The 144,179-nt window shown below is 38.9% G+C and overlaps 1 protein-coding gene, 1 non-coding gene and 2 pseudogenes across 2 annotated transcripts; 2 read left to right on the forward strand and 2 right to left on the reverse strand.

Annotated features, from left to right (window-relative positions):
- Positions 1-1,021: 1,021 nt before the first annotated feature.
- On the reverse strand, positions 1,022-1,212 carry LOC118627447. Its single transcript, XR_004959184.1, has one exon. It is a non-coding gene; the product is annotated as a U2 spliceosomal RNA (small nuclear RNA).
- Positions 1,213-5,182: 3,970 nt separating this feature from the next.
- On the forward strand, positions 5,183-62,421 carry LOC118626777 (selection and upkeep of intraepithelial T-cells protein 1-like). The gene is made up of 8 exons (XM_036256799.1): positions 5,183-5,246; positions 6,471-6,573; positions 24,531-24,646; positions 38,130-38,477; positions 39,940-40,221; positions 49,600-49,710; positions 59,179-59,301; positions 62,231-62,421. The coding sequence occupies exons 1-8, from the start codon at positions 5,183-5,185 to the stop codon at positions 62,419-62,421; spliced, it is 1,338 nt and encodes a 445-aa protein (XP_036112692.1).
- Positions 62,422-78,017: 15,596 nt separating this feature from the next.
- LOC118626778 lies at positions 78,018-94,671 on the reverse strand (annotated as a pseudogene).
- A 33,089-nt stretch (positions 94,672-127,760) lies between these two features.
- LOC118626717 lies at positions 127,761-128,313 on the forward strand (annotated as a pseudogene).
- The last annotated feature ends 15,866 nt before the right edge of the window (positions 128,314-144,179 follow it).

A 144,179-nucleotide genomic window follows, 5' to 3' on the forward strand; every position in this document is an offset into this window, starting at 1 on the left:
GATCAGCTATGTCTCCTGGACTTGAAAAAGTGGCTTTATTGAAAAGGTATCCTGTGGACACAATTGTGGAATCCTCCCTTCTCAGCAGAGTCAGGTGCATCAGAGGTGTTTCCTATGTGGACTAGTGTGGCCTCCTGTTGTGGTTAAGCCACACTGCTATGGACATACTGCAGGCAAGGCTGGTCCCTGGCCTGACTAATTCTGAGGCATAGCTACAACTGTTGTGGACACACTGTTATACAGGGCAAGACCTAGGTGTGGTTGGCTATGAGGCCCAGCCTTGACTGTTACAGACACACTGCTGGGTGGTGGTGCCAACTGAGGCTGCCCATGGGGTGTGACAGGAGCTGCTTTGGAGGGGTGCCAGCTGGGTGTGTCCTTAGGCAAATGCCAGGTTGGGGTGAACAGTACTAGTGAGGTTAATGGAAAGTGTCATAAATGGCACCAGCCTGTGTCAGACCACCTAGGTGGAAGGAAAGTAAATAATGGGGAAAATGGCACCCACCAGAACTTCTGTCTTTTGAGAAAGTTCTAAGAGATCCATGTCCCTCCAGCATGCACCCTAAAATTAGTTAATATATCACATTCACATATGACCTGTGTGCTTTTCAAACTGCTGCCTTTCTGCTGGGACTCATAAAAACACAACTTGTTTTGGCTCTCCCAAACATAAGCCTCACTTATTTTCAAAGCCAAATGTTATAGGGCTCCTCTTCCTGGTGCAGGTCCCCCAGGCTGCAGCTCAGACTCCTCATTCTTCAGTGGGGACTTCTATTATTGTGACGTGCCTCCCATTTGTGGGTCACTGCACAGGGAGTGGGTTGAGGGCGGGTCTTACTTTACTCAGGCTCTACCCCTTCTACCCATCTCAATGTGGCTTTTTCTGTATATCCACATGTATAGAAAACCTGTTCTGCTAGTCTTCAAGTCATTCTCAGAGATAGCTGCTCCATATGTAGCTGTGGTTTTAAAGTCAATACAAGGAGGTGAACTCAAGATCTTCCTACTCCATCATCTTTCTTTTTGGTGCACCATTCCTGGAAGAGCTGCAAAACTGAGTTGATGTGTGAAGTGGATGAAGCAAGCTCCAGTTGCATCTCCCTGTGCCAAAAATACATTTAATATATTGTCCTCTGATAGAGGACATATCAGATATTAAAGTGATGAGGACAGATATTTCACTTGATCTTAGCCCAAAGGCCGAGAAGTGATACTACTCCACCATCTTGAACCCAAAGCCAAGAGCTTTGCTCTTGAATGCCAGTTTAGCTTGTCCATGAAATGTTGTTCCTTGTGGTTTGTACAATTTCTTCACAACAAGTGTGTCATCAAATTGCAGAGACACTGCCCCTGCTCTTGTGTGTCGAATTCTATCCTTTTTAATGCTATTGGAGGCAGAGTTGTTTTCTAAATTTCACATTTGTCTTGACTATTGCTAACTATATAAGCACAAGTAATATTTGTATATTTATCTTGTATCCTGAAGCCTTGGTAAATTTATTTATTCATTGTTTATTTGTTCTAATAGTTGTGTGTGTGTGTGTGTGTGTGTGAATTCTCAGGATTTTCTATTATATGAGATTATGTTATCTGTTGAGATTTACTCTTTCCTTTACAATCTGGATAACTTTCTTTTCTTATTATTCCCAAATTGTTCTGATTAGGAAATTCATTGCATCATAGAATATAAGTGGTAAGAGAATAAGTTGTATTGTCACTGATCTAAAGGGACATCTTAACTCTTTCACTACATATTTTGATGTTAGCTGTGGGTGTTTTCATAGATGGCTCTTTATCAAACTGAAAGTTCTTTTCATCCCTGACTTTTTTATTATTTTTATCATGAAAAGGTCTTCTGCTTCATCACATGCTTTTTCTCAATCTATTAAGATGATTCTGCTGTTTGGTCTTTTATTCATTGTATTGCATTAATTTGCAGAATTTAAACTAACCTTTCATTCCTCGGACAAGTTTTCCATGGTCATGGTGAATAACATTTTTTATATAAGGCATGATTTGGTTTGCTAGTATTACTTTTTAAATTGAGGAATAATTTCTTCTGGTTTAGGATTTTGTGTCTATATTAATGAGATATATTTGTCTATAGTTTTCTTATGATATGTTTGTCTGGTTTTAATATAAGAGTAACACTGGTTTCATCCACTCAATTTAGAAGTGATTCTGTCTTTTCTGTTTTGGAAGAGTTTATGAGGATTGGTACAAATTTTATAAAGGCTTGGTAGAATTTACTTGTTAAACCATTTGAGCCTAAGCTTTCCTTTGTGGGTAATTTTTTAACATATGAATTAAAATTTTTACATCTTATAGGTCTATACATGTTTTCTTTTCCTTCCTGAGTCCATTTCACTGTTTGGATCTTTCTAATACTGTGTCCATTTTCTTTGAATTATCTAAAATTTTGGGCCCTGGCCAGTTTGGCTCAACCATTAAATTGTCAGCCCAGGGACCCAAAGGTTATGGGTTCAATTCCCAGTCAAGGGCATGTACCTTGGTTGCAGATTCGATCCCCCACCCTGGTTGGGGTTATGTGGGAGGCAAGCAATCAATGTGTCTCTCACTTTCTCTCCCCCCTTTCTTCTTTCCATTTCATCTAAAAATTAATAGAAACATATCCTTGGGTGAGAATTTTAAAAAATAGATTTTTGGTATTCATTTCTTCATAACATTCCCTTAAAATCCTTTTTATTTCTGTGATCTTAGAAATGATGTCCCCCATTTCACTCCTGGTTTTACTAATTAGAGTCTTTTCTCTTTTTCCTTTTCTTTCTTATCTTTATAAAGTTTGTTAATTTTGTTTATCTCTTCAAGCAGCTCACTCTTGGTTTTATTGATTTTTCTCTATTGTGTTTGTATTATCTATTTAATTTATTTCTGCTTTAATTTTTTATCATTTCCTTCCTTCTGTCTGCTTTGAATATAGTATGCTTGTCTTTTTTCAGTGTCTTGTGGTATAAAGTTAGGTTATAGGTTTGAGATTTTTCTTCCTTTTTAATTTAGGCATTATTTATAACTATGATTTTTCCTCTAAGTGCTGCTTTATATTTTTTGCATACATTTTGTTATGTTCTGTTTATATTTTTATTCTTCTAAAAGTGTTTTGTAACTTCCCATGTGAATATGTGGCTTGGTTTCTTTCTGCTGCTTACAGTAAAATGTGAGAGGGAGGAAAAAGACTGATGTAACAACTGTTAAAGAAAGAAATCAGGACTTAATGATATGGGGAGTTCTCAGAAATTCAGATGGTAAAAGATGCTGAAATAAGGAGAGTCACTAACAGGAAAGTGTGCTCTAGAGAGAAAGCCAAGAGTATGTTTGGGCAATCTTTTGCTGAAGGAGAGAGAAAAAAATCAGAGTATTCAATCATGCAGAGTTGCATAATTAGATTAGACTAGATGTGTCATTCATGGATACCCTCACCAATATCAACAGAAACCAGGGATAAAGATGATATTATCCTGGAAATGTGTGTTGAGGAATGTCTTGAGTTTGTCCCTGTAACATACACAGGAGAACTTCAAGGCTTCTGAGAATGTTATACCAGCAGAAATGCTGCTACTTGTACTGAGACAGAAAGATAAAATGAAAGAAGACTGTTGAACTTCCAAATATTTCTGACAGGAAATCAGAGAGTAAAACTAACCTGCAAATGCATATTATTTTCCTATAGCCTCTGTACCAAATTACCACCAATTTGTTGTCTTAGAGGAACACAGGTATCACTTGGCTGAATCCAAGGTGTCACAAAGACTATGAATCCTCCAAAGGGTCTATAAAAATCCGTTTGCCTTTTATAGTTTCTAAAGCTTCATCTTTGCATTTCTTGGTTCATGGCCCATTCCTCCATTTTTAGAGCCAACAGCATAACATCTTTAAATCTCTCTCTGTTCTGTCTTCACATCCTCTTCTCCTCTGTGTATAAAATAAACTGCCTCCCTCTTTTTAAGGTATTAGTTATTGCATTGGGCCCACCCAGATAATTCAGAATACTCTTCCCATCTTAAGATCTTTAACTTAATGACAACTGCAAATACTCTTTTACCACATAAGATACCATGAATTATATCTTTACTCTCTTTGAAGTCCATTATTCAGCCAATTACCATGTACTATTCTTTATTAAAATAGAACAGTGACTCCAGACCCAGAGGATTATCCCAGGTCTTAAAACCTAATAAAGTCTGCCTGGTTGAATTTTGAAATTGCTCAAGAGTAGTAATTACTCTTTTCCCCCCTTATTTTCTCTGCATTTCAATGGGAATGTCTATAACTAGTTTCCTGTGCCTATTGCACCATTATATTTTAGAACAGATACTTTTTTTCTAGTTTCACAGTTCATGATGAAAGGAAATTTTACCCCAGGATAGATTATACTCAGGGCTTCACTCATCTACTTACAAATTTATTTTGTTTATTAGACAATCTCAGTTCTCTGCAGTTGTAGGACTTAGGTCCCGTTTCCTTGCTGATTATCAGCGGGAGGACTAAAGGCTGCCTGGATTTCTTCACATGCTTTTTCTGATGTTCCGCCAGCAATGGTGGGTCAAATCGCTTTCAGCATTTGAAATCTCTGACTTCTCTCTGCCACATGTTTCTGACTGCAGCCAGAGAAAGTCTCTGCTTTATTTGGTTCATATAATTAGATTTGCCCCACTTAAATATTCTTGGGAATTTTTCCTATTTTAATTTTCATTACCTTAATTATATCTGGAAAGTCTCTTTTTGTGTGCAATGGGACATATTCATAGGTTCCAAGGATTAGGATATAGGCATCTTTGGGGGATCCATTCTGCCTATGACAACCTGTTTCATCCCCAAAGATTCACATTTATCCCAAACACAAAATATATTCTACTTATCCAAGTTTTATCTTATTATAACATCAATTCAAAATTAATGATAAGGTAATAAAAGAATATTAGAGAATCTATTTTATATAGTTGTAATAAGAGTTCATTGAATTGGTCCACGTTAAGGAGTAAAACGATGACTTCTAAAGAGTAAATTATCAATACAAGTAAAGTTATACTAAATGTTGATTTCTGAATATTCTCTCCCCCTAGTTCTCAATTCAATTAATTTCCTAATTTTTATACCATTCTCAGTCCCTCCTTTAGGTCCTTTATTTTCCTTATACAACGACTGGCTATGGGAGGTTGCAACTATGGTATTTATTCTGATGATATTTTATGTTATGCTCATCTTTGGCTTATACTGGACAGTAAGAGGTAAGTGGTCAGAGTTAGTGATGACTCTAATCTATCATTTTCCACTACATATTCCATTCCCTGTAAGTCCCCACTTTCTGCCTGCTGTTAGCCTAAGGTTCATCCTTTTTTCAGAGTGAGAACAAAATAAGTCCCAAACTATGTTTTGTCAAGTTATACATTTATATACTAAGGTTAAGTTGCAGTATCTCAAGTGTACAATCACAGAGTGGCTCTGATTCTGCTCTGACCTTCAGACTTCTGTCCTTCAGCTAGTAACACACAGAATCACAGATTTATCACTGTTCTACAACATCCAGGTCAGGTTTTATGTTGAAATCTGTATCTCTAACACCAAAAGAGAGTGCAATGCATGTCTCTCCAAGCTCATGTTGTGACATTGTTGTCCACATAAATTGGCTTATCCAGCTCTTACGATATTCTGTTCACTGAAAATTACTAAGACGTGGTTCAACTTAACATTATTTAACTCTGTTCACCCTGCCCCCTTGAATGAATTTTACCATTTCTCCCCCTTTGTTCAGCCAGAATACCAAGTAATAGGTAGTAAGCTAAAAATTCTTCAGATTTTCTGCCAACATTTTGATGTAAATGAGGCTAAGAAATTCTCAGATACACAATTTCCCCCTAAAAACTCCCTGTAGGTGAATGTAAATTCACAAAACCATGAGTAATTCTCATTGCTTTCTTGATATAATTTTCTTAAATGAACATAGCATTAAATGGACAGTGAACATCTTATTTGTATCATTAGATGTTAGAAGAAACAATAACAAAATATGGGATTCTAATGGGTGTTTTTTTAGCCAACAAATTTACCTATTCTAAATAATTTCTTATATTCAAGAACTTAAAGAATTCATCATTATCATAGATTATATGAAAATTATTTAAGAAAAAATTTCAAATGGAAATGAGAATATATAAAATATTAGATGAAAACTAATATATGAGAAATAAATAAAACAAATTAATCAAGAAAATATTAATTTAAAAATAAATATCTGTATTATAATAGTTGCCAATATAATAATTATTTAAATAAAGTAACATAACAGTATATTCGTAACCTAGTCACTGAAAACCAATGACTGCTAATACATAGGAAGTAAGACAGCCAGAGATATTCTAGAAGTAATAAGAAAATATCTATGACATGTTCCTGGCAAATGAAAAATAAAAACCTTGAATCTGACTAAACCTATATTTTCCTCTAATTTGTAGGACATTTTAAAAACGAGAAGACGAATAGAAAAAATCGACAGAGATGCAATCGGCAGAATGTAGACATGGAAAACGCTACACAAGAAATGATCCACGTTCTTCAGTAATTATGCAAAAAAAAATAAATAAAATGAGAGAAATGGAAGATTAGCTCTATAGTTTTATAAGTAAAATGTATATCAATCAATTATAACTTGTACGTATATGTTTATTTTAATGTTTTTATTGAATTTAGAGAGAGAGGACGGGAGAAAGAGAGAGAAAGAAACATCGACGTGAGAGAGAAGCATTGATCAGCCACCTCCTACACACCTTCCCACTGGGAACTGAGTCCACAACTCAGGCATGTGCCCTGACTGGGAATTGAACCAGCAACCTTTTGGTTCATAGGACAACTCTCAACCAACTGAGCCACATCGACCAAGGCAGTACATATGTTTGGATGTTTATTTAAACCAATACACTATTAAACAAAAATGATGAATCTTTAACCAAACTCATCAAGAAAATATAGAGCCCAAATGAATAAAAGAAAAAATTACAACCAACAGCACAGAAAGAAAAAGAATCATTAGAGAATATTATGAACTATTATGTAACAAGTGGACAATCTACAAGAAATGGATTAATTTTTAGAAGCATATAACTTTCCAAGACTGAACAAGTAAGAAATAGAACATCTAAACAGACTGATTATTAGCAACAAAATTGAAGCAATAATAAAAAAAAATTCCAAACAAACAAAAGTCCAGGACCAGACAGCTTTCTTTTCAATCTATCCAGAAAAACCGAAGAGGTGGGAATGCTTCCAAACTCATTCTACAAAGCCAGAATTACCATGATAACAAACCAGACAAAGATATTACCAAAATAGAAAATTAAAGTCCAATATCTTTGATGAACATAGATGCAAAATTTCTCAACAAAATATTAGCAAGCTGGAGTCAACAATACATTAAAAGAATTATATACCATGATCCAGTGGGATTTCTCCCAGGAATACAGGATGGTTTGTTTGTAAATTAATCAATATGCTATATCACATCAACAAAGTAAAAAATAAAATCATATCATCTCAATAGTTGCAGAAAAAGCATTTGACAAAATACAACATTCTTTTATAATAAAAACAAATTGAGTATAGAAGTAACATACTTCATAATAAAGGTGACAAATGACAAACCCACAGATAATATCATTACTTAATAGTGAAAAGCTGAAAGCTTTTTCTCTAAGGTCAGGAACAAGACAAAGATGCCCATTATCACCACTTCTATTCACCATAGTATTGGAAGTCCTACCCACAACATTAAGACAAGAAAAAAATAAATGGCTTCCAAATTGGCAAGGAAGAAGTAAAATTGTCACTATTTGCAGATGATATGATACTATGTATAGAAAACCCTAAAGACTCTACCATAGAACTAAAAAATAAGTTAATTTGCAGAATATAGAATTAATATATAAAAATCTGTTGCATTTCTATACACAAATAATGAATGATCAAAAGGAGAAATTAAGAAAACAATTTCATTTACAATTGCATTTAAAAAACCACATAAAATATGTAAGAATAAATTTAACCAAAGAAGTGAAAGACCTGTACTCTGAAAACTATAAGATGTTGAAGAAAGAAACTGAAGAAGATACAAATAAGTGGGAGGATATACCATGCCCAGGGATTTGAAAAATTCATATTTTTAAAACATATTTTAATTGACTTTTTAGAGAGAGAGGAAGGGAAATAAAGCGAGAGAGAAACATTGATATGAGAGCAAAACATTGATTGTCTGCTTCCCGTACGCCCCCTACCAGGAATAGAGCCAACAACTCAGGCATGTGCCCTGACTGGGAATTGAACTGGCAACCTTTCTTTGGTGCATGGGATGACACCCAACCAACTGAGCCACACCGACCAGTATGAAAGATTAATATTTTTAAAATGTCCTTATTATTTCAATAAATATAAAGATTTAATATAATCTCTATTAAAATATCAATGGTACCCGGCCAGTGTGGCTCAGTGGATTGAGCATTGTCCCATGGCCTGAGAGGTCCCCTTTCGATTCCTGGTCAGGGCACATGCCCAGGTTGTGGGCTTGATCCCCAGTGGGGGGTGTGCAGGAAGCAGCCGACCAGTGCATCTCGCTCATGTCAATGTTTCTATCTCTCTTTCCCTTGTTCTAAAAAATCATTAAAAACATATTTTAAAAAATACCAATGGCATTCTTCTGAGAACTAGGATAATTAATCATAAAATTTATATGAAGCAATAAAACACTTTGAATAGCTGAAGAAATCTTAAGAAAGAACACAGCGAGCAATACCATGCAGATTTAAAATTACACTACAAACCTACAATAGTCAAAACAGTATGATACTAACATAAAAGCAGATATACAGATCAATGAAACAGAATAGAGAGCCCAGAAATAAATCCTCACTTGTATGTTCACTCAATCTACTATGAAGCATGCAAGAATATACAATGGGGTAAAGACAGTCTCTTCAATAAGTGGTGATGGAAAAACCAGACGGATTCATGCAAAAAAATGAAACAGGGCACTTTCTTGCACCATATAAAAAATTAATTAAAAATGGATTAAAGACTTAAATGTAAGACCTGAAAGCATAGAACTCCTAGCAGAAAGCATATGCGCTAAACTCTTTGACATGGATCTTAGCAGTATCTTTGTGGATATGTCTCCTCAGGTTAAGGCAACAAAAGAAAAATAAACAAGACTACATAAAACTAAAAAGTTTTTGCAAGATGAAGGAAACCATCAACAAAATGAAAAGACAACCTACTGAATAGAAGATATTCACAAATAATATATCCTATAATGAATTAATATCCAAAGTATATAAGGAACTAATATATCTTAACATAAAAAAACAAACAAAAACCTCAAACAATTCCATTTAAAAATGGACAAATAACTTGAATAGACATTTCTCTAAAGAGGACATACAGATGGCCAACAGACATATAAAAAGATTATCAACATAATTAATCATCAGGGAAATGCAAGTTAAAACCACAATAAGATACCACCTCATACTTGTCAGATGGCTATTATAAAAAAAAAAAAAATCAATAAATAACAAATGCATCCAAGGATATTGAGAAAAGGGAACCCTCATGCACTGTTGATAGGATTGTAAATTGGTGTATACACTATGTAAAACAGTATGGAGATTCCTCAGAAATCTAAAAATAGAGCTGCCATATGAGCCAGCAACACCACTTTTGGGTATTTATTAAAAAACAAACACACTAATTAAAAAATTATATATGCATCCCTATGTTCAATTCAGCATTATTTACAATATCCAAGATATAAAAGCAACCTAGGGGCTCAATGATAGATGAATGGATAAAGAAAATGTCACACACATGCACACACACACAATGGAATATTACTCAGCAATAAAAATCAATGCAATCTTTCCATTTGTAACAATATAGGGGGAGCTAGAAAATATCATGGTAAGTGAAATACAGGATGGGGCAAAGTAGGCTTACCGTTGTTCCTATGGAAAATAATACAATAATTAATAAATAATAATACAAGAATAGACTCTGTGTTTTGTGTACTCACAACTGTAAACCTACTTTTGCCCCACCCCTTGTGTCAGACAGCAAAGACAAATACCGTATAATTTCATTTATATGTGCCACCTAAAAAGACAAAACAAATGAATAAACAAAAGAAACAGAAAGACCCATAGATCCAGAGTACAAGCTGATGGTTGCCAAAGGGGAGGGGATTGAAAGGATGGTTGGAGAAAAGAGAGAATTAATATGGGATGGTACCCAGTGTCTATTAAAGCTCTCCAAGTGATTTTTAAAATGAAAAAAAAAAAAGAGAGAGAAACAGTAAATATTTATTAGTTCATTCACTTTCAGCAGAATTTGGCCACATTTTAGCTGGGTTTTGTGTCTCTGAGTTTATCACCAAATAAGTAAATAAATGAATAAATAAAGAAACCAATAAATTATTAAAGTGTTGGCATTTTTATGTAATTGGAAATATGAGTACTGGTTATATTTCTGATGATAATAAATTTTTAATTTTTAATGTGTAATAATATCATTATAACTCCGTTAGAGAAAAATATGCTTTTAGAGATGAGGAGATATGTACTGAAATATTTATGAATGAAATGCTATCATGTCTAGGATTTGCTTGAAAATAAGATGGGAAGAATGTGAAACAGGTAATTTTATACCTTAAAATAAAACTCTCAATAAGGTGATATTCATTAAAGCTGGTGATCGGAACATAAATTGTACTAATATTTCTATTTTTATATGTGTTTAAAATAGTTTTTGGTCCTGGCCGGTTTGGCTCAGCGGTTAGAGCACCTGCGGTCCAGAGAGACCCGGGTTCGGTTCCCGCTAAGGGCATGTACCTCGGTTGCAGTTTGTCCCCGGCCCTGGTTGGGTCGTGCAGGTGGCAGCCACTCGATGTGTCCCTTTCACGTCTATGTATCTCTTTCTCTCTCCCTCCCACTCTATCTGAACAACAACAACAACAACAAAAATGGACCAAAAAAAAGTTTTAGGTAATAAAGGCCAAAATAAAAATAACATACTGAGATGCTCTGAGGAAGGACAGAAAGAAGGGAAAAGGACCTAATAGAGTATCTAAAGAAATGCAGTCACAGAAATTAAACACAAAATCAGTTGATAAATTAAACAACATATCAGGCAAAGCTAGACAAAGAAATAGTAAATTGTGAAAGAATTCAATAAAAGTAAAATAGTAAAAATGAATAAATATAACATATTCAACAGGGTTTAAGGTATATGCATTACAGAATGAGAAGTCCAACATATGCCTAATTGTATTTACAAAAATTAATAATGAAATACAGAGGGGCAATATTTAAAGAGAGAATAGTGATTTATTTTAATTTTTTTCTTTATTGATTTTTAGAGAGAGAGGAAGGGAGAGGGAGAGAGATAGAAACATCGATGAGAAAGAACATCGATTGGCCACCTCCTGCACGCCCCCTACTGGGGATTGGGCCCACAACCTGGGCATGTGCCCTGACCGAGAATCGAACTGGCAACCTCTTGGTGCATGGATCAATACTCAAACACTGAGCCACACTGGCTGGACATAGTAATTTATTTTAGAATTGATAATAGAGATGAAACCCTACTTAAAAAAAAATAAACAAAAACTCCAACACATTCTGATATTGAAAACGTATATAGCCACTTTAGTCATATGGCAATAGAACCGCAGGACATAGACACAATGTCAATGTTAAATACTACCAAATAATGTCTTGAATAAACAAAAGAAAAAACAGAAATGACAGAGGCAAGAATATGAAAGAAGGCTATCTTACTGCTTCGGGAGAAATGATTATGAACATATAATTATATAATCAAGTAGGAGTGAAACTACCTGCATTATCATTGTTAACCTGTCAAAAATAACAACAAAACCATGGGATATAAAGTATAGCACGTGAAATATAGTCAATGATGGCAGATGAGTACTAGATTCATTGGGATGATCACTTTGTAAGGTATATAAATTCTAATCACTATGTTGTATACCTGAAACTAATATAATATTGTATGTCAACTGTAATTGGAAAAGAATTTTTTTAAACAGCAGCAAATTTCTGAAATAAAGTTCCTTTTGATTAAACACACTTACACATACACACACACAACTAAGACCATCTGTAGAAAAAGCTAAAAGCCAAAAAGATTATAATATGTGGTTTAGGAAATTCTTAAATACTAATTTGTCTAGGCAAATTGTTTGTTTCCCTAAACAACAAGCTCACCTCTCTGAATAACAGATTCTTCATTTTGGCAAATAGCTTACTTAAAAAAACAGTTTACTCATCAAGATTCTTTTCAAGAACTTCACCAACCTTAAACTATTATATCATGAACTCTGTCCAATCCCAGTTCCCTGACTGAAAACACACAAACACACACACACACACACACACACACAAAACCACTTGTGCCCAAATTCCTTACACCCTGTAAATATCTTCCTGTCTCTTTATTCTGAGATCCTGCTAAAACTTTGTCAAGATGGTATTCTCAATTATGTCAGTAGTTTTAATAAACTTACAAATAGGTTATTCTGGTGGTCTTTGGTCTTTGTGGGAACCTTGTTTTAAACCGACTGGCATCTGAGATACTTTGTTTTCTCCTCTTGCTATTCTTCTGTCTGATACCACCTTCTTTGCTATGTTCTTAGGTAATGGATTTCAGAAGCATAATTTTTCATGGAAGAACTTCTCTAGAGGCTCTAAATCTATTTAAGTCATTTTCTTGTTTTTATAGGTGTAGTAACAATGTGATAATTTAGGTCCTTTTAACTCTCTGGGCTTCTCAAAATGGGACACATTAGAAAATGAAGAAACTGATCTTCTAAAGTCATAAAAGAGCTACACCACTTTTAAAGTAGCAATAAAAAGAACCCTGAAACTACCTAGGCAATTAAATAATTCTCTGTTAAGACTGGGAAAAAATGCAGAATTTAAAATGATTAATTTGTGGTTTGAATTACTCTTCAATTTTAACTTACAAGGACAAAGCAAGGGAGGACAGGGGAAGGCTGAATCATACATCCAAATAGGCTCACTTTTCAGGAGGCTACCCAATGGACTGGTTATCGTCTTGCCTGAACCTGAGCACTGACAGGAAAGGGCTCCACGCTGGGAGCTGCTGAGAACCAAGGTGATGTTTGGACTAGTATGCACTCATTGCCAGAGCCTCTTACCCCCGGCTCAGAATGATGCCTTCAGGAAAACTCACAGGCCTCAGATTCTCCCTGGGGAGAGAAAGAGAAGACTGACACATTCATGCGATGATCTGAGTGGTGGGGAAGACTGGTTTCTATCTCTCCTGTCTGGAAACGCTGACAGACCTGGCATACTCCAGATGCCAGGGGATCTAGAGAACAACAACATCAAAAAGAGCTGGGAGGTGTGCTGGCACTCCGGAGGAACTGCATTAGAGTAGACAACACCAAGGGAGCAAGAGATTATGAACCCTGAAACCAGAAATCATGAAACCTCTCTAATTGGAAATGTACATGCACTAGTCCAGAGAAGACACATCCACAGAAAAGGTTTGAGAGGTCCCTAGACTCTCTAGTCAGACTGATTGATAAATGTCTTCCTCTGAATTGAAGCCCTTTCATAAAGACCAGGAGAGATGGATGTTTTTTAAAATGTAGAGATACCAACAAAACATGTCAATGAGCAAGTTCATTATTCATAGTGCTTAAATTAAATAATAATAAATAAAACCTATAAGAATACTACATCCAAGAAAACTGTTCTTCAAAAAGGAAGGATAAAAACTTTCCTAGGTGAACAAAAGCTGAGGGAGTTCATTAACACTAGACAAAAGTGCTAAAGGGAGTCCTTTAAGTTGTAATGTAAGGATGTTAAACAGTAACACAAAAACATACTAAAATATGAAGCTTGCTGGTAAAGGTAAATAAGGCAAATATATAGATAAATACAAAATACTATAAATCTGTATAATAGTAGTCTGTAAATCATTGTTGATTCTTTTATAGAAATTATAATACAAAAGTGTAAAATACTATAACTATAAAAATATCGCAATGGATATATGATATAAAAATGTAAATTTTAATAACAATAACACAGAGTTGAGACATGTACAAGTGTGGAATTGTTGTGTGTGATTGAAGTTAAGTTGCTGTTAACCTAAAGTAGATTGTTATAACTATAAGACATTAGAGAAAATACCTACAGAAGATACAGGGAAGAAAATGAGAAAGGAAACAAAACTGACCACTACCAAAAACATCAACAAATCACAAAGGAAGACAGCAAGAGAGGAAAAGACAGACAAAAAAAAAAAAAAAAAAAGCTATATGAGAGACAGAAAACAACAGCCAAATGGCAATAGTAAGTCCTAACCTATTAATAATTATTTCAGTTTCATTTTTTACATGTACCTGTCCAATTTTCCCATCACCATTTATTGAAGAGACTGTCTTTTCTCCATTGTATGCTCTTGCCTCCTTTGTTGAATATTAATTGTCATACTGTCTTGGGTTGATTTCTGGATTCTCGGTTTTGTTCCATTGATCTATATGTGTTCTTGTGCCAGTACCAGGTTGTTTCAATTATGATTGCTTTGTAGTATAACTTGATATCTGGTATTGTGATCCCTCCCATTTTGTTCTTCTTTTTCAAGATTGCTGTGGCTATTTGGGGTCTTTTTTGGTTCTATATAAACTTTTGGAGTATTTGTTCTAGATCTGTGAAATATGCCATTGGTACTTTAATAGGAATTGCATTGAAACTGTAGATTGCTTTGGGTAGTATGAACATTTTAATGATGTTGATTTTTCCAATCCATGAATATGGTATATGTTTCCACTTTTTTATATCTTCCTCTATTTCTTTTTTCAATGTCCTGTAGTTTTCTGAGAACAGGTTTTTACCTCTTTGGTTAAGTGTATTCCTAGGTATATATTTTGTTGTTGAAATAGTAAATAGGATTGCTTTTTAATTTCCTTTTCTGAGTGTTTTTTTATTGGTGTATAAGAATACCATCAATTTCTGTCTGGTCAGTTTGGCTCAGAGGTTGAGCATTGACCCATGCACCAAGATGTTGTTGGTTTGATTCCCGGTCAGGACACATGCCCAGGTTGTGGGCCCAATCCCCAGTGTGGGGCATGCAGGAGGTGGCTAGTCAATGTTCTCTCTCATTGATGTTTCTATCTCTCTCACCTTCTCACTTTCTCTCTCTAAAATCAATAAAAGGGGAAAAAATTTAAAAAACAAAAGAATGCCATCAATTTCTGGATGTTAATTTTGTATCCTACTACTTTGCCAAACTCATTTATTAAATCTAGTACATTTTTTATTGAGTCTTTAGGGTTTTCTTCTTTTTAATTTTTTTTTTCTTTATTGATTTTATTTTTCAAGAGAGAGAGGAAGGGAAAGGGAGAGAGAGATAGAAACATTGATGAGCAAGAACATCAATTGACCACCTTCTGCATACCCCTAACTGGGGATTGGGCCCACAATCTGGGCATGTGCCCTAACCAGGAGTCAAACCAGCAACATCTTGGTGCATGGGTCAATGCTCAACCACTGAGCCACATTGGCTGGGCAGTCTTTAGGGTTTTCAATGCACAATATTATGTCATCTACAAATAATGACAGTTTCACTTCCTCCTTTCCAGTTTGGATCCCTTTTATTTTTTCTTCTTGTCTAATTGCTATGACTAAGACTTCTACTACTATGTTAAATGAGAGTGGCAAAGTGGGCATCCTTGTCTTATTCCTGTTCATAAGGGAAATGCTTTTAGTTTTTGCCCATTGAGTATGATGTTGACTGTAGATTTTTTATATATGGCCTTTATTATGCTGAGATATGATCCCTCTATTTCCATTTTGCTGAGCATTTTTATCAGAAATTGGTGCTGGATAAATGCTCTTTCAGCATCTATTGATAGGATCATGTTATTTTTATCTTTCATTTTGTTTATGTGGTGTATCACATTTATTGTTTTGTGAGTATTGTACCAGCCTTGCATCCCTGGAATGAATCCTATTTGGTCATGGTGAATGATTTCTTTAATATATTGCTAGATCCAATTTGCTAATATTTTGTTGAGGATTTTGTTCATCAGAGATATTGGCCTATAATTTTCTTTTTTTGTAGTGTCTTTATCTGGTTTTGGAATTAGAATTATGCTGGCCTCATAAAAAGAGCTTGGAAACTTACACCATACACAAGAATAAACTCAAAATGGATAAAAGATTTAACTGTAACTTGTGAAACCATAAAAATCCTAAAAGAAAAATGGAGGCATAAAAATCTTAGACATCATACATAGCAGAATTTTCACTGATACATCACCTAAAGCAAGAGAAACAAAGGAAAAAATTAATAAATGGGAATTCATCGAACTAAAAAGCTTCTGCATGGCAAAAGAAACCAGCATCAAAATGAAAATAGAACCTTTCTCTGGGAGAACATATTTGCCAATAATACATTGGGTTAATATCCAAAATATATAGAGTACTCATACAACTCAACAAAAGGAAGACAAACAATCCAATTTAAAAATGGGCAGAAGACCTGAATAGACACTTTTCCAAACAGGACAAATGGCTAAAAGACATATGAAAATATGCTCAACATCTCTAATCATCAGAGAGATGTAAATTCAAACAACTATGAGGTATCACCTCACACCTGCCAGACTGGCTGCCATCAACAAATCGTCAAACAACAAGTGTTGGTGAGGTTGTGGAGAAAAGGGGACTCTAGTACACTGCTGGTGGAAATGCAGATGGGTGCAGCCACTAATGGAAAACAATTTGGTGCTTCCTCAAAAAATTAAAAACGGAACTACCATTTTACTCAATGATTCCACTTCTAGCAATATATCCTAAGAAGCCTGAAACACCAATTAGAAAGAGTATACACACCCCTATGTTCATAGCAGCACTATTTACAATAGCTAAGATCTGGAAACACCCCAAGTGTCCATCAGTAGATGAGTTGATAAAAAAGCTGTGGTACATTTACACAATGGAATACTATGCAGCTATAAGAAAGATCTCTTACCCTTAGAGACAACATGGAGGGTATTATGCTGAGCAAAATAAGCTAGTCAGAGAAAGACAAGTACCACATGATCTCACTTATTTATGGAACATCATGAACAAAATAAGCTGTCAACCAAAACAGATCCAGAGTCATGGAAGTAGGGAACAGACTAACAGGTCTCAGAGGGATGGGGAGGGGGAGATGGGAAGAGGTAAACCAATGAACTGATATGCATATAAGCACGACCAATGGACACAGACAGTAGGTTGGGGAAAGCAGGAGGGAGGTGGGAGCGGGAAGGAGGGAGTCGATGGAGGAATAAAGGGGATATCTGTAACACTTTCAACAATGAAAAAAAAAAAGCAAAAAAAATTATTTATTTTTTACTTAATTAAAAAAAATAATAATTTCTTTAAATATGAGTGGGTTAAAATCCCCATTCAAAACACAGAGAGTGGCTGAATGGCAAAACAATCAAGTAAATAAAAATTTTTTTAAAAAGTGACTCAACTATATGCTGTCTGCAAGAGATTCATTTGAAATTTAGAGGTAAACACAAGATGAAAGTAAAAGATGGAAAAAGGTATTGAATGCAAATGGAACCAAGGAGTGTAATTGTGGGCATAGTTATATCAGATCAAATGGACTTTAAATTAAAAGCTATCAAGAGACAAAGAAGGATATTGGATAATGAGAAAAGTGTGAGATCACCAAGATGTGACGATTATAAATATCTATGAACCAAATAATATAAATAAATAAAGCAAACATTGACAGAACTGACAGTAAAAACAGACAACAACACAATAATAGAGAATTTCAGTATGCCACTTTCAATAAGGGATAGAACATCCAGACAAAAGATCAATGAGGAAACATTGGGCTTGAACTTACTTTGTATCATATGAACCTAACAGATATATACAGCAATATATAGATATATACACAGTAACAGATATATACACTCAACAACAGCAAAATAACATTCTTCTCAAGCACACACTTAACAGGGCAGCTCACATGTTAGGTAACCAAACAAGTCTTAACAAATTTAAGGAGATTGAAATAATACCAAGTACATTTTCTGACCACAAAAGAATGAAACTAGAAATCAATGATCAAAGGAAAGTTGGAAAACTCAAAAATATGTGGAAATTAAACAACACACTCCTAAACAACCAATGTGTCAAATCTAAAGGGAAACTAAAAAGTTTCTTGAAACAATGAAAATGGAAGCACAACATACCAAAATGTATGGGATGCAGCAGCAAGAGTAGTATTAAGGAGAAAGTCTGTAGGATAAATGCCTGCATTAAGAAAGATTTCAAATAAAAAACTTAACAATTACCTCATAGGACTAGAATAAAGGCAGAATTCAACGTAAGCTGAAGGAAGGAAATATAAAAGCTGGAGTAGAAATAAATGACACAGAAAATAAAAAAAATAACTAAGAGTCGGTTTTTAGAAACGATCAACAACACTGACAAAACTTTAGCTAGACTAAGAAATAAAGAGGGGAAAACTCAAATAAATAAAATTAGAAATGAAAGAGAAGATATTACACCTGATGCCACAGAAATCGAAAAGATCACAAGAGAATACTATGAACTTTTGAACTCCAAAAATTTGAATAACCTAGAAGAAATGAATTAACTTCTGGACATGTGCAATATACCAAGTCTGAATCATCAAGATGATGACAACAGAAACTCGGGTAGGGTTTACAGGGGCACTTGGCGATCTGTACTTCCTATTTGTAGGTTCCTAATTAATGTAGAACAAAGAAAGGAACGCACCAGTGAAATCAAAGAAATTATCCAATCAGAAAAACACAGAGAAAAGGGTTACTAAAAATGAATACAGTGTCAGGAATCTGTGGCAATACGGCCTAACATGCATGCAGTTGGAGTCCCGAAAGTAGAAGAGACAGAATGGGGTAGAATTGTTTTTTAATTCAGAAAATCACTTACAGTTACAGGTTTCAGAATCTCATAAACACCACACTGTATAAATACGAAGGAAATCACATCTAGGAACATCATAATCAAACTGCTTAAGTACAGTTGAAAATAGCCAATGGGGGGAACAACACATTTCAAATGGATAAATAATTCAAATGATCACAGATTTGTCCTCAGAAACAAAGGATGTCAGAAGACGGACAACATTTTAAAGTGCTAAAGAAAGAAAACCTGTCAACCAGTCATTTTATTTTTTTCAGATGATCTTGGTTTTTGTATAATTATTATCCAGTGAAACTTCCTTTTTTCTTTTCTGGTATACAGCCATATTAAATTTAACACATGGATGGGTTGTGTAACCACCACCACGAACAGAATACAGAGGAGTTCGCCCCAGTCCCAAACACACCCTATGTTGTCTCCTCACAGACACACCTCTAACCTCGAGCAACACTGTGATGTTTTGTTTTTGAGAAAAGTCACATAATGGAATCATGTAGTATGTAACCTTTTGAGAAAAACTTCTTTCATTCAATATAAAGTTTTGGGATTTGCCCATATGTTGTGTGTATCAATAGTGCATTCCTTTTTAAGTAGAATTCAGCTATGTGGATGTACCACATTTGTTTACTCATTCTCCCATTAAAGGACATAGCATTGAAAGGGTATCCATTCCTACAATTTTGTTTGATTGATTCCAACTTTATTCAGGTATACTTGGCAAGTAAAAATGGTATATATTTAAGATGTATAACGTGATGTTTTAATATGTGTATGCATTGTGAAATGATTACCACAATTAAGCTAATTGATATAACCATCACCCCATATTGTTACAAGTTTGCATGTGTGGTGAGAACACTTAAAATCAACTCTATATGAAAATTGCAAGTATACAACATAGTATTGTTGACTATACTGACCGTGATGTATACCACAATTAAGCTAATTGATATAACCATCACCCCATATTGTTACAAGTTTGTATGTGTGGTGAGAACACTTAAAATCAACTCTATATGAAAATTGCAAGTATACAGCATAGTATTGTTGGCTATACTGACCACGATGTACATGAGACCTCCAGAATTAATTCATCCTACAAACTGAACCTTTGTACTCCTTGACCAGCTTCTCTCCACGTCCCCACACTGCCAGCCCCTGGCAATGTCCATCCTACAATTTACTTTTATGGGTTTGGCTTTTTTAGATTTCACGCACAAGTGAGCTCATCTAATATCTGTCCTTCTGTCCTTCTGTCCAGCATGGTTCTATTAGTGCAACATCCTCCAGGTTGTCACAAATGGCAGGATTTTTGCTTGTAGGATTGTATAAATTACTACAACCTGGGAAAGTGTCTGATGTTATTTATTAAAAGTGAATTTTTGGCCCTGGCCAGTTTGGCTCAGTGTCAGAGTGTCGGCCCGTGGACCAATGAGTCGCAGGTTCCATCCTGGCCAAGGGCACGTACGTTGGTTGAGGTTTGTCCCCGGCCCTGGTCAGGGTCGTGTGAGAGGCAACCTGTCGATGTGTCCCTCTCACACCAGTGTTTCTCTCTCTCTCTGTCTCCCTCCCACTCTATCTGAAGATAAATGGAAAAATATCCTCAGGTGAGGATTTTTTTAAAAAGCGAACATCTGTATACCGTGTGAGCCAGGATTCCACGTCAGGTATCGAACAGAGATTAGTGTAGTGCTTTTGGCCAGAAGACATGTACAGAAGTAGTCACAGCAGTTTTATCTGTGTCTGTAAGTAAATATATATCATGTGCCTGATGTCTCAAACAGTTTCATTCCACGAGGCAGGAGGAACTGGGTTTAGCCAGAATCTTAACATTTTTACTCTAGAGATAAGGGAGCAGAAACTGGGTGTGGCCTCTGCTTCTCCCACAAAACAAGCGACTGCCCTCTCTCCCCGCCCATCACAGGAAAGGCTTCCTCCAGGCTCCTGCCCTGCCTCCAGCCATCCTTCCGAAGGCTCACTGTGAAAACCGGCAGGTGAGTGCCTCTGAATGTGCATCTCCTGGGGACCTACCGCCCTGCCAGCCCGCCCGGGCCTTTATGTCCTCGTTAGAACCTTGGCTCAAGTCTCATAGGAGTTTCAGTGGTGATGGCGTCTTCTCTTCTTCCTACACTCTTCCCAGGGAAGTCAGTGCTGTGACTTTTCTATTCTTGGTATTTGCAGGCTACCTTTCCCCCTGCAAACTCAGCAGGATTCAAGAAACGTTAAGATTTTTTGTTAGTTACCCAGCTTTTCTTTGTGGCAGGCTTGGAGCAACTCTCCAACTTTACGGATCCCAAGCAGAAGCCTGGGCGTTAGCACCGTATTTGGATGAGAGAAAATTGTAAATTCTGATGAGGCTTTATTCATCGTTCTTTTACTTTTATGGTCATGCCTGTGTGACCAAGCTAAGAAATAACTGACGCCCATATACACCCTCATGCGTTGCTTAGAGCAGAGTTCTGCCATCCACCCCCTGCAGCTCGGACTCGGACAGAGAAGCAAGGGCTCGCCTCACCTGCACAGCAGATGGAGATAACAGCACACCCAGCCACTTCTCTGCAAGGTGAAACTTGTTCCTGTGTCAGTGCACTCCCATGCTCAGAACTGGAGCATGACGACAGTCACTGAACAGCGAGCTAAAAGCATCTGTGATGCCCTCGGTGCCTTTCCCAGTACTCCCAACTGAGAAAGCTCCATCCCGCTGCCTCTCAAGTGCTGCCTGTCACAAGCCCTGAGAAAATCTAAGAGTATGTCAGAAATACCCGTCAGCTATGAAGACAGTTTCCAACCTGGTTGCACAATTCAATCGTTTTTAGAATATACCAATGACATCTGAAAAAAACAACTTAATAGAAATGGAATAGAATGGTGGTTAGCAGGGACTGAGGGTTTGGAGAATTGGGGAGATATTATTTAAGGGTACAAACTTGCAATGGTAGATAAATACGTTCTGAAGATCTAATGCACAACATAGCTATTTATTGTCAACAAAATTGTGATATAAATTTCAAAGTTTCTAAGAGACCGTATCTTAATTATTTTCACCACAAGAAAGAAATGACAGTTGTGAGAGAGATAAAGCTAATGCTACAGTGGTAGTCATATTGCAATATAGAAATGTATCAAATAAACATAGGTCTTAAACTTATACATTGTTATATGTTAATTATAATCTCAAATTTTATAAAAGAACATCACTATAATGAGGAATGCAGGGTTAAAATGAAAAAAAAAAAGATGAGAACAATAAAGTTTGTAAATGAGTTAATACTTTAAAAAAACATGTATTCAGAAATGGACTACTATTCACCCATGAAAAGAAATGAAGTACTAATACGTACTACAATGTGGATGAAGCTGCTTTAAGTTTTCATTCTACTTGTCCCTGATTATTGGTTTACATATGTATATGAGAAGTATATATATATATATATATATTATCTCACATACATCCTTATGTGCTTTATAGTCCATATGTTTGTATATGTATAAACATAGTCATATGTGTATGTATAGACATGTATACATATATATATCATCACTTACACACACATATATATAGTACATATATACACCATTAGGATATGTATGCATATGCATAAAATATATATGGATATATATTTATATTTATGCAAGCATATATACAAAAATATGTACAATTCTTTATAAATATATACATATGTTCACTCATGTATATGCTTATATATGTAGCTACATATTCTAATACTCATGTATGTATATTATCTACATTACATGAGGATTAGGTATATATATGTGTGTGTATACATATACTAAGTAGGTATTACATATATTTCTTACAATTCTCTGTACAGCTCATCCACCTCACTCCCGATCACATCTCCATTGCAGCTGCAGTAAACGACATAAAGTTTCTGAATTTAACATTTTCTCTCAAATGCCTTCAAGCTGTCGCTCCCTCAGCCTGGAAAACCTATTCAGCACCTCTCTCCTCTTCTTCAATAGGCTTACTGTGGCTGTTATCTCAAGACTCCTCTTAGCCATCATCACCTCCTTGAAGGGCGATCTGAATTTAGTGTATTTTTATGTTTCTCCAGTTTCTTTCCTTTCTGAGTACAGTACAGCATTCAAAACAAATTCTTTATCATGGCCCTTTCATTCATCACAGATTACACAAAATACAAAAATCAGATTGTGTGTTGCTTCCTTTCAGAGTGAGGCAAGTCCTGTTAGTACTTGTGGCGTTGGTATAGCGACGCCAGGTGCGATCGCTGCAGCTGAACAAAGACTTCTACCCACGGACTGGAACAGCCAGTCTTCTCGGAATTTCCCCTGGAAAGGACCCGAGGACCAGGCGGCAGAGGAGGTGCCCGGAGGCGGAGGGCAGCAGTGAGAGAGAGCTGTGTTAAGTAGTCTGCTGGCTCTGGCATTGTCACTCTCTAGGGACAACAGAGAGCTGCTCCGGATCACCGGTAAGTGTTAGACTTAGGATCCCTGCTCTCTTCATAGATGGTCATCACTTCTTCCATCCCTTCCTCTTCCTTGTGCCTTCTGGGAGGACTCCGTCCCTACATGTTAAGGGACTTGATGGATATATTTACAGACTAGTGCGATGGTGTGAACAGAGGTCTCAGTCACCTCTAGGGAAAATCTTCTCATTTTTTTTTTTGTGGGTCATTTGAAACTCACTCTGCAGTATTGTGTCACAGCAAATGTTGGGCTTGATTTATGGAGTCTGCTTTGATCAGGCATAAAGAAAATATTATTCTCATGCATGTTATTCACCAGTACCTAGTAATGCAACCAGTCTCCCTCTCTCTCAAAAATCCATTCAAAAATTTAAAAAATGCTTTGCCTGATTTAGCACATAAAAGCACAGGATGCCAAGTACCGCATGGGAAAGATGTGTACCAGAAAATCATTCACTGTGTGGACAACAAAGAGAGGCTCTATGGAAAGTAACCTCACACAAGCTCATCTGATCATAAATTCCTAACTGCACAGGTCATGGTGGGTGGTCGCACCCCAGGTATATAACTTTTTGGTAAAAGGTTTATCTCGCCATAAGGAAGCTCTGTCCACTGTTTCTGTGTATCCAGGTTAACACACCTTTGAAATCAGCTGCAAACATCAGGGGAGCTCACAATCTCGTTAGCTACCCTGTGATCCAGTCCCCACCTTGCTTCTGCCCACCGTCATGCAACCTTTCTTCCTTACATCCCCTCCTTAATTTCAAATGCGTAAAAGAAGCTGCAAAACTGTTATTCTCCAGAGCATTCTCTCAGACATATGTCATCAGTTTAACTCATAAACTCATAAAAATTCTCTACAGATTTGGACATTCTTATATCCATAACCGTTTCTTTGATATTCAAATAACTGGAACTCTTACAACAATTTCTGGAAAAACTATTGAACAGTTCATTACTGCAGGGAAAAAAAGATGTTAAAAATAGGTGATTTCTAGAAATTCTTACTCCTGTGTTTGCTGTTTCTAATCCTCCTCACTTGTTATGACAGGTGTGATGGAAACAAAAGGACGGTCTCTGAGCAGGTACTTGGGGATCATGCTCCTCCTCCAGATGACAGCACCCAGTTCAGGTACGGCCCTCTCTGTATGAGCAACGCAGCATCAGGTATGCAGACGGAGCAAGGCCCAGACAAAAGCAAGGGTCCAGCTCTTTTGACCATTGTTCCTCAGGTTTAGCACATAGTCATGGAATGAGGATGTGTCGATAGGATCCAGCTTATGTTTGGGAAAAATTAGGTCTTATTATGTACCTGGATTTGTGTTAAATTCCTGGGAGAAGAAGCAAGTAAAGAAGACCTAGTTCTTGTCCTTGAGAACCCAACATTCATATTGAAGAGACTCAGTTTACACCTCACTTACACGGTGAGGAGGTGGTCCAGGACACGGATCCACGCTGGGACCCCTGTGAGCGATCAGTACAGTGGGCATCCGACGAGGAAGGATGGAATAGGCTGGTGATAAAATTTGCTTTTGTAAGGGGATCTATGCAAAGCAGGAATGAATATAGCTTAGTTAGAGATGAATAGAAGAAAAGCCTGAGACAACAAATGGCATAAAACTTAAATTTTCTAGTAAAGTTACTTGTTAAACGGCAGCAGTCTTACTGATGCACATTTTTTCTGGTATCCGTCTTTGATGAAAGTAATGCTTCCACAAACACATGTGTTTTGCACATGTGTTTTGATAAAACCTGTGAGAACATACGTAGGAAATGTCCCTATGAGTAGAACTGCTGGCCAAGGTTATGTGCTATTTCATTATCATATTGCAAATGTTCTTCTGAAATAGTTACCAACCTACGTTTCCGCCACAGCACCTGTGTTTGCCGGTGGTGTCCCCATTTCAGACGTTACGGGTATTCCAGGTTTCAGAGCTCTTTGTCTTTCCAAAGTCACCGATGAAAAATGAATCTCAGTGCTTGTATTTTACCACTTGACTAGAGTGAAATTGAGTATCTTTGTAAAAAATTGTATTTCTTTTTCTCTGAATACCTGCATGTCTCCTTTGCATTGTTGATCTTCAGTATTGTGGGTTTTCAAGAACTCTTCAAGTTTAAAAATCAATGTTTGATCTGTTATAACTGTTCCACATATATCTGACCAGCTTATAATTCAGTTTATTGACTTGCTAATGAATTCATTGTCGATAAATTAAATGACTTGTTAATGAATCCATATCCATATATTTTGGAAACGCAGATGGTTATTTTTGTCTTGTCTTTTACTTCTAGTGTGTGGATTTAAAATCCAATGCGTGCACACACACACACACCACATACACACACACACACACACCCTGCCACACACACGTTCTTCTTTTTCTCTTCGTCAACTTTTTAAAATTTTACTAGACTTTATTTTCTAGAGCAGTTTTAGATTTTAGAACAATTGTTCAGAAAGTACATAGTTCTCATATAACCCCATTCTGTCTTCCTTAAACCTCCCAATTTCCCCTATAATTAACATTTTACGTGGATATAGTACATTTATTACAATGAATGGACTAATATTAATATATTATTATTAATAAAGTCCAGGTTTACTTAAGGTTCACTCTTTGTGTTGTACAATTCTCTGTTTTTTAACCAATTGTTACATAAATGAGCCCCAGAGGCCCCTGTATATTGGCCCCATGTTGCTTCTGTCTTTAAAGCAGGCTGGGGCCCATTAGCTACACATCCAATTGTTGTAAATGTACCTCACACAGACATATTTTAGCTATTTAATGACTGCCTGCTTTGCATACCTTATGAAACTGCACCCAACATTTGCTGGTCATTGACAGACTGAACCCCGTACTGTAAACACCCCAACCCACTGCTCCCTTCGGCGCTCTCAAACCTGCCGGTGCTATGGAATGGCTGTACTCCCCTCTCCAACCCGTGTCTCCCCGGGAGTTCCCTGGCCCTTGGCCCTCTGTGTGCCTCTGAGGGTCTCATGCCTGGAGGACGGCCACCTATGCATCCCTGTCAAGTGCTGCTCAAATAAAAGCTTATTGTGTGCTACTGCCACCTGGTGGTCTTATATTTTTCCTCTATCAGCCCTGAAATCCTCAAATTTACTGTATAAATGCATGAGGTTGCATATCCACCACTATAGTATCATACAGAATTATTTTAACACTTTAAAAGTGCGTTGTGCTCCACCTACTCATTTCCTTATCTCTCTGAAACCCTGGCAAACATTTTTGTCCTACTGTCTGCTTATTTTTGCATTTTTCAAAATGCCATATAGTTGGAATCATATAGTGTCTTTTCAGACTGGCCTCTTTTACTTAACAATATGCATTTAAGTTTCTTCCATGTCTTTTATTTTTTCCTTTACAATTTTTTAAAACATTATTTTCCAGTTACAGTTGACATCCAATATTGTAGTACTTTCAGGTGTACAACATAGTGATTAGACATTTATATACCTTTTGAAGTAATCATCCCAATAAGTCTAGTACCCATCCAACACCATACATAATTATCACAATATTCTTGACTATATTTCCTTAACACTCTCATGACTATTTTTATAACTGACAATTTGTAGTTAGTACTTTTCATCTTTTTCACCCAATCCCCTACCCTGCATTTTTTCAAATTAGTGTTTTGGATTTCTTCAGCTAAAGACCCAAAAGTGGAATTTCTGGGTTATATGATATTTCCATTTTTAACTTTTTAAGGAAACTTCATACTATTTGCAGTAGTGCCTGCACTAAATTACAATCCCACCAACAGTGCCCAAGAGTTCCCGTTTCTCCATTCTCAATAATATTTTTATTTATTAATTAATAATAAGCATTCTGACAGGTATAAAGCGATATCTCATTTTGATTTTGATTTGCATTTCCCTGATGATTGGTGTTTTTGAGCACCTTTTCATATGTCTATTGGCCATCTGTATGCCCTCTTTTGAGAAATATCTGCTCATTTTAATTGGATTATTTGGTGGGGGGTTTTGTGTGTTTTTGGTTTTGTTTTTTTGTTTTTTTTAGTTATGCTGTACGAATTCTATATATTTTTTTGACTATCAACCCCTTATTGGAAGTATTAGCAGATATTATCTCCCATTCAGTATGTTGTCTTTTTGTTTTGTTCATGATTTCTTTTGCTGTGCACTTTTTAGTTTGAGCTAGTGCCATTTGTTTATTTTTTTCTTTAGTTTTCCTTGCCAAAAAGCCTGAGTAAACATTGCTAAGAGACATGTCAGAGAGTTACTGCTTATACATTTCTTCTAGGATTAAGGTTTCAGGTCTTACATTAAAGTGTTTAATCCATTTTGAATTGATTTTTGTATATGGTGTAAGAAAGTGTTCCAATTCCATTTCTTTGCTTGTACCTGACCAGTTTTCCCAGTACCATTTCTTGAAGAATCTGTCTTTATCACATTGCATATTCTTGTCTGCTTGTCATAGAAAGACCATATAAACGTGGGTTTATTTTTTCTGGGTTCTATTCTGTCCCATTAATCTATGTGTCAATTCCAGTACCACACTGTTTGGATTACTGTGTAGCCTTGTAGTACGTTTGATATCAGGTAGTGTGATACCTCCCAATTCTGTTTTTTTCCTCTCAAGTTTGCTTGGTCTATTCAGGGTCTTTTGTGGTTTCATGTAAACTTTTTAATTATTTGTTCTAGTTTTATAGAAAATGCCATTGGTATTTTGATACAGACAACATTCAATCTGTAGATTGCATTAGGTAGAATGGTCATTTAAACAATGTTAATTATTCCTATTCATGAACACAGTACAGCCTTCCATTTACATATCCTTGTAAATTTCTTTCTTCAAGCTAATCCTTGAAAAAATGATTTCTTTGCCCTGGCCAGTTTGGCTCAGCAGTTGGAGCATCGGCCTGCAGACCAGAGAGTTCCGGGTTTGGTTCCCACTAGGGGCATGTAACAAAAAACAAAAAAAGGATTTCTTTTATAAGGATTGAGAAAGGCCAATTACATTATTTTTTATTAAGAATGCCGAGTTGGGGGGGAGGAAAAATGGCGGCAGAGTGAACGGAGCTACACAGACCGTCTCCCAGAACCAAACTGGAATTACAACTATAACACAGACAAATTGACGGGAAAAAGCAACAGAAAAGCAGCTTGCGAGGACCATACAACGAGGGACACTGACTCCATCCCGGTAGGCTTGCGAAGGCGCGAGACGGGGCTGGGAGCCCACGGTCGGCAGCTCGGCAGCGGCCTTAGCTGGTAGCAGCGCCCTCGGGTCACACTCCCAGGCGGCTCCACAGCGCAGCCGGGACAGAGGCTAAAACAGCCACAGCCACTCACCTTGGGCTCCGGCAGAGGGAGGGCAGATTGGATTGGAACTGCGTGGGGACACTCGGGATTTGTAGGGCACCCAGAGCAGTTGCGGAGGTGGCCACATTGCTCCTTCCCAGGGCTCTGAGGAGAGGCAGCAGCCCCTGGCTCAGAGATCCAACCCCACCCTGTGGGCCATTGAAGTGCTAATTGAGGCTCATTAACAACCAGTATCTGCCCCACCTTCATGAAAGCCCCTTGTGCTGAGCACCTGAGGGAGTTTTTCAATCAACTGACAACCCAAAACTCTTCAAGTAACCTGGACTGCTAGCCTCAGGCAAAAAGCTTGAGGATAACAGTACGTTTCCTGGGCTGGCAACTTTAACCAGGAAAGTAAGACTTGACAGTGGTGTTCAACGTGGGTCCTCCCTCCCTCATCTAAACATAGGAGAGGGAGCCACAAACAGCAGAACACCAACACCCACAGGGAAAACTTGACAGGCTCCAAAGCCCACAGTGATAGCCAAAATGGTGAAACACAGAAACAGAAGCCAAATGAAAGAGCAAGAGACCTCTACTGAAGATGAGACCAATGTGGAGCAATTAGGCATGTTAACAGAGCTAGAATTCAAAGCCATGATCTTGAGGAAGCTGAACAGCATGAGTAAGGACATAGAGACACTGAAAATAAGCCAATTGGAAATTAAAAACCAGCAAGAAGAGATAAAAAATGACATATCAGAAATGAAAAACACATTGGAAGGTTTAAAAAGCAGAGTAGAGGAAGCTGAGGACTGGATCAGTGAATGAGAAGACAGGGTAGAAAAAAATCAACCAATGAGAAAACCAACAAGAAAAAACTATTAAAAAACAGGAAGACAGCTTACGAGAACTGTGGGACAACTGGAAACGTAATAATATTCGCATCATAGGAGTCCCCAAAGAAGAAGAAAATGAGCAAGGGACAGAGAATATATTAAAAAAAATAGTGAGACAAAACTTCCCTAATTTGGTGAAGGAAGAAGGCATTCAAGTTCAAAAAGCACAGAGAGTCCCAAGTAAGAAGAACCCAAACAGGCCCACACCAAGACACATAGTAATTAAAATGCCACAAATTAAAGACAAAGAGAGAATCCTAAAAGCAGCAAGAGATAAGCAACAGATTACCTACAAAGGAACCCCCATAATGCTCTCAGCTGACTTCTCACAAGAAACACTACGGGCCAGAAGGGAATGGCATGAAGTAATCAAGGTCATGAAAAACAAGGATCTGAATCCAAGACTACTCTACCCAGCTAGGCTATCATTCAAAATAGAAGGTCAAATAAAGAGCTTCCCAGACACAAAAAAAGGCTAAGGGAATACATTAGCACCAAGCCAGCACTGCAAGAAATGTTAAAAGGACTTCTGTAATTAGCAGTAGAAATGGGAAGAAAAATGGAACCACACTAAACAAAAATGGCAATAAATAAGTACATATCAATAATCACCTTAAATGTAAATGGATTGAATGCTCCCATAAAAAGACACAGAGTAGCTGATTGGATAAGAAAGCATGACTCATCTATCTGTTGTTTCCAAGAGACCCACCTCACAACAAAAGAATCACATAGGTTGAAAGTGAAGGGATGGAAAAAAATTTTCCAAGCAAATGGAAAGGAAAAAAAAGCTAGGGTAGCAATTCTCATATCTGATAAAATAGATTTCAAAATGAAGACCATAACTAGAGACAAAGAAGGCCACTACATAATACTGAAAGGATCTATCCAACAGGAAGATATAACCTTGATAAACATATATGCACCCAATATAGGAGCACCAAAATATATTAAAAATCTTCTGGAGGACTTCCAAGGAGAAATCGACAATAATACAATCATAGCAGGGGACTTCAACACCTCGTTGACAGCACTGGATAGATCCTCTAGGCAAAAATTAGCAAGGAAACAGAGACTCTAAATGAAGCACTAGACCAAATGGATTTAATAGATATCTACAGAGAATTACACCCCAAAACTACAGAATACACATTCTTCTCAAGTGCACATGGGACATTCTCAAAGATAGACCACATGATAGGACACAAACTAAATCTCTACAAGTTCAAGAAGATTGAAATCATATCAAGCATCTTCTCAGATCACAATGGCATGAAACTAGAAATCAATTGCAACAAGAACATGCAAAGACATTTCAACACATGGAGGCTAAATAGCATGTTATTAAACAATGAATGGGTCACCGAGGAGATCAAGGAAGAAATTAAAAACTTCCTGGAAACCAATGAACACAAAACAACACAAAATCTATGGGATGCGGCGAAAGCAGTTCTGAGAGGAAAGTTCATAGCACTACAGGCCTACCTCAAAAAACAAGAAAAATTTCTAATTGACTGTCTAACCTCACAACTTAAAGAATTAGAAAGCAAACAAAAAGAAAACCCCAGAGCAAGTAGAAGGAAGGAAATAGTAAAGATCAGAGCAGAAATAAATGACATAGAGACCAAAAAAACAATTCAAAGGATCAATGAAACAAAGAGCTGGTTTTTTGAAAAGATAAACAAGATTGATGGACCCTTAGCTAGGCTCACCAAGAAACAAAGAGAGAGAACCCAAATTCACAAAATCAGAAATGAAAGAGAAGTAACAACCAACACCACAGAAATACAAAAGATCGTTAACAACTACTATGAACAACTGGCAACAAATTCGACAATTTAAGCGAAATGGACAAATTTCTAGAAACACACAGACTCCAAAACTGGACCCGGAAGAGATAGAAAACTTGAACAGACCAATAACAACTAAGGAAATTGAAGAGGTAATCAAGACTCTCCCAGCAAACAAAAGCCCAGCCCCAGATGGTTTCACGGGGGAGTTTTACCGAACATTCAAAAAAGAACTAACACCCATTCTCCTCAAACTATTTCAAAAAATTCAAGAAGAAGGAAGACTTCCAAACACATTCTATGAGGCCAGCATAATTCTAATTCCAAAACCAGAAAAAGACACTACGAAGAAAGAAAACTACAGGCCAATATCCCTGATGAACATAGACGCCAAAATCCTGAACAAAATATTAGCAAATCGGATCCAGAAATACATCAAAAAAATTATTCACCATGACCAAGTGGGATTCATTCCAGGGATGCAAGGCTGGTACAATATTCGCAAATCAATAAATGTGATACACCACATAAACAAAATGAAGAATAAAAACCACATGATCGTATCAATAGATGCTGAAAAAGCATTTGACAAAATCCAGCCCCCATTTCTGATAAAAACGCTCAGCAATGTGGGATAGAGGGATCATATCTCAACATAATAAAGGCCATATATGAAAGACCTACAGCCAACATCATACTCAATGGACAGAAACTAAAAACATTTCCATTAAGAACAGGAACAAGGTAGGGATGTCCACTTTTGCCACTCTTATTTAACATTGTACTGGAAGTCTTAGCCACAGCAATCAGACATGAAGAAAAAAATAAAAAGGATCCAAATTGGAAAGGAGGAAGTGAAACTGTCATTATTTGCAGATGACATGATATTATACATAGAAAACCCTAAAGACTCCATCAAAAATCTACTAGACTTAATAAACGAATTTGGCAAATAGCAGGATACAAAATCGACGGCATTCTTGTACACCAATGATGAACTCACAGAAAGAGAAACTGAAAAAACAATCCCATTTACCATCGCGCCAAAAAAATTAAGATACTTAGGAATAAACTTAACCAAAGAAGTAAAGGACCTATTTGCAGAAAACTACAGGTCATTGAAAAAAGAAATAGAGGAAGATATAAAAAAAAGTGGAAGCACATACCCTGTTCATGGATTGGAAGAATTAACATCATTAAAATGTCCATACTACCCAAAGCAATCTATAGATTCAATGCAATCCCCATCAAAATACCAACGACATATTTCATAGAACTAGAACAAATACTTCAAAAGTTCATATGGAACCAAAAAAGACCCCGAATAGCCACAGCAATCTTGAAAAAGAAGAACAAAGTAGGTGGGATCACAATACCAGATATCAGGTTATACTACAAAGCGACTGTAACCAAAACAGCTTGGTACTGGCACAAGAACAGGCATATAGACCAGTGGAAGAGAACTGAAAACCCAGAAATGGACCCAAAGCAATACGCTCAATTAATATTTGACAAAGGTGGCAAGAGCATACAGTGGAGTAAAAGACAGCCTCTTTAATAAATGGTGTTGGGAAAATTGGACAGCTACATGCAAAAAAATGAAACTAGACCATCAACTTACACCATACACAAGAATAAACTCAAAATGGATAAAAGACTTAAATGTGACCCGTGAATCCATAAAAATCCTAGAAGAAAATGTAGGCATCAAAATTTTGGACATCATACGGAGCAGAATTTTCACTGATACATCACCTAAGGCAACAGAAACAAAGGAAAAAATGAACACATGGGACTACATCAAACTAAAAAGCTTCTGCACAGCAAAAGAAACAATCATCAAAATGGAAAGGCAACCCACTGTATGGGAGAACATCATTGCCAACGATGTATCAGATAAGGGGTTAATTTCCAATATATAGAGAGTGCTCATACAACTCAACAAAAGGAAGACAAAGTACCCAATTAAAAAATGGGCAGAGGAGCTGAATAGACACCTCTCCAAACAGGACATACAAATGGCCAAGAGACATATGAAGAAATGCTCAACATCACTAATCATCAGAGAGATGCAAATTAAAACAACAATGAGGTATCACCTCACACCTGTCAGAATGGCCGCCATCATCAAATCATCAAACAACAAGTGTTGGCGAGGCTGTGGAGAAAAGGGGACTCTAATACACTGCTGGTGGGAATGCAGACTGGTGCAGCCACTGTGGAAAACAATATGGTGTTACCTCAAAAAATTAAAAATTGAACTTCCATTTGACCCAGTGATCCCACTTCTAGGAATATACCCTAAGAAACCTGAAACACCAATCAGGAAGAATATATGTACCCCCATGTTCATAGCAGCACTATTTACAATAGCTAAGATCTGGAAACAGCCCAAGTGTCCATCAGTAGATGAATGGTACATATACACAATGGAGTACTATGCAGCGGTAAGAAAGAAAGATCTCTTATCATTTGAGATGACATGGAGGGACCTGGAAAGTATTATTCTAAGTGAAAGAAGCCAAGCAGAAAAAGATAAATACCACATGATCTCACTTATATACGGAATATAATGAACATAACAGTCTGAGGAATACAGTAGACCCAGAAACATGGAAGTAGGGCACAGACTGACATTCCTCAGAAGAGGGGGTGGGGGGGTGGGAAGAGATAAACCACAGAACTTATATGCATGATCAATGGACTTGGACAACTAAGCCGGGGACGGGGCGGGGGTGGGGTGGGGAGGGGGGTGCCAATGGGGTAAAAAAGGTAAAATATCTGTAACAAAAAAATAAAAAAGAATGCCTAGTTGGCCCTGGCCTGTTTGGCTCAGCAGTTGGAGCGACGGCCTGTGGGCCAGGGAGTCCTGGCTTCAGTTCCCACTAGGGCACGTACCATAAAAAAAAACCTAGTTGTTCTTTCCATTTATTAAATAATTCATCTTTCTGCACTGATACCAAATGTCATCTTTGTCATAAATTAAATTTTTGAATTTGAATTTCTAAACTTTGTCCCATTGAACTCTCTTCTCATGGGCAAATTTCAGATTTTAAAAGAAAAAAATGCATTTATAAAATACATTTTAATCTTTTAGAGATAATTCGTGGCCAGTGCTCTTTCAAAATTTAATTTTTTATAAACATTTATAGACATATATTTTCAAAATAGTTCAAGTTATTTTTATTTTGGTGATTTTATATTGATACATTGAGTTATGCTTACCATACTGTTGGTTGTAATAGAAAATGTCTCAGTATTTTCAATTATATCAGAAATTTTGTCTTTGTCATCTGCAAAATTGTTGTAAGCTTGAATATTTATTAAAATTAATATTATACAACTTTAAAATGTATCAAAGTATATATCCAACTGGATATATAGACTAGTAGAGAATAATGATAAAATGATTTAACTCACATAATTATTATATTAAAATAAGTATAAAGGTTCATGTGATGATTAGCTTGTAATCACTCTATTAGTGATTATTTTGTTTGTTACATAATACACTTAAGATACACTCAAAAGAATCAGTATTTTAGATCTGTAACTAAAGTTTAATTAAGGGAATAAAATTAACTTCATTGGCAATGCTCAGATATTTCAAATTATTTTCAAATCATCATTATATAAGCCTATAATAAAATGGGAATTAAACAATATATACATAAAATAGTATTCCTTCCTATTTACAAAATAATTTTCAGTGTTTAAATATTAATTGATTAATCACACATTGGTACTAAGACTCGAACCTCCAAGGGTGAAAAAAGCTTAAACTGATTTGGTAGTCTATACCAATCAGAAATATAACAGAAGGGATTGGGAGGGACAAGCAAGCCATCACAGCCAAAATGAAGATCCCACAACTGTCGACTATTTCTGCATCCTTCCCTCAATCAGTGGGTCAGGGGACAAAAACAAGAACCTCTGAAATGTCTGCTATTCCCACACCTTATTCTAGCCAGGGACTAAATATCAACTTTGAGAGTTTCTGTCTCTAAATTGAAGGAACAAGTGTGGTAGCCAAGGTGTATCAAAAAGGTAAAACGAAGAATGCAACATCTTTACGGGGGGACAATTGTAGGAGCAAGTGGTGGTGGTCTAAGACATCTTGCTGGTGATACCCAAGAAAAGAGTGACACTATGCGATGAACACAGAATTCATATGATAAGAGAATATAGAGAATAAGAGAAGTAATGAAATTCAACATGTAATCGGTGAGAAGTTTTCATAGTTGTAGAAAAATAAGAATTACCCAATTCAAAGAGCACTATGAAGCTTAAGCCAGAAAAAGAAAATAATTTATATGTAGATTCATTATAGTTAAAATGCGGTAAATCTTAAAAACAATCTAATAGAAAGTAAGGAGCACTGATTAGGTGGTAGCAGTTTTTTTAACAACAGTAATGGAAATTGTATTTTCATATCTCCTTAATTAGGCTGTTTTCAGAAAAACAAATCAATTCAACTACAATAAAGATTTAAATTGATCTAATCTCAGAAAGCTAGTTATGAATGATCAGTACAAATGTATTTTATCAAACTAGGAAATATTAGTAAATTGGATAGTTTTACATTTTAAAAAAAGTGTTTACAAAATTTTGTTCAAACCATAGAAAACCATTCTATGTCCATGGCCATTTAAGTTAATAAAGTGGAAAAATATCTCATCAAAGAACTCTTCTTAAAACAGGCTTAGAATTTATACTTATTGTTGATCTTTTCAAAATTTTTTATTTCCATGCTTTGTGAGGAACTCAAGGAGATAAAGAAAAATAGGAAGGATTTTAAATATAACAATGACCATTAGTCCTGACATCACAAGCTGTATGAGAATAAATTTAAAGCTATAAATAAAATATTGAACAAAATTCAATAATTTGTTTAAAGTAATATTTAACAATTCTTATACTGTATTGATCTTCAAACTGCTAACATTTATTGTTAGAAAAATTGTGGTGTAATACCTTGCAATAAATGAATCTAATCAGAAAAAAATGGTTCAATTTATATTAAAGATTTTCAATATGTTTCAACCTCCATTTTTTTTCCCTCCTTATTCTCTCCTCCTTCTTTATTTTAACTCCAAATTTTTCATTCTTGCCCATTTTCCTTCTCCTCTTCCTCAGTGGTGTTTTGGCACACTCCTATCAGCCTTCGCTCATCCACATTGATTGGTCTTCTCAATTTTTATGAAAAACAAAAAACCATTGGGATATTGGAACTATACTGAGCTTATACTTTAGTGGGGAAGGGAGATTTGAAACTTTTTAGGAATTAATTCTCCCCTTTCATGAATATGGTATATTGTTTTTTATTTATTTAATATTTTCAGGCTTAGAATATTGTCATGCATATCGTAAGTGCTTAGTATATTTTAGCAAGTATTACGATTACATTCTTAACAGTGTCTGAACTTATCTTTAATTTCTTCCCTAATCTGTTATTGGATGACTTGTTTCTAAATGTGGACAATATTTCTCTGGCATGCGCATTTGGGACACATTAATTTTTTTATTTAAAACATTCTATATTTAAAGTCTTTCCGTATGAATCTATAATGCTGCATAATTACAAAGAAATCAACTTAAAATGCATACATGAATAAACAAGGTCAACATACATCCAAGTCTTATTTTCCCCTTCATTGGGTTGTATGGTATATGGCTTTCTACTTTAGGGGACAAAAAACGAACAAACTCATTTAGAATCGATAAATAAGGACTTTGCAAATTTTTACCCTTCTTTGAGTCCAAAGATTAAAACACCCTCCACCAAAAGTATGAGAATATAGTCTAGATGGAAAAAAAAATCCCCCCTACATAGTCCATTAGAGATATTATCCTTTGAGAGATACAGAGAAAATATTCACAGAGCAATTTCTGAGTTCTAAAGAGATGAAAAGAGAAGTTTGTCAAGTGTTAAGGTCAGTGTGGATTCCTGCCATCTGAGCAAGAATGACCTGGATCACAATCTCACTATTTGGTTACCATTTTCCTTCCCAGAAAAGTTTACAGTGACTGGCTTACAGGAGTCAATCTTGGCTCCATTGGGTGGAGAAGTTAGCCTCAGCTGTCAGCTGTCCCCACCACAAGATGTTGGTGTTGGCCTGAGGCAAGAGCAAGAGCAAGAGTCATGGCCACACTCTTTGGAGAAGACTGTTTGCCTGTGCAGATCAGTCAGCCTACATGATTTGACTAAGCACTTAGCGATCACGAGTCCTTTGTTAAGAACTGGTGGAATACCCCTTTTAATTGGTCTGTTTTTTTGAAATTTTCATCTTGAGCTTAAAGAGAATCAAATAAAAGGGAAATATTGGGGGTCTCTGACAAGATACTAAAACAGTAATGTAGTCCTACAGGTGGTATTTGTATGATCTGTGTTCCTACCATTCTACATATCAATGGTCACAGATTATCCTTATGAGTCAAGTTGAAAATTTAATGTGGAATTATTAGGAACAGAAATATACAATGTATATATACACACATTTATACAATATATAAATGTGGCAGAATGGCCTCCAACACTTCATTGCAACATGTGGAATATGTGTGTGTGTGTGTGTGTGTGTGTCTCATTATATATATATATATATATATATATTCAATTATAAAGTATGACCTGGATCACAATCTCACTATTTGGTTACCATTTTCCTTCCCAGAAAAGTTTACAGTGACTGGCTTACAGGAGTCAATCTTGGCTCCACTGGGTGGAGAAGTTAGCCTCAGCTGTCAGCTGTCCCCACCACAAGATGCAGGACACATGGAAATACGCTGGTTCCGGAACCGCTACACACAACCTGTTCACCTATACAAGGCTGGTAAAGACCTGTATGGAGAAACTATCTCCAGGTATGTGGAGCGGACAAAGTTCGTGAAGGATGATATCAAAGATGGTAACGTAACCCTCAAGATCTTCAATGTCAGTGTTGATGACGATGGAAAGTACCACTGCTTCTTCAGAGATGGTGATTTCTATGAAGAAACCATCACAGAAGTGAAGGTCGCAGGTAAGGATGGGTTCTTTTGAGGTTACCATGCACCCATGATTCTCAACCAATGATTGTCCACCCATCCTGAGTATTAGAACAATCCTCAGTGTTTCTAACTATTTTCATATCACATAGTTTGGTTAGCAAGTTCAAATTCATGCATTTACTCTTGGAACTGAGAAGAATGTAAGATTAAGAATGCAAATTGTGTCTGCACACATTACTTTATCAGCAAGAACTGTTTTCTCATGTCCACATACACTGTTGGATCTGTAAAGTACCAACAGAATCCTTTCAGGATTTATTACTGTTTTTAATTATTTCTGACAACACGTTAGTGAAACCTGACTTTGTAAACTACCTAAATCTGACTCAATTCATTGACTACTTAGTTTCAGACTAATTTTCTTAAATCTATTTCAAAAATCATTCATCCACACTTTTTAGTGTCTTCTAATATATATGCCATGTGTATATTGTATGCAAAAATATAGTATTTAAATCAATCGCCTCGCTCCTGAAGTATTCTGAATGACAAAGAAATGGTAGGGAGAGGGAGGATGAAGTAAACTGAAAGGTTTCACAAATGTGCGGTGCTAGTGTAGGGTGCTGGCCCACTAACACTCAACATTTTTATTGGATATTATGATACTCAGTACTATATCTTAGAGCTAAGCTATCCAACATAACAACCATTAGCTGCATGTGACTATTTAAATTAAGTAAAATTAAAAATCAATTCTCACTGGTCAAATCTCAGATGCTTAATAGCCTCATGTAACAAATAGTTACTGTATCAGACAGCACAGATATAGAATATTCCCATCACTGCAGAAACTTTGATTGAGCAGAGCTGCTCTAAAGTAATGTTTTAAATCCCTATTATTTTTCTCTTGGCCACACATTTAGGCAAGTCTTATGTCCCAGGCAATATCCTGAAATTTTGTAAAAACTAGTTTATTTTCTCTAAACTCATATGTACTGCTTTATTTTTATAATAGTAGTGTATTACCTATTTTATGCACGTAGCTGTTATATGCAGGCGCATATAAAAATCTTATTAAAGTTGTAAACGCATTTATATTATTTGTTTACTTATAATTTATGTCAGCTCAAACATGACTAATTGCTAAAGATACAAAAAAAAACATTAAGCTATAAACTTAGGAGGGCTGAGATCATGACTGTTTTTGTTCATTATTATATCCATAGATACAGCTCAGTCTCCTAGATTTAGTAAATAACCAACATTTTTAAATTAATATTTTGGAACAAATAGGCATTTTCTCCCCTGAACTGTTAATTTGTAAACCATAACCCTTCAGTCTGGTTTATACTGTTTGTAGTGCCAATCAGTGCTTGGCTGCCAGTATGTCTAATGGAACAGGGATTAGAGTGCGAGAGGGGACTTTTCTTTCTCTGTGTTGTTTCCCCTTTTCTCCGCCTAAAAATTCTGTTTTTCCTCTTTCTTTCCAACCAGCTACGGGTGAAGAAATACAGCTTCTTGTGCACCCTCCTAATATCAAAGGTATTTTAGTGGAGTGCAGTTCAGGAGGTTGGTTCCCACAACCTCAGATGGAATGGAGAGACCGCAGAGGAGAGATCATTCCGCCCACTGCAAAGTCTCATTCACAGGATACAGAGAAATTGTTCAACATGACGATAACCCTCCTCCTTAAACAGAGCTCCCAGAAGAATGTCACTTGCTACCTTCGAAACCCCTTAACTGGTCAAGAGGAAAGGACAAGCATTGTCCTATCAGGTGAGATCAGTGTGTTTGTTCTTCAGATGATGACCATTGTCATAAAATTCATGAACAAGAGAAAATTAATATATTTTCTTCACTTGGTTTCTTGGTTATTACATTCTCTTGGCTTTTTTCATTATCTTGCTCATTTTCTTTCTTATTCTCTTCTGCTACTTTATCTTTATCTTTTCTCTCTGCCTTTTTGATACAGGAGCTGCCCAAGGCTTACTCTTTGAGCATTTTCTCTTGTGTCTTAATTCCAAGTCATGGCTTTATGTACCAACAATATGGCAGTGCCTCCCCAAATGATATCTCCTACCTTGACCTTGCTCCCAAACTCTAGTCTCATCTCTCAACTCAACATCTCAATGTGGAAATCTATAAATATCTCAAATCACACACAGCAAACACTAAACTCCTAATTAGCTCCTGACTTGATAATTTATTGCCTTTCCAATCACACTTCATATTCAGTTTCAAAGAACAAAATCCTTGAAGTCATTTTTTTAATGTTCTTTCCTCCTTTGTCAAACATTTTTTTCAACTTTTATTAATTTATTTTTGTTACAGATATTTCTCCTTGTTCCCCCCTACACACCATCCTCCCCATCCAACCTCCCTCGCCCAGCATTGTTGTCTATGTCCATTGGTTATCCACACATGCATATAAGTTCTTTGGTTCATCTCATCCATTCCCCTCACCCCCCTATTCTGAGGTTTGTCAGTTTGAACCATACTCCTTTCCATGTCTCTGGGTCTAGTTTATTCATCAGCCCACCCTGTTCATTATATTCCACAAATAAGTGAGAACATTTGGTATTTGTCTTTTGCTGATTGGCTTATTTCACTTAGTATAATACTCTCCAGGTCCTACCATGTCATCTTAAAGGATAAGAGATCTTTGTTTCTTACAGCTGCATAGTATTTCATTGTATATATGTACCACAGCTTTTTTATCCACTCATCTATTGATGGACATTTGGGCTGTTTCCAGATCTTAGCAATTGTAAATAGTGCTGCTATGAACATGGGGGTACATATATTCTTTCTGATTGGTATTTCAGGCTTCTTGGGATATATTCCTAGAAGTGGGATCACTGGGTCAAATGGCAGATCAATTTTTAATTTTTTTGAAGAAACACCATAGTGTTTTCCATAGTGGCTGTACCAGTCTACATTTCCACCAGCAGTGTACTATAGCCCCTTTTCTCCACACTCTCACCAACCTTGTTGCTTGATGATTTGTTGATGGCAGCCATTCTGGCAGGTGTGAAGTGATACCTCATCATTGTTTTAATTTGCATCTCTCTGGTGATTAGTGACCTTGAGCATGTCTTCATATGTCTCTTGCCCATGTGTATGTCCTTTTTGAAGAGGTGTCTATTTAGGTCATCTGCCCATTTTTTAAATTGGGTTCTTTGTCTTCCTTTTGTTGAGTTGTATGAACACTCTATATATTTTGGAAATTAACCCCTTACCTGATATGGTTGGCGATTATGCTTTCCCATATAGTGGCTTCTCTTTCCATTTTGATGGTTGTTTATTTTGCTATGCAGAAGCTTTTTATTTTTATTATTATTTTTTTTTAATCCTCACCCGAGGACATTTTTCCATTTTTTTGTTCAGGTAGAGTGGGAGGGAGAGAGAGGAACAGAGAGAGAGAGAGAGAAACATCGATGTGAAAGGGACACATCGAGTGGCTGCCACCCGCACAACCGACCAGGGCCGGGGACAAACTGCAACCGAGGTACGCGCCCTTAGCGGGAACCGAACCCGGGTCTCTCAGGACCGTAGGCCGACGCTCTAACCGCTGAGCCAAACCGGCCAGGGCCAGAAGCTTTTTAGTTTGATGTAGTCCCATGTATTCATTTTTTCCTTTGTTTCTGTTGCCTTGGGTAATGTATCAGTGAAAATTCTGCTGTATATGTCTGAAATTTTGTTGCCTACATTATCTGCTAGGATTTTTATGAATTCACGAGTCACATTTAAGTCTTTTATCCATTTTGAGTTTATTCTTGTATATGGTGTAAGTGGATGGTCTAGTTTCATTTTTTTGCATGGAGCTGTCTAATTTTTGCAACACCATTTATTAAAGAGGCCGTCTTTACTCCATTGTATGTTCTTGCCTTCTTTGTCAAATAATGATGGAGCATAATGTCTTAGGTCAATTTCCGGGTTCTCTGTTCTGTTCCATTGATTTATATGCCTGTTCTTGTGCCAGTACCAGGCTGTTTTGATTACAGTGGTTTTGTAGTATAACCTGATATCCAGTATCATGATCTTACCTATTTGTTCTTCTTTTTCAAGATTGCTGTGGCTATTCAGGGTCTTTTTTGATTCCATATGAACTTTTGAAGCATTTGTTCTAGTTCTGTGATTTATGTTGTTGGTAGCCTGATGGGGATTGCATTGAATCTATAAATTGCTTTGGGTAGTATGGACATTTTAATATTGTTAATTCTTCCAATCCATGAACAAGGTATATGCTTCCACTTTCTTATATCTTTCTCTCTCTCTCTCTCTTTTTTTTTTTCAACATCCTGTAGTTTTCTGCAAATAGGTCCTTTACTTCTTTGGTTAAGTTTATTCCTAGGTACCTTAATTCTTTTGCTGAAATGGTAAATGGGATTGCTCTTTTAGTTTCTCTTTCTGTGAGATCATTATTGGTGTATAAGAATGCTGTCAATTTCTTGATGTTAATTTTGTATCCTGCTACCTTGCTAAATTTGTTTATTAAGTCTAGTAAATTTTTGATGGAGTCTTTAGGGTTTTCTATGTATAATATCATGTCATCTGCCAATAATGTCAGTTTCACTTTCTCCTTTCCAATTTGGATCTTTTTTATTTTTTCTTCATGTCTGATTGCTGTGGCTAAGACTTCCAGTACTGTGTTAAATAAGAGTGGTGAAAGTAGGCATCCCTGTCTTGTTCCTGTTGTTAAGGAAAATGCTTTTAGTTTTTGCTCACTGAGTATGCTGTTGGCTGTAGGTTTTTCACATATGGCTTCTATTATATTGAGATAAGATCCCTGTATTCCCACATTGTTGAGTGTTTTTATCAGAAATGGGTGCTGGATTTTGTCAAATGCTTTTTCAGCATCTATTGATATGATCATGTGGTTTTTATTCTTCATTTTGTTTATGTGGTGTATCACATTTATTGATTTGCGAATATTGTACCAGCCTTGCATCCCTGGGATGAATCCCACTTGGTCATGGTGAATAATTTTTTTGATGTATTGCTGGATCCAATTTGCTAGTATTTCGTTCAGGATTTTGGCGTCTATGTTCATCAGGGATATTGGCCTGTAGTTTTCTTTCTTTGTAGTGTCTTTATCTGGTTTTGGAATTAGAATTATGCTGGCCTCATAAAATGAATTTGGAAGTGTTCCTTCTTCTTGGATTTTTTGGAATAGTTTAAGGGGAATGGGTGTTACCTCTTTGAATGTTCAGTAAAACTCCCCCATGAAGCTGTCTAGGCCTGGGCTTTTGTTTGTTTGGAGAGTCTTGATTACATCTTCAATTTATTTTGTTGTTATTGGTCTGTTCAAGTTTTCTTTCTCTTCTTGGTTCAGTTTTGGGAGACTATGTGTTTCTAGAAATTTGTTCATTTCACTTAGATTGTCCAATTTGTTGCCGTATCATTGCTCATAGTATTTTTTAATAATCCTTTGTGTTTCTGTGGTGTCAGTTGTTACTTCTCCTCTTTCATTTCTGATTTTGTGTATTTGGGTTCTCTCTCTTTGTTTCTTGGTGAGTCTAGCTAAGGGTCTATCAATCTTATTTATTGTTTCCAAGAAGCAGCTCTTTGTTTCATTGATCTTTTGAACTGTATTGTTGGTCTCTATGTCATTTATTTCTGCTCTGATCTTTATTATTTCTTTTCTTCTACTTGCTCTAGGGTTCTCTTTTTGTTTGCTTTCTGGTTCTTTAAGTTGTGAGGTTAGATAGTCAATTAGAAATTTTTATTGTTTCTTGAGGTAGGCCTGTAGTACTATGAACTTCCCTTTCAGGACTACTTTTGCTGTGTCCTATAGATTGTATTTTGTTGTGTGTTCATTTTCTTGGTTTCCAGGAAGTTTTTAATGTCTTCCTTGATCTCCTTGGTAACCCATTCATTGTTTAATAACATGATATTTAGCCTCCATGTGTTCAAATATCTTTGCATGTTTTTGTTATAATTGATTTCTATTTTCATGTCATTGTGATCTGATAAAATCCTTGATATAATTTCAATCTTCTTGAATTTGTAGACACTTAGTTTGTGTCCTAACATGTAGTCTATCTTTGAGAATGTCCCATGTGCACTTAAGAAGAATGTGAATTCTGTAGTTTTGGGGTGTAGTTCTCTGTAGATATTTAGTACATCCATTTGATCTAGTGCTTTATTTAGAGTCTCTGTTTCCTTGTTAACTTTTTGTCTAGAGGATCTATCCAGTGATGTCAGCAGGGTGTTGGAAGTCCCTGCTATGATTGTGTTGCTGTCGAGTTCTCCTTTGAAGTCCTCCAGAATATTTTTAATATATTTTGGTGCTCCTATATTGGGTGCATATATGTTTATCAAGGTTATATCTTCCTGTTGGATAGATCCTTTCAATATTATGTAGTGGCCTTCTTTGTCTCTAGTTATGGCCTTCATTTTGAAATCTATTTTATCAGATATGAGTATTGCTACCCCAGCTGTTTTCTTTCCATTTGCTTGGAAGATTTTTTTCCATCCCTTCGCTTTCAACGAATGTGAGACTTTTGTTGTGAGGTGGGTCTCTTGTAAATAGCATATATATGAGTCATGCTTTCTTATCCAATAAGCTACTCTGTGTCCTTTGGTTGGAGCATTCAATCCATTTACATTTAAGGTTATTATTAATATGTACTTATTTATTGTCATTTTTGTTTATTGTGGTTATATGTTTCTTCCTATTTTTTCTGCTAATTACAGCAGTCCTTTTAACATTTCTTGCAGTGCTGGTTTGGTGCTTATATATTCCCTTAGTCTTATTTTGTCTGGGAAGCTCCTTATTTCACCTTCTATTTTGAATGATAGCCATGCTGGATAAAGTAGTCTTAGATTCAGATCTTTGTTTTTCATTACCTTGATTACTTCATGCCTTTCCTTTCTGGTCTATAGTGCTTCTGTTGAGAAGTCAGCTGATAGCCTTATGGGGGTTCCTTTGTAGGTTACCTGTTGCTTTTCTCTTACTGCCTTTAGGATTCTCACTTTGTCTTTAATTTTTGGCATTTTAATTATTATGTGTCTTGGTGTGGGCCTGTTTGGGTTCTTCTTACTTGGGGCTCTCTGTGCTTCTTGGACTTGAATGCCTTCTTCCTTCACCAAGATAGGAGTTTTCTGTCACTATTTCTTCAAATAGATTCTCTAACCCTTGCTCATTTTCTTCTTCTTCTGGAACTTCCATGATGTGACTGTTGTTACATTTTCAGTTGTCCCACAGTCTCTTAAACTGTCTTCCTGTTTTTTAATTGTTTTTTCTTTTTGTGTCTCTGATTGATTGATTTTTTTTTCTACCCTGTCTTTTAATTCACTGATCCATTCCTCTGCTTCATCTACTCTGCTGTTTATTCCTTCCAATGTGTTCTTTTTTCTGCTATGTCATTCTTTATTTCCATTTGGTTGTTTTTCAGTTTTCCTATATCTTTACTTATGGTGTTGAGCTCCTTACTCATGCTGTTGAGCTTTCTCAAGATCATCACGTTGAACTCTACCTCTGATAACTTGCTTAACTGCATTTCATTGATCTCATCTTCAGTAGAGTTCTCTTGTTCTTTCATTTGGGATTTGTTTCTTTCTTTCACCATTTTGGCTATCTCAGTGGATTTTCAAGCCTGCCAAATTTTCCCTGTGGATATTGATGTTCTGCTGTTTGTGGCTCCCTCTACTGACTTTGGATGAGTGTGGGAAGACCCATGTTAAACACCACTGTCAAATCTTACTTTCCTGGGTAGATTTTCAAGCCCAGAAAAAGTTCAGTTATCCTCTAGCTTTTTGCCTGAAGGCTTTAGTCTCAGTTCCTTGATGAGCCTTGGGTTATAGCCCTCAACTGAATAAAAAAAAACTCCCTCAGGTGTTCAGGGAAAGAAGATTTCCAGAAGGTGGAACAGATGCTGTTTTGTTTGTTTGTTTGTTTGTTTGTTTTTATCCTCACCCGAGGACATTTTTACACTGTTTGTTCAGACAGAGCGGGAGGAGAGAGAGGAAGAGAGAGAGAGAAACATCGATGTGAAAGGGACACATCGAGCGGCTGCCACCCGCACGACCAACCAGGGCCGGGGACAAACTGCAACCAAGGTACATGCCCTTTGCGGGAACTGAACCCAGGTCTCTCTGGACCGCAGGCCAACGCTCTAACCACTGAGCCAAACCGGCCAGGGCCAGATGCTGGTTTTTAATGAGCCTCAATTTACATTCTATGACCCAGCTTAGTGGGGTTAAATCTCCAAGGGAGAAGCTGCTGCTTCTCCCCAGGGCTCGGGGAAGGGGATCCCTGAGCAATATGGCCACTATCCTGTGAGTGCATGGCTCAGCAAAAACTCTCAGTGCCCTCCAAATCCTGAGTCTCCCCACAAACTTCCAGTCCAGTCTGCCCTCCCTCTGCTAGAGCTCAAGGTGAATAGCTGTACTAATTTAGTGCTCTGTCCCAGCTCTCTGTGCTGTGAAGCACCGTGGATTTTAACCCCGAGGGAGCTGGTCACAGCTAAAACAGCTGCTGTTCATGGGCTCCCAGCCCTCCCTCTCACACCTCTTTAGACCCACCAGGCTTGATTCAGTGTCCTTTTTTCCTGACCCTGGTTATATGGGTCCTCTCCAACTGCTTTTTTGTTGCTTTTTCCTAATGATTTGTCTTTACTTTAGTTGTAATTCCAGTTTGGTTTTGGGAGGTGGTCTGTGTAGCTTCCATTCACTCTGCCACCATTTTAGCATCTCTTGAAGTTATTCTTGACTCCCATCTTTCTCTCATTTTTTTTTTATCCTCACCCGAAGACATTTTTCCATTTTTTGTTCAGATAGAGCGGGAGGGAGAGAGAGGAAGAGAGAGAGAGAGAAACATCAATGTGAAGGGACACATCGAGTGGCTGCCACCCGCATGACCAACCAGGGCCAGGGACAAACTGCAACCGATGTACATGCCCTTAGTGGGAACCGAACCCGGGTCTCTCTGTACCGCAGGCCGACGCTCCAACCGCTGAGCCAAACCGGCCAGGGCTCTCATATTTTTATATCACATTTTTTCAAAAGAGCTATCTACCTTTAAAATCAATCCAGAGTTTCACCATTTTACTTCTGCCATTCGAGTCTGAGACACCATCACCCATGGTGTGGATATTGGTAATAGCACCTGAAAAGCTCTCCCTGTTTCTTACTCTTGTCCACTATGGCATATTCTCAATATATAGATAGGAGGACTCATTTAAAACGTAAAACATACAACATTACCTTTTGTTCAATACCTTGCAGTAGTTCCCCATTTTATTCAGAGTAAAATACTCCACAATGTCCTGCATTACCTGTGCCCTCATTACCCATTTCACCTTATCCCCTAATATTTTCCTTGATCTGCTCTCGTCTAGTCACATGGACCTCCTTGCTGTTCCCCAGCCATGCCAGACTTGTTCCTGTGTGGGGGCCGTCACTCTAGTTGCTCCCTCTTTCCAGGACACTGTGATTCACTACATGTCCTTATCTCCTTCAAGTTCATGCTAAACTCTCACCTTTTTTCATAAGGACTACTTTGACAAATTAATTTAAAAAAATCAATTTGCCCCTACTACCTGGGATTCCCTATCTTTTTACCTTGCTATAATATTTTAACATAATATGATATGCTTTTAGCTTATTCTGTAACTTATTTGTTATTTTTACTGTCCATCATCTATCTCCCTCTCTAAAATATGAAGGTAGAGTGCTTTGTTGGCTTTGTGTACTAGATATTCCCCAACTGCTTCAAGTCCACAGTGGTTAAGCAATACATATTGGATACTTGAATGATTGGAATGAAACAAAATGAGTGCCTTGTAAACAGCCAACTAAATATATATGTATTAGTATTTGTGTATGTCCATGAAATTAATTTTGGAGCCAGATGCTAAAAGGAATATTCTAATTCAAGAATATTATAATAAGAATATGTTCCCTAACAGACTTAACAATTTGCTACTTTTATATTATTTCTATATTTATTTGCCCATTTGATCTTCCAGAAAATAACCAAAGCTTCATATTATGGTTGTGTCAGAGACAAGAAGTTACAGGGGACAAAGAAAACTGAACTACCTACCCTCTGTCCCCAGAGTTCATACAGAATATATGTAGAAGACAAAGAAAGGGAAATGGATAAAATCTTTGTTAACTTATTTACAACTTCAGTAAATAACAGGATGCATATTTTCTGAGTTAACACATTTCTAAAGTAGATATGCACTTTTGAAAACATGTATTAAAAGAAATGTAATTAACACAAATTTAAGGAACTGAGTTAAAGTTCTGGGAAATTGAGACATCTGAGGGAAATCTTATTTTCCATTCACTGAACATCAGCAAACATGGATATGATTCAAAACTTATGATAAAGAAAAGATCATAATAAAAAATTCAGTTTCACTTTGGATTCTGTCCCTGTCTGGCTTGTGAGCAGACGAAGCTCTTTTTCAGCTCACTGGGTTGCAGTGTAGGAGAGCTCATCTAGATATAAGGTTGGCTCCAAAGTAATGGGTTCTCAATCCCATGAATTGTATCTGTTCAATCCAGATTCCTGCCCACCAAGCCTAGCTAAACTTGTGAGTAGCAGAATTTGTGATTTACTCTCTAGCACCTTCTTGGGTTTACTTCCTTGTACATATGGTGTATCCTAGGTAGAACAGAGGTTTTTCGCTGGGAAAAAAGACATCAGAATACCAAACAAAATGGCAGATGTCCATGCCCAGTATGTGTAAGCCCACAGGCCAAAGAAGTGCTTGGGCATAGAATGGAAAAGGAGGAAAGTGTACATAAACATATTTCTCTAAGTGTATTCTGAAGCATAATGCCAGACCCAGTGACTATGCTAGAGAATTCAGGACTGCACATGCATTGATTGCTTAGACAAAAGGACTGAAGGACTAAGCTGGGTCTGAGACTTCGTGGGGAGAACATCAGATAGAGTGGATGGGAGGACTGGAGGGAGGCATTCCTTCACTAACATTTACTCACACCTGGCTCAGCCCACTCCAGACTTTTCTCACTCTTCAAACACCAAATTATAATTGCCGTCCCAAACTGACTTAGGGCTAACATCCCGGAGTCATGGGGTCTTGAAAGGAAACGTGCTTTGTATGAATCACCATTCTGGGTTTGGTGGGTCTAAGTTTCCTAAGTGGTAAGCTTTGTGGCTCTCTATTTCAGGTCAATTGTTTCCGTGGAACACTTTTTGGATACTGATTATAAGCCTGATGCTGGCTCTGTTGCTGATCTTTATCATGATGCCCAGTGTTGATCTACATAAAAGATTAAAAAGTAAGTAAGTTTGAAAGGTGAGAGATGCAAAAGAGGGTGGGGGAGCTTAAGCTGCAACAAGTTTCGTTAACGTCCATCACTAGAGTTACAGCATTTTTTCTTGTGATGAGAACCTTCAAGTTCTACTCTCTTACCAACTTTCAAATATGCAATACAGTATTATCAACTATTGTTGCCGTGCTGTGTAATTTATTCCCATGACTTAGTTTTTAACTGGAAGTTGGTATCTTTTGACTCTCTTCACCCATTTTGCCCAACCCCCTGTTACCAAAAAGGGGACCTGGCCCTTGGTGGGTCTGCCTAGGGCCAGCCAGCAGTGTGTGGGTTCTTGACTTCATGCAGGAAAAATTTCAGAACACGAGTCCAGGTGACTATGACAGAACATTTATTAAAGCTGAGGACAGTAAAACAAGAAAGGGCTTAGCACAGAAGCAACAGGAGAACCTAGACTGGCCTGCCTTGGTTCTCTAGGAAGTCAGAGAAAAGGGGGCCTTGGGAACAGGTTCCAGGAATTAACCCGAGCCGAGCTGCTGCTGCCCATTGCTCGCCTGGCTGCAGGCCTCATGGGGTCCCTCAGAGTTTAGGAAATGCATGTCTGTGGGGAGGCAGTGTGGGAAGGAGAGGACAAGGGGAATGTCGAGGGCTACTCCCCAAGGGAGAGCACACGCTGGGTCCTTTGTCTCGAGGCTTTTATTTTTTTCTTGCAGACAGGAATCTTAGGGGTGGTCTCCAGGGAAGGTTTCAACAGAATATTCATTAGTTTTCTAGCTGTGCTCCTTCAGGGTCATGGTCTTCACTGATCCATCAGTGTCTGGGCAAGGGGTCATTAGTCATTGCAGTTGGTCTTAGTGTCGCCTATCTGGTTTTGCTGCTGTTCTGGGTCTGGAGCTGAAGTACAACTGAGGCCTAGATGTTATTTCTAGGGAGGTGGCCTTCTGTACATGCTGTAAATTGCTCTGTCAGTTTGTTTAGCCATCTGCCTCAGTTTCCCTATTCCACTTGCCCTGGTTTACTGGCCTGACTCACCCTCACACCCTGCCTGTGGCAACCACCAATCTGTTCTCTGTGTCTAAAAGCTTGTTTTTGTTTGCTTGTTTAATCCTCACCCAAGGACATGCTGTTTGTTGATTTTAGAGAGAGAAGAAGGGAGAGGGAGAGGGAGAGGGAGAGAGCAAGAGAAACATCCATGTGAGAGTGAAACATCGATCAGTTGCCTCCTGTGCACGCTCTAACCAGGAATTGAACCTACAACCTGGGCTTGTGCCCTGATCTTGAATTGAGCCAGTGACGTTTCGATGTATAGGACGATGCTCCAACCAACTGAGCCACACTGGTCAGGGCTAAGCTTGTTCCTTTCTAAAATCTTTTGTTTCATTTACTTATTTACTTTTAGATTCTACATGTAAGTGAAATCATACCATATTTATCTTTCTCTTTCTTATTTCATTTAGCATAATGCCCTCAAGTTTCATCCATGTTAAAACAAATGGCAAGATTTTATTCCTATATATGGCTGAATAGCATTCCATTTGTGTGTGTGTGTGTGTGTGTGTGTGTGTAACATTTTCTTCATTCATTCATTGACATTTGTGGGGTTGTTTCTACTTCTTGGGTATTGTAGAAAATGTTGCAGTGAACATGGGGATGCATATATATTTTTAAGTTAGTGTTTTTGTTTTCTTCAAATAAATATAGTCAGGCACCACTTAATGACAGGGATACATTCTGAGAAATGCATTGTTAGGTAATTTTATTATTTTGTAACATTATAGAGTGTACTTACACAAATCTAGAAGGTATAGTTCACTACACGTCTAGGCTATACGGTATAGCCTATTGCTCTGTAGGAAAGAAAAAAATATGTTCCCTCTATGCTTTTTGGTTCTTGGCTGAGACATTATTATAATATATATTTTTTAAAAACACACAATTAGTCAGGGAAAACAAACCAAAGTTTAATAACATGTATACCTCCTGTGTACATGGGAGAGACCCAGGAAAACTAAGTACCTCACCAAAATGGCTGAAGCCAACACCTTAAATAGCATCTTCAGCTGAAGACTAAAGACGTTGGGGGTGGGGTATCAGTTATGTGGAATTACCAGAAAAGTACAGTAAACAAGGGTAAGGTGTTGATGCATACTTAAGTTATTTTCTTCTGCATTGGTAAGCGTTTCTAAAGATAAGATCATCTCCCGTCTTGCTGGTATTACCAGGAAGACATCCTTACCAATGGAGATTCTCCTTATAAGTTAAATGCATTTTACAAAGGGTATCTTCTACTGGTTTGCAGAGCCTCTCCCATGTCTGCTGTTTCTTAAAATTAACCAGCCTAAAATAATTTTATGCCAAGTAGACATATTTTGGGGGTGACACATTCTATTCCCCTACAGCTAGTAGGCTACAAATCTGAACATCATGTTACTCTACTGAATACTGTTGGTAACTGTAACACAGTGGTAAGTATTTATGTAATGCATTGTGCTACCTCATCATGATGGCGAAGACATTACTGGGAGATAGAAAATCTTCAGCTCCATTATAAGCTTATGGGGCCATCATCATATATGTAGTCTGTTGTTGACTTAAGTGACCTAATATGGCACATGACCATACCCAGAAGTTGAATTGCTAGATCATATGGTAGTCCTAGTTTTAATATTTGAAGAACCTCCATACTGTTTTCAATAGTGGCCGCAATAATTTACATTCCCACCAACACTGCACAAGGATTCTCTTTTCTCCACATCCTGGCCAACAGTTGTTACTGCTTGTCTTTTAACAACAGTCATTCTAACAGGTATGAGGCGATAACTCATGGTGGTCTTGACTTGCCTTTCCCTGCTGATCAGTGATATTGAGCCTCTTTTCACATATCTGTTGACTATCTGTATGTCTTCTGTGGAAAAAGTGTTTATTCAGATCCTCTGCCCATTTTTGAAATGGATTTTTTTCTTTTGAGTTGTATGAATGCGTTGTATAGTTTAGATGTTAACCCCTTATCAGATACATGATTGCAACTGCTACACATGCTCAGGCTGTCTCAGACCTTTTATGGGTACACCGGCTCCAGCTTGCACCCTGTTATGGCAGAATTCTTTAGCTTGTATATTTTTTCTTGATTTTGCAACACACCATGGGGCTGCTCTCAGTATCTCTTGCTCCCCTGCGGGTGGCTATATAGTGCTCCCTGCTCGTGCTCTGCACACCAGTGCTTCTACAGGGCTTGTCCCAGTGCTTCTACAGGGCTTGTCCCAGTGCTTGCTCTCACTGCTGCCCTCCGGAGCAGGCTCAGGGAGCCAGTCACTAAGTGGAGGGGGGTGTGGCAGGCCAATTTGGCAGATCCTTGGGTTAGACTTTCCCCATACCGCGTAGACAGGCTTCTTGATGGAACCCATAATGCAGTCAGCAAGAACCATAACCACTAATGCCTTCCTTAAATCTTATATGCAGTCTCCTGCTCTGCTCCTTCCCCTCACTCATGGAACTTCCAGTTGAATACACTGGATACTCTGAGAAATGAATGAGTCTCCTTGGAAGTCTCCTGCACAGCTGGGAAAGCCAGGCATTTATTCCCTGGCACCCCCACCACCCAGGGAGAAATCACAGCCATCTCTTTTAGCCCTACGCTCTTCCTACGTGGAGAGGAGCCGGGCTGTCCCTTATGCACTCCGGTGCGTCCGCACGCATGGTCTTCTGGCTCCAGTGGAGTGCTGATTTCTTCTCTGGAAACCTGGACCTGCACAAGACTCTCTCAGGTAGGTAACCGCTTAAGTTCATGTTTTTCAGGTGTTTCAAAACCACAGAAGAAAGGAGCCAGATCCTGTGCACAGTGTCCTAAATGTTCCAGCGTCTGTATCAAAGATTGTCCGACTATGCCCCAATGCACAGGTAGGCAAGACTCCTCCGAGGTCCCTTGGTAGCTGGCCCTGTGGCCCACAACTCCCTCAGAAAACACTTCTTGTTGTGGTTGGGTGTCAGATTTTGTTGGGGGGGGGCAAAAACAAGGGACCTCTTATGCCACCATAATACTCATGAATCTTTGTATGCTATAATTTAACCACTAACTAAAACTGTGTCTATGACAAAGAACAGGCAGTGAGTGGCCATCATGGTGAGCCCCCACACCATGGAAGATGTTCATGGGAAGACTAGGTAGCCACACAACATTATAATGACATGTGCTAAATAAGATCTTAAACAATATGTTGCGTGATGACCCTTTGATTCACGAGATTCTTAGACAGTCAGAAGTCTCCAGAGTTATCCTTCTCCTGGCCTCTTTCAAACCTGGATACAATGATCATGACCAGTGCATGATCATACTCTCTAATGAAGCACATTGATTGATGGATGAGACGGAGAAAAAGAAAAATGAGTTGTTTTTCTCTAGGTCTATTTGGCCTCAGCCAAAAACCTGTCCCATCCTAGAAACGGCTGTGCCTCTTGTCCTAGTCACCAACAGCTTGAGACCCAAGCCTTTAGAACCTTCAGGTCTTCTAGATCCTAACTTAGACTACCTCTTAGTTCTATTCTAAATACAGAGGGATGGCCTTAGAATATAGCTCTTGCTTTCTCCGTGCATTTTCCCCAATCCAAATTACCTCCACATCAATAACCAATTATCATTATATTTCTTTTTCTTCAGATGGCTGCAGCAAAATGAAAAACCCTATAGTAGTGGGTGTGATGATAACTGCGCTTTCTCTAGGTGTAATCAGTTTGCTTATTATATATATGCATCACAAACACAGAGGTATGTGGGATCAAAAGTTGGGAACTTCCTGAAAATATTTCCCTTCCCAAATGCCTAGTCTATGGTAAAACATTTAGTCAAAGAAGTGTGAGGTGTGTTTGAATTACAGAAACAATAAACACTTGGACCTCATGTCATAGGCTTTGGATTGCAGCCTCCCGAATTTTATGGGTTTAAGGATAAACACTGTTGATAATTCTGCCTCCCAGGAAAAGAAGATATTTTCTCCCGTTTTAACAGCTCCAGTTATCACTTCACCAAATAATATATGCCAATTCTTTCCACAGTTTTAGCCTAGAAGAGATGGTAGTTCAGTATATCTTAAACTTTGGGGGAGCACAGATTTCTGTTAAAGACCGATGCAAAGGACCCTCTTTTCAAAATGATTCATATTTTCACACATATTTTGCTGAATTTCATGGTGTACATGGACACATGAAACGGATTCTTCTCTTCTGTGGCTCTCTTTGAGAGTGAAATTATAAAGGAAATTGGGGAAATTTTGGAAGAGCTGAACCTTGCACATATGAAAAGCGCCCTCAGCTGTGTGTGTGAGGTTCCCACGAACATTGTGCATGTCAGGCAGTGAGCAGCGAGGTAAGGTCATGCAGCTATCCCCAAAAGAATTATGATGCGGAAGTCATCAAGTAGGACTGGATTATTCAGAGGATTTTATCTATTGATTTTCTCCTTTGAAATGAAGACACAAATTGCTTTAAGCCAAGCCAGACTGAAAATGCTGCTTACCTTTTACTCTAAGAAAGTGCATATCTGGGTCTGGCATATTAACCATGTTAGCAGACTAAATGCCACCCCCTCAGTGTCCGAGGAAAGGAGGAAGGAGCTACAATAACAGCGAAGGTATGTTCCATACTTATACGTTCTATGGATTTTGTATAGATTCATATACAGTTCACCCTTGAACAACATGGGTTTGAACTGCAAAGATTTGCTTATATGTAGATTTTTTTTTATCTTCACCTGAGGACATTTTTCCATTTTTTTGTTCAGATAGAGTGGGAGGGAGAGAGAGGAAGAGAGAGAGAGAAACATCGACATGAAAGGGGCACATCAAGTGGCTGCCACCCACACCACCAACCAGGGCTGGGGACAAACTGCAACTGACGTACCTGCGGGAACCGAACCCAGGGCTCTCTGGTCCGCAGGCCAACGCTCTAACCGCTGAGCCAAACCGGCCAGGGCTGTAGATTTTTTTCAATAAATATGTTGAAAACATTTTTGGAGATTTGCAACAATTTGAAAAAGCTCACAGAGGAACCTTATAGCCTGAAACCTTGAGGGGGAAATAAGAACAAGGTGTGTCACGAATGCATAAAATATGTGGATATGTTTTCTCTTCCTAGATTTTCTCACAGCATTTTTTCTCTAGTTTATGTTATTGTAAGAAGACAGTGTACAATACATGTAACATACACAGTGTGTGTTCATTGTTTATGTGATCAGTGAGGCTCCTCATCAGCAGTAGGCTATTAGTAGTTCAATTTTGAGGGAGTCAAAAGTTATAAGCAGATGTTTGACTGCTCAGGGGATCTGCATCCCTAACCCCCACGTTGTTCAAGAGTCAACTGTACTCACTCTTCAGTGAATTGTATCTTATTGGTGATGAAATCTGACACAAAGGAGTTAAACAGCTCATTTACATAGCTAAGTGACGGTGGAGCGAGGATCCCAGCTCAGGCGCTTAGGTCCTAGAGCCCTCTGTTTCAACAATTGTACTATTCCTCTGGGAAGAGGAAATAAAAAGAGAGATATTTACGCCCAGTTATTCTGTGCAAAGTATTAGATCACTGCAGGAAAATGTAGCCTGGGCACTTAGTGATATGTGAGGCTTCCAGGAGATAACCCAAAGCCCCAAGAATAGGCTGCAGGTCCCTGCCCTTGTCAAAGCTGACGTGAAATCTTTAAGAAGGAGTCAGGAGATTAAAACTTTATTTTCACTTGCTCTTCCCTGAGAAGCTAAAACCAAGTCATCACAGGCCTCTACCCACATTGCTGACAACGCCTGAGAATTAGGTGGATAACCCTGGTCCATCTGCTAACCCTTCTTTCATTGCTACTGACCCTTCTTCTGTTTACTTAAAATCACTTCCCCCTGAAGATACTGTGTCTTCTGTAAACGTCTTCTTTAGCAGCCTCCCTCCCTGTGCAGGCAACTTTCTGTTTGTCCTGCCTTTTCTGGACTAATTTTTCTTCTTGGTGCTTATCAATTCAGAAATCACTTAACAATGCATTTAACAAATAGGAATTGCCACAAAATCCCACAAGCGTTGTGTGCTTTGATTCGGTCACATCCTTAAGCAATGCCTATCACCTTCTCCACCGTGGAGATGTAGGTACAGAAGAACATCAAATACGATTAACTTGTATTAGTTGATCTAGCAAGTAATAAGATCATTCCTGGGATTTAAACCATGTGTCTCTTATTCTGAATATTTTGCAATAAAGCAGATTGCTTTCCTAAATACAGGTGATTATTCCTTCTATAAAGAGAGAGCCAGCATTTGTGTCTCCAACAGACACGTTCTGCCGTGTTCTCTGTGGGATTTATGCACAGAGAGATCTTCAAGAGATGTAACCATTTCTTTCCAAGAATCAGTGCCAGACTAGAGCCAGACTTCCTAGTTACACTGTCAATTGTGTGAACTTGAAAGTTACCTACACTCTGAAGTATCTGTGAAGTATTGATGATACTATATATACATACTTTATAAGGTTATTTTTAAATTAAATTGGTCAATACATCAAAATCATTTAGCCTTGCTTCCCACATAGTATAAGCAATGTTATAGTTTGCTGTTGTTGTCATTGTCCTTGGCAAAGTTAGAAATTCTAGCCTGAATCGTTTTCTGGTGACCTCATCTGGTAGGAAAACTGGACTACACGTGTTTGCCATCTCCTTTCCCCTCCCCCCTTAGCTCCTACCCTGTCCTTCTTCACTTGCACCCCACCCATGACCTTAACTTGCCTTCTAAGCAAGGGATAGCTCTAGTCATGTAGGAAAATAAAAGGAAGTAAAAACTCAGCTTAGATTTAAACACACACACACACACACACACACACACACACACTCCTTTGATAAATATTCTTAGCATCTTTGGACTATTTTATTTCCAAGATTTTTCTTTAATTTTGTTTTTAATTATTTTCTGTCCTATAGGAGAAGAGGCTTGAAGTTCTCCTTAATGTTATTGTGAGAAGAACAGATGTATGTGACCGAGGAAGAGTTTGCTGACTCTTCTCTCTCATTCCTTTTGCACATGTACCCAGAGCAATTTTGCTTTTTTAAAATTTTTATGCTATTACTTTTATAAAGGAATCTCTGACCTTATCAAGGACATATAATTTATCTCAATTATAGAGAGGAAAATACATATTAATTAGGTGAAATCTTTCCCCTCCATTTGTACAATCTAAGACCATATGGAATATTTTGGCTTCTTTATCCTCATGTCGTGAAAGTGAGACCAGCAATCACAAGGCCTCACGTTTCTCTTCTCTAATAACAGTATCATCAGTTATTTCAACTGTTATTTCAGGACATGGATTTAAGACTTCCCGACCCCCTCTTTCCCATCCTCACCATCTTGGCTGTATTTCTCTACAAGATAGAAAAGTTGGGGAAGAAATTTTCCTCTATCTTTCTAGGTTCTTTCGGCTGGTCTAATAATTAAATAGACATGAGACAAATAACATTTAAATGCATGTGTATATACAAGAACTCCAAACATATAAGAGAGTCAGAGAGCTCACATATATGAAAGGTTTCGAGACAGAAAGGTAAAGTGAGGGCTATGTGACATTTTGAGCTAAGGAGTAAGGCAGGATGCCTGAGGCTACGGGGCAAGATGGGTAATGCACAGAACAATAAGAAGAGCAGATGTTCAGTAATGAGAATTTTGCCCTGCTCTGTAAATCTGTCATATAAGGTTATCTCTGATAACACTCTTATAATGGGGAAGGCCCCTGATTTAAATTCTCTAAAGGAGGGGTACCTATTTTTCTTGTGCCCACAGGTCTTGATTGCCTTCTGCTCAAAATAATCCCATACCAAAGTAACACATCTTGGGGAGGCCTGTTCTGAACCCCTTCACTACGAATCAATGAAGATCCGTCAGGGAGGCAAACTAGTTACAGGAAAGTAGGCACAGAAGTCCAGGAGGGAAACAGATGTCCTAAGAGGGGCAGTGGTGCTCCCATCACGAGATGTATGAACCAATGTTATGGGGTGGGCATGTTTTCTGCTTTAGCATCACCCAAAAAGGATACTTTAAGGAGACTTCCGCTCCAGATAAGAAGATGATTTGGAGAATTGTGAGATCTCTTCCATCTCAGAGATTCTGCTCATTGTAGACTATTTTGTTTCACAACACCCCTCAAAAGACTTGAAATCCTTGGGGGCCTACAGTACCAGATGAAAAACAAAAGGCGTAATGTGTCTGTTTACCCTTCAAACTCTGGCCAACCAGAAAGCAAGCGTCATGCTGCTTGGGGGGAAGAATGTGTGTGTGCCTCGCACGGCCCTCCTCGTCTGAGCCGTCACCCTCGTCTCTAGGGTCATGCACATGCCCAGAGAAGCAGAGGAGGTCTGCTTCTCTCCACCCTCAGAGAAGCCCAGAAGTAAAGGGATAGGATCTTGAAAAGTAAATTTATTATAAATCTGTGGCCCTCCTAATTCTGGCATCTCTCTTCAGTTCCTGCTTCAGATCCACATTTCCAACTGGATACCATGTGGCTGGAAGACATGACTGTGATCCTGTGTGTTCTGATCATCTTCATCACCATGATCATCTCCTTTGCTTACTTCAAATTCAGAGGTAATTGGAGTGGGAGGGTTGGTACCTCAGAAGGTATCATTCATCTGACTGGTCTCCAGATGTCCCAAGAGGTGACCTTTCCAATCTGTGTGCCTTATTAACTGGAGAAGGGGAAAAAAAAAGATTGTGCCCTATAGAAGGGTTTCCTGCTTGTAGACTTCTTAAGGTTCCTAGAGTTTCTACAGGCGGCGGAGTTAGTGCCTCCGATCCCAATGCCAGCCTCAGTTCTGACTTCACAGCGTGACAACTCTCTCAGTAAACGTGGAAGGCTTTTTTTGTTTTTAATCCAGAAACATTCACTAACGCTTTTGGTGTCCAGAGCTCTTCACAAAGATGAGGTGTTTTCTTCCATTTTGATCTCAAAGGCAGAATTGAAAACGTAATATTATAGTTTCTCTTTCAAAAAAAATTTTTTTTCTTTATTGATTTGAGAGAGAGAGGAATGGAGAGGGAGAGAGAGATAGAAACATTGATGAGAGAGAACACTGACTGGCTGCCTCCTGCATGCCCCCCACTGGGGATCAGGCCCACAACCTGGGCATGTGCCTCGACCGGGAATCGAACTGGGCATCTCTTGGTGCATGGGTCGACACTCAACCACTGAGCCACACCAGCTGGACTCTTTCAGAAACTTTTAAGTGTCCAAAGAAACCGGACCAGGAACAGTTCTGAACCTATGTTCAAAGAAGGGCACATAACTTTGAAATGCCCCTGACTGATGTCCCAGAGATTAAAGTCCTGGCTTTCTTGTGCCAATATGATCTCCATGTGAAAATGGAAGGAAATGCAGAATTGGTCACCTGGGAAGAAAAATTTCATACTTGATATTTTTGTTCCACCAGTAAAATCTATAATCCTAAGAAGTTCCATTTATAAAAGTAGGCAAAGTTATGCAAATATATGTTCTTGGTTACCAGCAGACCTCCACCTCCCATACACAATGCAAATCCATGATGAGTTACTATGAAAAATACAGAGTCAACAGTTTAAAAGCAAACAAAAAAAAGGATTACAGCCCTGGCCGGTTTGGCTCAGCGGTTAGAGCGTCAGCCTGCGGTCCAGAGAGACCCGGGTTCGGTTCCTGCTAAGGGCATGTACCTCGGTTGCAGTTTGTCCCCGGCCCTGGTCGGTCGTGCGGGTGGCAGCCACTCGATGTGTCCCTTTCACGTCGATGTTTCTCTCTCTCTCTCTCTTCCTCTCTCTCCCTCCCACTCTACCTAAACAAAAAATGGAAAAATGTCCTCGGGTGAGGATTTAAATAAATAAATAAATAAATAAATAAATAAATAAATAAATAAATAAAAAGGATTACAATCTGGTACTTGCAAACATGGTGAGCCATGTGCAAGCTCCTGGTGAGGCTTGAAACCGCAGCATCACCTGCATATACACAGCTGTTCAAGCACCTCATGCTAAGCAATTGTACCACCAGAGAGCTCCCCCTACAGGCCCTCCTAAATCCTATTTGTCATAAATTTTGACATGAGAAATTATTTTTACTTAAGCAAAAAAGGCCCATAACCTAGAACCACAAAGAATGGGTACTTCTTAAATTTTTCATCTTTGCATCCATTGACTCTTGGCGTTTGCTATACTACCCGTGGAGAGCTGCCAGATGTTGAGGTGGTAAATTAGAACAATAAACCAAACTGAAGGTAACAGTCAAGCCTTTATCCAATAGATGCTGAAAAAGCATTCGACAAAATCCAGCACTCATTTCTGATAAAAACACTCAGCAATGTGGGAATAGAGGGGTCATATCTTAAGATAATAAAGGCCATATATGAAAGACCTACAGCCAACATCATACTCAATGGGCAAAAACTAAAAAACACTTCCCTTAAGAACAGGAACAAGACAGGGATGCCCACTTTCGTCACTCTTATTTAACATAGTATTGGAAGTCTTAGCCACAGCAATTAGACATGAAGAAAGAATAAAAGGGATCCAAATTGGAAAGGAGGACATAAAACTGTCATTATTTGCAGATGATATGAGATTGTACATAGAACACCCTAAAGACTCCATCAAAAATCTACTAGATTTAATAAATGAATTTGGCAAAGTAGCAGGATACAAAATTAAGGTCAAGAAACCTCATGATGGCATAGCCAAATTGAAAATGGTCAAACTTGAAATTGAAATGCTCTAAATTGGTGGCTAGTTTATAAATTAAAAAAAAAAATCAACACTCTCCCATAATTAAATCAATTTTATTTTACAGACAAAAAAATTTTCCCCAAATATATTTTCTATAATTTTAAAAAATATTTCCTTTAATTCTGCTAAGTTTTTGTTAGGGTTTTATGATTTTTCCTATTGCTTTGTTAGTAGCTACTTTCTTTGCCCATTTATTGAATGAGTTCAGCTTTTTTCATATGTTGAAAGTTGATTGTTCCAATTCCATGTCCCTTATGTTTCACAATTTTCTTGGGAGGTTAAGAGAAGGCATAAGAATGTTTAGAAAAATTTATAAAGCAAATCCACAGACTGCTCAAGTGTCTTGTGACATACACATCAGTGTTACTGTGCAATAGCCTTTTCAAAGCCAATGTTGATTTACTTTTATCTGAGTTATGAGGGTGTAGGGAAAAAGAGAGAGAGGAGGAGAGAGAGAAACCTCTTGATTAAAGTTTCACCAAGTTATCCATTTACTTCAATTGCAAAGAGGGAATTAAATCAGACTTCTCTCTAGAAAGTCTCTATTCCTTGCAGACTTCCACCCTACAGAAATTTCCCTCATTGATTTAAACTAGAAAATTCAAGTTCATGACTGTTATGTAACAATTGTTTCTTGTGGGTTTTCCAAAGATGTCTTTGGCATTTCAAAGAAGACCTGTAGGTTCTCAAACATGTTTTTATTTCAACCACTTGTCTTTTGTAAGATGTAAATTTATAAAGTCTTGAGTAAATTTTATTTCCTTGACAGCTTTCCTACAATGTAAAGAGATTAAACAAACATCAACTGTCTCATCTGGAATTCCGGATGAAGACCTACTAGAACAATATGCTGAGAGCTCAGAAGAAAATAACTGTGAGGGGGATGAAAATGGGCCACATACTCAACCTGACAGGCTCAGAGAAGGCCTGCACGGTGGCCTTACCAGCGCAGAAACCTAAAATAACCACACAGGATGGTCTGAAATGAAAACTTTTTAACTAAAAGCAGTTTTTGGTGGGTAGTCATGCCCTAGGCTAGAGATCTTCCCTGGCCAAGGTTAATTTTCACCTTAACTAAGCCTGTTGTCTTGTTGCATCTACAATAACATACCTTTGGAATGTCAAAGTAATTTCTTGTTTCCAGACCCCTCAAAGCACAGTCACAGCTCTGAGCTCTGCTGAGACCACAAAGCCCCTCATTGTTATTTGTTGACTGTTAACTATCCTGTACCCCCCAATGTAAAAGAAGTATATGTCTCATTTTACTCTTTATCCAATCCCAGAGGCTCCCCGCTCTGCTTTCTCCCGCCTCCCTAATCTATCACCAATAGATTTCATGTAATTCACTTACATCTTCTCTTTTGACTGTAATGTATAAAATAAGGTGCAAAACTGCCATTCTCTGGAGCATTTTCTCAATCCCTTGAGATTGTGTTTCCCAATAATTGTCGACAGTTTGGTTCACAAACATTCTCTATAGGTTTGAATGTTTCTTATGTTGACGGTAGCCCTGCCATTTTACATACAACCAAGTAATTGCCAAGTGGAGGGCAAATAAAATATATTTGTATATTCAAATTTGCATTTCATTTGTAGCTTTTGTACAAACTATGTTAATGCGAAAAAAATATCCATACACACAAAAAAACCCAAGATGAAAATGTAATCAGAGGATAACAAATTAAAGGAATAACTGGAATAAAACCAATAACCTACATGGTAAATGGCAGTAACTCTCTGAAATTAGAAATAAATCTACATCAGAAATTAAATGCCATGCCAAGCAGTAATTAAACAATTAAAAGAAAGATACTCTCAAATCTATGATATTTACAAGACTTAACCACAGCATAATGACAAAATGAAAAATATGAGGATGTAAAGACCCAAACCATACAACTTGTACCAAAAAAAAATATGTAGAAAAGTATATTAATATTGGGGGAAAATATAATTAAAAATAAATTAGTAGGGATAAAAAAAAGTCACTCACAATATAAGAACCATATACCAAAACTTTCTAATTATTAGTGAATAGTACATATACACTGAACTCTTAAATCTATAAAGGAAACACTTAAAGAAATGCAAGTATAATTCTATAAACACTGAGTAAGATTTTAATATGCCTCTGGCATCAGGAATTGGCAGACCAAACAATAGTATCTGCTTCATAAGATTCTAATAATGATGACCTGATTTAATATTTGTGTAGCTCTTTTCTCAGGATTTGGTGCAGAAGTTTTATTTATAAAATAATAGGTGAAAATGTCACCGGCAGTTAGACAGGCATGAGCAGAGCAAGGGTGATGGGCCAGGTACAGAAACTCACCAGCACGCCTAGCGAGGGGCAAAACTGGGAAAACACGAACCTCGCCCCCAGGGTGACCTTTCCTCTCTAGCATATCACTGGTCATGCGGTTTGAACCCCCTGCCTTTTCATATCACTAATCATGCAGTTTAGACCCCCTGACCTTTTCCTCCCTAAAGAGAACATCTAGGCCTCAGCTGTATTTCAGCTTTGGGCCCAGAAAAGCAACAAAACCAGACAAGTGATGCCGTGGCAGAAAGGGTTAATAATGTTTTAACAAAATTCAACTCCAATCTGACCAGTTATTCCTGCACGTAAACACCCGAGCAGTTTTCTGAAAAAAAAAAAAAAAAAAAAAAAAAAACCCTGGGACTGAAACCCAGAGGAAACATAAAGATAAGGGGTTAATGGTGGCCTTGGAAAACTTGGAAGGACCATAAGAGAGAAAGAGATGAATGATGGCCCTGACCTCCGCTGAAGCAGACTCCTCCTCACCTCTGAGACAGCTTGTATCAGCCCTGGCACCGAAAAGTGGCGCCAAGAGAATGTAGTTTTTTTCACAGTTCTGTAGTGTGTTGTGGGAGACTTTTTGCATGGCATCCATTTTGTTACAATCTGCTCCGCCATCTCCTGCCCCAAGGCAGGGTCTCTCTGCATACAATGTCTCTGCATCCCTCTAGATAATCATTTACTCTGCTAGCCATTCTTTGCTTATCATTTGTTCCATCTGGGGTATTTACTGGAATTTGCTTCAGGTGGGATACTCATTAACTGTTTCACCTGCTTTTTGCCCTCTATATTGTGTGAACTCCCCCTGAATAAACGAGACTTGATCAGAACCCTGTCTTGTCTCCATTTCTCGTGTCTCTTGTCCCTCCTCATCCTCACTCCCCTCTAGAGTCCTCGTTGCTCGACCTGCGGGACGGGTCAGTTTGTGTCTATATAAGCTAGAAAACAAACAAACAAACAAAAAACGCACCGAGCTCTTTTCGGCTCGGCCCGCCTGCACCCAGGCGTGTGCAATAAAGCCAGTTTGCTCTACACCGGCCTTGTGGGTGTGCTCTTCCGCCGGCTCAGACCTTCTGATGGCTGCCTCAGGACCAGCTGCATTGACTGATGACCCCTTGCCCTGGCACCAACCAGTCAGGGAGACCATGACCCTGAAAGAGCGCACCTGGAAAGCTGATGAATATTGTATTAAGACCCTCCCCTGAGACCTCCCCTAAGATTCCCAACAGCAAGAGAGAGATAAATGCGCTCAGGTTGAAGGACCCAGTGCACGCTCTTCCCCAGTGGAACATGCCAGTGCCATTCCCTTCCCCCTTCTTCCCTCTAAGCGTCCCCATGAGACTTGCAACCAAGAGAGCAATGGGCAGCAGCAGCTCATCCTGGGCTAACCCCTGAGCCTGTCTCTAAGGCCCCTTCCCCTGACTGCTCAGTGAGCCCAAGCAGCCCAGCCCGGGCTCTCCTGCTGCTGCTTCTATGCCCTTCCTCGTTTCACTGTCCCAAGTGTGTTTTTTGCTGTGGCCCATAAATTATCTTACTTTGCTACACTTTGTCTCTTGATTGCAATCTTTCCTTCAAGAAGACAAGAACCAAGGTCTTGTCATCTCACCACTAACAAAAAGATTCTTTTTTTTTTTTTTTTTTTTTTTTATCCTCACTCAAGGACATTTTTCCATTTTTTGTTCAGATAGAGCGGGAGGGAGAGAGGAAGAGAGAGAGAGAGAGAGAAACATCGATGTGAAGGGACACATCGAGTGGCTGCCACCCGCACGACCAACCAGGGCCGGGGACAAACTGCAACCGAGGTACGCGCCCTCAGCGGGAACCGAACCCGGGTCTCTCTGTACCGCAGGTCGACGCTCTAACCGCTGAGCCAAACCAGCCAGGGCACAAAAAGATTCTTAAAAATCACCAGTCAGGGTAATAAAATTCAATACTACGAGATTTCATCTCACCATTACCAGACTACTTAACCTTTAAAAGCATTGATGATTATTTGTGGAAATGGGAAATCATACATTCGTGCTTTGAAAATAAATTAGTAAAAACCACTGAATTATTTGTCAATAATTAACAAAAAGTATTATAGCATAAAAAAATGAATTAAATTTTACATTTCCACTTAGACTACGTGTCTGTTGTGGTTCTGAATGAAATTACGAAGAGAAAGAGCAAGACAGAGAAAACATTTATTTTTCAAGGTGGAACTAAAATTGAGTAAGTAAATAAATTTCCTTTCAATACCATGACTATATTAGGCAGCTGCCATAGTCCAGTCAGGCTGCTCTAGCAAAAGCCATAGACTGGGTGGCGTATAAACAACAGGAATTTGTTCCCTCCGTCCTGGAGGCGGGAAGGCAGGATGAAGAGTCCCACAGATGGAGTGTGTGCTGAGGGCCCGCTCCCTGGTTTGTGAACTGCTGTCCTGCTGTGTCCTCACAGGAAGAATGGCTGAGGGAGCCCTCTGGGGCCTCTTTTACAAGGGCATGATACTGTTAACAGAGGTTCCACTATCATGACCTGTTCTCATCCTAAAACCCTACCTCCACATACCATCATCTTGGGACTCTTTATTTTTCAACAGATAAATTAGGGGGGCAGGAGGGGACACAAATGTTCAGTCTCTAGCAACAGGTAATGTTGAACACACAGATACATCTTAGACAGATTTACATCAACACAGATAATGTTAAAACACGAGTACATCTTAGAAAGAATAACTCGGGTTTAGTAATATTGATATAAATTTAAAATAAAATAAAACAGTGAGATATGAAATATATACTTATAAATACATGAACACACACACAATAACTGCAAAAACACACAAACTGCACACCAAATTCCAGATGGCTGTATCTGGGTAAGTAAATAAGAACAAATATTTATTACATATTTGGCTGAATTGCAAACAATTTAATGCTTTAAACAAAGAGATATACAGCAAATTGTAACCTTTGCATAATTTTGTTATTTACTAGTTTTATATTACAAATTGGAAATCATTTGTTCAAGAAAATTTACTGATTCTTGTTAAGTACATTGGGAATCCGTGGCATTTTAGCCAAGGGATGCTCTCAGTTTTCACATGGTAGGTTATCAAGGAGACAGACTTAAAAAAACTAGAAATCTTGCCCTGGCCGGTTTGGCTCAGCGGTTGGAGCGTCGGCCTGCAGTCCCGAGAGACCCGGGTTCGGTTCCCGCTAAGGGCATGTGCCTCAGTTGCAGTTTGTCCCTGGCCCTGGTTGGGTCGTGCGGGTGGCAGCCACTCAATGTGTCCCTTTCACGTCGATGTTTCTCTCTCTTTTTCTCCCTTCCCACTCTACCTGAACAACAAAATGGAAAAAATGTCCTCAGGTGAGGATAAAAATAAAAATAACAAAAAACTAGAAATCTTAAAGCAGAAATACTGACTTACAAAAATTCAGACATTGACTGCACATTTCACATCAGGGTAACTGTATAACCTTGCTTTAATTAGATTTTAAAAACAGGAGACCTTGGTCTTTGAAAATATTTTCTTAAAGTAAAATCACTTCTCTCACATAGTGATAAAATCACCTTTATTTAACCTACATTTTTTAAGGTTATTATCACCTAAACAGAACCCAAATTGGAACTATTTCCTTCCAAAGTGTTACATAGATTATTTCACTGTTTCATACCTTTTGTATCATATGTTGAAAAATCAGTGATATTATTGTTTCTGTGAAGCAATAATAGATTGCTTTAAACAATTTTACTCCAATTTTTTTTCATAGTCTGTTTATGATGTGTTTGATATGGTCTCATTTATATTTATCTTGCTTGAGTTTCACATACCTCCTTGAATACATAAGCTTAAAAATAAAATTCCAACCATTATTTCTTCAAATATTTCTTCTGCATTATGTTCTTTTTCTTTTGGGTGTCTAGTTGCATGTATGTTAGATCTTTTCATTATGACTCTTATCTCCCTATGATTTTTTCTTTCTATTCTATTCTTTATTATTTCTATTCTTCAGTTTGGATATTTACAATTATAGTCTCCCAGTTCACAAATTCCTACCCAATATGCTGCAAAACTCTTCTAAATTTTTTTTAATTTCAGAAGTTATATTTTATTCTTCTAGAAATACAAAGTATTTTTCTTAGATTCTATGATAATGTTATGTAACTCTTCCTCTACATGCTTGAACAAATCAGTTATAGGTATTTTAAACATATCAGTTAATTTTACTGTCTTAATCAACTGTGGGACTGTTAGGTCTTTTTCTATTGTCTGTTTTTTTTCTCTTAGTTTATGTTCAGATGATTTGTCCTTTCTCAGACATGAAAAATTTGATTTAAGGACACTGTGGTAGCTTTAGAATGATTCGAGTTGTCTAGGCTGAACTACACTTTCCAGAAGGCCCTTTCTTCTGTTTCCAGGTGCAGTGGGCACAAGGAAAATGTGCAGAGAGACCTGCAATTGCTCTACTTTCCCATGGATTCTCCTTCAACTCTGACTCCTAAGCCAAATGTGCATGTTGACCCTATGATGAAGGACTGTGGATTCTGCAGTATAGTCTCCTCAGCAAGAGCAGAAGCAATAATCCTGAAGTAGTCAGAAGCAATAAGAAAAGATATGGGTTTTACTCCATATTTGTGAAGTTCTAGCTCTTCCATCTGGGTTCCAACCGATACGTATCTTTGCTAATGAGGTGCAATGTAATCCCTTTTCCAGTACTAGTAAGAGAATGCAGGCTGTTATTTGCAAGGTAATCACTGTGCTGAGATGCAGAATATAAGAGGTTAAATTAAATGTTTCCCTGATGGTTGCAAGCTTTGGGTTAGTTTCCAGAGTTCTGAAAAAAGTTGATTTCTGACATATTTTTTCCCAACTTACTCATTGTTGTATAGAGGAAATGCATCGGTCAGCCTGGGCTGCCATGATGAAATACCACAGACGACTGGGTGGCTTAAACAACAGACATTTATTTTCTGAGTTCTGGAAGCCGCAAGTCCAAGATCAGGGTGACAACTAGGTCAATTTATGGTGAGGACTCTCTTCCTGGCTGTAGGTCACTGTGATCTCACTGTGTGCTCGCATGACCCCTCCTTTGTGCACACGCAGACAGAGAGAAGGAGCAAGTTCTCTGGTCTCTTCTTAAACTAAGATTAATCCCATCAAAATATGCTAAGCCCACACTTCAAACTCCACAACTCATTCAACTCTGTCATTCAGTGAACTATATATTAGGGTGTCCCTATATCTGATCCAATCATACAGATCTCACAAAAGATCTTTTCAAATTACTAAGAACTTAGGAGAGAGACTGCTTAAAAACAAGCCTTTCTTACAACAACTCTGTTTCTTAGCTTTACTCATTGTCCCCCTGGTTTATTTTCTCAACCCAAAATGTTAACTATCTTAAAATTTGAACTTGACATTCTCCAAAAGTCTTTTCTTGAGGTGTTAGGTTCATATCAAACTTCTCTTTCTCTGACATTTTAGATTAAGGTACAACAGTTCACTCTTTTAAAGTCTCATGTAGACACTTACAATTGCCTTGAATCGTTTTGCACTGAGATAGACAATTGCGTCGTGTCTAAATGTATTGCTTTTCCCTGTACTTTATAGTAGGTTATGTATGTGGTCATCATAAATACAAATTAAGACCCCAATAAGATAGTACTATATGCCAACCAGAATGGCTAAAATTTAAACACTGACACCTATTATTATTATGTACTAGCAATTATGTTTTCTGTATAATTACTAGTATTAATGTATTAATAGAGCTATTATTTTCCAGGTATTTATTTTTCCATCCCTTTACAATGAAACTGCTGTTTTAATCATATATATTAGTTAGGGTTCTCCAGAAAAATATATCCAGTAGAATATACATATGCATAAGAGAAATTTTATTGTAGAAATTGGCTCATGTGGGTTTGAAGAACAAGAAATCCCATGGCCTGCCATTTTCTAGCTAGAGAACCAGGGAAGCTGGTGGTATAATGCAGTGCGAGTCTGAAGGCCTGGGGACAAGAGGAGTCAATGGTGTAACTCCCAGGTCAAGGGTAATGGCCTGAAAGCCAGGAACCCTGATGGCCAAGGACAGGAGAAAATGGACATCCCAACCCAAACAGAGAAAAGGGATTTGCTCTTTCTCTACCTTTGTGTTTATTTGGGCCCTCGGTGGATTAGATGGCCCCGGCCCACATTGATGAGGGCCATCTATCTGTTTTACTCGGTCTACCGATTCAAATGCTAATCTCTTCCAACAAAATGCTCACACACAAGTTGGTGCATAAACTTTTATTTATTTATTTTTTTACCATTTCTTTTCATTTTAATTGAATTTATTGGGGTGAAATTGGTTAATAACATTATATGGGTTTCAGGTGTACAGTTCTACAATACATCATCTGTACATTGTATTGTGTGTTTAACACCCCAAGTCAAGCCTCCTTCCATCACCATTTATCCCCCCTTTAGCCTCTTCTTTACCCACTTACCCTCTTCTTTACCCACTTACCCTCCGGTAAGCACCATGCTATTGTCTTGTCCATGAGGGTTTTGTTTGTTTGTTTTTGCTTAATCCCTGTACCTTTTCTCGCAGCCCTGCAACACTCCTCCCTTCTGACAGCTGTCAATCTTTTCTCTGAGAAAAGTGACACATCACAGCTCATGTCCTGAAAATCAAACATCTTTTAGTCTGTAATTTTATCTAATTTCAGTCTCAGTTCGAAAATCAGAGATTTAAGTCCATTTATATATCTGATTATGGTACATTGGGATTACTGCAGGAAAATATTTAAGCCTTATGATATATTTATTTGTTTCTTAGCTTTTCACTTTTTCTACATATAGACATTCTGTTGCTTGAGATCTTAATTATGATGCAATTACATTTGTCCTAGGCAATTTTTCATGTAAATTTGCAAGAAAAACACATATGCAATAAATATACTCAAAGACTATAAAATATCAATGAAAATTTTAATTTTTCTCTCACACATTGGTAATTATTTGGTTCTGCAAAAGTACAGGTCCTTGCTCCAAAATGCCTTTTCCTCAAAGTTTCATCACTGATTTACTGTTGTCAGGTGTCCTGTGTTTCACATGAGTAGTCAGATGTCCATTTTATACAACCTGTTGGGGAAACAGTGAGTGTTGTCATTGAAGGTATATGGATTCAAGTCTAATTGAACTTAAGATATGGGGAGGATTCACTCGGCCAGTGTGGCGCAGTGGTTGAGTGTCAACCCAGGCACCAAGAGGTCTCCAGTTTGATTCCCGGTCAGGGCACATGCCCAGGTTGTAGGCCTGATCTCCAGTGTGGGGTGTGTATTTGATGTTCTCTCTCATCGATGATTTTATCTCTCTCTCTCTCTCTCTTCCTCCCTTCCTCTCTCTCTAAAATCAATATAAAAGAAAAATATTTTTTTAAAAAAGATATGGGGAGGAATGTACATCAGAGGCCATGATGGTACTCACTGACATTTATAGAACAATGAAGATCAAGGTCAAAATCTACATTTTATAGACAGAACAAAATTGGAGAAAGAAACAAATGTTTTTGATTATAATTTTTTGTAGGGTTAAATTATAGAGCAGAAATCAGTATCAATAATCATGTTTGTGTAAATTACATGTATAATTCAAGAAGCTTTGAGTAGATGAAGAGATACATATAGAGAAGCAAAGATATTGGCTCAACTATCATGCAAGCCCAAAATTTGAGAGCTGCCTACTATAGGCTTGGAGTATACCATTTGGATAAGGGAGTGGAATCTCTCCCAAGACAGATATAGTTCAAATCCACATTGGGATAGTTGGAATATAATAGTTAAGGAAGTTAAATGTTATGGTTTGGAAGTGAAACATTAACTCAGATATCACAGTTACGATTCATTTCTTTGGCAATTGCAGTTCGAGAAAAGGAAGCCTGATATCTTTGCAACTGCTTGACTCAGATAGAAACAAGCCAGGACAAGGCACACATTATGGCCCTTTTCAAAAAAGAAAACCCCTGATGCAAGGGCTTAGGGCATTAGTGGGTATTTGGATACCCCCAAATTGCGACCTTTGGAATTTATCTGCTTCTCTTTCAGACCCAAGGGGAAGCCCTGAGCAGTGACAAGCAGGAGACACGGTGAGCCTGCGTTAGAATGAGGACAGCCCTTCTCTGGCTCCCACGCTGGTACTTCTACCTTTTCTGGGGCAGGCGGCCCTCACGTGGAAATCGCTCGGTGTTTGGATGGTGTGCTACCTCGCCCTGTCCTTGTGCCTTCAGTATCATCTCGGCCAGGAAGCGGAGCATAAATATAAACCCTTTTGGAGAAAATACATATTCGTCTGGCCTTTCCTGCCCTTGCCCTAATTTCCTTTCTTTCTTTCTTTTTTTTAATCTTCACCACAGGATGTTTTTCCATTGATTTTCAGATAGAGTGGGAGGGAGGAAGGGAGGGAGAGAGAAACATGGATGTGAGAAAGACACATCGATTGGCTGCCTCTCACACAACTCCAACCAGCAACGGGGACAGAGCTGCAACCGAGGTACACGCCCTTGACTGGAATCGAACCTGCAACTCTTTGGTCCAAGGGCCCACAATCTAACCACTGAGCAAAACTGGCCAGGGCCTAATTTTCTCTTTGATAGCTTGCCTTATTTGGATGAGCCTTCCTTCACAATGTGGGTGATAAAGTCAACAGGGTAAGTCTTTGTTGAACTCAATGATCAAGTTATTTGGTGCCATTTTAGTTCATGGTCTGGGGCTGAACTTAAATTTGAATAACAGTAGGACCAATCTCCACTTACTGAAGTTTAACTCTTTTTGGAGAAAGTTTTTAATACTAAGGTAAGGAGTGGCAATTTCCCTAGCCATGTCTATGTTCATCAGTTCTCTCGGGATATTGTTGCTGTAATAAGTGGAGAGTAAATAACAAGATGCAAGCATTCAGATTCTGTAACTGCCCCCGGTGTCTTCACCTTTTTCTATTCCCAATACTAGAATGGGAAGAAGTGCTTACAAAAAAAAAGACTGAAATTTAGTTATCTGTGACCCATGTGGTGAGGAAAACCTCTAGAATTAAATACCAAACTTCAAGCAAAAGGAAAAATGTTTTGCCCGGCCAGTGTGGCTCAGTGGTTGAGCATTGGCCCATGCAGCAGGAGGTCGCCAGTTCAATTCCTGGTCAGGGCACGTGCTCAGGTTGTGGGCCAAATCCCCAATGGGGGACATGCAGGAGGCGGCCAGTAGATGTTTTCTCTCATTGATGTTTCTGTCTCTCTCTCCCTCTCTCTCTACAATCAATAAAGAAAAAAAGTTTTTACAAAAAGGAGAAAAGTTTCAGTCAGTGGAATTTTTTTCCAAAGTTTTATTTACAGGCCCAGAAGAGCAGAGTATGAAGCTTAGATACAGTCTCTACTCTTTCTCACTATATAACACCCAGGTCCCTAAATGGACTCCATTGATGCATCAATCCGAGCCAAGTACCATGATTGAATAATTAATTAGGGTTTGGAGTCACAGGATTCAAAAATATAAACAATAAGTCTGCATTGGTCGCTGTAACTCTCAGGCTATTACATCTGCTCTTTCTGGTTGCTTATACTGGCTCTTACATGGGAATTGCTTATGATATGTGTCCGATAGCCTGGGGACTGGTGCCAGGCAAAGTGCTCGACCATTGTCTCCTTGCTCAGCCTTGTCTCCCACCCTGAACGGCCTGCCTGGAGCCTATAGATTAACTCCCATCTTATCTATTCATATTCCAGAGGCTCCATGCATAACCCCCGCAGGGCCAAACCCTAAGGGACAAATTCCAGCTGCAACAGGCAGATATAAAAGACACAAGCCCCTACATTGAGCGCGGCTTCTAGGACTCGACCCCCGGAGTCTGTGAACCCGCCCGGAGTGCACCCAATAAAGCCTGATCCCTGTTCATTCGGCTGATTGGCTCTCCAGTCTCTTCTCTGTTTTATTCGGCGGCGCCCCCGATTCCTTACATCTGGTGCCGAAACCCGGGGGGAGGGTTTTGTGACCCGGCCCGGACTTTTTGGTCGGGACGAGAGTCCCCCTCCTCTCCCTGCGCCACCACCCGTCTTCTGGATTCAGAATCTCCCTCGACCCAGCACCGACTTCGGAGCCAGGCTCCCAAACCGTAAGTCGTTTCACTCTTTCTCTGGGGTTTTCGGAGCCAGTCTCCAAACCCATCGGAGCCAGACTCCAAAACCATTTCGCTTTTTTCTGGGGTTTTGATCTGTCGTCCGTCCGGGGCTCGGGTCTCCCGTCCAAACCTTGGCCAAGTCGAGATGCCCCTGCCTCTCCGCCGGAGTTCCAGGAACTCCCGGTCTGAAGCTGCTTCGAGGGATGCCTGAGGCTCCTTCACGACCACCCTGTCCATCCAGGACAGACATCCGTCCGGGACGGGCATTCAAAAGGGACGCCTTTTGTATGTCCGCTCTCCCGACACTCAAAGCCCCTCTAACCTGTCGCCATGGGCAATTCTGAATCCAGACTCGACCGTAAGACCCCCCTCGGGTGTCTCCTCAAAAATTTTTCCAAATTGGGATATTCTCAGAGTCTACACAAGGCACCGGAAAAGATTCTGAAGTCCCTTATATTCAGGCTTTGTTGGATGCACTCCTCCCCCCTCCCCCCCCAGATAATCCCCTCAGCTCCCCTGTCGCTGCCCACACCCGGTCCCGCACACCCACGGGGCCACTGTCCTTGCCTCCCACTTCATTTCTCAATCCGCCCCTGATATCAGAAAGAAGCTCAAGAAGGTTGAGGAGGGCCCTGAAACTCCCATCCAAGACCTGGTAAAAATGGCCTTTAAGGTTTTTCATGCCCGGGAGGAGACGGCTGAAGTAGCCCGCAAGTCGAGGCTCCAGCAGAAGATGAGCCTCCAAACCCAGGCTCTGGTAGCTGCCCTACGGCCGGCAGGGAACCCGAAAAGACACCAGGCCCCTAAAGGGGGACCTCGCTCGCCTCCAGGCGCCTGTTTCAAATGCGGCAAGGAAGGCCACTGGGCCAAAGCCTGCCCACAGCCCAGGCCACCTACCAAGCCCTGCCCCCAATGCAAACAAATGGGACACTGGAAGTCTGGACTGCCAGACCCTGGCTCAATCCTCAGCACCTCAATGCGGGGGAAATGAGACCCAGGATTTCCCAGCATTGGAGCTACTAGGGCTCATGGACGACTGACGCAGCCCTGGTTCTGCGACTCCGGTCACCCTCGCCGAGCCCAGGGTCATGCTCCAGGTAGCGGGTAAGTCTATTTCCTTCTTAATAGACACGGGGGCTACCTACTCTGTCCTCCCCTCCCATTCAGGCCTCACTTTTCCTTCCCAGGTCTCGGTTATGGGAATTGATGGGCTCCCTACAACCCCCAAACGAACGGCCCTACTTAACTGCATCTTCGAAGGCTACCCGTTCTCCCATTCCTTTTTAGTAATGCCTGCCTGCCCAGTTCCACTCTTGGGGAGAGATATCTTATCTAAACTCCATACTACCAACGCTTTCCTCCCCCAGCAGCCGCATCTAATAGCTTTACTCTCTGGCCCTACCCAGGCTACTGCCTCAGCTTCCACGGTCCAGCTCTTACCGGCAGTCCACCCTGGGATCTGGGACACAAACACCCCCTCGGTTGCCTCACATCACGCCCCCATTCTTATCAAATTAAAAAACCCATCATCTTACCCCAATCGCCCCCAATTTCCCATCTCTCAGGCTCACCGACTAGGACTCCACCCCATTATATCTAAACTCAGAAGCCAGGGCCTCCTCATTCCTACCAACTCCCCCTGTAATTCCCCCATTCTGCCTGTTAAGAAACCCTCGGGGCAGTACCGCCTTGTCCAAGACCTTCGCATAATTAATTCAGCGGTCATACCCATCTCCTCTGTAGTCCCAAACCCCTACACCCTCCTCTCTCATATTCCCCCCCATACTACTCATTTCTCAGTTCTTGACCTAAAGGATGCTTTCTTTACCATCCCGCTACATCCTGATTCCTATTTTCTCTTTGCTTTCACCTGGGAAGATCCGGTCTCCAATATTTCCCAACAGTTAACATGGACTGTCCTCCCTCAAGGGTTCCGAGACAGTCCGCACCTCTTTGGTCAGGCTCTTGCTCAGGACTTAAGGGAATGTGATCTGTCCCCATCCACTCTTCTCCAATATGTAGACGATCTTCTCATCTGCTCCCCCTCTGAAGGAGATAATATCTCAGCCACCACCACTCTCCTCAATTTTCTTTACACCAAGGGTTACCGGGTGTCTGCACAGAAAGCCCAGATCGCGACTCCCTCGGTGACCTATCTAGGGCTCCTTGTCACTCCGACATACCGGGCAATCACCTCTGACAGGTTGCAGGCCCTTAGGGACTTACAACCCCCGACCTCGGCAATGGAAATTCAGTCCTTTCTTGGGCTTATGGGGTTCTTCAGGCACTGGATCCCCAATTTTGCCCTCCTAGCCAGACCACTCTACCAGGCAGCCAGAGACACCCCCAAGGGACCCCTGACCTCCCCTAAGGAGGTCCGCCGGGCTTTCCAGACCCTCCTTGAGGCTTTGTGTTCTGCTTCAGCTCTTGCTCTCCCCAATCCCCAACGACCTTTTCTCCTCTATACAGAGGAAAAACATCACTTAGCCATAGGGGTCCTGGTTCAGCCACTTGGCCCCACCCTGGTCCCTGTTGCTTACCTCTCAAAGCAGCTGGACCCCACTGTGCATGGATGGCAGCCTTGCCTCCGGGCCCTTGCAGCAGCAGCAGAACTCACCACGGAGGCACTGAAGATCAACCTACAACAGCCTCTCCAGGTTTTCTTCCCCCACCGCCTTACCGACCTCTTAATTCTTCCAGATGCCCAAAGACTGCAAATACTGTCGGAGATCCACAAGTCTCTCCACATAGGCCCCGAAGCCCTTCACCAATTCTTATCCCCAATCCTCCACCTCGACAAACTCCGGCCGGCTATCCAGGTCGCACATGCCTCATGTTCTGTTTGTTCCAGGTCCAACAGCCAAGGAGCTTGCCATGTGCGCAGGCCCCTACACCAAATGCGGGGTCACCTGCCAGGACAAGACTGGCAGATAGACTTCACTCATATGCCTAAACACAAACAACTAAAATATCTTTTAACCATGGTTGATACTTTTTCAGGTTGGATCGAGGCCCTCCCAACCGCCTCAGAGACTGCAGAAACCGTAGCCACTCACCTACTGAAAGACATCAGCCCTCGCTTCAGGCTGCCAGACTCCATACAATCAGACAACGGGCCAGCTTTCATCTCCAAGGTCACTGAAGCGGTCTCGGTCTCTCTTGGCATCAAATGGAAACTACATGCAGCCTATCACCCCCAGTCCTCGGGTAAGGTTGAGCGGGCCAACGGCCTCATCAAGGAACATCTAACCAAACTCAGCCTGGAACTCCGACAGTCCTGGCCTGACCTGCTACCCCTAGCCCTTACCCGTCTTCGAGCCGCGCCTCAGGGACCCTCTCACCTCAGTCCATTTATCTTCTATACGGAAGACCCTTCCTCCTTCCTACTCCGTCTATAGACTCCCCACCCCCTCTGGCCTCATACCTGCCCTACCTCTCCCTCCTTCGCTCCCTCCTCTGAGAACATGCTAACCGTACCCTTCCTAAACCTGGACCTGACCTGGGATCAGAGCTCTCCCAACCCATTTCACCCGGAGACTGGGTACTAATCCGGACCCTCTCTCCCCGACCCCTACACCCTAAATGGGAGGGACCGTACACCGTTATTCTGACTACTCCCTCTGCAGTTAAGGTGTTGGGGATCTCCGCCTAGATCCATCTCTCTAGGATAAAGAAAGCCCCGATTCCAGAAGAGCAACCAGTCCTGGAGCCTCGCCTCACCTGCACTCCATTGGGGCCGACGAAAATCAGAATACACAAGACGCCCTAATTGGATCATCCACGATAAGTCTGACTCTGGGCCTCGCCCCTCACTCTTGCCCACTCACTCTTGCCACCTTCTCTCCTTTGCTTCTGGAATCCTCCCATCTGTTTCGTACCCTGAATTTGACCCAACGCCTCCTCTATAAGGCCAACTCCACATTTGCGCCTGACTGTTTGGTCTGCCTATACCTGTCCTCCTCAGCCTACTCTGCCATATGTGTGGGTCCACCACCTATATGTGTCTCCCCACTAACTGGACCGGCACCTGCACCTTGATATATCTCACCCCCAACATCAATATAGTCCCCCAGGACGCCTCCCTGCCTGTTCCTGACATCACCCTGATAAAGAGCATAACACATTCGGGAAAGGCGAGACCAATCTTGGAGCACCTGGTTCAATTCCAACTGGGCACACTGGGTTTTACCGCTTATGGGTCCCCTAACTCTCCTTTTTCTAGCCCTAGCCTTCAGACCCTGTCTCCTGCGACTACTCTCCTCCCTACTACAAAACCGACTGAAGGCCCTCACCAGCCAGACGGTGCACGAGATCATGATGCTAAGCCATTATCAACCTCTCACCAGATCCTCAGGCCCGGATCATGCCGACATGGGCCCCCTCCCCTTACGCCGCCCCTGTCCAGCTCGAAGTAGCCAGAAAGACACCTGCGCCCCTTTGTCATTATCACAGAGTCGGGAATGTCCGATAGCCTGGGGACTGGTGCCAGGCAAAGTGCTCGACCATTGTCTCCTTGCTCAGCCTTGTCTCCCACCCTGAACGGCCTGCCTGGAGCCTATAGATTAACTCCCATCTTATCTATTCATATTCCAGAGGCTCCATGCATAACCCCCGCAGGGCCAAACCCTAAGGGACAAATTCCAGCTGCAACAGGCAGATATAAAAGACACAAGCCCCTACATTGAGCGCGGCTTCTAGGACTCGACCCCCGGAGTCTGTGAACCCGCCCGGAGTGTACCCAATAAAGCCTGATCCCTGTTTATTCGGCTGATTGGCCCTCCAGTCTCTTCTCTGTTTTATTCGGCGGCACCCCCGATTCCTTACATGGGAATTGCTTATGATATGGATGGCACGGTTCCCCCTTATACATGTGCCCCCCTTATACATGTGCCTTCATTACCATGTCACATGTTTTAGGTGAAGGAAGTTTCCATCGAAATGTCAAAGAGAACCTTCCTTGCAGGTCTGCAGCAAACTTTCAACAATTAACTGGCCAACAACTAGGCATGGTTTGGCTGAGGCCCTCCTCTGGTGCCGCTGAGTCTTTAATGCAGATGGTAGAGCCCCTGCTCCCGCACCTCTGTGCTCTGCTACCCGTGAAGGAGGACTGGGGAACGAGGCGCACTGGGCATGGAACAAGGCACGAGGTAATTGCTAAAATGTCCCTGTTCTGCTTGCTGATGTAGAAGAAAACTAAGGATAACCCAAGAAGTCATTTTTTCCCTAGAGCTTATTGGAGCCGCTAACAGAAGTTTCAGAGTGCCGGCTACACGCACAAGCGATTCAGGTGGCAGCATCGGTGACGATACCGTCAGAGGCCCACTGTCGTCATCTCACTTACCTTCCAGGGAATGTAATAGAAGGAAAATGAGTATGGTGAAAAACAGCATCAGAGTACTCATAATTGTAGACAAATCACACATCCAAGTACTGTACAGTGGGGCTAGGGCATCCAAAATAGAGACTGGAAAAGAGAGAAACATTTTAAAAACAATATGTATTTTTAAACAGTACAAAATAGAGACTGGAAAAGATGCACAAATAAAAATAAAAGAAAAAAACATATCCCACTTAATAAGGGAAAGGGAGAGCACTGACCAAGGAAAACCTGCCTTTTAGCTCTCATTTCCTTGTGTTTTTTCTGGGCCTAGTTTGGGACCACAGCTCCAGGCTGCCTGGTGGGACAGGACCGCAGTTTAGATGAGCGTGGGAATGCGGGCTGAGCCTCAGTGCAGACTGCAAGGCGTCTCCTCGTGCATCCGCGGTAAGTGAGGATACGCTCATTTGTTTTCATACCCTTGGTTAGGAGCTGCAGAGGCAAAACATTCCAGAAGTGTCATAGAGATAGTAAGTTGGAACACTGAGCATTTGGATAAAACAAAATTGTTTATTATTGCAGCTCAGTAGTGGAAGACAAAATTTGGATATGAAATGTGTACTGGATATGATCATGATATTGAAGGAGCTCAGATTCAATCCACTTAAGTAACAAATGGACAAACAAAGATAAAAGAGCCATGATTCAAGAGCATACAGTGGAGTAAGGACAGCCTCTTTAATAAATGGTGTTGGGAAAATTGGACAGCTACATGCAGAAAAATGAAACTAGACCGTCAACTTACACCCTACATGAGAATAAACTCAAAATGGATAAAAGACTTAAATGTGACTTATGAATCCATAAAAATCCCAGAAGAAACTGTAGGCAACAAAATTTCAGACATCATATGCAGCAGAATTTTCACTGATACATCACCTAAGGCAATAGAAACAAGGGAGAAAATGAACACAAGGGACTACATCAAACTCAAAAGCTTCTGCACAGCGAAAGATACAATCATCAAAATGGAAAGGCTACCCACTGTATGGGAGAGCATAATTGCCAATGATATATCAGATAAGGGGTTAATTTCCAATATATATAGAATGCTCATACAACTCAACAAAAGGAAGACAAAGAACCCAATTAAAAAATGGGCAGAGGAACTAAATAGACACCTCTCCAAACAGGGCATACAAATGGCTAAGAGACATATGAAGAAATGCTCAACATCACTAATCATCAGAGAGATGCAAGTTAAAACAACAGTGAGGTATCACCTCACACCTGTCAGAATGGCCGCCATCAACAAATCATCAAACAAGTGTTGGCGAGGGTATGGAGAAAAGGGGACTCTAATACACTGCTGGTGGGAATGCAGACTGGTGCAGCCACTATGAAAAACAATATGGTGTTACCTGAGAAAATTAAAAGTTGAACTTCCATTTGACCCAGTGATCCCACTTCTAGGAATATACCCTAAGAAGCCTGAAACACCAATCAGAAAGAATATATGTACCCCCATATTTGTAGAAGCACTATTTATAATAGCTAAGATCTGGAAACAGCCCAAGTGTCCATCAGTAGACAAATGGATAACAAAGCTGTGGTACATATACACAATGGAGTACTATGCAGCTGTAAGAAAGAAAGATCTCTTATCCTTTGAGACTACATGGAGGGACCTAGAAAGTATCATCCTAAGTGAAACAAGCCAAACAGAGAAAGACAAGTATCATATGATCTCACTTATTTGTGGAATATTATGAACATAACAGTCTGAGGAATGGGATAGTCCCAGAGACGTGGAAGTGGGGTACAGACTGACAATCCCCAGAAGAGGGTGTGTTGGGGCAGAGATGAACCACAGAACTTATATGCATGTGTGCATGAACAATGGACATGGACAACAAAGCTGGGGACAGGACAAGGAGGGGAGGGGGAAATCAGAGGGGGAAAAAGGAGAAACATCTGTAACAAAAATTAATTAATAAACAAATAAAATTAAATTTAAAAAAAAAAGAGCCATGATTACTAAATTCAAGACTTGAAGATGCTGCCATTGTGATGAGACCCTAGAAGGACCAGACAGAAATTAGAGATGGTGGTTTTCATTTTATTAATGCAAAACGTGGTCACTAAAATGTGAGCTCCACAAGGTAGACTCTTTCAATTTTTTTGTTCATTGTTGAATCCCCAGTATTCAGAAACGTGCCTGGCACATAGTAGACCCTTATTAAATATCTGTTAAAGGAATTAGAGCTATAAAGACAACATTTAGCAGAAATCAGAGAGAGATGCAAAGCAATTTTAGATATTGCAATGATGAGACAGAATCTTATAAAACACCTATATATATTTCAAAAACTGAAAGAGACAAGCTAGAAAATATCTTCAGGACAGAAAATGATAACAGAAAAAGGTAACATGAGGCGTAGCACATTGGGAAAAGTCTGACGTGTAAGAAAGAATAAAGATAAAAAACTTATAAATATCTGGATAAATATAAATAAATAATGCTCTATAAAACAATAATTATAATAATCTCTTATGAGGCTTAAATAATATAGAATTAAAATCTCCAACAACCATGGTATGTAACTCAATGGAGCCAAACATTATTAACTTGTTCCAAAAGTCTTTTTTAATCTTCTGAGAATAGCCCTGGCCAGTTTGGCTCAGCGGTTAGAGCGTCGGCCTGCGGTCCGGAGAGACCCGGGTTCGGTTTCCGCTAAGGGCGCGTACCTCGGTTGCAGTTTGTCCCCGGCCCTGGTTGGTCGTGCGGGTGGCAGCCACTCGATGTGTCCCTTCACGTCGATGTTTCTCTCTCTCTCCCTTCCTCTCTCTCCCTCCCACTCTATCTGTACAAAAAATGGAAAAATATCCTCGGGTGAGGATAATCTTCTGAGAATACTTAAGGTATTAATTCACTTCAGACTTAATTAGTTATTTTTATGCTTTAATGTTCCTTTTGCAAAAAGCACATAATTAGATTTTAATTCTTTCATCTAACCTGTCTGAAAATCATTTTATTTAAATAGATCGTTTATCCCTTTTGTTTATTGATGTTTTAAATCTCTAACATTATTTTGTACATATTTGACCTTTCTGTTCTATCTACACATTTTCATTCTTCCTTTTTTTTTCTATTGTGTATTGTTAATAACTTCATTTTCTTTTTTATAATTTTAATCATTCCATCTGTTTTCATAATTGAGTTGATTCTGTTGTTTATAAGCTACCCAATCCGTGCTTCTGTTATAGTACCCCGCGCAGACTAAGACATCCACTTTGCGGTAGTCTTCCTGTGTGTGTTTCTGTGTCCAGAGCCAAGTGATGGGACAACGTGAAGAGAAATAGCCAACTGGGTTTTTTAAGAACTTAAGAGGAGAAAAATATCTAATAAATGTACCCAGATGTTTATCATTTTTCTTACTCTTCCTTAATTCCTAATGTTCACATTTCTTTCTGGTATTATTTTCCTCTGTCTGAAGAATTTCCTTTAGCATGCATCTTAGTAGCTCAAAAATAATTTGAAAATTATGGTTGGTTGATAAATATAGATTGTAGATAGATAGATAGATAGATAGATAGATAGATAGATAGATAGATAGATAAATAGATAGACAGACAGACAGACAGACAGACAGATGTTGCAACGATATATTGTTATCAGAGAGTGGTTTGGGGTGTTCAGACTTCCCCATACTGTTAGAAAAAGAACTCCATTTTAGTACTTTCTAGTTGACCCTGAAGGGGCTGTCTTTTTGGCTCATTTGTTTGTTAACATTTGAGGCTTGGGTTTGTAACTAGAGGTGTAAATATATGCAATGAGCTTTGTTTGGGGGAAATTCAGTAACAGATTTGAAAAAGCCCTAGCAAATAATAAAATAACCTTTTGCTTATCCAGTCATTGTCCTATGTAAATACTTCCCATTGACTACAAATGAATAGTATTGCTAATTTTGAGATACTATCATAATAAGTACAAGATATAATATAATCACAGTTCTAAATAGCATCTAAATATACAAGCAAGAAGGTAAAATGATGGCTTTAAATAGTCTTGAAACTAAATAGAAAATAACGTAAGTAAAAATTATGCTTTTAGATTTTTTCATTAATTTTTCTAAGATCTATAACTCAAAAAAGTTTTGAATCATGGCTTAGAGCCAATCTATAGGTGACATCAGTAATTGTGTTTTGTAAATGAGTGTCTGGACTTGAAAATTTTGAATAAAATGTCTATAAAATCTGAAGGTGTTTATCTTTTCCTTGGTGCACAAGCAACTACACCATGAGTGGTGGCAGAAATACAGCCATCAGTAAAGCCTAAAACTCTGGGCCTCTAACAGTTCAGGGAACAGAATATGAAGACTCTGAGCTGTCACCTAAATTCTGACGCCTCCTCCTGTTGCTGCTACAAAGGTCACCCAGCTTTAACTACATGTCTCCTAGTGAAGAGGGCACCAGCCAGAGAAGAGATGACCTGAAAAAACCCATTTTTCTAGTTTCACTTACCTCTGTGCCAAAGATGCCAGTAGAGAGGAAAAGTGCTAATATGGATCAGGAATGGTAAACACTCAAACGTAATTTTAAAGAGAATGGGACAGCTGTCCTGGAAAACTGAAAAAGAGTCAAAGAGAAAGGGAATTAGGAAGGAGGACTTTGGGGATACATTGGAATAACAACAATCATGCTGGATACAGGAAACATTTTTTTAAGGTCAGAGCTCAGGTACGGAAGGCAGGATTGTGGGTGAAGATAAAACCAGGAATCAGGGCTCAGAGTCATTTAGGCTGAGGACAGAGCAGAGTTAGGAAGAATGACTCTTCTTACTCTCCCCATATTCTATAGCATGTAATCAGCCTAGAAATAAGATCTAGAAAGAGTAGGGCCCTGGTCACTGTAATTTGTGGATGTTTAAGGGTCTAAATTTTATAGGACCAAAAAGTGGTCATTTTTGGAAACTCTGAGTTAGCTAAGACAACAAAAGTGCCTTGGAAGACAAGAATCTTACAGGTTTAAAGGCCTCAAGTTATAACAGAAGGCTCTTCTCCACAGCATCCCTGCTATTCAGACAATCTTTGCTTGAATATTTATTTTCTAGGGAGTTTACCGTGGTGTAAGAGAGATCATTGCAAGACTGGACACCTCTTCTTATTAAACCATAATTTCCTATATCAAGCTAGATTAAAGAAAAGATTCATTTACTGATTCATAACATTTTTAGAGAAAAATGACAAGACTGTTGGGTAATCCTGAGGCATATAATGCAAGGAAAATAACTATAAATACTAGGCTTACAGTAGAGAACATTGAGAGAGAAACGTGGATTTTGTTTCTATTTCATTTATGTTCCTTATTTTGTGTATTTGTTTGTTTTTATCTTTTTAGTTATAGTAGACATACAACATTATAGTAGTTTCAGGTATAAAACATAGTGATTAGACAGTTACATACTTTACACAGTGATTACCACAATAAGTCTAGTACCCATGTGGCACCATACATAGTTATTACAATATTATTGACTGTATTCCCTTAATGTACCTTACATCCCGGTGACTATTTTTATAACTGGCAGTCTGTATTTCTTAAATCCCTTCACTTTTATCACATATCCCCTCTGGCAACCATCAGTTTGTTCTCTGTACCTATGAGTTTGTTTGTTTTGTTTTGTTCGTTTATTTTGTTTTTAGATTCTACATGGATGGATTTGGAGGGTATTATGCTAGGTAAAATAAGTCAGACAGGGGAGTTTCTGGTCATGATGGCAACCATATCAAAATTACAGTTCAACTACAGAACAATCCTCATTCAGAACGAAGTGAACTCTAGCTGACCAGAAATCTGACAACTAAGGATATAAAGAAGAAGCCACATCAAGACTGGTAGGAGGGGTGGAGACTCAGAATGAGCTGGTCTCACCCATTTGTGGCAGATAAAAATCAGGAAGGATATCTGCTGTTGAGATCCCCAATGAGGAGCGAGGAGTCCCAGCCACACACCAGGCCCCCCAGTCCAGGGTTCCAGTGCCAGGAAGAGAACTCCTCTAAATCAGCAGGGATTGTGGCTGAATGAGAAGGAGGGCTTCTAGAGTCTCAGGTTTTCCTCTTAAAGGCCCACATACAGACTTACTGGGAGTTCCAGTGAATGTGGGAAGGAACTAAGTTGCCTGGCACTTGGGTTAGAGCTGGTGGGGCAGCTTTCTTCCAGACAGAAGTGTTGTCAGAGGTCACTGTTCCTTTTCTGAGCCCTCCCCTCACTGATCAGGCAGGCAAGCACCGTGGCCAGACCTCCTGGGGAACCCCAGAACCAACACACCTGGTGGATAGCTTCCAACCATGTTGAAGCACTACCCAACTGCCTCCACACTGAAGACACACTGAAGGGGTGGATTCAGCAGGCACCATAGCCCTGCTGAAGTAAGTTCTCTTCTGTGGGGCTGGCCCCTGAACACCTGATTTTTTTTTTTTTATCCTCATCTGAAAACATGTTTCCATTTTTTGTTCAGCTAGAGTGAGAGGGGGAGAGATAGAGAGAGAAACATTGACGTGAAAGGGACACATTGAGTGGTTGCCACCCGTACAACCCAACCAGGGACGGGGACAAACTGCAACCGAGGTACATGCCCTTAGTGGGAACCGAACCTGAGCCTCTCTGGACCACAGGCTGACACTCTAACCGCTGAGCCAAACCGGCCAGGGCCTGAACAGCTGATTTTTTATGGTGGTCATAGCCAATTCTTGCAGACAAATGGCCTTGGGGTAAATCTCTCCCATTGATATGCCAACAGCAATCAAGGTTCAACTACAAGAGGAGGGTGTACAGCCCACACAAGGGGCATACCTGGAATGCCCAGTTCAGGTGATTGGTTAGGCTGGGACACTGGACTATGCAGGGTATATGCTACATAGCGCCACTATACCAAGTCTGGGAGACAAAGCAGCTCTACCTAATACACAGAAACAAACACAGGGAGCTGCCAAAATGAGGAGACAAAGAAATGCATCACAAATAAACAAATGGAACAAAATTCCAGAAAAAGAACTAAACAAAATGGAGACAAGTAATCTACTAGATGCAGAATTCAAAACACTGGTTGTAAGGATGTGCAGTGAACCTAGGGGAAGAGTAGATTAACCTAGTGAGAACTTCAACAAAGAGACAGGAAACATAAAAATGGACATAAAAAACATAAAAAAGAACCAGTCAGAAATAAAGAACACACTAACTGAAATGAAGAATACATTATAGGGGCTCAACAGTGGAGTAGATGAAGCAGAGGATCAAATCAGAGATTTGGAGGATAAGAAAGCAGAAAACACACAATCAGAACAGCAAAAAGAAAAAAAAAAAAAGAATAAAGAAAATGAGGATAGTATAAGAAGCATCTGGGACAACTTTCAAGCATACCAACATTCACATCATGGGGCTGCCAGAATGAAAAGAGAGAGCAAGGAATTGAAAAACTATGTGAAAAAATAATGACAGAAAACTTTCCTAACCTGGAGAAAGAAATAGACATACAAGTCCAGGAAGTTCAGAGAGTCCTAAATAAGATGAACCCAAAGAGGCCCACACCAAGACACATCGTAATTAAAATGCAAAAGGTTAAAGTCAAACAGAGAATCTTAAAAGTAGCATGAGAAAAGCAGTCAGTTACCAACAAGGGAGCTCCCATAAGACTGTCAGCTGATTTCTCAAAAGAAACCTTGCAGGCAAGAAGGGACTGGAAAGAAATATTCAAAGTCTTGAAAAGCAAGGACCTACATCCAAGATTACTCTATCCAGCAAAGCTATCATTTAGAATGGAAGGGCAGATAAAGTGCTTCCCAGATGAGGTAAAGCTAAAGGAGTTCATTACCACCAAACCAGTGTTATAAGAAATGTTAAAGGATCTTGAAGAAGAAGAAGAAGAAGAAGAAGAAGAAGAAGAAGAAGAAGAAGAAGAAGAGTAAAAAATGTGAATAATAAAGTGGCAATAAATATGTTTATCAACAACTACATTAAATGATCCAATCAAAACACATACAGATGCTGAATGGATAACAAAACAAGACCCTTAACATATGCTGTCTATAAGAGACTCACTTCAGATGGAAAGACACACAGAGACTAAAAGTAAAGACAAGTATCACATGATCTCACTTATTTGTGGAATATAGTGAACAGAATAGGCTCATGAACGGGATAGATCCAGAGATATGGAGGTAGGGAGCAGACTGACCAGCCTCAGAGGGAAGTGGGGGAGGGGCAAGGAGAAATAAACCAAAGAACTTATAAGTATATATGCATAACCAGTGGACACAGCCAACAGTGCAGTGAAGGCGGGGCAGGGGTGGCGGGGAGGAAGAGCAGGGAGAGCGGTGTCAATGGGAGAAAAAGGAGGGACATCTGCAATAAAAAAATAATAAATTAATAAAAATTTTTAATAAAAGGCCAAAGGATAGAAAGAGATATTTCATAAAAATGGAAACAAACAAATGCTGGGGTAGCAATACTTATACTAGACAAAAGAGATCTAAAGAACAAAATAAACAAACAAGCAGAACAGAAATAAACTTATAGAGAACATTTTGACAATTGCCAGATGGGAAGGGTGTCAGGGGATGGGTGAAAAAGGTGAAGGGATTAAAAATTACAAGTTGGAAGTTACAGAATAGCTATGGGGATGTAAATTACAGCATATGAAATATAGTCAATAATATTGTAATAACTATGTTTGGTGGCAGACAGTTACTAGATTTATTGGGGTGATCACTTAGGAGCTATATAATGTCTAATCATTGGGTTGCACACCTAAAACTAATATAATATTGCATGTCAACTGTAATTGAAAAATAAAAATTATTTAAAGTTAAAAAAATAAGTTAGGCAGAGAAAGACAAACACTTTATGTTTGTTTGTTAAGTCAACAAATACCAGCAACTACCAACAAGAAAGTTCGAAAAGGAAGAATTTTCTCACATTCCACTAGAAATAAAGTCTATGAAAGCAAAGACATTTAGCTCCCTCCCCTCTTACTGTATTGTCAATATCTAGAACAGTGGCTAGTACCTAGGAGATGCTCAATATAAATTTGTTGAATAAATAAATAAGTCAAACTGTCTAATGAATTGCTGACCTTCCCACCACGGCAAGAATGGCAGAATGGTCTTAATACCCATATACAACATGAAGAACATGATACAGTGATACCTCCGTTCTCGAACGCCTCGGTTTTCGACCAAATCAGGATTCGAGAAACTTTTGTCTCGGAATCCGAACAAATATTTGGAACTCGAACTTCCGAGATGAGCCGAATGGTGTTCATTCGGCCCAGCGCGCCTTGCTTGCGTCATCAGTGTGAGTGCAGAGAGAGAGTCACGCTTTGTGGAGTCCGCTTTCCTATTGGGTTTCATTGCTTCGGTTCTCGAACAATTCGGTTCTCGACCATCCTCCTGGAACGAATTATGTTCGAGAACCGAGGTATCACTGTAGTTGGAACAAAGTGTTTGGCATTTAAAACATTTAGGTATCAATCCTGGCTATATAATTTATAGGTTGTTTGAGCTTGAACAATTCACCTAAAAACTCTGATCTTTAATTTCCTCATCTAAAAATTTGAAAATAAATAGAACCTACCACGTAGGATTGTTTGGATAAGTTAGTAAGATGTTTACTAAAAATGATGTATCACATCTGCTAGCACATTAAATACTAATGCAAAGTCATAGAGGTCTTTACAAAGCGGGTGGGGGACTGAGCACATCAAATTGTCTGTTCCTTTTTCGCCTAAGGTTTCTGAACCACAGAGAAATCTCATTTTTATGAGAGCTCTCAAAAGGCACTTTGTCGCCCTGGCCACTTTGGCTCAGTGGTTAGATTGTCGGCCTGCAAACCAGAGTCCCAGGTTTGATTCCAACCAAGGGCAGGTACCTCGGTTGCAGTTCCTCTCGTCCCTGGCCCCAGTTGGGGTCTCATCCCTGGCCCCAGTTGGGGTCTCGTCCCTGGCCCCTGTTGGGGTCTCGTCCCTGGCCCCGGTTGGGGTCTCGTCCCTGGCCCCAGTTGGGGTCTCGTCCCTGGCCCCGGTTGGGGTCATGCGGGAGGCAACCAATCAGTGTGTCTCTCTCACATCGTTGTTTCTCTTTCTCTCTCTTCCTCTCTCCCTCCCTCCTGCTCTATCTGAAGATAAATGAAAAAATATCCTCAGCTGAGGACTAAAAAAAGGCACTTTGTCTTTTGAATTATATATATGTCTCTATACATTAAATAATCTCCCCAAATCTCTCCATTCCTCTCTTCCTTCATCCAGAAGAGCCTAGAATGTATGACAGCTCCTTTCTTTGAGGAAATATTTTGTACGTCAAATATTTGCTGTCATAATCTGTCACTTCAGCTGTTCATCCTGCATGGTCTGAAGTTCCGAAGGCCAAGTACTTAAGGAATTATTCTCAAATGTATCTGATACCTACTCTGCTCTACTCTCAGTTCCCTGAAATTAAGGCTCAATTTTTTACCTCTAATGAGAAAGAAAGAGAATATATTTAGGTTCGTTTCATAGAAAAGCAAAAGAATTGAGAGGAGATTCAGGAGGACCAAGAATCTGGTTATTGGTTCATCTATTTTTCTCTTTATTGTGTTACAAAGTAAAATAGTCTGAACGATTTGAGTGGTTAGTCTAACCACCCACGGTTGCCTGTGGAAGAAGACAGAATACTGCTACGGAGATTCCCAGTGCTGGGCAGTAAGCGACGACGGCTCTGCGAGGACCGTGACAGACAGCAGGACAGCGCCGGGCCTGAGCCCTGGGGGCCCCACCGGGGGCAGAAGAGCAGCTTAACCTGAGGCCTAGCGAGAGGCCGAGACCTTCTTTAGCACACAGAGCAATGGAATACATTGAGATGCAAGTTTACACCTTTTTGTATGAAACGTCTCTAAGCATTTAATATCTGAGTGAAATACCTTTTGGTCTTAAACACAGAAGAGAAAATACAGTGAAAAAATATATCACGAGCCATACATTTATCTGTGTTGACATACACTCCAATTTTAACAGGATATCTGAAAGAGAGAGCAGAAAGGAAGTTTTGATAAGTAGGGGAGCAGGATCACAAGACTCCAATGGAGTGTCCCCAACGCATGGCCCCATTACACTCTGTACTGTGCACCCTGGGATTCACGTGAGGGCCACTGGCCAGCGTAGCTGCACTGGCGGAAAGACCAGGATTTGGGAGTTATTGGGCAAGGATGGAAGAGGACTGAATGGAGAAATAACTTTGTACTTCTTTTCTTACATTCCAGGGGACAAACCTATGAGATGAGGGAAATTGTAGCACAGGGTCCTGGGCACACAATATATGGAGGACTTAGGGAAGCCAGTGGCTACGGAAATGGATCAGAAGTGCCCCTGGTAAAATTTGAGGATGTTCTGAAAACAATGTTAAGAGCTCTGAGACTCCAGAAATAAATCTGCAGTCTTCTGACACTCGGTACTTGCATTCCCTGTAGGCTAGGACCAATGTCACAGAAAAATCCTCCCAGGAGTGAATACCCAATATCCTGATAAAGATACACCTTTTTTAAAAGTAACAAATCTCTTAGTGGTAATAGAGCAAGGAACTCCTCAAAGTTCAGAAAATGGGGGAAGTGTGATGTTAGCATTTTCTCTATCGTTACTCCAATCGCTGGTGACCTGGGTTTAAAAAGCCTTGGGTACGAGATATTGTTAAAAGAGGCATGCATTGTTTCCCAGAGAATAAAGGAGGTGAACTTGGAGACAGGCAGACAGACAGACAAACTACAGAAGCATACAGGCAATACCTCCACATAATGGAATTTTCAGATGCAGAACACAAAATAAATATCGTAATGTAATAAATTTAAAAATGGTTTGAAGTGAAGCAGGCTACCCGGAGGGGTTGGCACCAAACTATTGGAATTTGAGGGACACATGGACTTTAGAAACAACAGAAAAATAACGTGAAAATAACAGCTCCGTTGCCAAGGCAGCTCGCCCTTCTACTTGGGGACCGAATGTGCTCTTTCATTTTATGAAAGGCTTGTGTTCAAATAAAACAAATCAACAAGAAAAGGACATGGATCCAGGGGTCTACATTTACACGTCAGCTTCAGCAACGCTGATTAGGTCTGCCAGTCCTAGATTCCTGAGTGACTCAGAACCTAAAATGAGGATTGAAAGGGAAGCCAAAAGTCAGTCTCCCGCAAAGTGAAACAGAAATTGAAATTGTGAGTTGACATAAGGGAGTTAACTTGGGAGGTTTTGGTGAACACGTAAAGTGAGGTTTTGATGAACAGGAGAAAAGGGCTTGCAAGATTTATTTATCAACTTCCTGATGCTTCCATGACTGTGAGGGAAAAAAACATTTTGTAATTCCCTCATACTAGGCCTTTGTGAACTGGACCTAGTTAAACTGTTACCTTCTGTTTGAGAGTACTCTATCAACAAGGCTAAAATTGACCTGTGATCACATTCAAAGACCCTCTGGTAGACACTGATGATGTCCCTCAGGCATTATCCTCTCTTTCTTCTTTTCAGCAATAGTCCCCCTTGAGAAATGAACCCAAAATAATTCCCTGTCCCTATGTTAAGCAATACCGGAACCAATCAATTTCCTGTTCTTGTGGTAAACAGTTTTGGTGCTGGGCATCCTTCCTGACCCTATACTAAATAACTGGAAGGGAACAACAATACGTTGGCTACTGGTCCCAGGAAATACATGCTCCCGGGAGGTTAAGACTGCGAGTCAACTAAAATAGCTTATTCAACAAAACTAAAGATGGGCTCATCAAGACGCACTTCAAGACATTCGTCTTACTATGTTTCCAATCCAAAGTTATATTATAAACTCTGCAAATTCTAATCAGTTTCTCACCTTGTAAGAATTATTTTAAAATCACCAATTAGAGTCTCTAAAACTAAGTATCCTCTCCTAGTCACCCATTTTAGAATGCTATTAATACTCTGTCAAAATGATGTTCTGTCTTATGGCATTGGCTCTAATAAACTTAATTTTGCTTGGCCAACAGGTTTTAAAGATCTTTACAGGGACTGATGGTCAGCAATCCGCGTGAACCTGAGTGTCTGCGTTACCTCAGGGAGTACAGCCACGTGCCTTTTTCTGCCTTTTTCTACTGCGTTTGAACTGCCGATGGGGGCAGCCTTTCTGTACAACAGTTGAGGTTTTGTCCTACCTCAAGTGGACCCTTCACTCCACCAACCTCTTGTACTTTCCATCCACTTCCCTTTGGCTGGGGGCTCCCCCTGGGCACAGGCTGAAGCACAAAGGGCACAGTTTTGCAGTGCTCACCTCTAACTTCTCTGATCACAACCACCCTTTTCCAGAGAAGAATAGCCCTGGATAATAGTGAGGAGTTGGGATCTAATCCGGATCTCTAGCAACTGACTGCTCTCTATTTCTTCACAAGGTAGTAATAAAGTCCACCTGTGACATCCATAATTTTTAAATCAATCTTAATTCTGCATATCGCTTTATGTCTTATAAAGCCTACTTGCAATATTTTATTTCAAATTTAAAAAAATGTATATGTTACCATTTCTAAAGGAAAAGAATCAATGGTCTTGAAAATTACATGATATCCAAGTTCACAAAGCTAGAAATAGTGAATCTAGCAGTCAAATGACATATATCTTTTGAAGCCTTGAGATGCTAAACAGAATAAGGGCTCTTTCTCTAATTATTGCAATACCTTCGATTTTTAAGAATACCCCCCTTAGCATCTGATATTTTCCTTGTTTACAGATACTTAATAAGGTTTATGTATTATACGTCTACAGCAGTTCACTGTTTATAAAACAATTCCACATTTATTATTTCACTGATTTTATCTGTATGTTGTCACACTGATGAAAACTGTTCTTCCTTGATAGAACCAAGCCACAGGTACTCACCTGGTAGGACAATACTTGCCCTTTTCTCTCGACGGGTCACTGGATTAAAAAAGCAGCAAGTGATGGGACCATGGGTGTGGTTTTCGAGAAGAACACTCGTCTTCAGGTGCCATAATCCGGCTGCATCTTGAGAGATGTTTGATGAGGCTGGAATTACATTTCCTCTGCTGTCTCTCCATTCCATCTGGGGATATGGGAGCCACCCTCCTGAGTTACACTCCACCAGGAACACTTTTGTTTCAGAAACCTGAACATTAATCTGTATATCCAAGCCTAGAGCTGGAGGAGGAGAGAGAAATGACATTAACCATTGGTGTGGACCCAAGAATTAAGAAGTAAATGTTCCTTTTCATTCCTGTGGCTATGATAGAGTACGCCATAACTTTAATAGTGATGACCACAAATAGGGCAGGAATAGCACTCCAATCCACACCCAAGCTAGCTGGGCACCAAATGATTGATGAGTTAAACTTTATGAAAGTTAATTTTTGTTCATCAAAAGACGACATCTAGAAAGTAAAAAAGCCAGCTACAGACTAGAAGACATTTATAATATGTATAAGAAAGTAGTGAGTCCAGAATATATATATTTTATATTTTAAATACTATAAATAAATTAAGACAGACAAACCTGGTTTATAAAATGGGCAAAAGATTTGAAGAGGTATTTGATATATATAAATACATGATGATGATATTTGAACCCTTCATGAGGTCATTTGAACCCATCTTCCTACTGAGACAACCCAAATATAGATGAAATACAAAAAGCCTTTCCTAAAACTCCCTCAAAGTTCTAATAAGATAAAGAGCAATTACAAACCTGAACAGGGAAAGGACTGGAATTCAGGGAGAGCGTAGCCCTGAGTTTCTGCCAGAGGATTTCTGGGAGTAAACGAGAAAGGATTGGAACCCAGAGGCTCAAAGGGTGAAGATCCCGGTGCATTAACCACCCCTGCCCCATACCCAGTTTGCTCTTTCAATTTAATCAAGTCTAATTAAAGCCTAAAGGGGTGTGTGGGGGGGGCAGGGGGTGCGTGTGGGGGTGTGATTTGACAAACTGCTAAAATGTTTATACAAACATACACTTGTATGTGTGAAATTGCATATGTAGTAATTTACTCAAATTATTAATTAGACCATTTCTTGCCCACCAAAAGCTTGAAAACAACTCTCTGGTGGGGAAAGCCGGCCACTGAACTCCGCAGGCCCGCCCACCTGGACCGCCTGGGGCCTCCTAGAGCTGCGCACAGTGAACGCCTCTGTGGAGGAAGTCGGAGACCAAGGCTTTAGTCCGAAGGCTGCAGAAGAATGCCTCACAGCCCGGAGCTAGACCTCTCTGCTCCAGACACGTTGGCCTTCTTTCTGGTTCTTGAAGCCAAGTCCTTTCTGACTCGGAACCTGACTATTAGGGGTGCCTTAGCTCTGACAGCAGCACTCCAGTCCCTGCTTCATTATCTCTTGGGTCTCAGCTTAAATGGCACCTCCTTAAAGAAATTTCTATGAGTACCCATTTATCATCTCCCCTAATCATACCTGAAATATCTTCATAGTACATGTATCTACCTGATAATTTTTTTTCTTTATTGATTTTAGATAGAGAGAAAGAGAGGGAGAGAGAGATAGAAACATTGATGAGAGAGGACATTGACTGGCCGCCTCCCACATGCCCCGCATTGGGGATCAGGTCCACAGCCTGGGCATGTGCCCTGACCGGGAATCGAACTGACGACCTCCTGGTTCGTGTGTCAACGCTTGACCACTGAGCCACACTGGTCGAGCTTCAGCTGATATTTTTAATTTTTGTCTTTATTTTCTTACATGACCCACTAATATGTAAGTCATGCAACAGCAGATTTTTGTCTTACTCCTTTTTAAAATTCTCTATTATCCTCAGTGCATAAAACATTGCCTGAACATATTAGGCACTCTGTAGATACTTAACAAAGGAATGGAAGATACTCCCATTGTCTAGAGGGAGGATGTGGACCACTGTTGCTGAACCACACCCTATACTTATCAAAGACGCAGCTGCTTTCTTCAGGATCCACTTTTGGTAGATTAAAGATGGCCATTGTTTGGTTCTCCTTCCATGAAGAGAAAGGGTCTATGTCCCCTCCTCTCGTAACTGTGTATTCTGAGATCGCTTTGCTTAGTAGAATATGGCAGAAGATGGCCTGCAATGGTCTGTGAGCCTCTCTTAAGAAATCAGCAGCTCTTGTTCTATTTTTTTTCTTTTTCTTTTTCTTTTTTTTTTTTGGTAACACTCTTTCTGGAAGCCATGAGCTGCCAAAATGAAGTCTGGCTACCCTGAATCCACCATGGCAGAAAGACCACGTGCCAACATGCCATTTGATAGTCCCAGTTGATCCCAGCCTTCCAGCCTAATCCACCAAAGTGCCAGCTGTGAATGGAGCCACCTTGGGCTCCTCAGACCACCCTGCCACCAGCTGAATACACCAAGTGACCTCAGTCACGTGGAACCGAAGAATGCCTTGGCCAGAATTCCTGACCCACAAACTATGAGATACAATAAGATGGTTGTTGTTTTAAATCACTCATTTTGGGGATCACTTGTTATGAAGCTATAGGCAACTATCACATAGCTCCTCCCATACTCTAAGGTCTTGCTTCTTTCAGTTATGCCAAAATCAGTCCCGTTTCTGCCAACAGTGTTCATCCTTGTCACCAGAAGGAATTTGAATGGTCAGACTTAAGGCTCACTGCACTGAGAAAAATCTGTGGACAGATCCAACTCACACCAACTTCTTTATCTAAGGACCTAGTAAACTTATAATTCACATAAATGATCATGGATTGTTTTTAAATATAAGGGATATATTCATTATGATTTGCCAGTGAGAATTCCAGCCTCCCAGGGGAGACAGTTGACACATATCTGTCTCTTCTCCTAGGCACATCGCTGGAGCACTATGGCATGGAGTTGGGGCTGAGAAAGTCACAGTCACTGAAATAACATTTCTCAACCACACGTTGTTTAAAGACTCATTTCTATCCTCAAAACTGTAACAGAAAGTGGTAACCTGAGGAATATCAGTGAGAAATCTTCCTCAGTTCCTTCAATGTCATTTACCTCCATTAGCTTTCTTTATCAATGTGACACATCACGAAAAGAAATACATATCCTTACCTGAGGTGAGCACCATCTGGAAGAGAAGAGTGGTCACAAAGAATCCAGGTGCACAGGAAAGTGAAGGCTCCATCACACCTGGAAACTAAAATAGCAATTGTGGGATCGGGCAGCAAGAATCATGCTAACACACACACACACACATACATGCACGTGTGCACAGACAAGTTTGAAATCCTGCCTTTTGGAGAATTTCTTTTGATGTGCAATCAAATGACTTAGTCAAACCACAATATCAGACCCATTGAGATGGTCTTTTTTCTCTTCCCTTTCTATGCTCTTACTGTGGCTCTTTGCCTTCCTCAAATTACTTGGGGAGGGCAGCTGCGGTAGACAAGAGCATAAAGCTGTACAGAACCCAGCTATGCACACCCCCACACTCACTTGGCTCCATCTGCCCCTTGGCCTGGGCCACCTGCTCAGCGGAGAGCCCCAACTGTCGCTTCTGATATTGCCTCATTTCCTAAAGGGAGCACTGTGTGCCTTCGCCTGTGGGGGATGGGCCACCTTTAGCAACACATCGATAAGATCACCACTACTGACAGAATCTGACACACCTGAATCCGTGGAATTTCTGGCCTCACCCGAACTTCCACATTCAGAGGAAATGCCACATCGGAAAGATGGGTCTAGATTCCTCAGTAGCTGCCCAGAAGGCCAAAGTAAAAACACTTGTATGTAAAGGGGTGTTACAAACAGTAGGAATAAGCAAACAGATAACGGTCACTCCTTTGTTGCTTTATTTCCAATCTCCCCCCTCACTTTTGCTGCCTAAACTGCACCATCCCCACTCCCCACCTCCAGTAAACTCTTAGTTATAAGTCTGGGCTCTTTTTCTAGGAATTCTAGATAGTAAAAAAAAAAAGAAAAAAGGCACTGCTCAGATATGTCAGATATGGAGACAGGCACTAGCATGCTGAATTGAGGGACATACGTTTGATTTCATATATTCAACAGTTAAGCACAGTTGGGTTCATGAAGGATCTCAAATATGTCAAAAAATAAAATATTAGGTTTTATCTGCTAGAATATGGAGTGCTTACATGCAAATATAAATGGTATGATTCAGTTTTGATATTTGTGTTTTATAATACAAGAATATAAAATAATGTATTAAAGGAGAGAAAAGTTACAGGTTAGATGTCTCTTGGAACGGTTTAATCTACCCATTAAAAAGAAAATGGAACTGGAAAGAATAAAATAGTACAAGCAATGACAGATTGAAGGTAGATACTTGCAAAACTTCAAATGATAAAAGAACTCATAGCCTAAATATATATTTAAAAAATTTTAATTACACAAATAATTTCTAGGGCAGATGGGCCAAAAGAAAAATAGACAAGGGTCCTAAACAATCTCAACGCAGAAAATGCCCAAATAGCAGTGAAGATAAGAAAAGATATAGAACCTCATTAAGAATCAGGAAAATGTATGTTAAAACCACAATGTAATTGCCACGCCCACCAGAATGGCAACAGTGTAAAAGGCAGACAAAACCAAGTTTGATGAGGATGTGGTATAATGTGTTCAGGTATGCCTCGTGTTCGTGTCTGGTTTTAGTGCATTGGTAGGATGATACAGCAATACCCCCCTATCCACGAGGCATATGCTCCAAGTCCCACAGTTGATGCCTGAAACCGTAGGTAGTATTGACCCTTATATATCCCGTTTTTTCTATACGTGCATGCACTTATGTCTTCTCTTCGGCATATCTGAATCGCCAACACCTCTACTCTTACAATTTGGAGCCATTATTAAATAAATTAAGAACTATTTGAACCAAGTACTGTGATACCACACAGTTGATCTGATAACCAAGGTCGCTGCTAAGTGACTCATGTGTGGGCAGTGTATGCAGTGTGGATCCGTTGGACAAAGGGATGAGTCATGTTCTGGTGGGATGGAACAGGTCAGTTCAAGAATTCATCACATTAATTCTTGCAATTAAAAACTTATGAATTGTTTATTTCTGGAATTTTCCATTTAATATTTTTGGGTCACGGTTGATCATGGGTAACTAAAACTGCAGAAAGTGAAACCACAGATAAGAGGGGACTACTATATTTGAAAGCACTTTAGCATCTTCCACTACAGTTGAAAATAAATATAGCCTATGAGCTAGTAATTCTACATCTGCGTATGTGATCAAAGACACACATGAACAAGATACATGTACAGTAAATTTCATAATGAGATTATTGGTAACAACTAAATTAGGAACAATGCAAATATCTTTACAGTAAGACTACATATATAACCCAAAATAATATCAACATCCAATAAACAATTTTATAAACATAATGTTAATCACTGAGTGTTAATAAATTTGTTAAAATCTCTTATCATTTATAAAATATTCTTTTGTGTTTTACATAGAAAAACTATTTTTCTAAATACTTATTTTGTTTGCCCTGGCCGGTTTGGCTCAGTGGTTAGAGCGTCGGCCTGCGGTCCTGAGAGACGGGGGTTCGGTTCCCGCTAAGGGCACGTACCTCGGTTGCAGTTTGTCCCCGTCCCTGGTTGGGTCGTGTGGGTGGCGACCACTTGACGTGTCCCTTTCACGTCAATGTTTCTCTCTCTCTCTCCCTCCCACTCTATCTGAACAAAAAATAGAAAAAAATGTCCTCAGATGAGGATAAAAAAATAAAATAAATAAATAAATAAATAAATACTTATTTTGTTTGTTTATTACAAAATTATTTGTATTTCTGCCCACAACGGAGTTAGCATTTATAGCTTTTCAAACTATCAATTATTAATAGCAGCAAAATATATTAAGTCCTAAGGAATAAATGAACCAAAAAAAGCAAAATGTTTATTAATGAAATTATGACACTCTATTATAATAGTATCCATTGAAAGATATTACATCATTATTCTAAATCCCAGAGACACAGTGTTTATGGATTGCAAAATTCAATATCATAAAGATGTCAAATCTATACAACATATTCTATAGATTCAATGCACTTTCCGTCAAAATTCTGAATTTTTTTCGTTTTTGGTGTTCTGTTTTGTATTATAAATCTTAAAATGATTACTCTAAAACAGATAGAACAGTGATGGGCCAAAAAGAGCCAAGACTGTGGAATCTAATGAACAAAATAAACTGACAAAATAGAAACAGAGGCATGGATACATGGGACAGACAGCTGTCACAGGGGAGTGGGGAGGGGGACAGGATGGAAGAAGGTGAAGGGATTAGCCAGAAAACATATATGTATAAACCATAGACACAGACAAATGTGGTGATGGCCAGAGAGAAAGGGGGTGGGGTCGGGGACTGGATGGAGGTGGGCATACGGAGAGAAAATGGGGACATCTGTAATAGTGTCAACAATAAAAATGGTTAAAAAAAGAAAAATAATGTGATAAAAATCTGAGTTAAATGATATCAAGACTTATTATAAAACTATTGTAATTAAAAAGAGTTATGGTATTAGTGTAGAAATAGATGAATAGATAAATCAACAAAATGAAGATCCCAGAATAGACCCAAACACACGTGGAAACCTGATCCATGATAGAAGTAGCATTGCAAATCTATTAAGAAAATAAACACTATTCTATGAGTGGCACTGAGACAATGGCCTAGGTAAAGTGGAGATTCCAAGTCTATAAGCTATATATAAGCTAAGTCAAAGCTATAAAAATCTTAAATAATTTTATAGTAATATACTTTTTTTATTGTTGACATTATTACAGATGTCCCTCATCACTCCCCCACCCCAGCCCTTCTCCCACCTCCATCCAGCCCCCCCCTCACCCTCCCCTGGCCTTCACCACACTATTGTCTGTGTTCATGGGCTGTGCATATACGTGCTTTGGCGAATCTCTTTACCTTCTTTTATCCAGTACCCCCTCCGCCCTCCCCTCTGAGATCGTCAGTCTGTTCCATGTGTCCATGCCTCTGGTTCTATTTTGTCTGTCAGCTTATTTTGTTCATTACATTCTACATATTAGTGAGATCATATGGTATTTGACTTCTCTGACTGGCTTATTTTGCTTAGAAGGAACTCTTACCCTTTGAGACAGCATGAATGTACCTGGAGATTATAGTAATATACCTTTTATGAAACTAGAGTATGGGCAAATTTCTTAAACTATGAATAAAATGGCAATGGAAAATTTAAATTCAACTCTATTAAATTTAGTGGTGTATTTATCTAAAACATTATAAAGAAAGTAAAATGGCAAGTTCTGCTATAGAAGAAGACATTTGAAACACTTAGAACTAACAAATAATCAATATCTAAAATATATTAATTACTCTTTATCATACAAATTGCTAGTTGCCTCTTAACAGAAACAATTTTCTCTTTCTTCCTTAGCATAGAACGTCCAGTATATATGACGGAACTTGAACAACCCAAACAAAGCTACACTTTTCAGATTCCTTGCAGCAAAGTGAGGCTGTATGGCTGACTTCTGACCAATGAATGCAATGTAAACAGAACTGTAAACAACTCTCTTTAATCCCTAAAGCAGGAAGCACACCTTCTTCTCTTCCTCCTTGGAGCCAGACTGAAGGCCACCCTGATGGCTATGCTTCAGATACACTTTGAACCTTGAAGTGGAAGCCATAGGCTGAAGATGACAGACCACCAAGTAAAATAGAAGGAACTTGGGCCCTTAAATTCACAAAGCTACTCCACCAGCTTTGGACACCCACCTTTGGTCTTGTTTCATCTTGTTTAATGATGAAACTCTTATGTCTTTTTATTTTCCTTAAATGGTTTTGGGTGGCAGTTACACAATTGTTCAGTCTATTGCTATTCTTTAATGCAAATATATTATAAATACTATTCATACTTACCCAATATTTATCTTTACCTTTATGGTTTTCTTAAACAAGATCAAAAAAGACCAAAGGCAAACATTTTAAGACTAGTACATCAGCTTCTCAAGATTGTTGAAGACAAAGATTCCTTCCAGATATTTTGGATATATCCTCCTCGCATGCCCTTAAACATATATACAAAATACACCCCAATTAATGCCTGTGTGCAACAGCTTATTTTTCCAGTCTAAGATGTATGGACATCCCTTCACCAGAAAAATCCAAAGGTAGCAACCCCACCCAGCGCGTAGGACTTTATTCAAACTCCTTTTTTGCCATCAGGATTCAACAACAATTCTCAGGCAAGCACAAGTTTCAACTTGACTCTCCTTGAAAATAGAGCAGGAAACAATGTTGTTTCTTATGTATCATAAGATTTGAATCATTTAAATGTTCTATGATGAAAAAAATTACAATAAAGTGTCTTAAGAATATTGTATTTGGGAAGATTGTAGACCATGGTTACAGTCTTTGAAAATGGAACAGAAAGGATCATCTTTCTTTATGTTGATAAAAGCTACCAATAGACACCTCCATAAAAAGTATATTTTATGAGGAAAAAGCTTTCTCTTTAAGTCTATACTTAAAGATTTTATCTAACACAATAAGAAAATAAGGACATCAGTGTAACATAAATAATAGAAATGAAGAAGAAAAACAAACAAATATGGATGATATAATTTACATAGAAAGTGATAAAAAATGAACAAATACAAATGAAATTTTTACACAATACTCCTTTCCTACAGCTTAGTTAATTTAAATAATGTGAGAGATCTCTTTAGAGTTTTAAAAATATTTTATATACTTAAATCATTGGATAACTATATAATGTTCAGGGAGGAAAACATATTAACACTTTAAAGATAAATTGCCTCATTAATATATAGACTCAATATAGTTCTAATATAGTGCTAGCAGAATATTAGAAATAATAGAATATTTTAATCTCCAAATTATGTGAAAGAATTAATGTTTGCTAATAGCTAAGATAATTATAGAACAACAAATTTCTTTTAATCTACTCTACCAGATATTAATAAAGTTATAATAAAAGAAAATACAGAGAGAGAGAGAGAGAGATCTTGGTGTTAGAAAACTCAAATCCAAATGAAACAGAAAGTCAAAACAACCAACTGTGGCATTTGATATATGTGGCATAAACTGGTCTTTCTCCATTTGCCCCTCCAATTCATTCTCACCTCTCTTTTCCTTATTCTGTAGCTTGCAGAGCTAACCTCTACCAAGTCAATCATCCGGGTCCCTTTCTTTCTCGCCTACGGGCGGCATGGGCAAGAGACTAAAGACTGGGAAGAAAAAGAGGCCAGACCATATCTTTCCTGCTCCCTTCCATTTTGGCCCACACTTCCATCAATGGGCTCCTTCTCCACAACTCCAGCTCCTGCTCATGGCCCACCATCCAAGGTTCTGGATCTCTCAGGCTTTGGTAACACTGTTTCATCCTTTGTTGTTCATGATGAGGAGCCAGACCTTGAGGACCTTGTTAGCTCGCTTAACTCCAGTTACTCTTGAATGAACATTTTTTTCATTTGATTATCTTCAGAATTTCATCTGACTCTGCCTTTTGTTCCCTGCCACAACCCTGACTGAAACAGGTAGAGTCGCATATCAGTTGAAAAAGAATAGATTTCTGAGGAAAATAGTTCATTCTATGGAAAAAGTATAAATAAAAACTCACAATGTCTTAGAGACATTGAGGTAAAAGGATTTTTTAATAAATTCACAAGCTATAAACTATATGGAAAAATTAATTTTATAACTTCAAAGTAAATATCTGTACTAAATTAAGGGCATTATAGACAAAATCAGCAGATGTCTGAAATGCTGGAAAGATATTTCGAAGCCTAATGATAATAAGGGATTAATCAGGGCCATAGAACAATGCTTATAAATTATGCAGGAACAAGAGAGAAAACTAACAAATAAATTGTTAGATTGTGTAAATAAGAAATCCACTAAAGAGTAGAACTGAATAGCTAAATCCATGGGAGGAAATTCATAATCTCACTCGTAATCAGGTAAATGCAAATTTTAAAAAAGGAGATGCAAATTTTTCACCCACTGAATGAGCAAAATAAAGAAGTTGAAATAATATTGAGTATTAACAAGGATTGAGACAATAAGAATAAACATTCACTGCAGGTAGGAATGAACATAAACTCATCTATTCTGGAATGTAATCTCTTAATTTAGCATTAAATTAAGGATTCATGTATTTGTGACATACTTGGAAGATATCTGGATATATATGTCAAGAAAGTCTTTCACGGTGTCCCTGTAGACATGTAAGAGAATGTTTCTCAAAGTCCATTTTGTCAATGGAGAAAAATGGGACACATTAAATATAAAGACACAGAAAGATTAAAAGTAAAATCTTGAAAAATGATATACCATCTCAATAGCAAACATATTAATTAATATCTTACTATATTATTACCAGACAACATAGACTTCAGGACAAAATATTAGCAGATATAAAGAGGAACATTTCATAATGATAAAAATACAACTCATCAAGTAAACACAGCAATCATAAATTAGATTCCAAAGACAAAAAGCAAAAACTGACCAAACTAAAAGGAGAAATGGACAAATCTTCAACTATAGTTGGAGATTTTAATGCTCCTCTTTCAGTAATTGGCAAGAAAAGATGATAATGCAATGAGAATAACATAGCATTAATTATGTTGTATTTCAGCCTAAAATTATTAACTTGAGTCTAATCAAGAAGAAACGTCACACAAATCTAAATTGATGAGTGCTCTACAAAATGAACGTCCTATAATTATCAAAAATGTCCAGGTGATTTAAGTGCAAAAAAAGCTGAGGAACTTTTCCAGATTTAAGAAGACTAAAAAGACCCAAAAAGTAGGTACTATGCATAATCTTGGATTAGATTATTTTGCTAAAAATAACTTTATGGGAACAAATAACAAAACTTTTATGGAGTCTCTGGACATATTGGTTCTTTGTACTATTCTTGAAACATTGATGAAAGTTGAAAATTGTTTCAAATTTTAGGTAATAAGAGACTGTGACTACTTCCCTAAAAATAAGAATGTTGATAAACTATGGAATTATAGTTTTTCAAAGCCCACAAGAGAGCTAAAAGCTCAAAGAAACCTAATAATCTAAATCCTAGAAAATAAAATTTAAAAAAAAAACAACGAAAAACCTGCCTAGGTGAAAAGAAACCTGTATCTGGCTTCTTTCACCTCTGGTGAAATTTTCAGAGGAGGGAAAATCTACCATAGGTAGTAGTAAGGCAAAATAAGCTAAATTTTTAACAGTCATATGTGGGCTGAGCTGATAAATTAGAATAGCTCTTGTTACAGAGCAAGTCTGTATACAACACCAATTCTTTCCCATGGAAATTCAACTAGTGCATAAGAGTTGTACGCTAAAGACTGAGACAGTGCATAAGAGGTGAGAGAGAGAACCCTTGAGTCATGCAGGATGTCCCTCAAGTACAAGGCAGCGGTTGCTGAGGATTGAAAACCTATGAGAGAAATTCTTCCTGGACACTCGTTCATCAACAGTATTGCACTGGCCTTCTAACAGCTCAGTGCAGGGAAAGAGGGCAGTGGAAGAGCTCCTAAGAAATGGAGCAGCTAAATTATGACAAGAGAGCAAACAGAATCCCCCAGTGAACATAAACCTGGCAGTTGGAATGTAAAGCACAGGAAGGTCTCTCAGAGATCAGGGAGATGACAACTGGGCTCTGGCACATAAAGATATATCGTACATCTTGCTCCCAGGCTCCTTTTAAAGGAAACTCCTGATCTCGTGCCCAAAGCACTTTTATTAGGTAGTGAAATTGAATAAAACAAAAGCTGAAATTGCCATGATGCAGCCCAACTAGAAATTAGATTAATTTACTCCCTCATATTAGAAGCCTGAAAAAAGAAAGAACATATCTTTTTATGATTAGAATTAGTATTCAGTACTTAGAATTAGCACATCATTGTCTGATATACAATACAAGTTTACAGAACATGAATAAGCAATAAAATATGATGCATCAAGAGAGGGAAGAGTCAGTAGAAGCAAACCTAGAGATGGTTTGATTTACAGCTCAAGTACTAAAACAATTATGATAAATTTAATAAAATATCTAGTCATAAAAGTGACAATATGCATGAACAAATGAAAAATTTCTTCAGAAATATGGACACTAGTTGAAGAACAAAATGGAAATGCTAAATATAAAATATATGCTATTATATATATATAAAATGTTCATTTATGTGGGTTGACAACAGACAGAACACCACAAAAAAGGAGCAGTAAACCTGAAGAGTGATCACTAGAATCCAAACTGAACTTAATAGAAAAGAAAAGGAGGGGGGTAGGAACAGAACATTTACAACATTATCATAATGAAGGACAAAAATGATATGATTATCTCAACATATACAGAAAAAATTATTTCATACAATTCAACACATAATACAAAATCTCAAAATATGAATAGAAGAAAACTCTTTTAGGCTGATAAAATGTGTCTACAGAAAACCTACAGCTAATGTTATACTTTTTTTTTTTTTTTATCCTCACCCGAGGACATTTTTCCATTTTTTGTACAGATAGAGTGGGAGGGAGAGAGAGGAAGGGAGAAAGAGAGAGAGAAACATCGACGTGAAGTGACACATCGAGTGGCTGCCACCTGCACGACCAACCAGGGCCGGGGACAAACTGCAACCGAGGTACGTGCCCTTAGCGGGAACCGAACCCGGGTCTCTCCGGACCGCAGGCCGACGCTCTAACCGCTGAGCCAAACTGGCCAGGGCCAGCTAATGTTATACTTAATGATGAAACATTAAACACTTTTCTGTTAAGCTAGAGACTAGAGCAAGGATGTCTGTTCTTACTACTTCTATTTAACAGCGTACTTACCCTATCCAATGCAAAAAGACAAATGTAAAGGCATAAAGATCAGGAAGAAAAATGTAACGTTATTTCTATTCACTGATGACATAAATATATGTATAGAAAAACCCACAGAATCTATTTAAAAACAGAACCCTAAAGATAATGAATAAATTTAACAAGACTACAGGAACTAACATCAATAAATAAAATTAATTTTATTTCAGATACTATAAACTATAATTATAAAATTAAAATTTTAAAATATAATTTATAATAGCATAAAAAATTAAAACATATAGAAATAAATTTAGGCCCTGGCCAGTTTGGCTCAGCGGTTAGAGCTCCGGCCTGCAGTCTGGAGAGACCGGGTTTGGTTCCCGCTAAGGGCATGTACCTCCGTTGCAGTTTGTCCCTGGCCCTGGTTGGGTCGTGTGGGTGGCAACCACTCGATATGTCCCTTTCATGTCGATGTTTCTCTCTGTCTTTCTCTCCCCCTCCCACTCTATCTGAACAAAATATTGAAAAAAGTGTCCTTGGGTGAGGATAAAAAAAAAAGGAAAAAAAAGAAAGAAAGAAATTTAATAACATAAGCATAGAATTTTTACAATGGAAATTACAAAACATCTTTGAAAGAAATTAAAGAAGATCCATATTTATAGACAGATATAGCCACAGATTGAAAGATACAGTATTGTTTATAAGTTCATACTTTACATTTTTTTATAAACTAATCTTAACCCCCAAATCCAAGCAACTTATTTTGAAGAAATTATATAGTACATCAAAATTATATGGGAAAACGTCCAATAATTTTTTTAAAGAACAAAGTTGAAGGTCTAACCCTATTTTATCTCACGATGTGTTATAAAGCTATACTAATCATAACAGTGTTGTATTGACAGAAGGATAGATGTATATATCGATAAGTAATTTTTTATAAAAGTTCAAACTGCAGAAAATTTGGGTCATTTCTGGACTCTGTTCTATTTTATTGATCTATTTATTTATCTTTACAGTAATAGCACATTGTCTTAATTAGTGTATATTGAGCTTTGAAATCAGATTGTCCAACTGAGTTCTTTCATTTCATTTATAACTGTATAAATTTTTATAGATTTAAAGAAAAAGCACATCATCTTCAACAAATAATTATTCTCTTTTGGAGAATCAGCTTCTGGCTTATTCCTACGTTCTGGTAGAGACTAGATGCCTCATAATGAGATACTAGGTGACCACAGAGATCTCTACCAGCTAATAGACTGGCCAACTGGTCAGAATCTTGGAATGAACCAAGTAGGAACATTAGTGACAGGCAGTCTGGTAAAGTTTATGTGTGAATGCACTGCTCACAATGATCACAAAGTATGAACATATTCATAAATTCTTTGCATGGTTATTCAAGGTTGCCTATTGTAGAGGAAGCCCTCAATAGATAAGAATAGATAAGGTGCTCCATTCTGGGATGTAAACCCGCCTTTTTTTGTGAGCAACTCTGGTATTTGTTTAATGGGCTCATATATAAACAGCCATGGTGGTGGGATGAGGCCTACGCATAATTTCAACAAGATGGATTTTCCCTCCCCACAGTTTCTGCTACTGATAGAAACTGATTGTTCAACTACAACTACACTGATTGTTCAACTACAAATGGCAAGGATTAAACATTGAGCCCGATGTTTTCAACTATTCCCCTGGGTGAGAAACCATCTCCACTAATTGGTTGTATTGGACATCTGCCACCATAGAGGAAAGGGCCATTTGTCCTCACTGGACTGGATAATTATCTTCCTTGGCTCCAGTGCTTCTGCTGGATTCACCAAGAACAAATTTATAACAATGCTTTATTGTTGCCATGGTGTTCCACACGAAACGGTTTCTGGTTGAGGAATTAATTTTACTATAAAAAAAAAGTGCAGTAAGCCTGGCTGGTGTGGCTCAGTGATTGAGCATTGACCCATGCACTAAGAGGTCGCTGGTTCGATTCCTGGTCAGGGCGCATGCCCAGGTTCTGGGCCCGATCCCCAGTGGGAGGCATGCAGGAGGGGGCAAATCGATGTTCTCTCTCATCGATGTTTCTGTCTCTCTCCTTCTCCCATCCTCTCTCTCTATGAATAAAGAAAAAAAATTTTTTTAAAGTGCAGTAGTGAGCTCCCACTTATGAAATTGATGGATCATATCTTATAGTCCTTCACACAGAAGCAGGTGGTCTTACAGATCATCAGAATGTCCTGTGGAAGACTCAGGTATGGTGCTAGCTGGACAGCATCACCTGCAAGGCTGCAACACTGCCCCATAAGAATCAGTCTGTCTTTGAGTCAATGACTTATATATATGGTGCTTTTTAATTCCATTGTCAAACCGCATAGGTTCAAGACTAGAGAGATGAAAGTGGGAGAGGTTCTCTTATTAACATACCCAGTAATTCATTCATTGTACTTTTGCTTCCCATTCCCATAATTTTGAGCTCTGTCAGTTTAAAGGTCTTCTCAAGGGAGGAATAACTTCACACATGTAAGAAATATTTGCCAAGTAACATGTAAGCTGAGACTGCTGCCTGGCCAATTTAGGTTCCCTATGCCACTGAGTTGACAGGCAAATCAAGATGTATTGAAATCCAGTTACTAAAGGGTAATAGACACTATCAAGGCAGAAAGGACTAGGCCTGGAATCCAGGGGATTCTCTTGAACGCATCTAATTACTTCAAGTTCAGTAGTAGATGTTAATTAAAGACCATAGTAATGGAATAAAGGCAAGACTACTGAAGACACAGATGATTTAAAAATGAAGATTAGAGACTCCTCAGAAGTAAAGACCCCCAATTCTCTGAAGTGAGGGAGAAGGAAAACTGGATTAAGTCATGAAAAAGTTATAAATATTATTTACAGCTTTATAAGTAGTTACTGACATGAGGACCATAGTAGTTATACCTATTTTTGCCCCTTTCTTGAGAAGTGTTACAAAGTCCACATAGTTTTTTGTTTGTTTGTTTGTTTTTGAGGGGGAGACTACGTAATAGCACAGTTGAAATATTGGAAGTCAGAGTTGATCAGAAGATTTGCTTTTCTAATAAAACATGCCCCTACAAAGAAGCTGAATAGACACTTCTCCAACAAGACATTCAGATATCCAATAGCCATATGAAAAGACGCTCAATGTCACTTATTGTCAGAGAAATGCAAACTAAAACCATGACATATCATCTCACACTGTCAGGATGGCCAGCATCTATAAATTCACAAACAAGTGTTAGCAAGAATGCAGAGAAAAGAAAGCCCTCATGCTCTATTAGTGGGAATGCAGATTGCTGCAGTCACCACAGGAAACAGTTTGGAAATTCCTCAAAAAATTAAAAATGGAACTGCCTTATGACATAGTGATTCCACTTCTGGGTATATATCTAAAGAAGCCCAAAACACTAATTTGAAGGAATACATGCATCCTTGTGTTCATTGCAGTGCTATTTACAATAGCCACGATATGGAAGCAACCCAAGTGCCCATCAATAAACAAGTTAATAAAAAAAAAGCAGTGGTACATATATACAATGAAATATTACTAGGCCATAAAAAAGAATGAAATCTTACTATTTGCAACACTGTGAGTGAACCTAGAGGGTATTATGCTAAATGAAATAAATCAGTCAAATAAAAACAAATACCATATAATTTCACTTATATGTGAAATCTAAAGAACAAAATTGAAACAGACTCATAGACTCAGAGAAGAAACTGCTGGTTGCCAGAGGGGAGGGGGTTGGGTGACTGAGTGAAAAAGATAAAGGGATTAAGAAGTGCAAATTGGTAGTTACAAAATAGTCATGAGGATATGAAGTACAGCATAGGGAATACAGTCACTAGCATTGTAATAACTATGTATGATGTGAGGTGGGTACTGGAAATGTCAAGGGGAAAACTACAAAGTATATGATTATCTGCTATGTTGTACACTTGAAACTAATATTAAATAATATTGAATGTGATTAAAAATAAAATGTAAAAAGAAGCCAAAAAAATAAAAATAAATAAATAAATAACATGGCCCTATTTTATTATATATATTCCTTACATTTATAATGTATATTTTACATATTATTCATTCATCAATCTCCATTAAGAGAGCACGACTCAATGGCCATTTCAATGGCCTGCCTCTATGTTTAAATCACCGCATGGTGGCACCTTGACACCTGGCCTTTTATGTTTCTAAAGATGGCAGCACCTTAAATCTGAGACAGACCTATTTAAATGACACTGATCATAAGGAAAACTCAGAAGGAATCCTTGTCTTAAAGAGGACTATGCATCCCTTGCTCTTCTCCTGAACCAGGACACACTTCCCCGGATTTCCTGCTCCTGTTCATGTCTGAAACCCAGCTGACGAAAGAGAAGGTGAACTTGTTTCCTGCATCTGCTTTTCCTAGAAACTGTGTGTCTCTGAACTCATCATGGGAAGCAAATAGTTTATCTTTGTGAGCTTTCCCAAAATGGGCCAGTAGCAAATTTCCCTTCTTAGAGTATAGAAAGAGCCAACATAGTAAGAAAATTTAGATTTAAAAAAAGAACAAGAAGCAGCAGCAGCACTAAAGGGGACCTGAGGATGGCCACTGCTAGGTTGGAAGAGGAGAATTAGACTACTCACCTGTATGTGACGTAATCCATTCAAAATTTGAACCCGTCCTTGCTCCCTTGATGTTCCCAGAAACAGGAGCTTGTAACTGTTGCTGCTGTAAGATGAGAACAAAGCAAGGCAGACCTGAACTGGCAACCGACTCACTCACAGTGGGTGATTCAAATGAGCAGACTCCAGTCAAGCCAAGGCAGGTCACCGCCGAATAGCAGCATAAGTACATGTAAGTAGCAGCCGACTCCTAAATGAAGAAAATCCCCTGTCAAACATCACCTTACAAATTTCATTATTTTTTGTCTGTGGTCATTCTCTTTCTTTTGTAATTGGAAGTGTCATCAAGTATCATTGTTTTCTGAAATTCTTAAGAAATTAAAATAATCCTCATATTTGGGGTAAAAATAAGAATTTACTCAGAGAAGAGACTTAAATCAACACCTTGGTAATTATGGTCAAGAGGTTAGTAGAGATGAGATATTTAGAGTTAGAGACCAGAGTGGGAAGGTGACTTCTCATCAGCCACTGAGGGTGGGCACTATGCTTATCCAGCAGGGACTCCCATGATTCACACTTCAGAGCATCTCAGCACCTAACATGATCTCACTCAAACACACATGTTCCCCTTTTGAAGCCTGGACCAGTATCTTGCTTGTGCCCATGCAGGACCTCCCAGTCTCTCAACAGTGACTTATTTAAGATTTCTACTGCATAAAGCCCGTCAGACTCTAGGTGACAGCCGCCAACAATCTCTGCTCTGCATATCCAGAGCCCTGCTGGGAATGAGATCAATTCAGCATTGACTGTTATCATGACAAAGCACAGAGGGAGTTTAGGGTTATGTCTTAATGAGACAAAAAGCCGGTTATAGTAAGAAAATGTGTGAGAAAACCTGAAGGTATAAAAGATATGGTCAGAAATTAGTATTTTCTACTTTAAGACTTCAGACAGGTAGAGCAATTTTTGGTGATGACAAGTGAGGTCTAAGAAGGCTAATAAATGACAACTCTTTATCATCGATAAAATTGCTGGCTTCGCTTAAGAACCAAATGGGCTTGGTAGCACTCCCTGCTCACCCATCCTCCCCATTCCTATCATCCTGGGACCACCTGAAAAGAAATTGGTGTTTGGATAATAAGTAACTGTCTAGGATTTTACACTGATCTGAGTTTAGAAAAGAAATTGAATTCCTTTGGTCACTGGCTTTGACAAATTATCTCCAAGCAAATTGAGAAGCATTTGGGCTAATGCCATCACTAACCAACCATAACACCTTTGCTTTTTTTATGGGAGAAGTACAGTGGAGGAGCAAGAGACCAGTGCAGCAGTGTTTGGGGAAATTTTCTTTTCATGGGAATCATAGGAATAGTTTCCTTAAATAAGTCTTTTTTTTTTCCTGATTGAAATATGTGAAATGAGTTTGTGGTAAGTGGCTGGGAGTTTTAAGGAACATGCTTCCCTCTTAAACTAACGAGATACAGGACACTGGTGTAGTATGAGTGGCCAAAGAGGAGTTTGGGTGGAAGTTTTTGGAGTGAAGGTCAAAAAACTTTGAATCCAGGGGTGCAGGATGGCTTGTCTTCATGGTCATTGGAGCCTCATCTGGTTATACAAGGATGTTCACTGAATAGAAACATAATAATTGCTAATAACTCCTGTGTATCAAGTGCCTACCATTGGTCACACAGTGTTAAGTATTTTATACATATTGGCTCTAATTCCAACAACTATCCTTCAAGATAGATATCACTGTTCCAAAGGCACAGGCTAGAGCCAGGCATTGTTACCTTGAATGAATGAGTGGAAATGATGTGAAGGTTGGTAGGTGACAAAACTAAGAGGCATAAAAGTAGTACTATCTTGGTTGGATAGCATCAACAACAGAGAAAGATGGCTTTCTACCTGATCAGAAAAGAATGATGTTGGAGGAAGTAAATAGGAGGTTTATAAAATGCTGATTCTGCTTGCTGGCTCTGTGGTCTATTGTGGGAGAGAAAAAGCAGTTACTAGTGACACCCACTCGGCGGGAGGTGGTTCCCATGGGGCTGAGTCAAGTTTTCTTTCAGGGAGTGGACTAGTTAAGATTCTCGTGGGAAACAAAACTAATAGGTTGGGTATATGCAGAGAGGGATTTGTTTTACCTCATGCAGTGTGGGGGTTTCACACATCAAATCTGAGATGTGTAGAACTGCCAAATATGGGAAACCAGGAAAGTGTTAATGTTGCCCTCTCGGGTCAAAAGGTAGATCCCTTCTTCTACGGAGGACCTCAATCTTTCCTCTTAAGGCTTTTCACTGACTGAATGAGGACCACTCACATTATTGAAAGTACTCTGCTTTGCTCAAACTCTGCTGATTAAAATATTAATAAAATCTTTAAAATATCTTCAGAGCAACATCTAGACTGGTATTTGACCAAAAAATGGGAACCATGACCTACCCAAGTTGACACATAAAATTAACCAACAGAGGGAGGAAGAATTATATAAATAATGTGAAGATATGAATAGAGTGAATTTACATAGAATGAGTATCCTAGGTCAATAGATAAAATGGATAGAAAAAAGGAAATGAAAGAGTAAAGGTATCAAAGGATCCAAGAGAAGAAGAGATTGCAGGAACTTGAATTTTGAAGCGGCCCATAGTGACATCGATAAGAAGCATGGTCGGATTGCCTTTTTTCAAAGGCAAGACCAAAGCTGGGGAGGTGCCAATGCTGTTGGAGGCCTGAGCAGGTTAGCAGACTGAGTCTTTCTCACTGTTGAAATCGAGTGTTGCTGGGGCATCATTCCGATTCCTTGGTGAAGCTCTGTAAATGGACTTGAGAAAGACACAGGTCTTTGTGTGCTACTTGAGTTGAAATGCTAGCTATCCCAGCCTCTCTCAATCCTCTAGCCCACACTTTAATATTTACATTATCAGATTTGAGAAACCTTTGAGATCAGAGTGAGCAGGTCAAACATATCAGACACTCTTCACGTCCCTACTTTTCTCTACTGGGCCTCACCCAATCCAGTTCTCTGAGGTCAGAACTCAACTGGCTTCACAAACCTCCCCTAGAACTGGTTTATGGGAGCAGCCCTTCACTGGAAATTGGTCTGTTTTTGTATGTGTACCTGCCTGGTATCTCATGTGTGGGCATTGCTTCTGTCATGGTCCCTTCTAAATTCTTGAGAATGGTGCTCTAACCCTGTTCCTTGCCTTGACCCAACCCAACTTTGTTGCAGGGAGCACGTCACAGACATACAAGTCCAGGAAGCACAGAGAGTCCCAAACAAGATGAACCCCAAGAGGCCCACACCAAGTCACATCATCATCAAAATGCAAAAGGTTCAAGACAAAGAGAGAATCTTAAAAGCAGCAAGAGAAACGCAGCTAGTTACCTACAAGGGAGTCCCCATAGACTGTCAGCTGATTTCTCAAAAGAAACTTTGCAGGCCAGAAGTGAGTGGCAAGAAATATTCAGAGTGATGAAAAGCAAGAACCTACAACCAAGGTTACTCTATCCTGCAAAGCTGTCACTTAGAATCGATGGCCATATAAAGAGTTTCCCAGACAAGAAAAAGTTAAAGGAGTTCGTCACCACCAAACCGTTACTATATGAAGTGATGAAGGGTCATTTTGAAGAAAAAGATAAAATATATGAACAAACAAAATGGCAATGAATACATATCTATCGACAACTGAATCTGCAAACAAAATGAACAGGCAGACAGAAACATTCTCACAGATACAGAGAACATTTTGTTGGTTGCCAGATGGGAGGGGGATTGGGGGAATGGGTGAAAAAGGTGAAGGAATTAAGAAGTACAAATTGGTTGCTCGACTTACAAACCTCAAAGGGAAGGAGGTTGGGGGGGGGGGATAAACCAAAAAACTTATATGCATAACCAATGGACACAGACAACAGTGTGGGAAAAGGCAGGAGTGGGGAGGAGGGGGTCAATGGGAGAAAAATGAGGAACATTTGTAATACATTCAACAATAAAGATAAAAAAAAAAAATGTGAAGTAAGAGACAGGCACACTGGCCTACATTTTAATCCTGTCTGCTTTTGTTGTTTGCTGCACACCCTGGGGCAAGGTTTTTATCAAAGAGAAATATGAATTCTGTTCTCAGAGCATTCCTGTATGTATTACATGGAGCTAAGTCTCATGTTTCTGAAACCAACAGTGCTGAGTCAATTCAGTGTGAATATGATGAATGTAAATATGACTTTGACAAGTCACTTGCATTTATCTGGGACAAGAGAAACTTAAGGATCATGGTCCTGCTCGCCAATCACCCAGAAAAACGTGATTATCATAGCCTCGATAGCAGTCAAACTGGTAGTTCTGTACAAACAGGGAGGCACAGATCATTCACTAGGCAAAAGATTTCTGAAAATGACAGGTTGTTCCTCTTGCAATTATATCTTATAAGATACTAAATATCTGTCAAAACAATTGACTCTCGGGCACGTCAGACAATAGACTTTTTAGTCTTGTTACTACTTCATCCACTCCATTACCCCAGGGGAGTTCTTGTTCCTGAATCTTCAAGGAGAAAAAGAGAGAAAAGGTTGAGAAACAGCATTCTCTCCCTGTGCCCCCGACACATTTCCTTCCCTAGTAGGTGTCATTGTGATGGCAGAAAACTCGTAAATCGGAAGGGCAGGAGTTAGTTTCCACAGACTGTCTGCAGATACAGTACATGTGGAATTGTGTGTGTTACCTTAAGTAAGGTTTTTTCTGGCTGAAATATCATGAAACATGGGATTGCAGATGGGGAGTTTTAACAAGGGTAGAGATGCCCGCTACCTGAAATATCAAGGGGACCACTTTGTAAAGTCGATGACTGTCTAAAAGTTATGCTGTATACCTGAAACTAATATAAAAGAATGTTGAATACAAACTGTAATTGAAAAATAAAAATTTAAAATAAATGCAATTCACACACACACACACACACAGAAGCATGGCAGAAACTTTTTTTGCCACATAGGAGCTTGGACTGGAAAGAGGATATAAACAGAGAGCCAAGAGAGAATCCAGGTTCTTCCTGGATTATTCTCTACTCGCCAAAAGGAAAGTAGAAAGAATAATTGACCAAAGCATCTAGCTTCCCTTGCACTGCCCTTCCACTCTTTAGATACGCTGTTTGACTCCTTCAGTTCAGGTCTCTGTCCTGGCCCTGCCTTGGATCCTGTTTTCTCTGGCCCAGGCTACGCCTGGTTTCCGGAGATCCTGACAGGAAACAAAGGGCTGGAAGGGATGGAGAGCGGCCAAAATGAAAAGAAGACTGTGTCTTCATAGGACTTTTCATTTCAGTTAAACAACTTTGCTTCTCTCAAGCATAGATAGGTTTGCATTATTTTGAGTGAATTTCTTGCACTTTCCAAACCCTCGTTTACTTATTGCCAATATGGTAAAAAAGAAAATAGCTCACCAACCTACCTCACAATGGTGATGGTCCCTGAAGCAGGCTACGTGAGAGCTTTGGAAAGAACATGGCAATGGGCTGTGTCAAACAGATGGCAATATTCCTGCCTTTGTACAATATGATATTCCAAAGATCCCCTCCATCCCAGACAGTTTCTTTCCTTCCCAGATTCACCCAGAATGTCTGGGGTCTAGTCATCAGCAGCCAGTCAGAGTCTCACACTTTTTAAATAAACTTAAGGGCATCTGTTGAAGCCTGAATTCATAGGAAAAGAATGGAGGAATCCCAGTGGAAGCAGAAGAAGCTGTTAATTGATATAAATTCCTGGTCTTTGAATACAGCAGGCACGGAACAAAGGAAGGGCATCTAGACAGAGAGTTCAAACAGGCCACTTGGACCTGCTTGGTCCTCAGAAGGCGTGGTAACAGATCATGGTCACTATTGTTGGTGGCAAGAGGGCAGAATTCAGGAGCAATTCTCCAAAAGGCTACCAGGTCCTAAATTGCAAAGATTAGAAGTCTGGTAGCTAATGATATGCAGTATAAGCAGCCAGAGGCCAACTTCTAGGAAAATTGGCAGAGGCAATAGTTTAGGATCAGAAGTACTGTCTCTGTCACATCAAATTATAACCAAGCAGAGACCCTATTCCAAAGAAAACAGAGTTCCAGGTAGAGCCAAGGCAAAAATTAGAACTAAAGAAATCAAGCAGGAAAATTTAAAAATAAATGAAATAGGCCAATCAGAGAAAGACAAATACCACACGCTCTTACTTATTTGTGGACTATAATGAACAAAAAAAGCTGATGAACAAAATAGACCCAGAGACATATAAAGGAATACGGTTCAGACTGACGAACTTCTGAGGATGGGGGGCTGGGGGCGGGGGTGAGATAAACCAAAGAATTTACATGCATGTATGCGTAACCAATGGACATAGACAACAAGGCTTGGTGGTAGGGTGGGATAAGGAGGAGGGTGTCTGGGGGGAAAAAGGAGAAACATCTGAAACAAAAATAATTAATTTTAAAAATAAATAAAATAGGATAGATGGTAGTGTTAATTTTCCCTTCTAATGACCTGGTCTTAGTCCTAGCATCACAAAACCAGTCCAAAAAAACCTCTCTGTTCATCTTAAACTTAGGGAAACTAATGCCCAGAGAGGAGAAATGGCATATGAGGAGATATAGCAAGGACTCACAAGTCACATCTGAACATCGTGCACTTACAAGATAATATGCCCCGCCAGGGCTAAGCAGTAGGATGGGCAGACTGCCGACTCCCTGAAGCCCTAGGAAGTCTCTAACACTGACCCTCTCAGCTCCTGACCCGTTTCCGCAGCAGTAAGGCCCTCAACAGAGGCACTGTCCAGAGACAGCACGTGTGGGGAAAGAGCTGGCCCTTGGAATAAAATCCCAACTATAAGACAGAAGGTTGCGGGGCAGTAGTCATGGGGCCTTTGGTTAACCAGTAAGTGTAAAAGGAGGCTATGAGTGGGAGCTTCCCCCTTTAACCCAAACTGGGTACTTCTACCAGTTTGGGGACTCCTGCGAAGTCACAGGCCAGTATCTGGGAGCATAAAGTAGATATAAAACTCTTCTGGTCTGGCCAGTGTGGCTCAGTGGTTGAGCATCGACCTGTGTACCAAGAGGTCGCTGGTTGAATTCCCAGCAGGACACATGTCCAGGTTGTGGGTCCAATCCCAATTGGAGGACATGCAGGAGGCGGCCAATCGATATTCTCTCTCACCAATGTTTCTATCTCTCTCCCTCTCTCTCTCAAATCAATAAAGGAAAATAAAAAAAAACTCGTCTGACAGCTTTAGAAATAAGAGCTGCATATGACAGAGTGGGACATGAAATTTACTGAATGCACAGATTTCATCGAGGTGTCTCCTCTTCCCCAGTGTCCTAGATGGAGTGTCCTTGGACACTAACTAGTTCCCTATTTGGGGGAAGTCCAGAAATCTCTGAAACTTCTATAGAATCTAAATATCCATGTCACCCGTGTCTCTAGCCACTCCATTTAAGCATCCTGTCCCTGTTTAGCTTCCACATAATCCCCAAAGCACACCTCAGTGACTTTAGTAATGTCCACAAGGAATCAAGTATCCCATGCATTTGTAATGTTCATTGCTTTTTAATGACTTGAGGTTTGTAGAAGTGTTCCATGGCTTATGACACATATGATGCTATTATAATGATTGATTCATATTCTTCCCTTTTCCTTTTTGACTCTCTGTCCCTCACAGAGAAAATACTTTCAAGGTGCTATTGCATATTATTTTCTCACCTTTCTCAGAAGCCTTGGAACTAGCTGAAGCCTAGGCTTGTCTGTATCTTCCTACCTCAAGATAACTTAGCAAGTCATAGTTTCCAATGAAAACAGTATGCTCTCTGAGATAAGATGATAAAATCTCTCATCATCAGCAAAAGAGAAACATATTTTCTACTTAGTATTTTTTTTTTCTGAAAACGATATTTACAACTTGTACAAAATTTTTTTATCTGAGATTGGCTAGGTCACATGCAAGAAAACTGGAAACTAATAAGACCAATCCCCTGGGTGGAGCAGCAGTCTTGGCACAGAGCAGGTGAACCGTGCAAGCTCAGCTAGGCAGATCTTAATCTAGGAGGAGAGGAGTGTATACCAGGCCAACATCTTGCTCAAAAAGTCTATGGGCTATGTGTATCAGAAAAGCCTTGTTGGAGCAGAGATAGAAGAGAAAGGAAGTCAGGCTCCAGAGAGCTAGAAACAAGGGTAGGAATGCAGACACTATACCTTGGACCCCGATAGAACTTGTCAAAGTTTAACAAGAGCCTCGTGCAAGAAGAAAAAGGGCTAAAGCGAGAAGAAAGGTAGGCTCTCTTAGTCAACACAGGCTGCTATAACAAAGTACGACGGACAGCTTGGCTCATAAACACCGGAAATTTACTTCTCACATCTCTGGAGACTAGAAGTCTGAGATCAGGTGCTAGTGTGGCCGGTTCTGGTGAGGGCTACTTTCCAGACTGCAAACTGCCATCTTCTCATGGCATCCTCACATGGTGGAAAGAAGGCAAGCGGGCTCTTTGGTGTCTCTTTCATAAGGGCGTTAATCCTATTTGTGAGGACTCCACTCTCATGACCTAATTCCTCCCAAAGGCCCCACCTACTAATACCATCCCATTGAGGAGTTGGATTTCAACATATAAATTTTAGGAGGACACAGACATTTAATCCATTGCAGGCACTCAGACAGGAAAACATAATTGGACTTGGTTACATGTCTTTGATACACAGAAGGATGGTGACATAGGAGTAGGGGTACAAGATTGGTATATAATACCTATATGTATTGTGAATGTGATATCTTTGTGCTACACACCTTTGTCATTGAGTATCATTAATAAATCCCTTTATCTCTATTAATGTTTTTTGCTTTATGATCTATTTTTGTCTGATTTTAGAATAGCTACATTAACTTTCTTTTGATTATTTTTTGCACAGGCTATCTTTTTTCTTTATTTTTACTTTTAGCAATTTTGTGTTCTTATAATGATAGTGTGTCTGCCCTGGCCAGTTTTGCTCAGTGGTTGGAGCCTCGGCCTGCGGACCAGAGAGTCCTGGGTTCGGTTTCTGCTAGGAGCACGTACCAAAAAAAGAAAAAGAAAGTGTGTCTCACTCCCACAACCACATCAAAATTACAACTAAACTATAAAACAACCATCATTCAGAACTGCCTGAAATCTGGCTGAATAGGGAATTAAAGAAGAAGATGCATTAAGACTGAGAGGAGAAGCAGAGATGCAGAATAGGCTGGACCCACATCCATGTGTGGAAAATAAAAATTAGGAGGGATACTTCAGCTGCAGAGGTCCCCCTTGAGGGGCAAGGGGTCCCAGCCCCACACCAGGCCCCCCAGCCCAGAGTTCCAGTGCCAAGAAGAGAAGTCCTCATAACTTCTGGCTGTTAAAACCAACTGAGACTGTAGCTGGGTGAGACATACCAATGCTGGAGTCCCAGGTGCTCCTTTCAAAGGGCTCAAGCACAGACTTACTCGGACTCACTCCCTCTGAGCCCCAGCACTGGGGCAGCAGCTCGAAAGGCACCAGAGACATACGGGGAGGAACTGAATTGTCCAGCATCAGGATGAGAGCTGGGGAACAGCTTTCTCCAAGACAGAAGTGCTGGCATAGGCCACTGTTCCTTTGATAAGCCCTCCCCACCACAGAGCCAGCAGGCAGGCACCATATCTGAGACTCCATCAACCTGGCTCATACTGTTTGCTCCACCCTGATGATTCTCTATGGCCCCACCCCACCCAATTTTCATGCCCACCCAAGCTATTTCCTGTGGCTTTTCCACGTGAATGGCCTTTCTTGACTCATGGTTCAGATTTTCCTAAAATCTCTCAAAGAAGCAGCATTTGGCCTCAGCATGCTTTGTACCTCTTGCTACGTGGCCCCAGGCTGGCCTGGAACTAGCAGCAGCCAGCCTTGCTTCACAGACTGGCCTCACCCTCTGCAGCCATGCCAGGTGGGGCCAGGCAGAGCACAGGTGGTAGCTGACCTGGCCTGGGATGCCTCAGAGCCAGGGCACCTGAGACAGCTTCAGATCACCTGAAGCATCACCACCCAACCACCTCCTCAAACGACACATTCAAAGGGAAGACTCGGCAGGCACCAGAGCCCTGCTGAAGTACTTCCTGCTCTGTGGGGTGGGCCCCTACACAGCTGATCCTCCACAGTAGTTAGAGGTTGGTGTTTGGGTGTTTGGTAGTCACAGCCAGTCCTTGCAACTGATTGGCTTCGGGAAACTTCTTCCTGTTGATATGCCAACAGCAATCAAGGCTAAACTACAAGAGGAGGGGGCACACAGTCCACAGAGGGGGAACACCTCAAGTTCCCAGCTTGGGTGATCAGGGAGGCTGTACCACTGGACCCTATAGAACATCTACTACATTAGACCACTCTACCAAGCCTGGTATATGTAGCAGCTCTACCTAATACATAGAAACAAATAGAGGGAGGCTGCTAAAATGAGGAGACAAAGAAACATGTCCCAAATGAAAGAACAGAACAAAACTGCAAAAAAAGAACTAAACAAAATGAAGACAAGCAATCTCCTAGAAGCAGACTTCAAAACACTGATTATAAGGATGCTCAAGGAACTTAGTGAAAACTTCAAAAGCATAAAAAAGGACTCATCAGAAATAAAGAATAATTTACAGGGAATCGACAGAAAAATAGATGCAGCTGAGAACCAAATCAGCAATTTGGAATATAAGGAAGTAAAAAAAATACCCAATAGGAACAGCAAGAAAAAAAAATGCAGCCTCCTGCCTGGCCAGTGTGGCTCAGTGGTTGAGCATCAACTCATGCACCAAGAGGTCACTAGTTTGATTCCCAGTCAGGGCACATGCCCAGGTTGTGGGCCCGATCCCCAGTGGGGGGCATGCAGGAGGCGGCCAATCGATGTTCTCTCTCATCGATGTTTCTATCTCTCTCTCCCTCTCTGTTCCTCTCTCTCTGAAAAAAAAAAACAAAACAAAAAAATGCAGCCTCCTGATGCTCCCTGCTTGCCCAGTTGTTTCTCAAGGCTCCCCAACCATGGACACTCATAAGAATGGCATCCTGCTGGACCCTCTTAGCTGTTCTGCAAGGATTCGGAACCAATTTTGTAGCGTTTTAAAAAGACTATTCTCCAGAATGTTGAGATTGCCAGAGAAGTGACTTGTCATAAAAGGAAAATACTGCTCCACCTAAACTCAAACTTCAAGCTTAATATATATTTGCTGTGGAGGGGAAAATGGCAGTGGAGTGAATGGAAGCTACACAAACCATCTCCCAGGACCAAACTGGAATTACAACTAAAATAAAGACAAATCATCAGGGGGAACCAACTGAAAACCAGCTGGAGAGAACCCTTATAACCAGGGACAGAAAGAGGACAACAAAATGAGCCTGGTGGGAAGTGCAGAGGTACAAGAGGGTGGGCTGGGAACCCACAGACAGCAGCTGAGGACCATTTTAGCTGTGAGCAGTCAGTTCCCTGAAGGTCCAGAGCACTAAATCACCTACATCCACTCACCTTGGGCTCTGGCAGAGAGAAGGTGGACTGGACTGGAACTGTGTGAAGAGAGTCCCAGGCTCCAGGCTCAAGAGAGAGCTGGAAAGGAGGACACCAGGAATTTTATGCTGAATCACTCCCTCATAGGACAGTAGCCATATTATTCAAAGATCCCCTTCCAAGAGCCACTGGGAAAAGCAACAGCTCCTCCCTCAGGAAATTAACAGCACCAGGCCAGGCCATAGAAATGCAAATTGAGGCTCATTAACAGCTAGAGACTGCCAGCAAGCAATTGCTGCATCCTCTGGAAATTCTCTTACCCTGTACACTTGAGGGGTTTTTCATTCAGCTGAGGGCTACAACCCAAAGCTCATCAAGTTACTGAGAATAATAGCCTGACAGCAAAGACTAGAGGATTACTGAACATTTGCTTGGTGTGCAAATCAACCCAGGAAACTAAGACTTGACAGTGGTGCTTAAAGTGGGTTCTCCCCCACTCATCCAAATCTAGTGGAGGAAGCCATAATCAGTGGAACACCAACACCCACAGGGAAATTTTGGCAGGCTCCAAAACTCACTGAGATAGCCAAAATGGTGAAACAAAGAAACAAGTCCATAATGAAAGAACAAGAGAATTCTACAAGAGACATGATAAATGAATGGAATTAAGCAAGATATCAGAAGCAAAATTCAGAGTAATGATTATGAGGAAGTTCAACAGCATGAATAGAGACATAGAAATATGGAAAACCAACCAATTGGAAATGAAGAATGACATAACAGAAATAAAGAACACATTGGAAGGAATAACCAGCAGAGTAGAGGAAGCCAAGGATCGGATCAGTGAATTAGAAGAAAGGGTATAAAAAAATCACCCAATCAGAGAACCAGAAAGAAAAAAAAAATTAAAAAACAGGAAGACAGTTTAAGAGAACTGTGGGAACATAACAACATCTGCATTATAGGAGTTCCAGGAGAAGAAGAAAATGAGCAAGGGTTAGAGAATATATTTGAAGAAATAGTGACAGAAAACATCCCTAATTTGGTGAAAGAAAAAGGCATACAAGCTCAAGAAACACAAAGAACCCCAAGTAAGAAGAACCCAAAGAAGCCCACACCAAGACACATAATAATTAAAATACCAAAAATTAAAGACGAAGAGAGAATCCTAAATGCAATAAGAGATGAGCAACAGGTTACCTACAAAGGAACCTCCCTAAGTCTATCAGCTGACTTCTCAACAGAAACACTACAGGCCAGAAGGGAATGGCATGATGTAATCAAGGTAATGAAAAACAAGGATCTGAATTCAAGACTACTCTATCTAGCAAGGCTATCATTCAAAATAGAAGGTGAAATAAAGAGTTTTCCAAACAAAAATACAAAAAAACAAAAGGCTAAGGGAATATATTAACACCAAACCAGTACTCAGAGAAATGTTAAAAGGACTACTGTAATAAGCAGAAGAAATAGAAAGAGAAACATAATCATAATAAACAAAAGTGGCAATAAACAAGTACATATTAATAATAACCTTAAATGTAAATGGATTAAATGTTCTGCTCGAAAGAGTAGCTGAGTGAATAAGAAAGCATGACTCATATGTATGTTGTTTACAAGAGACCTGCTTCACAACAAAAGTCTCACATAGGTTGAAAGTGAAGGGATGAAAAATAATCTTCAACGCAGATAAAAAGGAAAAAAAGCTGGGGCAGCAATACTCATATCTGATAAAGTAGACTTCAAAATGAGGGCCATAACTAGAGAAAAAGAAGGTCATTACATAATTCTAAAAGAATCTGTCCATCAGGAGGATATCACCTTGGTAAATATATATGCAACCAATATAAGAACACCAAAATACATTTAAAAACTTCTGGAGGACTTCATAGGAGAAATAGACAGCAATGCAATCATAGCAGGGGACTTCAACACCTTGCTGACATTACTTGATAGATCCTCTAGACAAAAAATTAACAGGGAAACAGAGACTCTAAATGATGCACTAGATCAAATGGATTTAATAGATATCTACAGAGAAGTACACCCCCAAAATGCAGAATTCACATTCTTCTCAAGTGCACATGGAACATTCTCAAAGATAGAAGACATGTTAGAACACAAACTAAGTCTCTACAAGTTCAAGAAGATTGACATCATATCAAGCATCTTCTCAGATCACAATGGCATAAAAATAGAAATCAATTACAATAAAAACACTCCAAACATTCAAACACATGAAGGCTAAATATCATGTTATTAAACAATGAATGGGTTACCAAGGAAATCAAGGAAGAAATTGAAAACTTCCTGGAAACCAATAAAACTGAACACACAACTACACAAAATCTAAGGGACACAGCAAAAGCAGTCTGAGAGGGAAGTTCATAGCAGTACAGGCCTACTTCAAGAAACAAACAAACAAAAAAAAAAAATCCTAATTGACTATATAACCCCACAACTTAAAGAACTAGAAAGTAAACAAAAAGAAAAACCTAAATCAAGTAGAAGGAAAGAAATAGTAAAAGTCAGAGCAGAACTAAATGACATAGAAACTAAAAATACAATTCAAAAGATCAATGAAACAAAGAGTTGGTTCTTTGAAAAAATAAACAAGAGTGATGAACCCTTAGCCAGACTCACCAAGAAAAAAAGAGAGAGGACCCAAATATACAAAATCAGAAAAGAAAGAGGAGAAGTAATAACTGACACCACAGAAATACAAAGGATCATTAACAAATACTATGAACAATTATATGCCAACAAATTGGACAATCTAGGCAAAATGGACAAATTTTTAGAAATACACAGTCTCCCAAAACTGAACCTGGAAGAGATAGAAAACTTGAACAGACCAATAACAACTAAGGAAATTGAAAACTTAATCAAGAAACTCCCAGCAAACAAAAGCCCAGGCCCAAACGGCTTCACGGGGGAGTTTTACAGAACATTCAAAGAAGAGCATCCATTTTCCTCAAAATATTCCAAAAAATCCAAGAAGAAGAAACACTTCCAAACTCATTTTATGAGTCCACCATAATTCTGTAGTGTGTAGATAAAGACACTACAAAGAAAGAAAAATACAGGCCAATATCCCTGATGAACATAGATGCCAAAATCCTGAAAAAATAATAACAAATTGGATCCAGCAATACATTAAAAAAATTATTCACCATGACCAAGTAGGATTCATCCCAGGGGTGCAAGGCTGGTACAATATTCGCAAATCAGTAAATGTGATACACCACATAAACAAAATAAAAGATAAAAACTATATGATTATATCAATAGATGCTGAAAAAGCATTTGACAAAATCCGGCACGCATTTCTGATAAAAATGCTGAGCAATGTAGGAATAGAGGGATCATATCTCAGCATAATAAAGGCCATAGATAAAAAACCTACAGCCAACATTATACTCAATGGCTGCACCAGTCTGCATTCCTACCAGCAGTGTACCACAGTCCCGTTTTCTCCACACCCTCGCCAACAATTGTTGTTTGATGATTTGTTGATGGCGGCCATTCTGACAGGTGTGAGGTGATACCTCATTGTTGTTTTAATTTGCATCTCTCTGATGATTAGTGATGTTGAGCATTTCTTCATATGTCCCTTGGCTATTTGTATGTCCTGTTTGGAGAGGTGTCCATTCAGCTCCTCTGCCCACTATGGAAAACAATAAGGTGTTACCTCAAAAAATTAAAAATTAAACTTCCATTTGACCCAGTGATCCCACTTTTAGGAATATACCCTAAGAAGCCTGAAACACCAATCAGAAAGAATATATGTACCCCCATGTTCATAGCAGCACTATTTACAATGGCTAAGATCTAGAAACAGCCCAAGTGTCCATCAGTAGACGAATGGATAAAAAAGCTGTGGTACATATACACAATGGAGTACTATGCAGCTGTAAGAAAGAAAGATCTCTTATCCTTTGAGACAATGTGGAGGGACCTGGAAAGTATTATCCTAAGTGAAACAAGCTAAGCAGAAGAAGACAAATACCACATGATCTCACTTATTTGTGGAATATAATGAACATAACAGTCTGAGAAATAGGGTAGACCCAGAAACATGGAAATAGGGTACAGACTGACAACCCACAGAAAAGGGGGTGCTGGGGGGAGGGAAGAGTTAAACCATAGAACTTATATGCATGTACACATAACCAATGGACATGGACAACAAAGCCGGGGATGAGGCGGGGGGGATGGGGAGGAGGGTGTCAATGGAGTAAAAAACGAGAAACATCTGTAACAAAAATAAAATTAAAAAAAAAAAAATTATACTCAATGGTCAAAACTAAAAACACTTCCCTTAAGAACAGAAACAAGACAGGGATACCCACTTTCTTTGCTCCTATTTAACATAGTACTGGAAGTCTTAGCCACAGCAATTAGACAAGAAGGAAAAATAAAAGGGGTTCAAATTGGAAAGGAAGAAGTGAAACTGTCATTTTTTGAAGATGACATGATATTGTACATAGAAAACCCTAAAGACTCCATCAGAAACCTACTAGGCTTAATAAACAAATTTGTCAAATTAGCAGGATACAAAATTAACATCAAGAAATAAACAGCATTCTTATACACCAATGATGCACTCACAGAAAGAGAAACTAAAAAAACAATTCCATGTAACATTGCAGCAAAAAAATTAAGATACCTAGGAATAAACTTAACCAAGAAGTAAAGGACCTCTTCACAGAAAACTACAGGACATTAAAAAAAGAAATAGAAGAAGATATTTTAAAAGTGAAAGCATATACCTTGTTCATGAATTGGAAGAATTAACATCATTAAAATGTCCATACTACCCAAAACAATCTATAGATTCAATGCAATCCCCATTAAAATATCAATGACATATTTCACAGAACTAGAACAAACACTTCAAAAGTTTATGTGGAACCAAAAAGACCCCAAATAGCCACAGAAACCTTGAAAAAGAAGAAAGAACAAAGTAGGTGGGATCATAATACCGGATATCAGATTATACTACAAAGCTACTGTAATCAAAATAGCCTGGTACTGCCACAAGAACAGACATATAGATCAATGAAACAGAACAGAGAACCCAGAAATTGACCCCAGACATTATGCTCAATTAATATTTGACAAAGGTGGCAAGAGCATGCAATGAGGTAAAGACAGCCTCTTTAATAAATGGTGTTGGAAATACTAGACAGCTACATGCAAAAAAACGAAACTAGATCACTAACTTACACCATACTCAAGAATAAATTCAAAATGGATAAAAGACTTAAATGTGACACGTGAATCTATAAAAATCCTAGAAGAAAATGTAGACAACAAAATTTCAGACATCACATGCAATAGATTTTCACTGATACAACCCATAAAGTGAGAGAAACAAAGGAAAAAATTAATACATGGGACTACATCAAACTAAAAAGCTTCTGCACAGCAAAAGAAACAAGCAATAAAATGGAAAGGGAGCCCACTATATGGGAGAGCATAATTACCAATGACAGATCAGATAAGGGGTTACTTTCCAAAATATACAGAGTACTCATACAACTCAACAAAAGCAAGACAAAGAATTCAATTAAAAAATGGGCAGGGCCTTGCAGACACCATTATACCGGAACCGCTCGAGCCTAGTCATGGTGAAGCCCATCATGTATTTTGACATTGCCGTCGATGGTGATCCCTTGGGCCGCATCATCTTCGAGCTGTTTTTGGACAAATTTCCAAGAACAGCGCAAAACTTTCGTGTTCTGAGCACTGGGGAGAAAAGATTTGATTATAAATGTTCCTCCTTTCGCAGAATTATTCCAGGATTTATGTGCCAGGGTGGTGACTTCACACGCCATAGTGGCACAAGCGGCAAGTCCATCCATCTATGGGGAGAAATTTGATGATGAGAATTTCATCCTGAAGCACACGGGTCCTGGCATCCTGTCCATGGCAAATGCTGGACCCAACACAAATGGTTCCCAGTTTTCCATCTGCACTGCCAAGACTGAGTGGTTGGATGGCAAGCACATGGTCTTCAGCCAGGTGAAAGACAGCATGGATGTTGTAACAACCATGGAGAGCTTTGGGTCCAGGAATGGCAAGACCAGCAAAAAAGTCACCATTGCTGGCTGTGGACAACTCTCATAAATTTGACTTGTGTTTTATCTTAACTACCAGACCATTCCTTCTGTAGCTCAGGAGAGCCACCCCTTCACCCCCATCTGCTTGGAATGTCTATGATATTTATGCTCTTGCCACAGTTCATTGAATTCCATATTTTCTTTATTCTTTCCAAGTCTAGCTGGATTGCAGAGTTAAGTTTATGAATATAAAATAAAAACTAAGCAATTGTCAAAAAAAAATGGGCAGAAGACCTAAATAGATACCTTTCTAAACAGGTCATACAAATGGCCAAGAGATATATGAAAAAATGCTCAATGTCACTAGTCATCAGAGAGATGCAATTTAAAATGACTATGAGGTATCACCTCACACCTGTCAGAATGGCAGCTATCAACAAATCAGCAAACAGCAAGTGCTGGCAAGGATGTGAAGAAAAGGGGACTCTAGTACACTAGTGGTGGGAACGCAGACTGGTGCAGCCACTGTGGAAAACAATATGGTGTTCCCTTAAAAAATTAAAAATGGAACTGTCATTTGACCCAATGATCCCAGTTCTAGAAATATATCCTAAGAAGCCTGAAACACCAATCAGAAAGAATATATGCAGCATTATTTACAATGGCTAAGACCTGGAAACAGCCCAAGTGTCCATCAATAGATGAGTAGATAAAAAACTGTGGTACATATACACAATGGAATACTATGCAGCTATAAGAAAGAAAGATCTCTTATCCTTTGAGACAATATGGAGGGACCTGGAGAGTATTATGCTAAGCAAAATAAGCCAATCAGAGAAAGACAAGTATCACATGATCTCATTTATTTGTGGAATATAATGAACAAAATAAGAGGATGAACAAAATAGACCCAGAGACATAGAAATAGAGTTCAGACTTACAAACCTCAGAGAAGGGGTGTGGGGGGAGAGAGGAGATAAACCAAAGCACTTATATGCATATATGCATAACCAGTGGATGTAGACAATAATGCTGGGGGGGTGGGCAGGATCGGGACAAGGTTGTCAATGGGGGGAAAAGGAGAAACATCTGTAACAATAATTAATTAATTAATTTAAAAAGGTTTTTAAAAAAGAACAGCAAAAAAAGAGAGAGAGAGTTCAGAAAAAAATGAGAGTAGTGTAAGGAGCCTCTGGGACAACTTCAAGCATACTGACATTCACACCATAGGGTACGGGGAAGAAGAGAAAGAGCAAGAAATGGAAAGCCCATTTAAAAAAATAATGACAGAAAACTTTCCTAACCTTGTGAAGGAAATAGACATACAAGTCCAGGAAACACATAGAATCCTAAAGAAGATGAACCCAAAGAGGCCCACACCAAGACACATCATAATTAGAATACAAAAGGTTAAAGACAAACAGGGAATCTTAAAAGCAGCAAGAGAAAAGCAGTTAGTTACCTATAAGAGAGCTCCCATAAGACTGTCAGCTAATTTCTTAACAGAAACTTTGCAGGACAGAAGAGAGGGGCAAGAAATATTCAAAGTGGTGAAAAGCAAGGACCTACAATACACCCAGGATTACTCTACCCAGCAAAGCTATCATTTAAAAATCAAAAGACAGATCAAGAGCTTTCCAGAGGAGACAAAGCTAAAGGAGTCCATTACTACCAAACTAGTATTACAAGAAATGTTGAAGGGCCCTGGTCGGTGGCTCAGCTGGTTGTAATGTCATCCTGTACACCATAAAGTTTACAGGCTCAATTCCCGGTCAGGGCACACACATGGGCTGCATGTTTGATCACTTGTCGGGGTGTGTACTGGAGGCAACCAATCGATGTTTCTTTCCCTTGTGGATGTCTCTCTCTCTCTCCCTCTCTCCCTCTCCCTCTCTCTCTCCCTCTCTTTCTTTCTTGCTCTCGTTCTCTTTCTCCCTTCCTCTCTCTCTAAAAATCAATAAAAACATATCCTTGGGTGAGGATTAAAAAAAAGAAAGAAATGTCAAAGGGTCTTCTTTAAGAAGAAAATAAAGATAAAAAAATACAAATAATAAAATGTCAAATGGCAATAAATACATTTCTATCAACAATTGAATCCAAAAGACAAAATAAACAACAAACAGAGCAGAAACAGACTCCTAGATACAGAGAAAATGTTAATGGTTGCCCAGTGGGAGGGGGTTTGGGGGGATGGGTGGAAAAGATGAAGGGATTAAAAAATACAAATTGGTTGTTACAAGATAGTCATGGGGATGTAAAGTACAGCATAGGGAATATAGTCAACAATATTCTAATGACTATGTATAGTGTCACGTGGGTGCCAGATTCATTGTGATGATTGTTTAGTATGTTATGTAACATATAATCACTGGGATATAGACATGAAACTAACATAATAATGTGTGTTAACTGTAATTGAAAAATATAAATGATTTAAAAAAAAAAAAACGAAGAGAAATGGAATACAATACACCTTTTCCTTCTGCTGGTTCCCAAGACCACAAGTCAGGCCTGATATCAGGGAAAGGAAAAGTTTTGAATTACATACGTTTTGAACTTGACTTTAGGACTTTTCTAGACATGAACATGTGACTTAATAACCTTAATATGAATATCCTTACAACTGAATGTGGCAGATTCAAGATGACATCATGGGACTTGGATAGGAGATTCAATTCTTTATAGTTGAAGGCAATGATAGAAAAATTGAAACTAAACTCCATCATTAACCTAGATAAGCCAACAACCAGAAATTTAAAAGATGAGTCATAGTGTAACCAACTGTCTGGTTTGCCCAGGCCAGTCCGTAATCATGCTTGTCTTTCCAGAGTAATTATTAACAACACTCCTCTTTGTTTTCAGAAGTGTCTCGGTTTGGATAATGTCAAAACTCATGAGGATTAAGCTATTTGTTCAAGGACAAGTAGCTAAAAAGTGGTAGCACTGGAATTCAAACCAGGCCTCTCTGGCTCCAAACTCTGTGTTCTTTCCACTGTGATTAAATAAAACTAATCTGGACTAGCAGCCTGAATCAGTCAAGTTTAAGGAATGCAGTTTAAGAAAAATGGATTACAATTATTACTTTCAAGACTATACCATACTTCATACTTAAGCCAATAATTGTTGGCACATAAAAACCCTTGGGTATCACTCTTTTTTTTTTTATCCTCACCTGAGAACATATTTTCATTTTTTGTTCAGATAGAGTGGGGGAGAGAGAGAGAGAGAGAGAGAGAGAGAGAGAGAGAGAGAAACATTGATGTGAAAGGGACACATTGAGTGGCTGCCACCTGCACAACCCAACCATGGCCGGGGACAAACTGCAACCGAGGTACGTGCCCTTAGAGGGAACCAAACCTGGGTCTCTCTGAACTGCAGGCCAATGCTCTAAACACTTAGCAAAACTTTCCAGGGCCTTGGGGATCACTCTTAATAAATAAATAAGATGTGCATACAATGTAAGCATCTGGTTTTAAACAGATTGAAATAGGTATTTTCTTTATGTCAAACACTAGGGTTTACATTTTCCATTTGCCTACATGTTTTCCCCATTAGCCAGACAAAGGTAAAAGTCTATGTTTAAGTGGTCATGAATTTCAAGTTAGTAGAGTTTAGATTAAATTGTTTAATATGCATTAATAAAACTATTGAAATGGGATCACTGTTCATTAAAGCTTAAAATATCAAGCAATAATTTTAATACCAGTGTATTTAAAATAATTTTAAAACAGTGTAAACTGTAAAAATTATATGCCACTTCCTTTTAAATATCAAATTACAAAATTGTGGCCTTTTTTTAAAGAGAGAGAAACTCGAGTGTGTATTTGCAAAGAATTATTCCTTAGGGACATGTTTTAAAATATTAACAATGTCTCTGAAAACCACCAATAAAAAAGTGTGTCTCATGGAAGAAGCATTTTGAACTTATTTTTAACCACGTGCAATATTATCTTTCTGAGTGGAGTATTTAATCCATTTATGTTTAATGTAATTACTAATATAGTTGAGTTGCTATGTATCATTTTACTATTTTTTTCACTTTATTTTAATTTATTTTTCTTCCATCACCATTTATGCCCCCTACACCATCTTCCACCTCCAGCCACCTATCCTTCCTGTAACCACCACGCTGTTGTTCATGTTCATGGGTTCTTTTTTTTTCTTTTTTGCTCAATCCCTCCACCTGCCCCCACAATACCTCCCACCCAACAAGAGCTGTCTGTCTGCTTTCTATTTGTAAGTCTGTCTCTATTTTGCTTGTTAGTTCAGTTTGTTCATTAAATTCCACATATGAGTCAAATCATATGGTACTTGTCTTTCTCTGACTGGCTTATCTCACTTAGCGTAATGTTCTCCAGGTCCATCCATGTCATAAAGGGTAAAATTTTCTTCCTTTTTATGGACAAGTAGTATTCCATTGTGTAAATGTACCATAGCTGTTTTATCCACTCATCTACTGCTGGACACTTGGGCTGCTTACAAATCTTTGCTATTGTAAATAATGCTGCAATGAACTGGGGGTGCACATATCCTTTTGAATTAGATTTTCAAGTTTCTTTGAATAAATTTCCAGAAGTGGAATCCCTGGGTCATCAGATAATTCCATTTTTAATTTTTTGAGGTAACTCCATACTACTTTCCACAGTGGCTGCACCAGTCTGCATTCCCACCCACAGTGCACAGGGGTTCCCTTTTCTCCACATCCTCGCAAACACTTGTTTGTTCAAAACCTTAAAAATTTTATACTCTATGTCCCCTAATTTCCTTAGAATATGAAGCAAGTTTGAGGACAAACAGTTGTGTTAGGGGATTTTAACTACAGTATTTCTAATGGTGAAGTTTTAGAAACAACCTAAGACTCTCTCATAATATATTCTCATAATCCAATTATTTCTCTAATATAGGGCTGCTTTTTTTTTTCAAATTGAGAGATAGATAATTCAGGTGTAGTATGGTGACTCCATTAAATCATCAGGAATGAAGACTTTTTATTCTTTCTGCTTTGTCATTCTGAATCAGTTGGTTTTCATCCTCAAGGTCACCTCATGATCATGATGACTTCTAGAGCTCAAGCCATTATGTTCTCCTTCCAAGAACAAAGAATAAGGAATAGGAGAAAAGTTAAATGACATGTGACAGCCAGGTCAAGGCTCTTTAAAAAGCTTCCCTCTAGGCTCGCCCAACATCTTATGTGTCACCACTTTCTGCAAGGGGTGCTGTAGATTGTAGTATTTAAGCTGGATGCATTGCCACCCCCTTGTGAGTATATCAGGGCCACATCAGGGGACTAAAACCACCCCAGATGCTCAAATGTGAAAATTTCAACATAAATTATTATTATCTAGAAGAATAGAATGTGGTCAATTGCTCAATAAACTGTGTGAGGTTCAGAAGTAGCAAATGCAAACAAGCAGCCCCACACTAAGGACAAATGTAAAATAAAGAAAGTAAAGAGTAAGAGAGTGCTCTGCACCAAGGGGAATATTTATATCTGTTTGAAGAGGGCATGGTTACTATGGATACATGCATTCTGCCATTGGCACACAGACTGACAGGAGATTGGCCAGATCTGGTGTGTAAAGTGGCCCAGTTCTGATGAGAATGTGGGAAGGCTGGAGATGCTCGGTAGAAGTTTCCCAGCGTTGCAGAAGGGTGGATGGACCGGAGCGATTCTGTAGAAGTGCCCTGCCGTTGCCAGAGGGCACTGGCAGCCTGGAGTTTTCAGGAGTGGCTGCTGGTGAAAGATTGCAATCTGTAGACACAGCTGGAACTCATCCACGTGGCTACTACTGAAGTTTTCTATAAAAGTGAATCGGGTCAGGTTGATTTGTAGTGTTGTTGAAGTCTTCTACTGATTTTCTGACAACCTACCAATCAATTATTGAGGGAGGGGGTTATGAAATCTCCAATTAAATATCTGAACTTTCCTGTTTCTCCATTTAGTTCTATCAGTATGTGCTTCATGTGTTTTAAAACAATATTGTTAAGTACATAATGATTTAAAATTATTATATCTCCTAGTGGAACATTCCTTTACAATTATGAAATTATCCCAGGTAATATTCTTTATTCTGAAATCAACTTTTTTTATATTAATATAGCTACTCCAGCTTTCCTTTGATTAGTAATAACACCATTTCTTTCCCCACCCTACTACTTTGACCTAATTGAGCCCTTTTATTTAAAGTGGGTTTCTTGCCCAGTCAGTGTGGCTCAGTGGCTGAGTGTTGACGCATGCACCAGGAGGTCGCTGGTTTGATTCCCGGTCAGGGCACATGCCCAGGTTGTGGGCTAGGCCCCTGTGGGGGGCATGCAGGAGGCGGCCAATTGATGTTCTCTCTCATCAATGTTTCTATCTCTCTCTCCCTCTCCCTTCCTCTCTCTCTAAACAATAAAAAAAAGAAAGAAAGAAAGTGGATTTCTTGTAGGCAGCATATAATTGCTTCTTGTATGTGACAATCTTTGCCTTTTAACTAAGATGCCCAGACCATGTACATTTAATATGATTGAATTTAAATCTACTATCTTGCTATTTATTTTTATTCATCCCATTTGTTCTTTTCCTTTTTAAATGTATAAATCTTTTATTATGGAAACTTACAAATACACATAGAAAAAATAAAAAGGTTAATAAAATAAACCCCTATGCTTCAGAGAAATTATGGTCCTGCTGTTGACTTTATTTGGGGTTTCTAGCCTCTAGAAGTGTAAGAGAATAAATTTCTGTCATTCTAAACCACATGGTTGTGGTACTTGGTTATGGAAGCCCCAGGAAACTAATGCAGTGGGAAAGTTCTTCAACTTGTAAAAAAATATCTACAAAGAACTTACAAATTATATCACACTTACTGGTGGAAAACTGGATGCTTTTCCCTAATATCAGGAACAGGACAGAGATGTTCTTCTCACCACTCTATTCAACATGGTACCGGAGTCAAGGCTAATTCAATAAGACTGGAGAAAAAAAAAAAAAGAAAAGAAAAGAAAGGTATACATATTGGGAAGGAAAAAAAATAAAACTGTGTTTGTTTGCAGATGATACCAATGTCTACGTTCAAATTCCAAATAAAAAAAAAAAAAAAGATCATTGCAAAGTCATAGGGTACAATGCTAATAAACAAAAGTCAATTGTTTTCCCATAGACCAGCAAAGAACACATAAAATTTGAAATTAAAAACATAACACTATTTAAACATTTTCCAAAATGAATATTTAGATATAAAGCTAACAAAATATTTGTAAGACTTGTATGCAAAAAAAAACTACAAAACTCTGTTGAAAGCAATCACAGATCTTAATAAATTGAAGATACTTCATGGTATAGGTAGAAGGATTCAATAATGCTAATGTTTCAATTTTTCCCCCACTTAATCTATAGATTAATCATAATCCCAGTCAAAATTTCAGACAGCTATTTTGTAGATACTGATAAACTGACTATAAAATTTATATAGTCAGCCCTGGCCGGTTTGGCTCAGCAGTTAGAGCACTGGCCCTCAAACTGATTGGTTGCGGGTTTGATTCCCAGTCAAGGGAATGTACCTAGGTCGCAGGTTCGATCCCCTGCTGGCAGTCTTTCAGGAGGCAACCCATCGATGTGTCTCTTTCACATTGATCTCTCTCTCTCTCTCTCTCTCTCTCTCTCTCTTTCTCCTTCCTTCCTTCTTTCCCTTCCACTTTTTCTAAAACAATCAATGAAAACAAATATCCTCGGATAAGGATTAACAACAAAAATTTATACAGCCAGACAAAAGATTGAGAATTGCCAACACAATATTGAAGAATGGAGTCGGAAGACTGTTAATACCAGACTTCAATACTTACTATAAAGCTAAAGTAATTAAAACAACATGGTATTAGTGAAAGAACAGATTCATAGAGATTAACACAACTCAAAAGAATAGAGACCCAGAAATAGATTCATACTAATCTAGTCAACTGATCATTGACAAGAAAACAAAAGTAATTCAATAAAGGATAATCTTTTTTTAACAAATAACGTTGGAACAATTGGATATCTATGCATACTTAAAAATGAAACAGAAAAACCTGTATACAGATCCTTCACTGTTCACAGATTAACTCAAAATGGATCATAGACCTAAATACAAGCATGTAAGATACAATATTCTAAATTTCTAGAGAAACAATCTATGTGAACTTAAGTTTAGCAATAAGTTTTTTAATACAATGTCAAAAGCATGGTTTATTAAACAAATTGATAGGCTGGGATTTATTAAAATTTAAAACTTCTGCCCTGGTCAGTTTTGCTCAGTGGTTAGAGTGTCGGCCTGTGGTCCGGAGAGACCCGGGTTCGGTTCCCGCTAAGGGCACGTACCTCGGTTGCAGTTTGTCCCTGGCCCTGGTTGGTCAGGTGGGTGGCAACCACTCAATGTGTCCCTTTCATGTTGATGTTTCTCTCTCTCTCTCTCTCTCTCCCTCTGAACAAAAAATGAAAAAATGTCCTTGGGTGAGGATAAAAAAAAACACAAACTTCTTCTATGCAACAGACACTGCTAGAGAATGAATGACAAATCACAAAGTGGGAGAAAATATTTTAAAAGAACATATTTGTTAAAAGACTTGTATCAAAATATTAAAATTAAAAATAGAAAACAACCACCAAATTAAAAATAGGCAAAAGATTTGTACACCTCATCAAAAAAGATATACCATGGAACATAAGCATATGAAAAGATGCTAATTTGTCACAAAGGAATTACAAATTAAAATAATGAGATGTCATTATACAGCTATTAGAATGGCTAAATCCCTAGACTGACAATATCACATGGTGAGGACATGGAGCAACAGGAAATCTCATTGATTGCTAGTGAGAATGCAAAATGGCACAAGCACTTTGGAAGGCGGTTTGACAGTTTCTTACAAACTTAAACAGTCTCACCATATTAATTGTACTCCTAGATATTTATCCAATTGATTTAAAAATGCATGTCCACACAAAAATTTTCACATCAATGTCTGTAGCAGCTTTATTCATAATTGATCAAAAGTGGAGCAAGCAGCCACAGCAATCAGACATGAAGAAAAAAATAAAAGGGATCCAAATTGGAAAGGAGGAAGTGAAACTGTCATTATTCACAGATGACATGGTATCATACATAAAAAACCCTAAAGACTCCATCAAAAATCTACTAGACTTAATAAATGAATTTGGCAAAGCAGCAGGATACAAAATTAACGTCAAGAAATTGACGGGATTCTTATACACTAATGATGAACTCACAGAAAGAGAAAAGGAATAAACTTAACCAAAAAAGGACCTTTTTGTAGAAAACTACAGGACATAGAAAAAAGAAATAGAGGAAGATATAAAAAAGTGGAAGCACATACCTTGTTCATGGATTGAAAGACTTAACATCATTAAAAGGTCCATATTACCCAAAGCAATCTATAGATTCAATGCAATCCCCATCAAAATACCAATGACATATTTCACAGAACTAGAACAAATACTTCAAAAGTTCATATGGAACCAAAAAAGACCCCAAATAGCCACAGCAATCTTGAAAAAGGACAAAGTAGGTAGGATCACAATACCAGACATCAGGTTATACTATAAAGCCACTGTAATCAAAACAGCCTGGTATTGGCACAAGAACAGGCATATAGACCAGTGGACCAGAACAGAGAATCCAGAAATTGACCCAAGACATTATGCTCAATCATTATTTGACAAAGGTGTGAAGAGTATACAATGGAGTAAAGACAGCCTCTTTAATAAATGGTGTTGCAAAAATTAAACAGCTACATGCAAAAAAAAAAAAAAAAAAAATGAAGCTAGACCATCAACTTACTCCATATACAAGAATAAACTCAAAATGGATAAAGGACTTAAATGTAATTTGTGAATCCATAAAATTCCTAGAAGAAAATGTAGGCAACAAAATTTCGGACATCATATGCAGCAGAATTTTCACTGATACATTACCTAAAACAACAGAAACAAAGGAAAAAATGAACAGATAGGACTACGTCAAACTAAAAAGCTCTGCACAGCAAAAGAAACCACCATCAAAATGGAAAGGCAACCCACTGTATGGGAGAACATCATTGCCAACGATGCATCAGATAAGGGGTTAATTTCCAAAATATATAGAGTGCTCATACAACTCAACAAAAGGAAGACAAAAAACCCAATTAAAAAATGAGCAGAGGAGTTAAATAGACACCTCTCCAAACAGGACATACAAATAGACAAGAGACATATGAAGAAATACTCAATGTCACTAATCATCAGAGAGATGCAAATTAAAACAACAATGAGGTATCACCTCACACCTGTCAGAAAGGCCACCATCAACAAATCATCAAACAACAAGTGTTGGCGAGGGTGTGGAGAAAAGGGAACTCTAGTACACTGCTGGTGGGAATGCGGACTGGTGCAGCCACTATGGAAAACAATATGGTGTTACCTCAAAAAATGCAAAATTGAATTGCCATTTGACCCAGTGATCCCACTTCTAGGAATATACCCTAAGAAGCCTGAAACACCAATCAGAGAGAATATATGTATCTCATGTTCATAGCAGCATTATTTACAATAGCTAAGATCTGGAAACAGCCCAAGTGTCCATCAGTAGGTGAATGGATCAAAAAGCTGTGGTACATATACACAATGGAGTACTATGCAGCTGTAAGAAAGAAAGATCTCTTATCCTTTGAGACGACATGAGGGACCTGGAGAGCATTATCCTAAGCAAAACAAGCCAAGCAGAGAAAGACAAATACCACATGATTTCACTTATTCGTGGAATATAATGAACATAACAGTCTGAAGAACAGGGTAGACCCAGAGACGTGGAATTAGGGTACAGACTGACAACCCTCAGAAAAGGGGGTGGGGAGGGAAGAAATAAACCACAGAACTTATATGCACATATACATAACTAATGGACATGGACAACAAAGCTGGGGACGGGGTGGGGAGGATGGGGAAGAGGATGTCAATGGGGAAAAAAGGAGAAACATAAAAAAATTAATAAAATAAATAAAAAGTAGAGCAAACAGGATGTTCCTTAATAAGTGAATGGATAAATATGACGGTACATCCATAAAATGGAATATTATTCACTGACAAAAGGAAATAATCTATTAAGCCATAAAAAGACACGAAAAAACTTTAAACATGTATTGCTAAAACGTGTATTGCTAAATAAAAGAAACCAGTCTGTAATGATTTCAATTGTATGTCATTCTAGAAAGGGAAAAACTATCCTGACAGTAAACAGTCAGTGATCACCAGGAGGTGCAAGGGAGGAAAGGAGAGATGTGTAAACACAGAGGGCTTGTAGGAGAGTGTTAACTCTTCTGTATGACATTTTAATGGTGAATACATGGCATCATGTATGTGTCAAAACGCATAGAAATTTACAACACAAATAGTAAAATTTAATGTATGCAAATTTTGAAAAATCATTTAAGAGGCTAGATGATCCAAGGAAGGAATGCAGATTGTGCCAAGGAAATTAAACTGTACTGCAAATGAATGAACCAAGTTCACTGAAGGGGAGTCACTTTGGAAGTGCTGGACTCTAGTTGATAAGATTGTTTTACAAGGTGGTTTGGGTTAAAACATGTATGGTGTTATACATGTATATTGAATTCTCCCTTAGCGCCTTCAGAGAAAGTATGGTCTTACTTTTCCCTTTAAATTTTATACAAAGACTTATATAATAAAATATGTATATGGGTTTTATTTGTCACAGTAAAAACATGGAAACAACTCAAATGTCTATCGACAGCTGAATAAACTGTGGTATGTACATACAATAGTATACTACTCAGTAATCAAAGGAATAAACTATTGATACACAAAACAACATGGATGAATCTCAGAATAATGATGCTGAATAAAAGAAGCTAAGCAAACATATTGCATTTCCCCAGGCTCTTATTTCTCCCCTGCTGTGATAATTACTATACTTATCTTAACCCTCTGACCCACTCTCACATCTTTTACACTCTGTTATGTTTGCCTTGTCTCTCTGTGCTTCAGTTTAGATATTTTCTATTTACTTGTCCTTATGGTCTTTTGTGGTGCTCAGTTGACTCTTACCTCATCCTTGAGTTTTTAATTTTATATAAAGTTTTGTTGTTGTTTTTTTAATTTTAAAATCACCACTTAATTCTTTCTATAAGTTCCAATTCTCTATTGATTTTTTGGTCTACTCATATATTTTAGCCATCTTTTCCCACTCTTTTCTTAGACATATTAATCATAATTATTTTAAAATTTTTGCTAACTCCAACATCTGGATCACTGATGGACCAGTTTCTGTTGTTTGCTTTCTCTCTCTCTCTCTTTGTAATCTAAGGTCCTTTTATACATATTCCTAGGAATAATTTACTAAATGTCAGGCATCATGTATTTTAAAATATAGAAGTTCTAAATAGTATTACCAGGGGGGTTACTCTCTCCTCTGTTAGGCAGCTAGATTAAAGGAGGTGCTCATCTTCATCTAGTCAGGTTTGCCCTAATCCTAGACTGCCTCAAACAACTGTTTTGGTTTGTAGGGATGGGGGTTTGGTGGATGAACAAAATGTAACCTTGTGATCTGCATTCTGGAGACCTGGCCAGCCTAAGATCAAAGCGTGTATGGACAGATAGGTTTGCCTGGAGGGCAGGAAGACCACCTCATTTGGAACTGAATGTTTTGTTTGCATGTGAATAGATTAGGTTTGCATGTCAATGGGTTGGAAGACCACCCTAAGAGGATAATGGGCGTCAAAGCCCAGGTGTGAATGGGTTTGTTATTTATTTATTTATTTTTTATCTCCTTTGATGTTTCTTTGCTGTAAAAATGCGAGAGACAGGGCTTGGCTATATGTTCAGCAGAGAGGCCATCTCAAGGCAATAATTACCTTAATCAAGATGTAACCTGGGGAACCACTTTGCAAATAAATTGAGCTGTATCCAGAGATCTGGAGCATTTTCCTTCTTGTGATGCTCCCCCTCACTCCTACCAGCGTGTGTTTGTAGTTCATTGCATCGCGCCAACCCCTGGCAGGCCGAGAGGGATGGCAGGTTTGCTAATATAATTTAGAATTTTTGCATCTATACTATGTTGAACAACTGTTTTGGTTTGTAGGGATGGGGGTTTGTCATTTTTCTAAGTTAAAATCATTAAATATCAGCAAGTCCATATTGTTCAAATTATATGACTTGAATCATTACTGGCCTAATAATCTTCTGTTTTATACTGAATTTATCAAGTTTGATATAAAGTTTGAAATGATTCTAATTCTTAATTTTTGATGTTTATATATAAAGTTTGCATTCTTTCTTTTTAAAACATTTGATAGAATGTACCATTAAACCCACTTGGTTTTAAATGTACTTAGTGGGATTGTGGAAAGGTTTATAACTATTAATTTAACTTCTAGAATTCCTCATTCATATTTTCTGCATCATTTTATGTTGGTTTTGTTAATATTTTGTGTCTAGAAATTTGTCCATTTTATCTACACATTTTTTTTTCTTTATTGATTTTAGAGAGAGAGGAAGGGAGAGTGAGAGAGAGATAGAAACATTGACGAGAGAGAACATCGATTGGCTGCCTCCTGCATGTCCCCCACTGGGAATTTGGCCCACAACCTGAGCATATGCCCTGACCAGGAATTGAATTGGCGACCTCTTGATGCATGGGTCAATGCTCAACCTCTGAGCCACACCAGCTGGGCAAAACTTTTAATCTTAGTAGTACCATAACACCTTATTAAAGTTTTAGTGTCTATAGGAATTTTTTCATTTTACTTAAATTTCATAATTTAATGTATATCTTGCTCACAATATACTCTTATTATCCCTTTGATGTCTATCTATATAATCTATAGTTGTTTTTTATTTCTGATGTTAATCATTTTATGATCTTGTTTTAATGCAGATGTTGATCAATGTTATCAGTTATAAAAAATACTTTCGCCTTAGTGATACTCTATATTGCATAATATTTTATTTCATTAATTTCTGCTCTTCATCACTTTTCTTTGGGATTTGTTTTCTTTTCTAACTTGAGATGGAAGTTTAGCTCATTGTTTCAGCCTTTAATTTGTAGTTAATGCTATAAATTTACCTTTGAACATGGTTTTAGCTGGCTCCCACAAATTTTATGTTGTGATTTCATTATCACTCAGCTCAAAATATGTTCTAATATTCATTATGCTTTGATTCAGGGTTGCTTAGATGTGTATTTTATAATTTTCAATACCTCTTCATAATTTTCAGTGGTCTCTTTGACATTCACTTCTAGCTTAATTCTATTGTGGTCAGAGAATATGCCTTATATACTTTCAATCTTTGATAATTTTTTGAGACCTACTTCATGACCCCCTGGTAAATTTTTTGTAAATACTTAAAAAGACTATACAGGTTATCCCCTCAAAATGTATATACACACAATTAAACAATGCCTGTAGAATCTACTGCATTTTGAAAATAAAATATTTTTTAATAAAAAAATGATTCAAAGTGTGTATACATTTTTAGGACACCTTATGTATGCCGTTTCTGATAAGAAATCTAATGCTTATCTGTTTACCTAATATTTTTTCTTTTATGAGAGTCTCTCTCTCTGAAACTTTTAGAATATATTTTTGATTCCTGCTGTCACATTTGTAGTGGTATGTAATTCTATGCTATTTGTTTTATTATATCGTCCTTATCTTTTATTTATCTTACTTAGTTGTCTCAATTTCAAAATTAATTTCTCCATTTTACTCTGATAGATTATTATTTTTGTTTCAATAATTTCTCTCCTCTTGAGTTTTTCTTATCTCTTTCTGGGACTCCTATTTCTCAGATGCTGAATCTCCTAGATTTATCCACTATACCAATTTTGGTTTTTATATCTTTATTAGTATGTTGCCTTTTAAATGTTATTGGAGGTGCAGGGGAATTTATTTTTGTTCATTCATTTGTTGTTATTTCTGTTTGATATTATTCTGTTCTCTAAATATATGTTTTTTCCTGTTTTCTGTCTTTTAATTTTGGTTTTCCTGCACCCCGTTCTCAAGCATTTTGTAGTCATGTTATCAATTTACATTGAAGAGAGAAGAAAATAAAAGACAGAGTTAAAGCTCTGTTAGCTGAGCGAGACACGGACGACCAAACATGATCAGCCGCCGGGGAGCCAGCCGCCTCCCCAGAGCCCTCGCTCCCTGGAAAGCACCAGGATTTAGGTAGACAGTAGCTACACTTCCTTGTGTAGACTTTCCAGTGTAGCTTGTTCAATATCTTTCCAAAGAAATCTCTGTTTTGTTTTATTTCTTTGACTTTGGTCTGCTTGACTGGTGGGCTTCCGACAAGAGGTAAATACTGTCCAAAGGCCATTCTGTGAGTGGGGTTAGGGTGCAAGGGGACTGTTGCATGTATGAAGCCTCAACTAATCTTCCTGTTTTCTTCCCCACTTTTCATTTTAATTCTTTGTGATGCATGAAGTCTCGAGCCTTTCTAGGATTTTACCAGGGAAGTCTACTGCTTTAGCTTCCGCTTTCTTAGAATTAGAAATGCTAATACAGAATATAGTCAATAATATTGTAATAACTGTGTATGGTGTCTGGTGGGTACTAGACTTATCAGGGAATGTCTGCATAACTTATATAAATGTCTAACCACTATGCTGTACACCTGAAAGTAATATAATATTGAATATCAACTGCAATTTAAAATTTTTTAAATTTTAAATATTGCCAATACAGAGCTGGTTCTTTTTCATTGTTCAGGTTTTAGTTCCAATGTCACCCCAGAAAATTCTTCTATAACCTCTTTAAATAAAACCCACCTCTAATCACTCTCTATCATGGGCCCCCATTTTGTCATCCGTATAGCATTTACCATCATCTGATCTTGTTATTTATTATTTATTTCCCTACTAAGATGTAAGCTTCTTCATAGCTATACCTTCAGTGCCTCTACCATGAGAGGTGCGCAGATATTTATTGAACAAAGGCATAGTCCTGAGG

This window comes from Molossus molossus, unplaced genomic scaffold (genome assembly GCF_014108415.1).
Source record: "Molossus molossus isolate mMolMol1 unplaced genomic scaffold, mMolMol1.p scaffold_m16_p_12, whole genome shotgun sequence".
Classification (NCBI taxonomy): Eukaryota; Metazoa; Chordata; class Mammalia; order Chiroptera; family Molossidae; genus Molossus; species Molossus molossus.

What these genes read in the sequence shown, in the direction of transcription:
- LOC118626777 (XM_036256799.1), top strand. Translation starts at nt 5,183, where the DNA reads ATGGTATTTATTCTGATGATATTTTATGTTATGCTCATCTTTGGCTTA. An exon ending in CTTATACTGGACAGTAAGAG is followed by an intron (nt 5,247 to 6,470) that starts GTAAGTGGTCAG and finishes TCTAATTTGTAG; the next exon opens with GACATTTTAAAAACGAGAAG. An exon ending in GACAAGCATTGTCCTATCAG is followed by an intron (nt 40,222 to 49,599) that starts GTGAGATCAGTG and finishes TCTCTATTTCAG; the next exon opens with GTCAATTGTTTCCGTGGAAC.